General features: G+C 47.3%; 19 protein-coding genes, 1 non-coding gene and 1 pseudogene across 28 annotated transcripts; 16 read left to right on the forward strand and 5 right to left on the reverse strand.

Moving 5' to 3' along the window:
* The first annotated feature begins 2,021 nt into the window (after positions 1-2,021).
* On the forward strand, positions 2,022-2,686 carry LOC112885277 (uncharacterized protein DDB_G0283697-like). Its single transcript, XM_025950932.1, has 2 exons — positions 2,022-2,162; positions 2,252-2,686. The coding sequence occupies exons 1-2, from the start codon at positions 2,022-2,024 to the stop codon at positions 2,684-2,686; spliced, it is 576 nt and encodes a 191-aa protein (XP_025806717.1).
* Positions 2,687-3,050: 364 nt separating this feature from the next.
* Positions 3,051-5,148, reverse strand: LOC112883966 (NADH dehydrogenase [ubiquinone] 1 alpha subcomplex subunit 1). 2 transcript variants are annotated; one of them, XM_025949242.1, is made up of 3 exons: positions 4,906-5,145; positions 4,712-4,795; positions 3,051-3,317 (listed from the first exon to the last, which is right to left on the reverse strand). In XM_025949242.1, exons 1-2 carry the CDS (start codon positions 5,014-5,016, stop codon positions 4,712-4,714), a joined length of 195 nt encoding a protein of 64 aa, XP_025805027.1. In that variant the 5' UTR covers positions 5,017-5,145; the 3' UTR covers positions 3,051-3,317. The 2 variants fall into 2 exon arrangements, with proteins under 2 accessions (XP_025805027.1, XP_025805028.1); XM_025949243.1 differs by lacking the exon at positions 3,051-3,317 and adding an exon at positions 3,341-3,569 and having other exon boundaries at positions 4,906-5,148.
* Positions 5,149-9,563: 4,415 nt separating this feature from the next.
* On the forward strand, positions 9,564-13,373 carry LOC112887698 (KH domain-containing protein SPIN1-like). Its single transcript, XM_025953954.1, has 7 exons — positions 9,564-9,777; positions 9,922-10,010; positions 10,335-10,486; positions 12,038-12,151; positions 12,237-12,353; positions 12,493-12,636; positions 12,917-13,373. Exons 1-7 carry the CDS (start codon positions 9,686-9,688, stop codon positions 13,058-13,060), a joined length of 852 nt encoding a protein of 283 aa, XP_025809739.1. The 5' UTR covers positions 9,564-9,685; the 3' UTR covers positions 13,061-13,373.
* Positions 13,374-16,336: 2,963 nt separating this feature from the next.
* LOC112887366 (B3 domain-containing protein Os05g0481400-like) lies at positions 16,337-20,184 on the forward strand. Of its 4 annotated transcripts, XR_003227554.1 has the most exons (9): positions 16,337-16,544; positions 16,721-16,786; positions 16,882-16,980; positions 17,479-17,513; positions 17,600-17,777; positions 17,872-18,078; positions 18,196-19,084; positions 19,192-19,631; positions 19,765-20,153. XR_003227554.1 is itself a non-coding variant. In XM_025953512.1 (7 exons), exons 1-7 carry the CDS (start codon positions 16,455-16,457, stop codon positions 19,924-19,926), a joined length of 837 nt encoding a protein of 278 aa, XP_025809297.1. In that variant the 5' UTR covers positions 16,357-16,454; the 3' UTR covers positions 19,927-20,153. The 4 variants fall into 4 exon arrangements, 3 of the variants coding, with proteins under 3 accessions (XP_025809297.1, XP_025809296.1, XP_025809298.1); XM_025953512.1 differs by lacking the exons at positions 18,196-19,084; positions 19,192-19,631 and having other exon boundaries at positions 16,357-16,544; XM_025953511.1 differs by lacking the exons at positions 16,337-16,544; positions 16,721-16,786; positions 16,882-16,980; ... (1 more) ...; positions 17,600-17,777; positions 17,872-18,078 and having other exon boundaries at positions 18,659-19,084; positions 19,192-19,639; positions 19,765-20,184.
* Positions 20,185-20,287: 103 nt separating this feature from the next.
* On the reverse strand, positions 20,288-28,043 carry LOC112887365 (probable LRR receptor-like serine/threonine-protein kinase At1g06840). Its single transcript, XM_025953510.1, has 21 exons — positions 27,729-28,043; positions 26,922-27,083; positions 26,696-26,843; positions 26,108-26,179; positions 25,817-25,888; positions 25,483-25,626; positions 25,327-25,398; positions 25,164-25,235; positions 24,984-25,058; positions 24,682-24,750; positions 24,407-24,475; positions 24,268-24,339; positions 23,845-23,931; positions 23,683-23,751; positions 22,781-23,277; positions 22,159-22,311; positions 21,772-22,055; positions 21,635-21,686; positions 21,279-21,529; positions 21,056-21,190; positions 20,288-20,859 (listed from the first exon to the last, which is right to left on the reverse strand). Exons 2-21 carry the CDS (start codon positions 27,016-27,018, stop codon positions 20,512-20,514), a joined length of 2,838 nt encoding a protein of 945 aa, XP_025809295.1. The 5' UTR covers positions 27,019-27,083; positions 27,729-28,043; the 3' UTR covers positions 20,288-20,511.
* Positions 28,044-32,363: 4,320 nt separating this feature from the next.
* Positions 32,364-35,608, reverse strand: LOC112887367 (serotonin N-acetyltransferase 1, chloroplastic). Its single transcript, XM_025953514.1, has 8 exons — positions 35,399-35,608; positions 35,223-35,308; positions 34,533-34,596; positions 33,906-34,092; positions 33,668-33,767; positions 33,420-33,520; positions 33,213-33,306; positions 32,364-32,864 (listed from the first exon to the last, which is right to left on the reverse strand). The coding sequence occupies exons 1-8, from the start codon at positions 35,434-35,436 to the stop codon at positions 32,785-32,787; spliced, it is 750 nt and encodes a 249-aa protein (XP_025809299.1). The 5' UTR covers positions 35,437-35,608; the 3' UTR covers positions 32,364-32,784.
* A 463-nt stretch (positions 35,609-36,071) lies between these two features.
* LOC112887368 (V-type proton ATPase subunit E) lies at positions 36,072-37,473 on the reverse strand. 2 transcript variants are annotated; one of them, XM_025953517.1, is made up of 6 exons: positions 37,192-37,473; positions 37,006-37,106; positions 36,752-36,908; positions 36,455-36,651; positions 36,271-36,370; positions 36,072-36,161 (listed from the first exon to the last, which is right to left on the reverse strand). In XM_025953517.1, exons 1-6 carry the CDS (start codon positions 37,291-37,293, stop codon positions 36,126-36,128), a joined length of 693 nt encoding a protein of 230 aa, XP_025809302.1. In that variant the 5' UTR covers positions 37,294-37,473; the 3' UTR covers positions 36,072-36,125. The 2 variants fall into 2 exon arrangements, with proteins under 2 accessions (XP_025809302.1, XP_025809301.1); XM_025953516.1 differs by having other exon boundaries at positions 36,271-36,373.
* Positions 37,474-43,467: 5,994 nt separating this feature from the next.
* LOC112887460 (mucin-5AC) lies at positions 43,468-47,904 on the forward strand. Its single transcript, XM_025953636.1, has 5 exons — positions 43,468-43,736; positions 43,829-43,914; positions 44,823-44,946; positions 45,389-46,531; positions 47,121-47,904. The coding sequence occupies exons 2-5, from the start codon at positions 43,868-43,870 to the stop codon at positions 47,538-47,540; spliced, it is 1,734 nt and encodes a 577-aa protein (XP_025809421.1). The 5' UTR covers positions 43,468-43,736; positions 43,829-43,867; the 3' UTR covers positions 47,541-47,904.
* Positions 47,905-50,015: 2,111 nt separating this feature from the next.
* Positions 50,016-57,277, forward strand: LOC112887528 (probable inactive receptor kinase At5g58300). Of its 2 annotated transcripts, XM_025953716.1 has the most exons (3): positions 50,016-50,523; positions 54,038-55,389; positions 56,371-57,277. In XM_025953716.1, the coding sequence occupies exons 2-3, from the start codon at positions 54,111-54,113 to the stop codon at positions 56,988-56,990; spliced, it is 1,899 nt and encodes a 632-aa protein (XP_025809501.1). In that variant the 5' UTR covers positions 50,016-50,523; positions 54,038-54,110; the 3' UTR covers positions 56,991-57,277. The 2 variants fall into 2 exon arrangements, with proteins under 2 accessions (XP_025809501.1, XP_025809502.1); XM_025953717.1 differs by lacking the exon at positions 50,016-50,523 and having other exon boundaries at positions 52,698-55,389.
* Positions 57,278-58,546: 1,269 nt separating this feature from the next.
* On the forward strand, positions 58,547-62,939 carry LOC112884657 (ubiquitin-conjugating enzyme E2 11). 2 transcript variants are annotated; one of them, XM_025950117.1, is made up of 5 exons: positions 58,547-58,696; positions 60,400-60,478; positions 60,677-60,804; positions 61,509-61,613; positions 62,467-62,939. In XM_025950117.1, the coding sequence occupies exons 1-5, from the start codon at positions 58,547-58,549 to the stop codon at positions 62,608-62,610; spliced, it is 606 nt and encodes a 201-aa protein (XP_025805902.1). In that variant the 3' UTR covers positions 62,611-62,939. The 2 variants fall into 2 exon arrangements, with proteins under 2 accessions (XP_025805902.1, XP_025805903.1); XM_025950118.1 differs by lacking the exon at positions 58,547-58,696 and adding an exon at positions 58,752-58,775.
* A 7,047-nt stretch (positions 62,940-69,986) lies between these two features.
* On the forward strand, positions 69,987-72,259 carry LOC112886107 (thioredoxin H5-like). Of its 2 annotated transcripts, XM_025951885.1 has the most exons (5): positions 69,987-70,353; positions 70,943-70,998; positions 71,293-71,406; positions 71,589-71,711; positions 71,814-72,259. In XM_025951885.1, exons 2-5 carry the CDS (start codon positions 70,981-70,983, stop codon positions 71,949-71,951), a joined length of 393 nt encoding a protein of 130 aa, XP_025807670.1. In that variant the 5' UTR covers positions 69,987-70,353; positions 70,943-70,980; the 3' UTR covers positions 71,952-72,259. The 2 variants fall into 2 exon arrangements, with proteins under 2 accessions (XP_025807670.1, XP_025807671.1); XM_025951886.1 differs by lacking the exon at positions 69,987-70,353 and having other exon boundaries at positions 70,686-70,998.
* LOC112886104 (serine/threonine-protein kinase STN8, chloroplastic) lies at positions 72,173-74,680 on the reverse strand. The gene is made up of 4 exons (XM_025951883.1): positions 73,771-74,680; positions 73,497-73,670; positions 72,824-73,228; positions 72,173-72,736 (listed from the first exon to the last, which is right to left on the reverse strand). The coding sequence occupies exons 1-4, from the start codon at positions 74,569-74,571 to the stop codon at positions 72,389-72,391; spliced, it is 1,728 nt and encodes a 575-aa protein (XP_025807668.1). The 5' UTR covers positions 74,572-74,680; the 3' UTR covers positions 72,173-72,388.
* On the forward strand, positions 73,276-73,349 carry TRNAI-AAU. Its single transcript has one exon. It is a non-coding gene; the product is annotated as a tRNA-Ile (tRNA).
* An 85-nt stretch (positions 74,681-74,765) lies between the features above and the next one.
* Positions 74,766-78,208, forward strand: LOC112886105 (annotated as a pseudogene).
* An 84-nt stretch (positions 78,209-78,292) lies between these two features.
* On the forward strand, positions 78,293-79,984 carry LOC112886106. The gene is made up of 3 exons (XM_025951884.1): positions 78,293-79,046; positions 79,333-79,464; positions 79,611-79,984. The coding sequence occupies exons 1-3, from the start codon at positions 78,473-78,475 to the stop codon at positions 79,730-79,732; spliced, it is 828 nt and encodes a 275-aa protein (XP_025807669.1). The 5' UTR covers positions 78,293-78,472; the 3' UTR covers positions 79,733-79,984.
* A 2,206-nt stretch (positions 79,985-82,190) lies between these two features.
* Positions 82,191-83,847, forward strand: LOC112885278. The gene is made up of 3 exons (XM_025950933.1): positions 82,191-82,242; positions 82,535-82,676; positions 82,778-83,847. The coding sequence occupies exons 2-3, from the start codon at positions 82,559-82,561 to the stop codon at positions 83,845-83,847; spliced, it is 1,188 nt and encodes a 395-aa protein (XP_025806718.1). The 5' UTR covers positions 82,191-82,242; positions 82,535-82,558.
* Positions 83,848-91,965: 8,118 nt separating this feature from the next.
* On the forward strand, positions 91,966-93,396 carry LOC112887566 (probable WRKY transcription factor 38). Its single transcript, XM_025953758.1, has 3 exons — positions 91,966-92,329; positions 92,424-92,534; positions 92,663-93,396. Exons 1-3 carry the CDS (start codon positions 92,034-92,036, stop codon positions 93,159-93,161), a joined length of 906 nt encoding a protein of 301 aa, XP_025809543.1. The 5' UTR covers positions 91,966-92,033; the 3' UTR covers positions 93,162-93,396.
* A 3,649-nt stretch (positions 93,397-97,045) lies between these two features.
* Positions 97,046-98,410, forward strand: LOC112887179 (probable WRKY transcription factor 70). The gene is made up of 3 exons (XM_025953285.1): positions 97,046-97,458; positions 97,540-97,641; positions 97,774-98,410. Exons 1-3 carry the CDS (start codon positions 97,154-97,156, stop codon positions 98,225-98,227), a joined length of 861 nt encoding a protein of 286 aa, XP_025809070.1. The 5' UTR covers positions 97,046-97,153; the 3' UTR covers positions 98,228-98,410.
* A 16,245-nt stretch (positions 98,411-114,655) lies between these two features.
* On the forward strand, positions 114,656-119,150 carry LOC112886947 (probable WRKY transcription factor 62). The gene is made up of 3 exons (XM_025952992.1): positions 114,656-115,128; positions 115,585-115,674; positions 118,567-119,150. Exons 1-3 carry the CDS (start codon positions 114,746-114,748, stop codon positions 118,940-118,942), a joined length of 849 nt encoding a protein of 282 aa, XP_025808777.1. The 5' UTR covers positions 114,656-114,745; the 3' UTR covers positions 118,943-119,150.
* Positions 119,151-119,673: 523 nt separating this feature from the next.
* On the forward strand, positions 119,674-121,105 carry LOC112887390 (WRKY transcription factor WRKY51-like). Its single transcript, XM_025953549.1, has 2 exons — positions 119,674-120,409; positions 120,484-121,105. Exons 1-2 carry the CDS (start codon positions 120,148-120,150, stop codon positions 120,936-120,938), a joined length of 717 nt encoding a protein of 238 aa, XP_025809334.1. The 5' UTR covers positions 119,674-120,147; the 3' UTR covers positions 120,939-121,105.
* A 7,082-nt stretch (positions 121,106-128,187) lies between these two features.
* LOC112888022 (probable WRKY transcription factor 38) lies at positions 128,188-129,167 on the forward strand. The gene is made up of 2 exons (XM_025954360.1): positions 128,188-128,416; positions 128,507-129,167. The coding sequence occupies exons 1-2, from the start codon at positions 128,217-128,219 to the stop codon at positions 129,012-129,014; spliced, it is 708 nt and encodes a 235-aa protein (XP_025810145.1). The 5' UTR covers positions 128,188-128,216; the 3' UTR covers positions 129,015-129,167.
* Positions 129,168-134,558: the final 5,391 nt, after the last annotated feature.

Consider the following 134,558-nt stretch of genomic DNA (forward strand, 5'->3'; position numbering starts at 1 on the left):
TCTATCTCGCAGAGCTTTAGAGTTTTTGACCAAATCATACTCTCGTGTTAGATTTTGAACTTTAATTTTAGCAAATGCTCAATATGCGTGATAGCACTAGTGTCAGAGTAGCATTAGCGAGTGGATATTGGATCATCTACAGTGACTGGTGCGTCATCCAACATAGTATGGATAAACCGAATCTATCATGACTGCTGGAGAAGCTGACTGGTTAGCAAGAGAGAAAAATCTATGCGAAACCATGAATCAAATCTTGATGAATGTTTTTCGAAAAAAAAAACTTAAGGAATAAACAGATGAATACACTTTTTCCGAACGAAACTTCTTAAGAGAGTCTTTTTTTGAACGAGTCCCACACAAATGATGGTGAGTTGATTGTAACCGGTAAAATAAGTACTCTCTCCTTCCTAAAATCAACGTCATATATATAGGGAAGAAGGGAGTACACTTTAGGTCAATTCAGATCACACGGTGGCAATGAAGGACCCATGCGGCCACTGCAGAGCTCCTCCCTAGTGATCACGCCACGCCGTGGGATCGGAAGTTCGCGCCGCGCGCGGCCCCATCCCCGCTGCCTGAAAACGCGGGCAGGGTTCGTTACGAAATAACGGCCATGGCACGCCCCCCGCCCGCGGAACGGGAGCCCCGGAAGAGCTCGTCGCCTAGGAGCTCGCTCCACCAAACAAACGGTGCGCGGACGCCCCGCTCCACGCTCCTCCTCCTCCGCCCCCCCGTCTCTGCGCGCGACGCGCCGGCGGCGATGGCGTACCGCAGGAAGCAGGGCATCCAGCGGTCGGCAACCTTCGTGGAGGACCACCGCCAGACGTCGTCGGGCGGCTCCGCGTCGCCGGCCATCGCGTCCCCGCGCGCCACCCGCTTCGCCGACGACAACCGCCGCCCCGAGCGCTCCTCCGGCCTGGCCGCGCGGGTCATGGTGGCCTCGTCCGCCGCGCGCGGGGACCTGACGCTGCCGGCGTTCGGCGACCGCTTCGCCGCCGCCGCCGCGTCCCACGGCGACACCCAGCTGAGCAGCCCGATGCCGGTAAGCTCCGTTCTCCCCCCTCCTCCTCCTTGCATCCCATCCCGTCCTAAAAATTAAAATCACCTCCGCTCGCCTCTGAACGCCGGTCAAGAATCGCCGATGGCGCTGCGGTAATTGTTCTTGTGTAATCAAGATCCGACCCTGTCTCTGAACGATCTGCTTCGACCATTGTAGGATCCTGTCACCCAGCTCTACACATCGACAACAATGTTGAACGACGACGGGCCCAAGTACGACCTGGAGCTGTCCAAGAAAGACGAAACGAGGCATGGGCTCTGGTCACTCGTGGCTCAGAAAGCCAAAGTCATGCTCGACGAGAACGGCACGCCACGCGCTCATGTAAGAACTCTGAAACCAAAATGGAAAGAAAAAAAAGTTACCAGGCCTGTCAGTTTGCATATGCTGCGTGTTCACTTCAGAGTTCAGTCTCACCTCTGTTTCCTCTGCTCCTCCCATGGAAATTTGCAGTCCTCTGAATCTCGCTGGTCCTACGACCGGGTCCGGAACTCGGAGAGCCCCACGTCGCGGAAAGGAGCGCCGGAAGGGAAGCTCGACATCGGAGGGAAGATCAAGAACGTCCTTGAAGTGAGTCGTCCTTGATAGATGCTCCATGGTTTCAGGCTCCATTGTTAGAATTTTTAAGCATTTAGAGCCTGATGGATGACTGGTTACCTGCTTGCTTGCAGCAGGAGGGCCTGACGGTGGCCGACACCACGACGCCCGGCAGCGGCGCTGCCGTCGTCGCTGGCCGGAAGCTGCAGATCAGGAGGAAGGCATGCAGCATGGACTTCCGGAGCGCCAACCTGGTGACCAGCTCCGACTCGTCGCCGATGCTGGCCGACGTGGAGTCGCCTCAGATCAAGGCCTCTCGCGACGTAAGGTGCCTCCTCTTTTGTGCGTCGGGATGTGGCCCGCTAGTTCGTGGATGAAGAAAAACACAGCTTCCGCTTCTGCCCGTGCCCCCCAGGTAGCGAACGCCATGGCCGCCAAGGTCAAGCTGCTGCAGCGGGAGCTCAAGACGCTCAAGGCCGACCTGGCCTTCTCCAAGGAGCGGTGCGCGCAGCTGGAGGAGGAGAACCGGCAGCTCCGGGACGGCAACCACGACGCCGACGAGGACATGGTACGTGCTCGATCGGTCCCTGCTGCAATCATCAGTGACTCTCGTGACCCTTGTTCGTTCCTGCGCCCTGCGCTTGTTCCTTACCCCAGATACGGCAGCAGCTGGAGACGCTGCTCGCGGAGAAGGCGCGACTGGCGAACGAGAACACGCTGTACGCCCGCGAGAATCGGTTCCTGCGGGAGATCGTTGAGTACCACCAGCTCAACATGCAGGACGTCGTCAACCTCGACGAGGACGACATCGAGGAGGAAGACGAGGACGACGCCGACGAGGACGAGGAGAAGGAGGCCGAGCAGCAGTACCAAGATCGCGGCTCGACCTTGCCGTCCCAACACGTGCATGAGGAAGAGGAGCACCAGGCGGCCGGCCCGGGCACCGCCCCCGAGTCACCCTCTCACCGCAGGGAGTCGCCGCGGATGCCAGGCACGAACGGCGGCGACACCACGGACAAGGAGTCGCCGCGGAGGCTGAACACGAACAGCGGCGACACGGTTGATTACGAATCCCCTCGGAGAAACGGCTGACGAAAGGCGGCTCGTAGTGCATGCTTGTAGAGGACACGTGTTGTCTCTGATTTGTTATTGTGATTTTGCTGAATGTAATTCATATAATTCGCCTGATCCGGGTGAAAATAAAGAACTCTTGTTGAGCATTACATCAGCACCAAGTGATCAAATATTCTTCTGTCAGATGAGTGAATTGCTGTGACTCTGTCCAGTGTTCTCATTCTTTGGATCCTTAAGAAGCCATGGCTTTTCTTATACAAATTTCTAGTTATACAAGGATCAAGTATCAAGTGCACACTGGTATAATCACAATGCATATTCTTATTGTTTTAATAAGATAGCTCTACCCATCTGAATCCACAAAGGACATATCAGAACATACTTGCCAAAAGTCATAACAACAGTAAACAGTGTTAAATTCTTCATGATTCTGCTCCGGAGGAGGAAAGAAATGGGGTACACAATTGACAAAGGAAACCAACTTTGTTCAATTAAACAGATTCATCATACACATTATTCTCCCAATTGTTTGAGATTTCAAGCAAAAACATAAGCCTTGGTTCCCATTATACAAGGAAACTAAAGAGTTCTTCTGTGCTTCTGAAATAGGTTCGTCAACATCCGGAAAAGTTTGAGGCTGATCAATACCCTGCAGAAACATGCATTGCCATTTCAGTAGACCTGTATTACATTATTGACATGACTAACAAGCAACTACAGTCAGCAGCATCTCAATAATAGCTACAAGAATAAAGTAAATAAGCTGAAGGAGAACTGAAGTCGACAGGGCATATGACAAGATACTACCAGGAGAAGCCAAATGGATAGTCTCCCTTATTATTATTCCCTTTTTTCCAAATGGATAGTCTTCCTTACTATTATCCCATTTTTTCTACAAACTCTGCCAAATGATAATATTTAGTTAGGAAAAATACACTACCATCAATTAGATGTTGGCATTTATTTTTGTTTTTCTTCCTGGTCCAACAAGTACGAGAATGGCACTTAACTTAGAGCTGCATAGGAAAACTAAAAACTGACTCGCAAAAAAAGGAAGATAGCACTGAAGATAATGTGTTACCAGAACTATTGATTTAGACCATTTTTCTGGTCCATTCTGGTTACTAGCAAATGTATACTGTAGGAAATTGCAAGAAAAGAAATTCAACGAGTGTTATTCATAATGCATAGAAAGAATAAAATCTGATGGTAGGATACTTTGCATTCAGTCAAATCATGGCAATTTGGTAACACCAATCTTGTGGTTTATGATGTGGTACAGGATTATAGACAATGTTAACACAAGCAACTACCAAAACAGTGTGCAAGGCAGCATGTGAAGTTTTTATCATTGAATATGGAAATAGCATTTCCAAGAGATAATTGACAGAAGCGAAAAACACATAACATCAAGCAATGCTACAGTGAGCATTAAAAACAACAGTTGCAATTATCTGCAAGAGTGTTATCCATGGTTAGAAGGTTTGATCCTCACTTTGAACAACAGTATTGAGGTAGAGTAAGAGATTACAAAGTTGAAAGCAGGCACAAGTTGATTATAGGTATGAACTTAACACTATAACACGCTGAGTTGATACCACGTGAAGAGTCTGTTATTTTTTGTTAAAAAATTGTAGTTTTGGACATTCATTGGAATCTGTTGCGTAGGAGGGTTCTCCCTTGCTTGCAGATAGTTGCCTAGCTCGATCCACTTAAAGGAGTAGACTACCGGAATGAAATGACCTCTCCAATTCCATTGCAATGACCAAATAAGTTGCAATTGACACGGAGTAACAACCAACCCACTACGGCAATCGAAAACGAAATGCCCATTTTCCATCACAAGGATGAAATCCCACGTAATCGGGCCACGAGAGAGTGCCGTTTCTAACCTAAATCAAACCCAAATCGAGTCTAAACCCTAGAATCACCCCGCAGCACGCGACACGAATTCCACCACAGACAAGCATCCGCGGAGACTGAACCCAAGGGGGAATCCCAGCAACAGCGACGGAGAGCAGGAACGAGGGACCAGATCCGCACCTAGTTGCCGGAGGACTGCTCCACGAGCTTCTTGTCGCGGCGCTCCATGGCGACGTCCCACATGTCGTTCCCGATGTGCTTCGGCTGCATCAACCCACCCACGCACACACGAGAGAGAAACGAGAATATTTGTGTCAGCACGGGGTTGGGATTCGGATCGGGAGAGGGAGGGGGTGGGGGAGACGAGGGCGTACCCTGCCGTGCGCGGCCTTGTGGATGAAGTACTGGGCGTTGCCCATGACGCAGAGCATGCCGCCGATGATGCCGAGCGGCAGGATGGCCTCCAGCCAGTGCAGCCGCGCCATCGGGGAAGCCGGTAAGGGGAGGAAGCGGCAAGCGGCGGCGGGGGTCGACGGCGGCGGCGGGATCTCCAAAGGCGCAAGGGAACACGGGATGGTCGCGGCGTGAGCCAATGGACAGAGAAATGGTGACTCCGGGAGTCCGGACCTTTCGGGTGGATGAAGGAGAAATGGGCCGGGCTTTTCGGATTGGCTTGTAACTGTTGGGCTTGTTAATTGGACCGTCGTGTCCGCCCTTGCTCCGATGGGCTTGATCGTTTGCCTCTGTTTTAAAATCTGGGCGCCCACGGCAACACAATGGTAAGTTAAAGTGTTTTTTTTTCAGGCAGGTTAAAGTTAAAGTTGGCAACAAGAAGTCCTTTACATTTCCATTCTCGTTTCCCTAGTTAAGTCCGGCTTGTTTTAGCTAGAGATAAGAAAAGCACTCTTGGATTCCAATAAAACCTTAACAGTAAATTTTGTGAAAATTGGCCTAGCTGGGGGGCTGCTCTGAGCCACGCGCGTGATTGGAAACTGACGCGTCGCAGAAGCCAGGCTCCCCACCCAACCAAGTGCGAAGGTCCAGATACTAGAAAAAATCTATTCAACATATGCTTGCAGCTATTTTTACATATGAATCTGACGCAACGGAGAGCGTACATGAAGTATATGATCATATGAGAATATATATACTAGAATATATATAATGATATATACGTTAGATATGTGATCATGCATACAGTACGTGGACATACTAATTTTTATATACTAGTAATAAGGTATAATTATCATATATTTAAAAAATAGGGGTGCTTTTAAAATTTTTTATATATCTTTTTTAAGTATCTTAGAATTAGTATATGAACAAATTCAAAATGATAAATAAGTATGCGGACATACGCACAGTGGTATACTGATGGAGAGAGTAGCTACACGCGAGTGTAGATAAAACTCGTCATATATAGAAAAAATCTATTCTACACGCGTTTGTAGCTACTCCTACATGTGTATCTCATGATGTATGATGTATCTAACCCAACGAAAGTTACGTACGAGGTGTATGCGATCATACTAGAGATGGTATATATTTTAAGTATGTAACCATACATGGAGTATATGGACATACTCATTTTTATATACTAGTACTAATTTATAATCTATAATCATGATATATTTAAAAAATAGGGATACTTTTGAAATTTTTCGTACATACCCCTTTGAAGTATGTTAGAATTAGTATACGAACATACTCAAAATGATACATGAGTATATGAATATACACACGGTGGTATACTAATAGTGAGAGTAGCTACAAATAAGGGTAGATAAAATTTATATATATATATATGTTGTATTTATGGTGATGGATCAACACACATACCAGTACAGTTTCAAATGAAAAAATATGAATACTTTACCAACCAAACACTCAAATCAGAAACTGATTTCATTATTATGTTCTTCGCGATGAGATGTTCAAATTAAGACTAGATTTGCTTATTTTCAGAAATATCTTTAGTTAGGACAATTTGATTGTAAAGATGGAACAGTTTAATTGTGAAGCTGGAACAAGTGTTCTATTTTAACAAAAAATTATTCCATATCTATAAAAGATATTCTAAAATATTTTTATGCGAAGATAGTCAAGTCCGTCTAGTTTCGAAGATCTCGTCGAGAGAAACCCAATGACGTAATCAGCATTTGATTTGAATATCTAGTTTGCAGGCTATAATTGCGTTTGCACGAAATTCCGTACAACACGTCAACGCCGGTGGCGCTGGCTTCTCGACTGTATAAATTAAAAATCCCAGTTATGTGGCTTCTGTCAGGCGCGCGTGCGCGGGGCTGCTAGTATTTGCCCCAAAATTTCACGCAGCGTTTAGTTTTTCTCTATAAACATACCGCGAGTTAACAAAAAAAAAACTAAATACAGTCGGCTTGCCCTGGCAAACCAACCAAACACGACTTCTCACTGATCGACGGGCTCCGACAGCGACCAGCCCGTCCATTCGGCCGTGTGAAAAACAGGATAACGATCAGCCGCCGATGCGTCGCGATCGCCGTCGCCCTAAAATTCACTCGGAGGAGGAAAAAAAAGAAACGAAAACCGAGCGAAAGAAGATGGGCTCGTGCCGCCGCGGGACGGGACAAGGAGACGTGGCCGGGGTCGGCCGCGGAATCCGGTGGGCCCGGCGCCGGAGTATTCTGAGGCCGGAGGGAGGACGATCCGGTGGGTGGCAGGGGCGCCTGGATTTGTGCCAAAAGCCCCCAAAATATTGCTGCTTTACACGGGGCAGGGGGGCAGGGAAAGCGAGCGCCGAGTGGGAGAGAGCACAGGGCGGTGACAGCACAACTGCACGAGCACAGGAGCACTGGAGAGGGATGGCGCTTCTGTCCTCGGGCCTGGCGCCCTTTTCAGTTTCCCCTTCACCCCGGCCGTGGCTGCAACGCTCGTGGGCGTCGACGCTCTTCCAACTCTTTTTCTACTATGTGTGTACTGTATTTGTACGCTGAGTTCACTAATGAGGCTACTTGGGTTAAAAAAGAAGAGAGAGTCAAAAAGGTCAATCTCCAGGCGCCGTGGATCCATCATTTCTGAGTTCTTTTCTAATTTTTTTACTGCACGGCTGCCGGCACGTGCATGCACAGTAAACTCCGCGCCGTATCAACCTCGCTCCCCCACCACCCCGGCTCGCCACCACTGGGGCACTCAACGTGCCCCCGCACGGCCGCACCGCGCACCGGCCCCCCAACATGCGCTGCCGCGGACGTACGTGCTCGGCTGCTCGCCTGCACCCTCCCCCCCACCCCCACCCCCGGCTAGACGCCGAAGCAGAGCATCCTATGCGTACGCGTATCCCCCCGGCCCAGTCGCCCAGCGTCCCCTACCTCCTCGCCCACACCCCTCGCTCGCCGAGCAGCGGCCACCGCATCGGCCACGGAAAGGCGAGCACGTGGAGGGGGACGACGACACGATCGCCGCGCGAACGTGCGCGCGGGGGGACGATGGCGTCGTGGTCTCGTCGCCGCTGTGGGAGAGGAGAGGGAAAAGAAAATCCCGGCAGCACCGCAAGCGGCGGCAGTAGCGATCGGGCATGTGCGTGCCCCCCCCCCCCCCCCAAACGTTTCCGATGTACGGTCGCCGTTTAGAAATCGCCGAGGGTACTAGGGCGTAGGGAGGGAGAGGGGGTGGCAGGCGCTCGCCGCTCGCCATGGCGCCTTGCGCATGGCCGCCGCACGTGTCGCCGGGGTGGGGTGCGGCGATTCTCCCTGCTCCGATCGATCCCTTGGCGGCCGTGGGGTGGAATGCTTATCAGTGGGAGGGGGGGGGGGGGGGGGGGGGGGCTGGTCAACCGGCGAGGTCGATGGAGATCTTGTGCCTCCTCTACCTTGTCGTTCGTTTCAGTCGGTAAAACAAATAAAGGAGTACCTATCTCTGTCCAGCCATATGCACTGAAAATTGCCGATCGCTAGAGGTTAGCAAATATAATCATCTCATCCGTTTCATGTAGCATGAGCTACTTGAGTTAATCTGGTAGGGGCTAAAATAAGGCATTTAAAAAGAAGAATGGTGATGCCTATCAGCAAATCCTTGAAAGTGTAAAATACGACCAAACTAGACCAAAAAGTTAACAAAAATGAGTTGTTTTGGTTAGCCACACACCTCCAAAAGAGGCGACACTGAATATCACATCAATTTTTGACAAAACACTAGATATTACATATTAGACATATCACCCTGAGATATCCGTAGTGTGACATATATCTGTAGCTATGTCATATATCTGTAGCTACGTTACTCTCAGGCATCGAGACTAGCTAGCGCGATATGAATGTATGTGTTGTTTTCTCGGCTGTGGCAGCATGAGATAGCACCGGGATTAGCTAGCACGGCATGAACATTGATGTAGCAATCATCAACTCTAGCAACATTGATGTAGCAATCTCTTTGTTAGTGTCACTGTAAGTCTATACTATACATCATGTCATAATACGATTATCTATTGCTATATTGACAAGGAAGATGATGTATCTTGACTCTTTCCAATCGAGAAGTTAATGCCATGACATGTATACACCGTTGATACTATAACATATATTAAAAAAGAGATAACAAATAATCACATTAAAAAAGTATCTTTGTCCATTAAAATCTTGCATATGCTGCACCTTTAGCTTTTATCTAGGCATAACTTGATGTTCATATTTAACTCTACATATTAAATGTGCATAATATCAACAATTGAAGCTTTTCTACGGTAGTAATAGTATTGTAGTATAGCCGATGGAATCAAGCAAGAGTTATGCAAAAGCTTCAAGAAAAAGATGCTGGCACCAGCCCATGTTGTGGTGTATGCCTAGTAAAACCGGTAATGCAGAATATGGCAGGTTGGTGGATGCGTATCCTGCAGGTGCCCTGGGCGGCAGGGGGTTGATAAACCCTACGGGGCAGGAGAGGCCCCCGCCCAGAGAGGGGGGATGCCGCGACGCAACCCGTCGTGCCAGGCGCAGGGTTTTGCCGAGATTTTCCCAAAAAAGGGTATTGCCACCGCACCGAGAAAAGAAAACAAGACACCGCGATAAAAACACACCCCCTCTCTCCATCCTCTCCTCTTCTTCCTCCTCTCCCCGTAGCGGCTCCCCTCCCGATTGGCAACCGGGCGGCCCCATCCCGACCCAGCCGCCGCGCGCCGCCATGGACGGCCTGCACGGTACGGACGCCTGCTTCTCCCCCGCGAGGGCCATGTCGCCGCAGGTCAGGCCCCCCGGGCCGCCGGACGTGGGCAGGTAAGCCTCGGCGCTGGGGTTGAGGGGGTTGGGTTTTCTCGGGAGAGCGTAAAGATTGGCTCTTTGGTGTTCTGGGGAGCCCGTCTGATCCGTGCCTTGTTTTGCCTCCTGTGCCTGGGTGGGATTGGATTGCCGGTGGCGCAGTCAGTACCTGGCGGACTTGCTGCAGGAGCATCAGAAGCTGGGGCCGTTCATGCAGGTGCTCCCAATCTGCAGCAGGCTGCTGAATCAAGGTGAGTGTTTTGATCCAGGTATTATAACGAGATGCTCCCGGTGCTATGTTTCTCGTGCAGATAGCATTGCTGCGGTAGATTCGAATTTTTCTTGCTGTCCTCAATGCGTAAATTGCTACGACTTGCCTTGCTTGATAAGAACTTGCTGGATGGCCATCTTTTGATTTCAGCAGCAATGTTTTTGTGCCGTGGGTCTTGATAAGATGAAAAATCTCGCCTGTTCTGAATAAACAGTGGCTTTTCTTCAGTGGCAGGATGTTTTCTTTTTCGTGTTCTTATGTCAGTATTATTTGCTAACGTTTGCTTATCGATGCATGGTACCAGAAATAGTGCGGGTGTCGAATATGCGACGCCAACATGGTGCTGGGGACTTCGAGAGGTTCCCAATCACAAGCCCGAACCAGATGCATCCATCACCCCCCATACAAAATTTTTGCGGGAACGGTTTTAGTCCATGGAATGGGATGCATTCAGAGGTAAATCGCTGGCTATCCATCAGTACAATTCAGTCACCAAGAATTCCTTTTCGCTTGGTGGCATGAGCTTTCAAAACCTTTCTACAAAAAGAGAATGCTATATAAGAGATATAACTAATATCTCCGCAGTCATCAAGTTTATTCATCAAGGCCCTATAAAAATAAAATTGGCTTTCAAAGAGTACTAAGCATGCATGCTTTTATAGAGATACATATAAGCCAACAAGTAGTCAATGGGCTCTATGAAGCGTTTCTTTTTTGAAATCCTAGCAATAATTCATCCGTTTTAGTTGGAAGTAGGATCATCAACAAATGCTCTTCCGTTTTATACTGTTAAGCCACTTTCCCCTTCCCCTTCTCAACATTTTTTTTAAAAGACTCTTTTCAACATTTATGATTTGAATTAACCGATATCACTGGATCTTTGTAGTCATGTTATCAAGGAAACAATCTATCGATTCTATATAAAAAAAACTCAGCCATAGGGAGAGACGTCCACTTGGCTTTGTCTTAAGAGAGGGGAGTACTGAATTCTTTAGGGAGGTACTCGCATGACCTGCAAGCACCCTTTGGTTGGATCCTGGGTGGGCAGCTTCTCAACTGAGGGACAGAACTTCTCTGGTGTTTAAGCCACAAAAGTCCTTAAAAGTGAAAACAGTTTTATGTAAACCAACAATTACATTCCCATTATCTTCTCCTCTTGCCTTCGTCCTTTACAATATTACATCATTTCCATTATCTCGAAAATTCCAATCTGCCAAGGCAGTATTGTTTTCAATTACGATACCTAGTCATGTTAGAGACCACTGACCACAAAGTTGATCAGAACCTCTCACATCTGCATCTCAAATTGTCGACATCACCTGAATAGTCTTTCAACTCTACACTAGACATGGAGACAAGCTAGTCTTCCATATTGAGTTTGATTTGTAGCAATCCAAACAAATGCTTGAAAGGTCTATGCTTAATGTTGTATTTGTATATAGTTGCTATTGAAGGCAGAAATATAAAATCAAGTTGACATATTTCTCCACAAAGAGCCGGCATCTTCCTTTGTATTTGCTTTTGCTGAGAGCTAATGACTAATAATCCATTTTTTTACCTTGAATGAGAGTTGAAGTGTTTAAAGTAAGGGGTTTATAGTTTGTAGAAACATAACTTTTATGCTTGTGGCAGAATACATGTAATTGTAACTGGAAAAAAAATCCCGACCAACCTAGGTGGAACTAGTCAAATAGGCGGCTTAGCATAGAAAGAATAAATAGGCACCCAAATTCGAGTTGAACCTAGTTGGTTGAGGGTACAACCAAGCGTGCCACCAACTGGGCTAGGTTCAGTTGCCCAATGCTGTAACTGAATCTTGGGCACATTAAGGAAGCATTCGGAAGCCTGGATAAATTGTTTAAAAATGATGTTTGTATGTTTGGCCTTCTTATTCGATGCAATAATATTCTTTCTTTTGGAACAATGGTGCCCATTTCTTTCATTCTCTAAATTATATCTAAAGAACTAATCACTCTAACTGTCTAACACTCTATTATCATCGGTCAGAGAGTAGGTGTTCCGCAAGGAGCTATGGGTTGGCAAGGAACCCCACAAAGTCCCTCTTCTTACATTGTCAAGAAGATTTTGCGGTTGGAAGTGCCAACAGATACATACCCTAATGTATGCTTTTATGTGTCATATTTGCATGGGTTATTGGTACAGCACTATGACACCATTACGTATACTACTTGCTGTTTTTGTACAGTTCAATTTTATTGGCCGTCTTCTTGGCCCAAGGGGAAACTCTTTGAAGAGGATTGAAGCCTCTACAGGTTGTCGTGTTTTCATCAGAGGGAAAGGCTCAATCAAAGATTCTGGCAAGGTAAGCACTACTCTGGAATTAAGTTGATATGGCTATGTAGTGTATCTTTAAATGACTGGGTGATTGTTTTAATTTTTTTTTTCTGATTACATCTAGCAAGCCTACAATACTAACAATGGTGCTCTTTTCATTTGTAAAGGAGGAACAACTTAAGGGAAGACCTGGCTATGAACACTTGAGTGAGCCCCTCCATATCTTGATTGAAGCTGAGCTGCCTGCTAATGTGATTGATTCTAGACTTGCAAAGGCACAAGAGATCCTTGAAGAGTTATTGAAGCCAGTGGTATGCATATGTTTTCTACTTTTCTCAACCCTCTTATCTTCCTTTCCGCTTTTCAATCTGCAGCTTATCTCAAACATATGCCGAAACATCAAAACTGAAACCTCAATTGCTCTTTTCTCCCATGTTTGTTTTAAGCACACGCTGAGTACTAAACTACTAACCCCTAGATTAGTGCTATAGGCTATGGCTTTTACCTGCTCATAGTACTCCACTAATGAATAGACAGTCGACTTCTTTGACTTCTGTTTCTAAATCCTGATTCTTACGTACTGCTACACAGGACGAATCACAAGATTACTACAAGAGACAGCAACTCCGGGAACTTGCCATGTTAAATTCGCCCCTCCGAGAGGAGAGCCCACATCCAGGTGGTGCTCCTCCTAGCCCCTTTAGTAACGGCGGCATGAAACGAGTGAAACAATGACCACAGCGGCTCACCCCTCCCTCTTGACTCTCCAGCAACTCCAACAGCCCATGCCTTGACACCCTAATTTTTCATGAGCAAGCTTTAATGACGGTGTTGGCAGCGCGCGACATCCTTTACTGTACTAGCAGGTGAATTTTGATCTCCCATCCCATGTGACATTAACCTTATGAGTGACAGATGACTATGCGTAGTGTATCCTCTGTGGCTGTATAATTAGAACATTTGATTTATTTGTTACTGGTAATGCTGAGATATAGTACCGTGCAAAATTCTGAGTTACAGTGAGTCAGTGTGTCGGTATTTACCTCAATTTTTCGCTTTTGGGTGCAACATATCTGTGAGCCCTCCTTAAATACTTACTCGCAAGCAGAAATATGTATGGTATCTCGAAGCAGCTGTGGCTATCCGCAACCATGGATTTGATTCAACGGTCCAGATTTCACTTGTTCCTGTTGCTAGTTATGCAGTTCATAGTAACAGGGGCAATTATGTACGTGTACACTCTAATCTTAGCGATTCAGGTTTCGATCGAATTATCTATTTTCAAATATCACGATTTTATCTTAAACACTGCAAAGAAAAAAGTGGCCGTTACATTACAATACGTCTCATGTTGCGACTCCACTAGAACTGCGTGACCAAGTTTAGGCAAAGTTTGGCTTTGGCATCCGCTGTGCAACCCAAGTTGGGGGCATATATATCTGAGCAACTTGGATGTGACCACCCATCAGGTGACGCCAAGGCATTTGGAGCCTTTGTTGCTGGTTACCGGTACTTATTTATTAGAACCTAAATACGGTTGGCTCTAGGGACACGACACGCTCTACATATCCTACACTACGATCATGCCTAGATGTCAGTACACGGTAACCTTGTGCAACACATGTCCTTAGTTTATTTGCGAGTTGGTACTTATGCAATGCAGGAGCTTCGTGCTAGGTTTCTACCGAGAAAGGACACATGGTCCCGAAAAGTCCCCAAGGCTAGGTTCCTATTAATTTTTCTTTAAACAATATATATATATATATATATATTGCAAAACATAGTACAGACGCAGTACGACGTCTCTCGTATGCACGCACGTATAGACTTACCTTTATGAGTACACGCACATCATCCTACCTCTACGAGCATCTTAGAGATACCGAGCTGGCAGATCTTAAAATTGATAAAGTCACATATACCACATATACCTCTATAAACGCATACCACATGTCTACGAGTGCCATCATATCTTTATATTGATGGAGTCATTATAGACGTTTGGTTGTCGACAATCATGTCACGTACCATTGCTAAAATATTTAGCTGTAAATACAAGCACCCGTGTTAAGTTGAAGACTCGAATATAAGTGGATAAATTTACTACAAGTAGAACCTAACCGATTGGACTACACTAAATAAAACTAAAACTTGGAGCTCAATGCATCACTAGGTTAGGGATTTTTTTTTTGCCTTACCCTTTTGTTCTAGAATTACACTGAAGAAATTTGTATCTTTGTATTAATATAAAATCTGCAAATGCCATTTGGAATGCGGATACTTTGACTGGGTGATCGCCTCAACACTTAGTTTTCATATATGTATTAATACAAAATTTGCAAATGCCATTTAGGATGCAGATAGTTTGACTGGGCGATCACATCAACACTTGGTTTTCCTATATGTATTAATATAAAATTTGCAAATGCGGATACTTTGACTGGGTGATCGCCTCAACACTTGGTTTTCATATATCTATTAATATAAAATTTGCAAAATGCTATTTAGAATGCAGATAGTTTGACTGGGCGATCACCTCAACACTTGGTTTTCATATATGTATTAATATAAAATTTGCAAATGCCATTTAGAATGCGGATAGTTTGATTGGGCGATCGCCTCAACACTGGGTTTTCATATGGAGATTAGGCGAAGACACAAATAACCAAGAAGGCTGAGATTGGCCCGTTGAAAATATGTCTCTAGCTATCTTGTCTTCCAAATTTGCTTGGAGACAAGCATCACTCATTCACCACAATGTGGATACTGTTCTTGTTTTTTTTTCATTTTTGCAAATTATTCTGCCCCCTGATTTGTAGGACAATGTAAAATTTCATCATTGTGATTTTTTTGAAAGATTATCGCTGTGAATTGATTTGAGGTCGAAATGAAATTGATTGTTTCCACCTTTTTTTTGGCAATTCTTGTGGGAAATGAACTGTCTCACTAGAAAATTGAGATTCCAAACAACAAGAAAATTGAGATTCCAAACAACATAAATTCTTTGAACCGGACATTTTTTTGCAAAAAGATAATACTTGCTAGGAATTGCGTCAGGAAAAGATTGGTCATGCCTGGTTCAAGGCACCCTCAGCTAGTCTACTAGTTACAAAGTACATATATAATATCTTTCACTGTTCCTTATCATCGAAAACACATGTTTTTCTTGATTGTGCAAAAATTAATTAAATTGTTTGTTGTGAAAAATACCATGTTCCAATAGTTGCCTAAGACATAGAAGCACATAGAAACAAGCAAAAGAAAATAAAGTTTCGGGATGGAAAAAATATTAGTTGGCTTCGAATCGTCAAGGCCACTTGTACTCTATTTGTTGCAATTCCACGTGAAGTCAGCACTTCATATATTGAATATCTACGGTTGCAAGGAAATCTCACCTTGTGAGATGCAACTTCAGCTGTACTACGCTAAGCTAGATACGTGGAAAATTGAAATGTTTTTAAATCCATATTAAGAGGACTAGCTGGACAAATAACACATGTGCTTATGATCTACCATGAACACCTTTGATTCACAATGGTAATCTATAACTGGATAAATCACGCACCTAGCTTGCTCAGTACATTACTGAATCTATCTAAGAACAACCCAACTGCGCAACAAAGAATGGAATAAACTCCATCTTTTACTACGGAGAAGGCATGTAATTGATGGTAGCTGATTTTTACAAGCTTTTAACCTGCTAATCTCTTCTTACTAAGAACATTCTTTACGCATGTCTGGTCTTTATTACTGACCACGTACTCGTCGTAGAACAGAAGGGAAAAACTTACCTGTAGCCACGAGTCAACGCCTAGCTGGCACTGGTCCACCGTGAACCAGGCCCGTTGGATCGCCACGTGTCCGTCGGTGGCGTCGCCGCCTGCGACTCGTAGGATTCTCTTCCCATCCCACGAGGAATCTCTCTCTCTCTCTCTCTCTCTCTCAGCTCGTTCGAATTCGAAATTTCAATGCCCACAAGGCAAGTGGTGGCCTCAAGCCATCTCACTCACCCTGGATTTCTCTCTCTAGAAAAGAACTCGAAAAGCCCCGTCCCCATTCGCTTTCTCGCTCCCCCGCCTCGCCGAGAGAGAGAGAGTGGGAGGAGAGGAGGGCGGCGCCCGGCGGCGGCATGGCGACGAAGGCGAGCAGCGCCGCCTCCGGCGCGGCCTACGAGGAGCAGCGCAGGAAGCGGGTCCTCGAGAACCTCAAGCACCTCGAGGTGAGCACGCTCGTCTCCCTTCCCGCTCCCTCTAAACGGGTGGCGGATCAATCATGGATCCCCCTTTTTCTGCTTTCTCCCCCTCGACCGTCTTCTCTTCTTCCCCGCCGATTTCTGCGGGTTCCTTGATCGATCTGTTTTCGTCTCTAACCGTCGCGCCTGGTTCCTCCGCGCAGGATTTGGGCATATCGGAGATGTCGAAGAGCTTGCTCCAGGCTGCGAGGCTGCAGAAACAGAACAAGGTGCTGGCCGCACGTACACCGATTGCCGCTCGCGCGCGCGTGTTACGGGCTAGTGTGGAGACGCTTAGTTGAGCTGTCGTGATTTCTTTTCGCAGGGCGAAGTGCGCGCGAGCCCCAAGCCGAGGAAGAAGTTCGACGCCACCGAGGTGCGGCGTTCCTCGAGGGCCAAGGCCACGGTTTCCTACAAGGATGATGTGAGTTCTTCGTTGGTCTGTTGTAGGCCGTACTGATCAAAGCACGCAGTTTCAGTGAAATTGGTAACTGTCGATGTTCCCTGTTTGAAGATCCCTGTCGAATTTCATCTGACATTCTTGTAATATGGCGAATTTTGGATTTTGATTGCGGGGTCAGACGTCTCATGTCCTGAATGCGACCGTTCGTGCGGGCATCCCAGAGAAGCCCCTAGGGCCATGAATACACATGATTTATGGGGCATTCGGTTTCAGGAAATAATTTATCCATGAACGGAGTTAGTCCACAATGGATTATTCTATATTTTGGTGGGATGACATTATAATCTCATGTTCTTGTTGGTAATGCACCTATCGTTACGATGCCATAAGGTTGTAATGTACGAAATTAGCTGAAATTTGTAGTGTGAGGAGGTTTTGCTTTATTTTTTTCTTTAAGTGATGAAATGCTTTGGGGGTTTGCAATTGTAATGTTGGTACTGACATTTTTTTCCCTGCCAGTTTGGTGAACTGGATACTTTTCTACGTCACAAAAGGTAATGGCTTTGTTTACCTTGTCCATATAAATCAGACGGTGTTGTTCCTGGATTGAAATAAACTGCTACTTTCTTGCGCTGAACAGGCGCAGTGGTGGTAAGAATGCAGACCCAGGAAGAGAATATACTGGAAGAGTTTCTTCTTATGAACAGCAACAGCGTGCATTCAGAAGAGCTGAGAAACTTCAAGATGGTCTAGACCCTAATAACCCATCATTTGTTAAGACCATGGTTCGATCACATGTGTCCAGCTGCTTTTGGCTTGTAAGCTCTAAGATGTGCAACAGAATTCCTTGATTAAGTTTGGCACAAAGCATAGGATCAACTACTAATCAAGAATGTATTGTTTGCATCTTAGGGTCTTCCTACAAGCTTCTGCAAAAAGAATCTGCCTCCCAGTGAGTTTAGGATGGTGTTGGAGGATGAAGATGGTGTCGAATTTGATGCTGTCTATATTGGAAAGCGAACAGGTCTAAGTGGTGGATGGAGGGGCTTTGCGATGCACCACAACTTGGAGGATGGGGATTCCTTGGTATTCGAATTGACTGAGCACGACAGATTTAAGGTACAGATTTAAAGTTCAGCATTTTATACTAATCTGGACCAGATAGATTGTCTTATCATTGCTGTTTATACTTGCAAACGTTTTTAACCTTCTCCTAACTCTCACATTTGCCATAAGAACAAAGCCAAATCCAAAGTTCCTGACATGAATAGTCGCGAAGAGAGCATGTTTGCAGAGGCACCCCCTAATGAATCAAGCAAGCATGGCAAGTAAGGAATTAGCTTAGCCATGTTCCTATGCTGTTGGGCCTGTTAGATTCGTAGTACTAAACTCAGGCCTTGATGCTTACCTCTCTCCTGTGTCCCGCATTGCATCAATTTTTATGAATAAATCTGAGGCACTATGGCCCTGTTTGGTTTCGCTTACCTGAGAATCGCTTATCTGAGAATCAAGATTTTCTGATAATCCGCTGTCTGAAGAATCCGCTGTCTGAAGAATCTGGGGTGTTTGGCAATCCTGATTATTTGTACTGGATTGTCTGTTATGACTGTAAAATGACCATTTTGCCCCTGAGTCCTGTAATAGCTCATTTTGATCGGATTTCTCTACCATTTTCAAATCTAAGTATATTATTACTACCAGAACTTTGTTATAGTATAATTATAGTCATAAAACACACAATAATAATAAAATAAAATAATAAATAATAGTCATGATGATTATAGCCCAATGGATCACCGCGGCACTCTTGTTGCCTCTCCACCACCGACTCGCCTCTTCTCACCACCGACTGCCCCGTCCTCTTCACGTCGCCGATGGAGTCCTCCATCCTCGCCGCCGCCTCGGTCGCCAGGGCCTCTGTTCCTATAACTGTCTTATCGCCGCTCTTTCCGTCCTCTAGGCCCGTCGTCCTCCGCACCGACGTCGCCGGGCCAAGCCCCGCAGCGCGCGCCGTACGCTGCCGCGCCGCCGAGGTGTCCTGCTTGCCTCTTTCTCCTTTCTCCTGTTGTCTCGGATGGAGTGCTCTGCAGCCTCTGCTCGCCTGCTCAGGGAGCACTTCAATCCGGTCAGTATCGAAGACCTTTCTGATTTTTTTTCTTGTAGAGATTCTTGGCACATCTACTACCTCTGAAGATGGACTGCCATCTGACCAGTTCTGCAAACTCTTGGCAGGTCGAAATCGCGCACGCCTACGAGAAGAACGCGGACGTGGGGGCGCGTGGGGGCGCGGGGCCGGCGGCAGCGAGCGGGTGCGGGGCCGCAGCGACGCGCGGGGCGGCAGCGGGGCGCGGGGGCCCGGGGCGCGGAGCCGGCGGCGGCGCGTGGGGGCGCGGGGCCGGCGGCAGCGAGCGGGGGCGGGGCCGCAGCGACGCGCGGGGACGGCAGCGGGGAGCGGGGGCGGCGGCGGCGGAAGGACCGTGAAGAAAATGCAGTCGCTTTCCTGCGAAGCGAGGGGAAGGACGCGGATGAGAAAAATCGGGCGCTCGTTGTATTTTGGATTGCCGGAGAAGCAACGGTGGAAAAAATCAAGCTTTTGTTGAAAGCGTTTGGCGGGATTCTCGCGTTTCTGCATCGAGAATCCGATTTTAATCGGAACCAAACACGCACTATGAGTAATCCTGTCAGCAACCCATCCGTAGTTTCTTCTTCTTTTTCAGGGCTAACCATTTATTCTATTGTATATTTGGTTGCATTATGTTGGGTCTACTTGAATGAACTTCACATGTATTTCTTTATCTATTGCAGATATATATAATAAAAGCCATGGATGAGGATGATGTAGAAGAGGCTGAGTCTGATGACAAGAATGCCAGTGGGGGTACCAAGGAAGAGTCTGCCCAGGAAGATTCACCTGCCGCTGAGCCTCCAAAAGGTGCCAAAAGAAGAAAACTACGTGGACGGCGGTAGTTTTCAGCAAATTTGAAATATCGCCATGCTAGCAATGCAGCTCCTGTCAGGTCATCTATTTTGCTCGTTTTTGTTGACCTGTTCTTTTGGAAATTATGGGTGTCCAGTCACAACCCATATGTAGCTGCAACAAGTACATCTATCAACGTAGGCAGCCCTTGATTCGCTGTAAATAAGTAGTTTGACACTCAGCACTTATATTCTCAGAATCCCCTATGTGCCACTAATCTAGTGTGTCAAGTACTGTGATGTTGGTTTAAACCAGGCTTCTGTGCATATGAAGTGAGAACCATTAGCAAAGAGAATAATTGCTAATGACATCGTATGTGCATCAAACCTTGTTACTTCTGAACACCCAAGAGACCCGAAAATGTCAACATTCTCAGCTCTATTCATTTACATAAAGCCATGTCTGAAAGCTAAGAAGGCTATGTCAATAACGTTCTTGACATCCTGTGTATCATACACCAGTCTCTACTATACATTCGGCTGAATAATTTAGACCCGTAACGTTAGAACCTCCGTATCGGAGTACAAAACAAACCTGTCAGGTATTCACAAGAATTACACCATAGAACACTATGATTATCGAGGAGTCACCCTTCCAGAAATCATGCCGCTACTCGCATCAAGACTCCCAGAGACCTGCGACGAGATGAAGAGGGTCCCGCTCGCTGAAGCCGACAAGGATTTACTCACGCCGGTCGAGTCTGTCTCGGAGGTTTCCAGCAGAACCAGGTCCTCTTCAGGCATCATTCTCAAGATGATCTCAAGTTCTCTCACAATCTCCCACATGGAAGGCCTGTCATCAGTTTCATCCTGGCAGCACTTGGTTGCTAGAGACAGGAACCTCCTCACGCATTCTGGAGGGTACAAGCCCATCCGGCTGTCGATTATTTCTGAAATTCTGCCTGATTGGCAAGCAGAGTTTACCTACAGCAATAGGAAAATGCGGTTCTTAATTACATATGTGCTTGGTTTTTTACTGAAAGCAGGCACAAGACAAGTTTCCTGATAATACAATGCAGTCTAGGTTATGGATTTTCAAACCAAGGGCAGTCATTTTTTTGTTGCAAGAATTGGACTGTCATTTAAAGGTGGTGTGAATCCAGAGTTGAAGATTGTGTACCTCTCTCACTATGTTTTTACCATGCTCAATTGGCTTCAACCCGGTCAACATCTCAAGAAAAACAACGCCAAGGCTGTAGACATCGCTCTTGTCTGTCAATTTGTGAGTTAAGAAATACTCCGGATCAAGGTAGCCCTGCCAAAATGATAATGATATTGAATTGCCGCAAAAGAATGGATGGCAATTTTGACATTGTTGATGTGACTGGCAATCTGACACTTACCGGGGTGCCCTTAACAACAGTGGAGACGTGAGCTGGCAATGTCCCTTCGACATCCGGCACTGGAGCAAGCCTTGACAGACCAAAATCGGCTACCTTTGCAACGAATTTAGAGTCCAACAGAATGTTACTGGCCTTCACATCACGGTGGAATATAGGTGGATTTGCTTCAGTATGTAGATACAAAATTCCTTTTGCGGCACCCAATGCGATTTTCATCCTCAAACCAAAACTAAGAGGTCTTTTGGACTTGGCTGTGGTTGACGACAAGAGGTGGTTAATGCAGATTAAGAATATTGATTAGCATAGGAAAGAGAGAAAGTTCAAAGATTTGACAATGAATCTCGCCAGTTGCTTACCAGAAAGATGATCACGTAAAGTACCATTTGACATGAATTCATAAACAAGCATCTGCAAAACATGATTTGAATGAACAGTTTGGCAATGTTGAGAAATATATTTTTCTACGCATATAATTAAAGTCAAAAGGTTTCACCTGCTCATCTTCTTCATCACAATAGCCAACCAATGAAACCAAATTGCGATGATGCAATCTTGATAATAACTCTATTTCTGTGCAGAACTCCTTTGAACCTTGAAGAGAATCCTCGTGTGCTCGTTTGATTGCTACAATTGCTCCATCAGCTAGAATACCTTTGTAGACTTTTCCATAACCTCCTTGGCCAACTTGGGCTGATAGATCAAAATTATTTGTGGCTATAGCCATTTCATCAAATGTGAAGCATCTGACACCATCAATTTTGACAGAAAACCTTGACACTGCAAACAGCATGATGCATATATCTTCAGGTGCTCCCTAAAGTGTTCGAGAATAAAAGGTGCTCCCTAAAGTCACTCATAAAAGCAAATATAAATTACTTACATGAACGCTTCGAGACTGTTCTATGTCTTGAACGCCTTCTCGCTATGAGGGTGGTGGCTACCACGGACAGTGCAATAGCACCAGCTATTGAGCCTGCCAAGATAATGCCCAGTGCTGCCTTGCTTAAACCTGTTGAAGCTGCATTTGGAAATTCTGCAAAAATGCGATAAATGAAAGATTCTAATAACTAATATATGGTTAATTGGGATCAGCGAACGGACATAAATTCAATGAATCACAAGTCAAGGGAGAAATTAATTGCTAGTCAACCTATGTCTCTAAAAATAGGACACCATAACTTATTGTTTCAATTTTCTACAATTAGCATCAGGGATATAACATCAAGAAAAACTTACAAATAGCAAGTGGACAAACTTTATTTTGAGGAAGTAATATACACCATCTTTTGCATGTAATCGTTACACTATATGCTGCTAACCAAGCTAACAGAAATGCTATAAAAAGTTGTCATAATAAGCCAAGAAGTTCACAAAATTAAATACAGGAACTCCACTGAAGTCCTGCTATTTTATATTATTTTCTAGCAGGAAAAGTAAAAATAAGCTAATAGTAGCACATAGTTTTCGACAATAGAACTAATATCTTCAAAGTGAACACGTACCATCTGCATAGGAACCTAGTGTGAAGTTGAGAAGCTCATATGGACCAAACACATCAGAAAGAGTAATTTCCCAGCCAGCAAGTATGTGTCTGAGTCGCACAATCTCAGATGTATTGAATAAACTTGAATTACTTGGAAATAACTTCATATGCATATTTAGCCTTGGACCAACTTCCCATATGTAGTGTTCGATATTTATCTGATAGAGAAACAGTTGCAGCAAAGAGGTTAAGTTGATATCAAAGGCATCTTCATAGGGACGAAAGTCTGTGATTCCTGGACTCTTCAGCCGAAGTCCAACCCCAAGTGGCACCGCACAAAAGCAAGGTATAGGCGATGACGGATTGTACTCGTAATTTTTATCTGCTGGACAAGGTTGACAACTAAAGGTAGAGCCTTGTTCTTTTTTCAATGTGTGCTGGTATACTGACATGGGTTGGCACAGGTTGGTTATAAGAGCTCCATTAGTGTTCCCACATACAGGGTTTCCATATAGCCTGCCGAAAATAACAGTGGTCATCACAACTCATTGCATGAGAAGTTAGTCAAAAGAAGGAATTGGCATAATGCAATCTTCAGTTCTAGTTCTGATTTTCACACATGCATAATGATTAAGGTATAGGATGTGAAGGAAACTGCTCTCAAATACTAACAACATAGTCTTAAAACTGTTGCACAGATATAAACAATGGGTATCGTAGGAAAAAAAAAAGCTGGATTGTACATCTTTTGATAGATGATACGCGTTACCACAAAATGCAAAGCTTAGCAACTAATATTTCATACATTCTCAAAAGGAGGCCACCAAATTTGTAAAATCGCAGTTAAGTATTACTCGGACTATGGATGTGATTATGAAGGAATGAAATTTGAATGCATAGCATATATGTATGAGAACATACATGACAGTGACATTTGGGGGAGGATCAAATGTAGCTGGAATTTTCTTGAGGGAATTGTTTTGAAAATCCCTGCATTATTAAAAAAATATTGTTTAGTACATATATACAGTTAGATCTGAAAAGTTACTTCTGCAAAAAACAAAATAAAACAAAGGTTCATACAGAACAAGGCTTCTATTTCCAGTAAGAGTGACGCCATTCCAGATTGTTGAGGGAACAGAACCATCTAGATTATTATCTTCGAGTGATCTGCAGAATAAACATCTCAAGTGATGAGAAGAATAAAACATAAGAAATTACATAATAGCCCACAGACCTTCTACATATTTACTTTTATTTCCAAAGGCATCTTTTTTAGAAAGTAACTAATACAAATTGCAATGGTATTGATCTCGATAAAATCAGTACAAATCTGAATCCAATTATGAGTAGATTACAAGCAGAAGTAATTCTAAGCACATCACTAAATAAGACACATCAAATTCACAAATTTGAATTTAAAATAATCTGAACCATATACAACAAAAATCAAATCCCATATGAGGTCAAAGCTGTTTTGGGCACTATTTAGCAAGCTATACGTACAATATCTGAAGATTGGGAAGCCCTGAGAAGTTCTGCTGGATAGTTCCATTGAGCATGTTGTGAGACAAATCACTGTCATATAACTAGAAATTAGATTGATGATTAACGGAAATAGAGAAGTATTATCGTAACTAAATACATTGTAGTGATGTTTGAAGCAAGCTTATTGGTTGGTATAGGTCCTGTCAGCTGGTTCCAGCTAATATCCCTGAAAAATGGACGTGAAAGCTGTTAAGACATGTATGCAGTTATCCTGAACTGCATGAACTGAAAAGTTGGGGTGCATATGCTCTAATCTTACATTTCTAACTTAAACTGTCCCAAGAGCCACGTTCATAGTAACAATCGATAGTCATAATACCAAAATACATTAATTGGAGAAGAGATGTACTTCAGCAAGTCCAGTGTACTCACAGATAACCAAGTTGAGGTATGCTACTCAGATCAGGAATAGCTCCTTGCAAGCTGCAGTTCCTAAGACTCCTGGTAAAACAAGAAATATTATCCCCTCAGCTTTTATTCCTTAATTTTGTATAAGTAGACATTATACAAGCTAGATGTTGGCACAACGGGTGCTTGTAATTACCTTCTGAGAAAAGGCTAAAACTAAATTTACCATATGATGTAGATGTATGAAAGGTATTTACAGTGTTTATCTTAATATAATAAGCGAGAAAGGCAGAAAAAAACACAAAAAAAGAAAAGTTCATTCTTACAGCTTTAGTAGTGTGGATATGTTGCTATATGTAGTAGGGATGGAACTTCCACTGAAGTTATTGTTATCAGCCTGACTAGAAACCGAAATATATGAATGTCAGAAACATATACATGTCATGGGCAGTAAGCTATTAAAATAAGGTAAATAAGATCCATAATAAGAAAATTGAGGTACATACAATATTTTCAAAGCAGGTGCTTCTGCAAATTCTGGAGGAAGAGGTCCAGATAGATTGTTATTGTCAACAAGCCTGCAATGTTTTTGTTGCAGTATGAGAATGAAGATTAATTTCTTTCTGTGCATAAGAAGAAAAAATGGGAAAGAAGTAGAGTTCCACATACAGGTGAAGAAGTAGAGGCAATCTGGACAGTTCGGATGGGATGCTCCCACTTAATGAATTATTGTTCATATGACTAAAATGCACAGGATGATTAATGTTAGAAATAAGTTCAAATGGAACAGAAAAGCAGAGACACAATGGAAATAACAATTCTTACATATGTTTCACACTTCTTAAATTGGCAAATGATTTAGGTATGGGGCCGAATAATTGGTTTTGGTCAACCTGTAATCTGTTTAAGTTTTGAAGGTTGCCGATCTCATCTGGCAAAATACCGGAGAGCTGATTGCCATTCAAAAGTCTGCAAAAGGTATTGAAAATAACCAAATTAACTTTGTTTAATACATGTACATTTAGATATTGCTGTAAATGTTCATAGAAAAGAAATTTGTACTGTCGAATCAATGTTATTTTATGTGCACGAGTTTTTAAGACATGCTGAATGATTCAATGCATGAGTCAAGAAAAAAAAGAGTAAAAAGAAAACTTACATAAGTTTAAGTGTAGTAATATTCCCTATCTCCTTTGGGATGCTACCAGTTAAGTTGTTCCACATAAAATCCCTTTAGGAAAATAGCAGTTAGTTAAATAGCATGAGAATCAATAATAAATGTTCCCTAAAAAGGGAATCAAGAATAAACAATCAAAATTGTGACAGAAAATTCGCTAGCAAAGCACCATGAACATTGAAAAGACAGTGAAGTGAAACTAGTACAGCTTAAAATTTACATAAAGCAGGAATTAAGAAAATGAGCAAGTTTGGACTCAAGAGTAATACTTACAGTGTTTTCAGCTGAGATAAAAGACTGACCTCTGGTGCCAAAGTACCTGAGAGATTCCTCTTGAACAACTGTCTGCATGGAGAAAAAACAATGCTTTAGGAATAGCTTGAACATTCCAGTAATCACTTAACTGAGCTACTAGATTAACTATATCCCATATTGTGATGATATAAAATGTAAAAAAAATTAAAAAATCATGAAAATTCAAACGAAAAAACTTTGAAAACAAACCTGAGCAATGGCTAGGAGTTGTAAACTTAGGCCGACAGGAGTAACTAGACTGAGGTTTCATGTTAGTTTGTCAACCGTATTAATTTCAACACAGTTAGATGATTGGACAAATTATCAACACCAAGGGCAGTTCATGTTTCAGTTGGACTTGTACATACGTGCATAAATTATTGTTTTCATCAAGAAGACACATGAACTCAGCATTTAACTGTAAAAGTGTACTTTTGGAGAACAAGAGTGTAAGCTGATTTTTCTTCGATGGAGAGCTCATTACAGAATACTGTAAGCAAGTCTAACACAAAGAAAAAATGAAAGTTCAAATACAATGAATAAATAAGACAGAGGTACTGATCATACAATTCTGTTACATGAAGAAATGCATCATCATTCACTTTGTGGCAGAAGACCCCTGTCCAATTTGATCTGCACGGATCTCCCCTATTCCAATTCTTAAGGTTATTCATTGGATCAACTAACCTTCCCTTGATAGCCCTGAGCGCATTGACTGCAATATGGGAAGAAATCATTGTTTTGCAGCAAGTTCTAAACTCGCACAAATTAACATGCGGCAGCCAGAAATTACCCTCCGAAGGGTCAGTACTCTGTCCCAATGCAACATCCAAGCAGGGGAGCAGCACAACGAGGATAACTGCACAGAGGGCACCTCCAAACTTTGCCATCCCTCAGAGAAAATCAGCAACAACTTGTCATATCCCCAACATCGCAATTTCCAATATTTCAATTCCTATCCAAGAAAAAGACCAATGCTTAATTAAATCCATTGTGAGGGTAATCTATGATTAGCACTACCATCATTCTTCGTGAAGTGGACTTGTACGATCAGGGGAAAATATTATTGTATCATTGCTTGAATTTTTAATGGAAGGGGAAATAAAGATCAAACGGGCAAATATGATACTAGTCACATGCAGTAGTGCACCTACCAAGTTCTAACAACCTGCCAGGCCCAGCTGTCCTCTGCCCAAAATAAATAAATGGGGAGCAAGTATTGCTCAGATCGATCAAAGCATACCCTTTTTCGAGCATATTTTGCTCAGCTTCACTGACAATTAATTCAACTACACTGAAGACAACACCTTCCTACTTTTGCGATCACGACATGCCAACAAAACTGGCAGATGCAACAGATACTTGCGATTGATGTATAAGTAGTTAAGTTCTGACGAAGACAAAATTTTCCGGGAAAAAAGAGAATTTGGGAGAAAAGAATCATTTTTAGGTTCATATTTTGAAGGAATAGGCACTGAGCCAACAACAAGATTCCCAGAATACAATTGATCAGGAGAAGAAGAAGAAAACGATTCGCAAAACATCCGTAAACGACACCAGTAGACGGTAACCAAACGAACAGATTTTAGCAGGAACTCACCTTGAAGTTAAGCCAAAGAGGCTCTTCTCTGATTCTTTCCAGGAAGCCAAGAAGGAAATGACGGCCGGCGGCGGGGAAGACGGTTGAGCTTCACGGCGAAGCGGAGGAAGAGCCGTTGGGGCGCGAGCGAGGGAGAAGTGAGAACGCGGCGTTGCTCTTCCGGCCTCCCTCCCGATCCTATCCGTGTGCTTACTTCAGCGCGCGCCCACGCGAGCAGAGCGAGTCCCGCCGCTCCGCGGTTCTCGCGGGGGTTGGGGGTGACCTGCGCCGGCGCTGCTACTGCTCGAGTCTGCTGATGTCTGATGGCCGTGGAGTGTGGAGGCGGCGGCCCCTGCCTTCGCGACGCGCGTTTTATATAGGGTGGTAGATTGCGGGGAAGTGGTGGGGACTCGGGACTGGGGTTTTCCTCGGTGGGGTAAAAAGCTGAAATATTTACGTGATTTTTTTTCCGTATGGAACACTGTAGAAAGAAATCTTCAGTCGGGTCGGGCGGCGGAATGCACCCGCCTAATCCTAACTAAGAATGGGTTTGGAGGAGACTTAGGAGCGCTCGATCGATGCGTGGATGAATGCAGGAAGGATGCAAGGATTTAGAGTGGTTCGAGCCGCTGGAGCGTAACACTCTACGTCCACTTTGGTGTTGTATTTATTGTGTGAGCTCGGATGCACCTTAGTTTGTGTTCGTGTGTGTCTGTCTGAAACTTGTCTTCTAACGAGTGCACTCTCCCTAGTTCAAGGAAGATGCTTACACTGTGCGGGATCCCGACAGGCGGGCCCGGCCAATAGGAACCTATTCTAAGTGATATGGAGATCTTCATCTCCAGCCTCCCGTTGTAGCCTTCACGGTTGGGAAGATAGTGTACGTATCCACAACCTCGATATGGTCGTGTGCTGTCCTGCAGGTACAGTGACCGCTGTCAGTGTTACCCAACAGTGGTGCTATGCTGCCACTGTTGGGTGCGACTCTGACAGGCGTGAGGGCAGTGCTGACCCGCCGCGCTGTCGCCTCCGCGCGCACTGTAGCAGCGCACGCCTCAGCTCACCTGTTACAGGCCATCATCACGCTGCGCGCCGTACCGTGACGGGACTGCACGCCGCTTGCGCACAGTGATGGTGATACGACGCGCCGCCTTGGTAACAGGCGGGCTTACCATGGTGTCAGCCAACCTGCCCCGTGTGTCAGTAGCAGGCTACGCCTTTTGACTTGGGGGCACCCGGCCCAATTACCGCATTAAATGCTGGAAGGTGGGCTGGAGACCCACGTAGGGCCTCCTGCCACACGCACGTGGCAGGACCAGTCCCGCTCCCAGGGGCGGCACGTGGCGGCACCGGACCCCTCCCCAGAGGGAGGGGGGTCCGGGCCCCCAGGCCGGTTGGAGCGGTCAGGCCCATGATGGTCCGGCCATCACACGCGGCGGTCCCGGACCTCCCTGGGGAGTCCGGATCCGTGAAGGCTACCTGGGTGCTCCCTTCCCTTTCGTGGCATGCGGAGACCCCGGACCTCAGAGAGCATGGGGAGGGTCCGGAGACCGCGGTCCCAGCTGTCAGACCCGGACCGTATGCCACGCCACCCAGAGGGCGAGAGGGAGATCACGGATGATAAGACGCTAAGGGACTGAACACTTTAGCAGGAGGTACTCCTGTCCGTATGTACCGACAAACACGATCATGGAGAATCATGGGTCACTTGGGCAGCATACGTATCATCTTGCAAAATTTTAAATTAAAACTCTACTTGTGTGCAGAGAGAAAAGAAGACAATAAATTAGACCGATTGATATAGCTGTGGAAGTAGTTCGAATAAAAAATAGTGTACAAAGTCATTCAGACTTCAATCATACTTGAGGAGAGTATTTTGAATTTTTTTCTAACTTTTTTAACAAAACTCGAATGTTTGAATCATGGGTCCGGCCTGTTGCTTGCTCTCGGGTTCATAATCTTACCAGTTGATTGATCCCAGGTCTCTGCTCGGTTTCGTTCTCGCGGCCGGGGGTACTCGGCGGTCGGCGCTGGTCTGCCTTGGAAGCGCAGGCAGAGGTAGCCACCCACTAGGGGCACGCGCGCCAGGAATTCAGGCGCCTCTCCTAGAACTTCTGGCCGCCGTCTGACGGCGACGGCCGGCGACCTGCCGGGACGGAGCTGGCTTTGCTGTTGGGCTGAGCAGGCGTGTCGGCAGTCGATATCGGGGCATCGGAAGTCAAGCGCGAGCACAACTTGGTGGCTACTAGTGGAGCACATCGATCGCAGTGATCACTAGTAAATTCAGTTAGTACTAGCGACTAAGGCAAGCGATTCGCGATTCTCAAGGGACGCTTCGCTTCTCTTTTTTTTTCACCTTTTGCTTCTCACTTTTTCAACCGTGTTCCAAATTGCAACATGCGTAGGATTAGCTGGAGCATAATTTTCACGGCCGGATACTCCGAAGTCAAAAGTGCCGAGCTGATCCGCCCCCACCCAGCAGGCAGCAGCATGCGTGACTAAGCTTGGAACGACGGCGAGCACCGCCACCGGAGAGCTGGAAAACCCTGCCCGGCCTTTTCCTTCCTTGCTCCTTTGTCCCCTTCGCTGCTGATTAATTAAGCCCGCGATTGAGGCCTGAAAGCTGCATCTTGCACTAAATATCCAGACAACAGAGGAGCTGATCTCGCTGCCGTTGAACGTCGATGCAGGCGGAGAAGCCTGCAAAACTGCAACTACCTATAGGCGCTGTTTGGAACCTTCCCAACTAATTAATTAGCTAGCTAATTGATAATAGTCACTTTTAGCTAGGTAAAGATTAACTAACTATTCATTAGCTAGGTGCGTTTGGATCCACCAACTAATTGCTAATTGTTAATACGAATATATGTTGAGAAATTTAACGGAATGATTGGTGGTAATATGGCGTTTTTAGCTGGGATTAGTTGAGTTCAATCAGCTAATGAGATAATACTGTTTCAATTAGCTGGAATATAATTAGCTAGTTCATTAACTAACCTGTTTGATCCATAATAGATAAATTTAGCTAGCTGGAGAATCCAAACAAGATCTTAGTTTAGCTTAGCAAGATATAGGCCCCGTTCGTTTCCTACCATCTAAACTCTACACCCATCACATCAAAGAGAATCTTGCTATTTAGAAATATTAAATAAAATCTGTTTATAAAACTTTTTGCACAGCTGGGTGCTAATTCGCGAGACAAATTTAATGAGCCTAATTAATCCATAATTTGCCACAGTGATGCTACAGTAATTATCCGCTAATCATGGACTAATATACCTCGTTAGATTCGTCTCACGAATTAGCACTGGGGTTCTGCAATTAGTTTTATAATTAGAATTTATTTAATACTTCTAAATGATAAGATTCTCTTTGATATAACCCCTCTAAACTTTAGACCCCTGGAAACGAACGCACCCATAATACGGCTGCTTAGTGAATCTAATCCGTCCCCCACCGATGTCGACACTGACACTAGTGGGGGGTTAATGATAATAATCCTGATGCGGGAGGTTGACGGCGGTGGCGAATCAAAATTAAAGCGCGCGCGCTGGTTGCAGCCGGGATTCCAGGAGGAGCCAGCACTGTTTCTGACGGTGCCGTGACGTGGCTGTTACTGTGCAGCCACGGATCGGAGGCACGGGTGCAGTTCAGAGAGTGAAAAGGGGTTGATGGTGAGAGCACGAGCCTCCAGACATGATAGAATCGGTCGCCCTGTGGCGTGTCCTCATTCGCGTGTGCAGACCGAGTCGATGGTCTTGGCCTAGCGTAACCCTCTCTGCAGCCGCGCCGCTGTCGCCTCCGCTAGGATTCGGGAGGAAGGTTCCAAGCCCAACGACTTTGGGCGTGGAGGAGACCAGGGAGACTTTTGGCTCCTCGTTTTCTTGGAGGCTTGGAGCACGGACACACTGCACCTGCAAGTTAATCCGTGGAGGATGACTATCAAACTGCGGTCGCTACGATCCTTGCCCGTAGATGTGTGCCACATTAATCTCGTGAGTCACACGCTACGCCATCCTCTTCGATCGGAACGCACAACCAACCATTTCCTGTAATGCTATACAGAGAAGAGAAGCGCCAATCAACACACTTGCACCACTCGCCCTGATCACAAACACTCCTGTTTTGGACAAACTTGGACTGCTACTGGCTTTCAAAAATATTTTATTTCCAAATAGGAAAACCATTTTTGACACAGGAGTAGAATAGTTATGTTGAAGAACGTTTCGCATAGCCTTATAGGTAATATTCCAATCCAAATTTGAGGTGCCATGTCCAGCGCACCAGGTAATTCTACCGCGCGGAGCACCTGTACCTGTACGGATGGATAGCCACACAACATGAATACATGATGAGCCGCATGGGACGTGGTCAAGAGCGCACGCGCTGACCCCAAACCGGAAGCTTGTCGTCGACGACACACGGTGCCACTGATAGACCTGACGACGACACCATCGTTCCATGGATTTGCCGATCCAGGGGAAAGCATGGAAGACCAGCTCAACTGGTGACCAGCGAGATGAGCTCATTTCCTCTGCTTTGCTGCTCAAAATATCTTCCCAGGCAAACGGCACCAGCAGCAACAGGCCTCGCAGCTCACCCAGCTACCAGCAGGCAGCTGAGCATGAGGAAACGGCGACTTGCTATAAAAAAAAAGAAGTAAACGGCGACTTGCTATAAAAAAAAGAAGTAAACGGCGACTCTAGTCACGCTACAGGTACAGCAAATCGATGTTGATAGAAATGTACACATCGACAACTGATGGATGGATACGGTGTTTCGTTCCGAGTGTAGAAAATGCTACATACAGATGGACAGAGCCCAGAGTGCAGGTATGAAACCCGGCTACTACAGATAGCGTGTTTTGCCCGAGGTACGGTTACAGGGGTGAGCTGAGCTTGAGCCGACAGCCTGATCATTCTTGCATTGGAGAAAATTGTGGTTTCATCACCAGGATGGAATGTTAAGGGTGATCCATCCGGGCGTGCAGCCTTGAACTGTCACTCTGAACTGGCATTACCCTTTCGGAATGGGAGACACATCAAGTACAATCTATCTGGCATTCTGGCTGCTGGTGCTAAAATCTGGGGTACCAGAACATGCCCTTGATGCCTTGAGGATCAGCTTCAAATCCCAAGTTCTTGTAGAAATCTACAACTGCAGCCAACAAGAGCGAAAGAGGCAGGCAGACGAACAAACTGTTAGTCAATAGAAATACTCTGATCCATTCTATGTTTTACTCCTTTTTCACAATTCTAAATAATCTTCTCCACATGATAAGCATGTGGCGCCTACATCATACTTCTCCATGACTCTTGCATTATTCAGAGGATAGACATATTTATAGATTATGCAGCACCTATACAAATGGTTCAAAGCAGAGAACAAGCCAAAGACACATAGGACATAGGACAGTATAATTCTTGCCAACAATTCTTCTTAGACATGGCCTATAAATTTATTTTGCTTTACAAAAGATGCTGTAGAAGATTTTGAAATCTGCACCTTTATTATCTGCAAACAGGGTAATGTTGTTGATGTCTCTCTGCAGCAAAGCACGAATTACTTTCTCCATAAGTGCTTTACCAAGACCTTGGCCCTGAAATAGTCAAAGTCAGAGCACCTTTTAAGATAATCCTTATTTCATATAGCTAGCAGAAAATGGTGCACTAGGATTCTGAAAATGCAAAACAGAAAACCTCATCAGCTCACCTGATATGAAGGATCAACAAGAACATCCCAAATTGTAGCATTGAAGGCATGGTCTGAGGTTGCTCGTGCCATCCCAATCAGCTGTTTCTTCTCTTCTCCCTCTGTCAAATAACTTCTACAAGTACACTAAGATGTTCATCATCTAGAAAAATGAATTTCTGCAAATAACCTCCAGATTAGGACGCATGCTTCAACTAATGCATAGGATCACAGAAGAGCCTGAGATAATAAAACAATGAGGCAGGTACCTGTTTCTGAAGACTTCACTATAGAATGTAGCGTAGCAACCAAATAGCTGTTTCTTAAGGATGCTGCTATTTTTGACAGAGGTCTGCGTGGCCATCCTACCTGTTAGATCAATAGATAAAACAAATGCATTTGTAAAAGGGGTCAATACTCAAAACAAATGCATTTGTCAAGGGAGAAGTGTTAATTTCATTGACTATAACCAAACACTGAGAAATATCAGGTTCGGTTAATGATGACCTTATCACATAAGGCTTGGAGGTCATATACATCAACATCTCCCGCTGAAGAAAATAAAATCTGTTCTGTGCTACCATCAGGTAGCGTCCTTTCCAGGAGTACTAATTCCTCAGGCAAAGGTTCTTCGACTTCAAGTGGTGCTGGTGGTGGCTCTACTGTCTCGGTACTGTTATTATTTTTCAAAAAGCTGCAAAACAAATGCATTGCAATCTTCATCCATATGATTGAAATTGGAAGGCACAAATGCAAAGACTATTGAATGTAAGAAATGTGCCCCTAAAAATAGGTGAGTTCAGGCTCTACGCTTACCACAAGACTGGGTTATTTTTCTTGTTTATTACAGAGAAAATAAAATAACTACATCAAACTGCCACAGTCTCTATAAATCTCCAAAATAAACCTTTCAATGGGGACATGATTCGGTCCCACTAGAATCTATATAGCTCTCAGAATGCCAATTGGTAATGAGTAAGTTCCTACCTGTTTAACTTTTTTTTCCTCTTTTTTTTGTCCATTAAGATGGAACATTTGATTTACATCATAGATGCATGTTGTAGTATATGATATCATTAAACCTAATGGAATTGTATAAATGGAGTGTCAGCAAGTGCAAACAATATACTTTACCCGGATCTGAGAGAATCCCACAAGCCAGCCTTCAAGGACCATGCAGCAGAAGACCGTGTTTTAGCTGCAATAACAGTATGGTTAGTGTTTAGCTAGTTATTTAGCTAATAAACAATTGTGCTTCACGAACATCCCACAAAGAAGTCGCAGAATATAAAATGAACATAAATCAGCCTAAGAGCAACTAGCAGTTTGCAAGTTTAAATGCTTAATCTGCAATCAAGCCTAAGAATCTACGCAGCCTTTCATCACTAAGAAACTTGGTGTTGATTTCAGCACAAGTTAAAGTTGACATAAGAATTCACAGACATCACCACTGTACCTAAAGAGCTAATGCTGGTGAGCTGGTGGCAAGGGCACTGACAGACTCAATGCAGACTTCCAAATATGAACAGAAATGGAGAAACAAAAAAAAGGGAACCACCACACCAGTTTGACGATCCTTGACGCATGACGCTCCACGGACCTCAAACAGTCATTCCTAATCCCACTCAGCAAACTGCCAGATTGGCCCGGTGGCACCCACGGTATTTAGCTCAACTGCTAGCTTAACATTGCGCTCGTGTCCGCAGCAAATAAACTAACTGAAGCCCGCACTAGCTAAATGGGGCCTCATGTAACCATTATCAACCATTAAAACTCATTATCGCTTCTGATAATGCGCTGAAACGCGGGGAGTGGGCATCGTACCTGCCACACGATTACGCAGAAATCTGGGCGTGGGAACCGTGCTCTGAGCTTCTGAACGGCACGCTGTTGGGATGCGAACGCCGCATCTGCAAAATCACAAACCAAAAAAAAAAGAGGGGGGGGATCAGCACCAACAGGGGCTTTGGGAGCCAGAAGTTCGGTGTGCAGACGCTTACACGGAGGAGGAAGGTGCGGCGGCGAAGGCGGGCGCCATCTTCAGCGAGTGCTCCGGGGTGCGGGGAGCTCGCGCGTCCGCTGGGAGCGGAGGGGGAGGCAGCGTGAGCGTGAGCGACGGTGGAGGAGAGGAGCGGTGGGTGTTTGGAGAACTGGAGAGGGAGATGAGGGAGGGAGCTCGCGGCCAGGCGTCGGGGAGGTTGGTGGATAAGGTCTGTGGACGCAGCAGGACGGATCGCGGCGGACAGAGGCCGTCAGGAGAGGCGGCCGGCGGGGCTTTTCGATTTACCTGGGCCTGAGAGGCTCCTGTCAGGTTAGGCCCAGTTTTTGCGAAGCGGCGTGCGGCCCACAACAGCGTGTCGGATGCGGCCCGCGGTCACTTCAGAAAAAAATAAAGGTATGACGAACAATAACACAGGGTCCCTCGGTCCATCGGATTCAATATAAGCGAATACATAACTCGATTCAAAAAATTACAAAATAAATTTGAAGACTTTTCATTCAAACAGTACACATTTTTATGCTACATACTACTTCCAGTACTCCAAAATCGTGGTTTAGTACTATATATATCTCAGAGACTCAAAGAAACAGATACTAGGATCAGCTGTTCAGCATTTCGACGGGTCCTTGGAGATATCACTGGCAAAGAGACAGTCGAGTTCCAAGTTATCAGGAACCGCTTCTGGTTTATTCCAGGAAACAACCGATCAGGGAAGAAACTACTTATTAGGATGCTTGCTTGCTGAAGAGTTTCTTCCTGATCTGCAACAGAAAGGCGTGGACATTGTGAGTCTCTCTGCCTGATGCGCACAGGCTGCTTGCTTGCAATGCATGAGCAAAACTACCAAGGAAACAACCATAGCCGACGCACCTCAGGAAGCTTTTGCCTGAAGGAGACGCTGAGCCTCGCGTCCAGCGTGTTCTCGCAGACGATCTTGCCGTCCTGCGACGCGAGAACGACGCCGCCGGAGCTGCTTGTTCGTCATCAGAAGCATTATTCATAGTTCTGGAATGATGAAATTAAAGGTTTAGTAATGGCGGCAGTACGCAAGTACCAGAACGGCCCGTGCGCGTCGCGGCTGTTCCTCTGCGGCGGGAGGTACACCTTGCCGTCGATGATGACCTTGGGGAGGTTCACCTTGGCCTTCTCGGCGTACTCCTTCTTGGCCACCTCCAGCACCGCCTCCACCAGGCTCCGGTCCGCCTCCCGGCACCGCAGCACCAGCGCCGGTTCCCTCAGGCGAAGCAGGCTCTGATCCGCCGGCCTAACCACCGTTAGTACATGCACCTTCGATCGACGACGACGATCCAATGAAACGGAGCAGGGGCAGACTAGGAAGCCAACGACTGACCTGCACGATGAGGCCCTTGAGGATCCTCTTGTAGGTGTTGGCGTCCTTGGTGACGCGGACCAGCGCCTCGCCGGCGTTCTCCCTCATGCCGGTGACCACGTCGTCCTGCGCCTGCAGCAGCTTGATGCGCGCCGCGTTCAGCTCCGTCGAGTACTCGCTGCGCGGGTCGATCAGTGAGGGGCTGATTTCTCGTTGCATCAACAGAAATGAGAAATTGAAATGAATGGATTGGTCGACCAAACCGATCTGCTCACATCTTCCTGCGGACGTCGACCTGCTTCTCCTTGCGCTCGTACTCCTGCCTCACCCTCCGTTTCTCGGACTCCACCAGCTGCAGCTTCTCGATGTTGAACTCCTGCACGCAGACGCACGCCGTCGTCCAAACGATCATTTGAGATTTGAGATTTGGAGACGATCGACAGAGAATCAGCAGCACGGACCTCCTCCGCCGCGACCGTGATCTCGCTGGCTTTCTCGTCGGCCTCCTGCAGGATGAACCGGACCATCTGCTGGACCTGCTTCCCGACATCGGCGTCGTTCATCTTGGACGCTCCAACAATTCAACCGATCGACGCGCGCGCGGGTTCCTCGAGCGAGATCGAATTTGTTCCGGATCAAGGTTTTTGTGCGCTTCTTCGTTCCTCCTGGGATCGACGAGGGCGAAGGAAGGAGAAGCCGGAGAAGGGGAAGGCCTGCGCGGAGTTCGGATCTGTGCGCGAGCGTGGCGCGTGGGAGAGGAGAAGTGAGGTCGGAAGTGGTCGTTGCCTTCCGCGCCATATTTGGCATATCTTTATGGTGTATTGCTTCAGGAATGACCAATCATATTACGAAAAAAAATACAAGATCCATGGAGAAATAATCTGTAGTTTCACTGTTTGAGAAACGTTTGCATTATCGCTTGCATTTCGCAGCCTTTTTCCTCCAGAAAAATTATCAAAAGAGCCAAGGAGTCCAAACGAAGCGGCAGTTCCGCTGTACTGGGCCCCAGAAAACAAGCGGATCCACTTCCTCAAAAAACAGGCCGCGATCACTTTCTTATTGTCCCGGTCCAGTTTCCGGATGCCTCGGCCTGTTAGTTGCTCTGGTCTGGACGGCCCATAATTTCTGTCACATTAACCCGTTTGGTAATACTGGCTGAAAACTCGGTGCTCGTGGAATATATCATTCCTTAATCAACATGACCACAACGGAAACCAAGAATGCTGATGGTATTGTTATCACTAGCACCACTTGCGTTGCTGGACATGTCGTCATGTCACATGTGGCAGCTTAATCTTGTATTGGTTCTCAGATTGGGGTAAAGTTTCCTTAACCTTGCAGGTATATCAGTCATTGGCATGCAGGAAGGTTGCCTTGCTTCCGAATTGGCAGAAGATTGTTGGGCAATCCATGTATCTTAAAGATCATGAGAAGATGGGCATCAACAGGGGTGTCAGTGTCATGGTAAGCTATCGCAAAGCAGGAATTCCTACCATTGTGCAAACTGAAACCAAGAAAGCAGTCGTGCAGTCTCTGGAAGCTAGCAATGGCCAGCTGTCCAATGGATTATTCTCGTTATTAGCAAGAAATGGTCTGGTTGAGCAATTCTCCTGGGCATGCAGGCAAGAGACCCATACACATACAATCTAGCTGCCAGCTACTGTGAAATCGCACCACCTGGGTTGGAGTTCAGGGGGAGAAAAGAACATGAGGATGTTCTGTGTTCTGATCCACCGTCATGTTTCCACCAAACTGTCAAGGTACTGCGCAAGTGCGCATACTTGGTGGTGTTTGTTCCATAGCTGCTACCAGATCGCCAATTTGATACAAAAAACCATACTTGATGAGGTGGAATAGGAAACAAGAGAATTCCTGGGATCTATAATCTGAGATAACTAGAGGAAACAATTTTTGTGAAAGGCGTTTCTTCAAAAAGAAAAAAAATTGTGAAAGGCACAAAGCTTGGTAAGCAGTTGGAAAGCATAATTGATTAGGAGTATTCAGCACGGTGGAAGGTTACGTTGAATGAGACTTTATTAGGTAAGAAGAATGAACTTGTGCAGTATTGCATCTTTTGTTTGTTGGACTTAGTTCCCAGCGCATAAACGCAAAAAAGCCGTAAACGCAAAATTTTCGAAGGAATCTTGCTAATTTGAAGTACTAAATGAAGTCTATTTACAAAACTTTTTGCATAAATGGGCTGTAAATCGCGAGACGAATCTAATGAGCCTACTTAATCCACGATTTTGCAACAGTGATGCTACAATAACCATCCGCTAATTATTGCTTAATCATGGATTAATTAGCATCATTAGATTCGTCTCGCGATTTACAACCCATCTGTGCAAAAAGTTTTGTAAATAGACTTCATTTAGTACTTCAAATTGACAAGATTCTTTTGCAAAAAACTTTTTTTTCCCTTTACACAACCGGAACTAAACAGGCCCTTGGAATTCAGGGGTACCTAGCCTGTCAACCTTTATATAGCCATGAAATGCTCTAGGTAGTTAGCAAACTCTTCGCAAGCGAGCTAGCTGTCTGTTTGGTCTATTGCAGCTAGAGGAGGCAAGATGGCTGAAGATGGAGATGGGAGTTCCTGAAAGTTGGAAGAGCGAAATTGCACACAAATGATTGATGTCCCATTTCAAGACAAATGGTACGTGCAGGTGCCATCATTCTTCAGCAAAACCTCCAGCGGCCTACAGCTAAGGTGTCGCTTTTGCTTTGCCTTTCCGGTGAAAAAATAGAGCTTAAATCTCCCTACCTTTGACATTAAAATTTTGGGTAAAGTACCAACTTTAATCCCAATTATTAATGTTTTAGTTTAGTACTTCATAGATGATTTTGTTTCGAAGACCTGCAGTTGCAAATCCAGGATGTGTCATTTGTTAATCCAGTCGGACACCTCGAAAGTTGAAGCTGATCATCCAAGAAACCTCTGGCTCTGGAAACAAATACAGGCAAGCACTACACAGATACAGTACTCATGTGATTTGTGCCTTGGATTAAGAAGGATGTATCATATAAATACATACCATATTTTTTATTTTTTAACAGAATACGTTTAGAAATGCTCTGATTATCTCTTCTTTTTTGTTAAAACAAACTCAATGCAATGAGTCTGACGGACTGATTAGCATCAATGCATCAAGCCGTGGGCCTTATCCACTTGCTGTAGCTGAAACTCCAGGCTCCACTGACAACTTGAAGAATGGAGACCCCCTCCACAGCTTGGCTCTGTCAGTCCCTGATGTAGTGTTATCTAAAGCTGAAGGACAATTGGACAAACAGCGCGTCTGATTGCACGGGCCTAGAGTACAGACAGTTCGTACGAGCAGGGGCCATGCAACAATGCAGATGCTGATAGGATGTGGATCCTGGAAGGAACGTATGGCATGTGCAGGCTGCATGTTACATGTACCCTTCCCGGGAGGTTTGACATGAGGGGGCCAGCGGCTGTCGCCACTGACTACTGATAAGGATTCCTATCATCTACACCGTCAGGCCTCTAGATTTTTGTTTTCTATAACCTACCTCTATGATTCCTACTCTCTTCATGACTATTTGTAAATTATTCAACTAGCAGGAATTATTTAGCTTTCCTGAATTTGACAAGATGTCCTGAACTCGCACGTATGTTCTGAATTTGACAGAACACTGAGGGTGTGTTCGTTTTGCATTAGAGGGGTCTAAAACACAGATCTATAAATTAGAGGTATAAATATTTTAGAGGTCTAATATTTAGAGGGGTGTTCGTTACAGCCCTCTAAAGCCCTGCCTTGACTCACCACGGCACGGACAGGGTGCGCCCACGACGCAGCCCGCACGCTAACGCGCGCACGCGGGGGGAGGAGCAGGCGGGGAGGAGCAGGGGCGGCGGCGCGGCTCGCGGGGAGGAGCAGGGGGCACCGGCGCGGGGGGGGGGGAGCAGGGGCGGCGGCGCGGCTCGCGGGGAGGAGCAGGGGGGCGGCGGCGCGGGGGGGGGGAGGGAGCAGGGGCGGCGGCGCGGCTCGCGGGGAGGAGCAGGGGGGGCGGCGGCGCGGGGGGGGGGAGGGAGCAGGGGCGGCGGCGCGGGGGGGGGGAGGGAGCAGGGGCGGCGGCGCGGGGGGGTGGGGGGAGAGAGGGGGCGGCGGCGGCGCGGGGGGAGGAGCACGCGGGCGGCGGGGCGGGGGGAGGAGCACGCGGGCGGCGGCGGCGCGCGGGGAGGAGCAGGGGGTGGCGGCGCGGGGGGTGGGGGCAGCGCTGGGAATCGTGACCGGATTAGAGTGCTCAGTGGCTCTAAAGAAAACGCGACCTCTAAAGGGAACAGTATCGCTCGGTTAGTGGGCCGTTCGGTACCAACCCTCTAAAGATTAGAGGTTTCGGGCTTTAGAGGCCGGAAACGAACGGGCCCTGATGCGTCTTCATTAAATGAAGAAAATTCATAACCTCGTACGGAATATTCCGAATGTTTTCCACTTATTTTAAATTATTATAAAATATGTCCGTGCGTGCGTCGCTACCGCCGAATACATTATCCCATTGTAATACTAAATATGATTTAGCGAGATTTTACAGCCGCCTACATGAAACCACTAACTTCCACTCCGTGTCCAGACCGTGTTAGACGGCACAAGGCATTGATTGGACACGAGGCATTGATTGGACAGTTCCGATTAGGATTTGGATTGACGGGCAAAAAAATCATTGCTTCCTTTAGAAATAGCATATAGAATAGAAGAGACTAGCTAAATATGTCCGTGTGTTGCTACAGACAAAACTGTATAAGTATCGGATACATCATCTAGTCATGGACGGAGGATTGGGCCAACTCGCATACGAGATGATGGACCAAACCCCACATGTCAATAATAGCAGTTGGACTAAACAAAAAATTAAGGTAAAAATATTACATGCGAAATAGAATAAAGACGCACATACAATGCCGTAAAACGAGAAGAATTAACGGATGAACCGAGCTGAGAGTTTTCAGGTGCGGTGCTGATCACTAGCTGAGCATTACTGGCTTACTGCACATTTGGACCAGCTGCCACCTACGAGCACTTCTCTTCGAGGACCACCTGCACCAAACACTCCAACAGGATGAGACGAGCTGTGGTCAGTGGTCACCCGGCGTGATGAGAGGACCAGAACGAGAACGCAATGCATGCATCCTGCACAGTGGCGGCCCCTGGCGAGATGGGAAACGAGACGGAGGCGCACTGCGACTCCGCCAAGGCCGCAGCGAGCGGCCGGCGACGTTCGAGATCGGACCGGATCCCGGCACAGTGACCGGCGTGTCGGTCCCTGGCGACGCAGCAACCACCGTGCATCCGGGTCGCCATCTCCCAACCGCCGCGCGGGCCGGGAGGCGAGAGGCCGTCGCTTGCCGGTGCCCTCCCGCCTCCGAGACGCTGATAGGTAGGCATCAACAACCTACGGGGCGTGCCGTGGAGTATTCAGGAATCTGGCTGCGTGGAGTTCCCGTGGCCTTCGTCCAACTCACCTACTACTATTCGAAGCGCGGGGGGCCTTTCTCGGTTCTTGCAAGAACTGGACTGCATCGCAGCCAAGCTAATGTGCAGCCTTGTACGTTCCCATCAATGTAAGCTGCGTAGGATGGCGCCCTTAGACCTCGAGATGCCCATTTCCATAGACAAGGACACCCAATGTACAGCCTCATGTGCCCACACGGTAACACCCTACAGTACAGTCCAAACAAGATTCAAACGGGACACACGAGTTACCAGCGAGGTCACCGGACGCCTGACGAAATTTCCCAGCAGCAAGGACGAACACACCCCAGCAATTCAGCTGAAATCGGAGCTCCCAGTCTGGCGAAATTCCCTCGTGTCAGGGCATGCCAGGCACACATGACACAGCGCTGGTCCACTGTCCCGCGCCCACCCTCGCGGCTGGGGTAGCCGGCCACATGTGCCGCATGCATTATCGCAGCTCCGTGCGGCACACGCACCCTGCACTGCCGTACGACGTCACTACTGGCGGCCAAGATCCGAGGACCTGACCTCACGTTCGGTAACAGTGCTCCACTTTTCCAGGCCGCAGCGCAACGACCCCCGTGCGCGAGCAGATCAGGCTCGACCGCTCGAGCCATCCAACCAGGCACAAAATGATGGCGCGGCCGATGAGGTGGTGGTACTCGATCCAGATCTAGGGAGCGGAGCCGCCATCTGGAGCGCCCGTTCCTGATCGGATGGCCGCGGAGGGCCACGGCGACTGCACGTGCACCGTCTAGGATCCAGCTCCCCCCGGCACGTTGCCCGCATTTGACCGCGGCGTGGGAGGCCGGGGGGGGGGGCTTGATCTGCCAGCCTGCCGCTTCGCGCTTGACAGCGAACACATCGGCAAATCATCCGCTGATAATTCTGACCACACGCACACGCACAATAATTACCGCATCGATGCTGCCTCTCACAGTGATTAGCGCAACCGAGCTACCTAGGTTAGCCGGCCGTCCCCGGCTGATGCGTGGGCCCGTACTACCCTGGCCCCACATGTCAACCCCACCTGGAAGTTGGAACCTCGCTCCTCCGTCCTACGGTCCTATCCGCTCGAGGGCGGGCGCCGACTTCTCCTGCTCGGCTGCTCCTCTAGTCCCCTCCGCGCCAATCAGTCGTTGACACGTGGGCCCCGCGAGCTAGCGTGGGGCCCTCGCCCCGCGGGCCACGGGAGGGGTCGCGGGCCTTTGCGGCTAAACAAAACAAAGGCTTTCACATCACAGCGCAGAGGCGCAGAGCTTCACGCTCGCCCACGCAGCCTCTCCACCACCACCACCAGCGCCGTCCCCCTCCGCGTCCCTGCTGCCTCCCCTCGCCTCGGCATCTCTAGCGCGCGCAGCGCATCTCGAGCGGCGAAGGGAGAGCGGAGCAGCGCCTCGCCCCGGCCGCGGCATTTGAGGAAGGAAGGAAGGAAGCGGCATTGCCTGCGGGAAGGGAGGCATTGGGTAGATAGAAGCTTCTGGAACCTGCCGGATCCGGATCCGGAACCGCGCTGACGACCGCCGGAGGTACTTGCAGCAGCATCGGTTTGGCTGATAATGGTCCGGTGGGATTTGCTGTTCCTTTTTTTCGCTGAATCGTTTTGGGGGATTTGTTGCAGTTTGGGACGACAGCAAGAGCAAGGTAGCTGTGCTCTGAGATGGAGGACCTGTTGGGTTCAGAGATCGGGAAGAACGACTATGACTGGTGATTCTCAAGTCTCAACTTACATGCCTGCTCTTTCCCTGTCTAATGTTTCTAGCCTTTTTTTTAAAAAAAAAGAAAAAGGTGTGCGTGTGTATGCATATGTGTGTTTATGATCTCTGCACTGTGTTGGCTGAAGAGGGGAATAATGCAGTACAAGGGCTGTATTCTCCCCTGGATTGGCTTGAACTGCCCTGCCTTGGGGACGGATTTGTACGGATCACTGCTTTGAATGAATTCAAGCTTTTTCGTATTAACTAGTTCAGGCATCAGGGCGAGTACGTAGATTGGTCTGCTCTGGTGTTGGAAGAATCGCTGTTTGAATGATTGATGAAGCTTGATCTTGGAGAGCACCATTTCACCATCATGTCGGTTTTTAGGTGTTGATTGCCAGATTTTTGCGGTTGATGTGATCTTTCTAGCTAAAGATGACTTTTGTGCCGGTGGTGGTTGTTGGGAGGAAATATGTCGCTGTGCAAAGCAAAGTTGAAACACCGGATATGCAAGTGAGTTGATTGTCCTGTGTGGGCTCTTCCCTTGGAAGGCCAACCTGGAGATTGGTAATTGGCACTCAACACATATTTACACAAGTACAACCTGCATGTAAGAAGCACAGTGGAAAGAGTGAAATATATTTAGGAGGATCTTATTGTTGGTGAGGTACGTCTGAGGCATTTGATAAAGGCCAATTTGAGGCATTAGCATGAGTGTGAGGCAAAAGGAGGGCCAGTTGTTGCCGGTCAAATATACCGTCTCGTGATATTTGATAGAGGCCAATTTGAGGCATTAGCAGAACATCATTGATTTTTTTCATGCAAAGAGCTAGTAATTGATTGATTGTTTTATCTATTTATACATATCATCATATTTTTTCTACTCTAACTTAATGTACTTTGTGATGTAAACTATAGGCTTCTAACTCCGCCTGGGACCCCACGTATTCCTGCACTGGAGGTTGCTGAGAAAACACCATCCTCAAATATATTGCCGAAGCGCACTACTGCTAGGTCGTCCTCAACTACTAGAGCATCTAGGGTATGTTCCATTTTTGTGCCTAAAAGTTAAAATTTGTTAATGATTTTTTCCTGCAAACTGATCAAATATTCTTATTCTGAGCAACAAATCTTCCTGGAATTATGCTTATTGTATTTGTGTAGAGGCAACAAGTTTGAAGCATTTTGGCCTACTAATTAGCCTCTTTGCAAAAGAGAATTTATGAATATGAGATGTAACTCTTATTCAGAACACTGCGATTTGCAATTTTTTTTTGCTGTCTTACTTGCCAATTCATTTTTTTGGAAAAAAAAGGTTTTCTTACTTCTTACCTTAGTAAATAGGGCTTATTCTTAGTATTTGATCATATAGAAAGTGTTGATGTAAAACACAAATTTCGCCTCATCTACACCAACTATACAAGCAACAGCTGCAAAACTTGTAACTTAAACTCTACTGATTATAAAAACTGTTTCATTTGCAGCTTTCAGTATCTCAAACAGAGAATGGGCATTCGACGGTTCCCACTAGACCAGCAAGAAGTAACTCTGTCAGCCGACCTTCTATCCAGTCTACTCTCATGAATGGCAACAACAGGACATCAGTTCTCAATACAAGCATTTCCTCAGTCACTTCAAGACCTACAACCCCTAGCAGGCGAAGCAGCACTTCTGCTGCACCAAGACAATCAGTTCCAGCTTCACGTCCAGTGCCTGCAAGATCCTCTACTCCTGTTAAAACTCGTCCATCTACACCAGCCAAAACTCGTCCATCTACTCCTACGAGAACTCGTCCAACAGCCCCAAACTCTTCAACTGATTCAGCTGCTGCCAAGACCACTTCCGCACATAATTCAAGGCCATCAACTCCGAATTCTCGGTCCCGTATAATGCCCAATTCATCTTCTGGTCCAACTCACGCGACAAGTCGCCCAAGCCCATCCTCTGGTACAATGAGCCGGCCAGGGTCTTCCTCAGGCAATGTTCATGGGATAAGCCGTGCCACCTCATTGTCCTCAACTTCTGTTCCTTCAATGAGCCGTTCCAACTCGCGATCATCTACACCTACACGCCAGCCTGCAACTCGTTCATCAGCCCCAGCTATCGGTCGCTCTCCTTCTGTTGGACGGAGTTCTAGCATCAGTAGCTTTACATCTGTCTCCCGGTCTGCAGCCAGTAGTGGGCGGAACTCAGCACCTTCATCAGCTCCGTCATCTCGTCCAAGTTCTCCGAATCCACGACCTCGAGCTCCTGTGCGGCCACTTGATATCCCTGATTTCCCAAGCGAAACTCCACCAAATTTAAGGACAAAATTGCCTGAAAGACCACTATCTGCTGGCAGATCAAGGCCAGGAATGGCTTTAGGCATAAGGTCTAATCCAAATACTGAACCTTCAGCTACGTCAGCTCCTGTGAAGAAGGTCTCTGTGCCTGCTGTGAGTCGAAGTAAATTTTCTGATCCATCATCAAAGACGCCTACACTCACAAATGGACACCAAAATCGACAGGCTGAAAGGTCCGTTATTGATAGTCAACCTAATAGACCATCAAGGCCTGCCACAGGCACTGATAATGGATTTGGGAGGTCGATATCAAAGAGGTCACTTGACATGGCTATCAAACACATGGTATGTTCCCTGTGTTCATTTCATCTAACATCCCGCATTGTAGTTTAAAAGCTGCATTTCAATTGACTGAATTCGTTAGTTTGTTACTTTCTGAAATTGTTGATCTGCTCTGGGCCTATCAAGATTCAATCTTTCGCATGTAGTCAAAATTGTCATGGTCGTGGCTTTAGGAAACATTGCAAGCCTATGCATTTCAATTTTCAAGGTGAAAAAATTAAGCCCTGCTGGTGAAATGTACGTGAGTACAGATTGGCTGTATGTTACTGTAAGCTGCAAGATCCTCTCTAATTATATAAAACCAAAACAAGAATACAGATATAAACATTGATTGACAAAGAGTATCTGCACTGTAACTAGAAAGAGCTATCTGGTGATTTTATACTAAAATATTCAAGGGAAATAAACATTGGATGGACAGCTGCATTTTGCATCCGTAGGTTACAACTTCCTCTCAACTGATGTGTGTTTCTAAAAGTTTTGTGAAGTGAGTCCGTTTAGATATGATCGAGAAAAATTTAATAGATGATAGCTTGGGCTGAATGGTGGTGCAGAGTGTTGGAAGAAATTAAGCTATTTGTGCTTGTGACAGGACATTCGGCAGAACTTGGGTGGCATTCGCGGCGCATCCCTCTTCCCCCAGAGCATCCGTTCGGCCGCTGCCAAGGCCCGTCCAGCTCGGGCGTCAGACCCGGGGCACGGCATCTCAAACGGCGACCGGCACTACGCGGACAACGGGAGCAGCGTGAACGGGCACCTCTCCGGGGACTCGAACGGGGCCCCCTCGCGCAACGGCGGCAGCTCAACCGCGTCGCCGGACCGGGCGAGCGTCGGGACCAAGGAGACCCTGAGCGAGCTGGACATGTACGGCAGCTCGCGCTACGAGGCGATGCTGCTGCGGGAGGACGCGCGCAACACCAGCTGGCTGCACGGCTTCGACGACAAGCCCGACCAGAGCCCGCTGTTCGACCACCGGTTCGAGCCGCTGCCGGAGCCCTTCAGCCCGCTATGACATAGCCAGAGCCAGAGCCAAAGCCGCCGCCTGTAAAGTTCTTCTGGATCGTCACCTGCTCTCCGTTCCTGTGCCCCGTCGTGCTGCAAGATGTGTATGGTTTCTGTCTGTCTTTTTTTTTTCTGTTCTATAAAATTGGTTGGTTCTGCACGTTCACCGTTTTCCGGAGCGGATGAGACGGGGGAGATTGCGGGGTTCTGGGTCTCTTGATTCGTCCCCGGAGATTGCATTGGGTTTCCGCTTTCCCGCGAATTGTTGTACTGCTGAATGAAGAAAGAAAGAAAGGATCTAAAACAACAGAAACGGTAAAGGATTTGTAAGTTACTATATTGTAATGATCCTGGATGCTCGCTCGTGTGAACTATGAATCTATGATCATGTCTTGCTGGGTTCGGAGTCGTCAATCGATCCTAGGGATGTGACAGATGCAGAGCCGGCCGCGCGCCCGCGCCGCGGGGGGCAGACGTTGCCGTCGAACCGTTTGCTCGCGCCGGACCGAGGCGGCAACGGCTGATCGGAGGAGCACATCGGGGTGGTTGGGAACGAGTGGCAGGCGATTGGGGCAACGGGGCCAGTGGCGAGGACCGAGCCAGCGCCCCGCGGGGGCTGCCGCGCGTGCGCGGTACGGGAGCAACGGATGCGTCCCGTCCTGAGGGCCGCGCGCGCGCTAGAATAGCCAGCCCACGCGGCGCGCACCGTCGCCATGGGCGCGCGGCCTGCCGCACCAGCGACAGCGAGCCTCAAGACCTCAACTGGCAACTATGGCATGGACACCCACAGGCCACCGATTGAAGAAGAGGCCGGAAAAAGGACCTCCCGGCCTGGCTATCCATTTCATCAGAGCAGGAGGGAGGGGAGGGGAGGCCGCAGGCCGGCGCCATGGTTCGAGGACGCTGAGACTCTGAATCTGCATCTCGCTTCTTATCAAACTCCTACAAGATCATTTTCCGCACCAAAATCTCCCAGGGGCGCTTGTTTCCGTCGACTATCTGTCTATCTGTAAACGCGACCGAGCAGCGACGTGCCTGCGGGTCGCGTTGCCTAGCAAGCAGCAGAGATGAATGAGAATGACCTCGCCGGTCAGCAGACGTCAGTTACGCGCGCAGGTTAGGTACCCACTGGTACAGCGAAAAGCGCCTGCGTTCGCGGTGGGCCTGCTCTGAGGTACGGCACGCTCTCAGAGATCCCTAGAAAGGCTGCAATGTCGCAACCACTCCGATCGATCACATGGATCACTCTTTTAATTTGTTTTTAACGAAAGCACCCATGTATAACCGGTAGGGAAGGCCACAAAACAAAAAAAAAAGAAAAGAAAAGAAAAGGAAAAAGAAAACGAAAGCGGGAGAGACCCAAAGCAGTGCAGAGCCAAGGGCCAGGCAGGATTTGGCGAAACCTGCCTTGTTTTCTTTTCTGGTCGACGACGGGCACGCATCAAAAGCTAGCAAAGTAGAAGTAGCAAGCTGCAAGCGCAGCAAGCGTGACGGAGCTCGGCAGGATCGGAAAAGGAAGTGTGTGATGGCCTACTCTACTCATGGGTGTCCGTCGTCACTCCCATGTGCTGACCAGCAGCACGCATTACTGAATCATGCCTGCTTGCTTGCTCGGGGCTGTCTTTCGGTTTGTCATTGCTGCTCTGCGAGATCCCAAAGGTAGTGGCTACATGGATCGCAATTCAGAAGCGATATCTCGATGCATGGCTCTCTCTATCTACAGCCGTGGGAACACACGAGCATCTACAGCAGATCACTTTTCACTCGCTCTAGTAAAAAACTGCTCTGAAAAAACTCACTTATCTCTGAAAAAACAGCCAACCCAAATAGCATGAGTTGTGCTATCACACATTCACACCGCACATGTTCATTTTTTTTATGTCTCCCCAACTACACATGCGTGTTCAACGGCAGCGGAGCAGGAGGTTGGGAACGACGGTCAGTTTCAGTGATAGATGCCAACTACGTTCTGTTCCTTTCTATCTGTCCTTGTTTGCATCCCAAGCATCAGACAGCACATGAGGTTAATCAATGTACCACTAGTCTGCTACCGTCGCAGTAACTACTAACTAGTAGTAACTGCTGGTAGTATGCAATAGTACACGGTACATTTGTTACGAGCAGTTTTCAGACTAAAGCCCAGCTGCCAGGAGCATCCAGCAGCCAGCCACCGCCACCGGTGTCCTTCTATTGGGCCCGCGTTCCAGAGACACCGACCGAACTCCGCATCGTCGCAGCCACTGCCCGGTGGGCCCAGGGACGCCCCAGCGTGCTCACGCCCAGGGGCAGGCAGATCACTGCCCGGTGGGGCCAGGGGCAGATCCGTCACTTGCTTTCCAGCTCCCATCCTGCCGTAGCGCCATCCAGGACGAGAGAACCCGTCGCACCGGCACTTCCCTTAAACGCACCGCGGGCTTGCACACGGGCGCGCACACCCCGCACACGGCGCGCACTCCTCCCGCGGCTTCAGCATCACTGGCTGCCTGCGTCCGCTCGCAACTGCAACGAGAGGGAGAGGGAGGCGCGGAGGCGGGCGGGGAGGGGGACGGAGGAAGGGCCGCAACCCAGCTGCTGCCTCGCTCGGCGCGCGCTCTCGCCGGCCGTGAGGGTGAGGGGAAGGAGGCGGCGGTGTCCGGTGGTCCGGCGCGGTGGAATGCCGGCAGTTCCCGCCGCGGATCGGGCTGTCTCCCTGGAGCGGCGATTCCTGGCGGCGGCTGGCCCTGGGCGGTGACCGCAAGGCCCGGTCCTGAGGCGGGGCGGCGACACCGAGACGGCGCTTGGTTTTTTCGTTCTCGGTCGCTCTCTCTCGGTGACGCCGTGAAGGTCGGAATTCTCTCCCCCCGGCGCCACCTCCGCCGGTTCCTCTCGCGCCCTGGGTCGCCGGCTCGCCGCCGCCACCGGGGAGGCGCGCACCGCGCGGCGCGAATATGGAGCTCGCCTCCGGGCTACGGGGTCCCGACCCCGGGATGTGATGGCCTCTTGCGGCTTGCGAGGTACGGCGTAATTCAGACTTCTTTCAGTACAGTAGTACTGCGTACTGCGCGAAAACGATCTGTAGGTGCAACGTAGTATTCCGTTTCTTGCACTCGGCTCGCCAGGCTACTGTTGCAGGAAAGCGAATCGCGTCCCGCTTTTTCTTGAAACACATTTGTTTGGTCGATGCGTGCGTGCTTTGTCTTTGGAAAAGGGGAAAGAGAATGCACTGGAATTGCGCTTTTGTTAGCAGCTACATGGGAGGAGTTGAGCAATTCGAATCTCTACAGCCTGCAGGTCCACTGTTACCTTGCGTTTATTGGTGTGGTAGTGAAGCCATATTTATTTTTTAGACAAAAACAAAGTGGTACTGAACTAATGATTTGTACTTGCTTAGTGTAAGAAACCTGCAACTGTCGAATAAACAAACAACAGCTTGAAAATCATGCAATGGAGCAGGTCAGGCATGCAGTACTGGACTGCAACTTGCAGCAACAGTAACATGGGGAATTCCCAACTCCCAAGCTTGATGCACCAGGGAGAAGGGTAGGAAAACATGGAAATGTGAACTCTCAATACGTCATGGTACATCTACTGTTTCAGTTGTCCTATGGCGTATTGAGATAGTGGGATAGTGATGGATCTCATAGTGATGCCTCTTGCCTTGCATTTGTCCTATGGTGTGGTGCCTGACATCAGATCCCTCCTCAGCGCGCCGTGGCGCCGTGCTGCCCATGGTCGCCCCCATCAATGAGCAGAGCCCCACCCTGCCTGTCAAGCCTCTTCCCTTTGGTTTCTTGCATCTGAGACCACCTGCTTTACATGCTGGACTTTTGGTTTCGTGCTGACTCCTTTTTCCAAAGCATTCTGTCCTTGAGAAAACAACGGCATTAGGTGTAGCCGCGTAGTAATTGGGTCTAGGTTAGGTGCTCTGCAATGCTGCTTTTGTATAAGTTACACATGTGCAAGGGAGTCCACCAACGTGCTGTGCCTCCTCTTTAGAAGTCCTATACAGGGGTAGTGTTTTGTCACCACCCTTGTGTCCGTTCTGGTTATGTCCGGGCGCCATTGTTTAGGCGCGGTGGCTATTTTGTTAACACAGTGGAGTTATCCTTTGCAGAAAAGGCTAAAGAGTGATGGCTACTTGCTAAAAGATATGTTGGTTTCCTTTTATATGGCACATGATCCTAGCTGTCCTTTTCACAAAGCTTGAGATAAAACCAGAAGATTTGTTTAGGTCGGGCCTTTCGGTTGTGGCTAAAGAGAAGACAAGATGCGTCATTCTATTTTCGTTTCGTTTGACTATTTTAGAGAGGGAGTTGCTGTGTGGCAGTTGAGGAATCTTATGGTCCCCTTGAAATATCATCTGGACAGCACTTTGTCATTATCTCATGAGAGAGCTTATACCAACTTTCTGTGTCAGTGATGCAAATTAGCTATGGTGCAAAATATAGGTTCTTCATTATGATGTAAGACAGCGAGGGCAGTGGCAATTCCAAAGAATGGTGATTTTTTATATCTTACATTATGTAACCTGCTCATCCTGTTTCAACTGGAACACATACACCAGATCCATAAAATTGTAGGTCTAAAACCTATTAGTCCCACTAATCACGGTAGACGACATTCTATTAAGCATATTTACTACTATCCTTTAGCAGAACCAGAATCTGATATTGTCGGTACATACGGACAGGGCTACCTCCTGCTAGGGTGTCCAGACCCTTAGCGTCTCGCTGTCGCCTCACAGGAGAACGCGATGGTGTCAAGCTCCGGCGTGTGCGCCAAGCACATCGTGGTGGACGCGCGCCCCCACATGCTCGGCCGCCTATCCTCCACCATCGCCAAGGAGCTACTCAACGGCCAGAAGGCCATTGTAGTCCACTACGAGGAGATTTGCCTCTCCGCGGGCCTAGCCCGCCAGGAAGTCATCTAACATACTGTCCACCCTAGTGGACACAGGGTTTCCAAGCCCACACCCTTGTCCTCTGGGAGACGGGACGTACGGTCCGGACCTGGCAGCTGGTACCGTGGTCTCCGGACCTCCCTTCTGAGCTCATATAGGTCCGGTGCCCCCCAAGTGCCCATGAGGGCAAGGTACTTGGGGATGGCCTCCACAGGCCCGGACCCCCCAGGGGGTCCGGCGCCGTCACTTGTGGGAGCCAGACCCCTATGGGCCTGTCTCTCCAGCTGGCCTCGGGGGCCCGGACCCCCCCTATTTCCTCCGGAAAGGGGTCCGGTGCCACCACGTGCCACCAAGGTGGCGACTCCAGGGTCGGCCCTGCCACGTGCCCGTGGCAGAAGGCCCTCTGCAGGACGCCAGCCCAACAACCGCATTAAATGCGGGTAGGTGGGCTGTGCGTGCCCAAGTCAAAGTATGGTCTGCCCAACTGACACCACGGAAAGCCCGCCTGTTACCGAGATGGCGCGTCACTGTGCCCTGTGCGCAGGCAAACGGAGTGTAGTCACATCACGGCGTTGTGCGTGGGTGATGATGGCCTGCTGCAGGTGAGTCGAGGCATGCGCTGTAACAGTGTGCGCGGAGGCGACGGTGCGGCGGGTCAGCACTGCTTCTTCGCCTGTCAGAGGTCCTGACCCAACAATGGCAGCACGGCTTCCACTATTGGGTAACACTGACAGCAGTCACTGTGCCGGCAAGGTGGCACACGGCCATATCTTGGCTGTAGATGCGCACATCAACTTCCCGATAGCAAGGACTATGGAGAGGAGCTGGAGATGAAGATCTCCATATCTCTCGTAGAACATGCTCCTGTTGGCCGGGCCCACCTATCGGGGCCCCGCACGGTGTAAGTACACCCTTTGGACTATAAAAAGGAGAGTGTACTCGTTAGAAGGGGCCATCTTAGCCCCCCACTTAGGCTTACACAAGGACACACCGGAACATCCATCTCAAGTTCCCTCCAGGCTTCCACAATCAATACAACACCCAAGTGGACGTAGGGTATTACGTTCCGGCGGCCCGAACCACTCTAAAATCCTTGTGTCTTTCCTGTGTTCATCCGCCCATCGATCAAGCGCTCCTAGGTCTCCCCCAAACTCTTCCTTAACTAGGATTAGGCGGGTGCATTCCGCCACCCGGCTGGAGATTTCCTCCGACATATTTAATGATGGAAAAACATACCTGGTTTTGGCATTTAAAAACTTAAGCAGTGGGAATGCTTCTTGTAAGCTATTAAAGATGAAAGCATATTTCTTGGATTATATTTGGTGGTTGTGCTTGCATCATATATTGATCATTGATGAAAAGAGTTGCTCCTCCTTTTTCTTCAAGATCTCTCAGAGTATATATTTTCAGTAGCTGCTTGCTTGGTTAAGACCATGCAAACGTCCCTATAAAAAAGGCATATAAGTGTCCTTTGGAAAAATGCAATTTATTATGTTTGCTATACAGATATTCTTGCATCTCTACCTTTTTTCCACTTGTAAACTGAATTTTTATACTGTTCTCTTGACTCTAAAAATACGAATCACTATTCACGTATTGTTGACTCTTGTCACCCTTTCATGTGGCAGGAGTGATGCACTGATGGAGACTCTTGGATTATAACTGCAGTTTCCCCTTAATTTTTTCCAGCCGTCCCTAACAATGTGGCATCTGAGGCTTATAGCTATTCTTTCTGCTGCTCTTTTCTTTACGCACGTTCCTTGTGCCAGAGGTGCTGACCTGAACTCCGATAAGCAGGCCCTTCTTGCATTTGCTGCGTCACTGCCTCATGGCAGAAAGCTCAACTGGACCTCCACAACCCAAGTATGCACATCCTGGGTTGGGATTACATGCACACCTAATGGTAAGCGTGTACGTGAAGTGCGGCTACCTGCAATAGGGCTATTTGGTCCTATCCCTGGGGGCACACTTGGCAAGCTTGATGCCCTAGAGGTGTTGAGCCTTAGGTCAAATCGTCTCACTATTAATCTCCCTCCTGATGTAGCATCCATTCCTTCTCTGCACTCCCTTTATCTTCAGCACAATAACTTGTCCGGAATTATACCAAGCACAGTGTCTTCCAGCCTAACATTCTTAGACCTGTCATATAATTCCTTCAATGGAGAAATCCCGTTGAAAGTGCAAGATATCACTGGACTGACTGCATTGCTTCTCCAAAACAACTCTCTTTCTGGACCCATCCCTGACCTTCACCTCCCCAAATTGAGACATTTGGATTTGAGTAACAATAACCTCAGTGGACCTATACCACCTTTCCTGCAGAAGTTCCCAGCTAGTTCTTTCTTCGGAAATGCCTTTCTATGTGGATTTCCACTGGAACCATGTCCAGGAACCACACCTTCTCCAATATCACCGTCACCCCAAAATGGCCAAAGAAGCATATGGAAAGGGCTCAGCCGTGGTGTCATTGTTGCAATAGCTGCTGGAGTAGGGACCATAGTATTGCTTTTGATTATCATCCTCTTGGTATGCATCTTCAAAAGAAAGAAAGACAGAGAGCCTGGTGCGGCATCATCTTCATCCAAAGGAAAGGCTAATGCTGGTGGAAGGGCAGAAAAATCCAAGGCAGAATACAGCAGCGGTATTCAAGAAGCAGAGAGGAATAAATTGTTTTTCTTTGAGGGATGTTCATATAATTTCGACTTGGAGGATTTGTTGAGGGCTTCAGCTGAAGTCCTTGGAAAAGGAAGTTATGGGACTACCTACAAAGCTGTTCTTGAGGATGGCACGACTGTAGTGGTCAAGAGACTGAAGGAAGTGGTGGCAGGAAAGAAGGAATTCGAACAGCAGATGGAGCTAATTGGCAAGGTTTGCCAGCATCAGAACACCATCCCATTGCGTGCTTACTATTACTCCAAGGATGAGAAGCTCTTGGTGTATGACTATGTCCCGTTGGGTAGCCTTTCTGCTGCTTTGCATGGTATGTCCTCCACTTTGAATATCTATTTGAACCATTTTACATTTTACTACCTGTCAGAATGGTACTTCGAACCTTTTTTTTGTACTAATGAGAACTAAAGCTATTAGCTTACTTCAACTTGAAAATGATGATAGCTGAAATGGATGCTTGGTCATGTCCAATTCTTGAGCAAAACATATTCTAGTTTATTCCGGTACCTTGATACGTGATAATTTTATTGCAAGTGATGCATACACCAAGAGGGTTGCAACATAACCTTTTCATTTATCCTGTTATCGGTAGAAGCTTAATTAGAACCACAAGGTAGAAACCAACATTTGAAGGCTCAAGTGGTGGTTGCATACTTGCATTTAGCATAGCGTGGCGCTTTATGTTAATTCTGTAGAACTCTGTAGATACTTAGATAGATGAATCTCTGTAATTTGTAGCTTATGATAAGCTACGAAACTCAGAATGGTTGTTTTTTCTGAAGATAAAATATATTGAAGTATTACAAATCAAGTCAACATATACCTTCCTCACTAATTTGTTCATTGTTCTTGGGATTCCAACAATTGTTCTGGAAAGATCTACTCTTATAGCTAGAAATCTTAGGCTTTTGAGCTACACTAGCCTTTTCTGGCTATTGCAATGTGTGAAAAAGAATACTGGTGGTTACATAGTGCCTTGATTTTCCATTACCTACTTTGAGGTATCACACCAATACTGACTTGCAGGCTGCCAGCACTTTCAGGGTAGCTTTTATTACACAGATTGGGGTTGCAAGTAGCTCTAGTAGTGAATTGCGATGGCCTGCAAATTGTGTAGATTGAACATGACGGCTGTAGTACGGTGCAGACTGTAGCATTTCCACGGTTCTTTTCCATTTCAGCCATTTTGCTAATTTATTGTCTGAAAGGCTGACTAACCTGCTAATTGTTCACATTTGTATTGAGGCAAAATTATATGACAACAGACTGACTGTTGATTACAATTACCCAGGGAATAAAGCTGCTGGAAGAAATCCACTGGACTGGGAGGCGAGAGTGAAAATAGCTCTGGGCACTGCACGCGGGATGGCTTATCTTCACGAGGAGGGTGGCGGGAGGTTCGTCCACGGGAACATCAAGTCAAGCAACATCCTCATCTCCCAGGAACTCAGCGCGTGCGTCACCGAGTTCGGCCTCGCCCAGCTCATGGCCCCGCCCCACGTCCACCCGCGGCTCGTCGGCTACCGCTCGCCCGAGGTCCTCGAGACCAAGAAGCCGACGCAGAAATCCGACGTCTACAGCTTCGGCGTCCTGCTCCTCGAGATGCTCACAGGTAAAGCCCCTCTGCGATCCCCCGGCCGCGAGGACTCCATCGAGCACCTCCCCCGGTGGGTGCAGTCCGTGGTGCGGGAGGAGTGGACGTCGGAGGTCTTCGACGTCGACCTGCTGAGGCACCCGAACGTCGAGGACGAGATGGTCCAGATGCTCCAGGTCGCTATGGCGTGCGTTGCCGTCGTCCCCGAGGAGCGGCCTCGGATGGAGGAGGTGGTCGGGAGGATCGAGGAGATCCGGAACTCCTACTCGGAGACGAAGACCTCCCCGGAGGATAACCCGAGGGAGGGAGCCTTCTGAATCATCTATCCGTAGCAGCACAGCAATAACATGGCGTCTTTAGAGGAAAAAATAGGTTTGACAGCTCTGCATTATTTAGTGGGTGTGTGTCCAGTGAAGCTTTGCAGTTGGTTCCTGATCATTCTTTGGTGAAATTGTTTCCTGTTCTTTGGTTCCATGATGTTAGCACTGGTGGTGGTTTTGTTTCTCTCTAGCACTGCTGATGATCATCGTAGGGTGTTAATCTGACGATTGTGCTGCGACTCAGTTTGAGAAAGCTCTTTAAAGTTTGTGTTGTCGAAGGAGCATTCTTTCTGTTTTTCCCACTTCGGTTGACTATTGAATCATGATCGTGCTAATCACTTTCTGGACACACTTAATCTCTTGCAGATTGGTGCATGTATGGTACCCAGGTTATGTAATAGACTCGGTCCCGGACGAATTGTCAGTTGGTACTAACGGTGAAAAAACAAATCCAAAAAATTGCTACTTTTAAAGAGAAAAAAGCCTGCTGAAGACAATTCAGTGATCAGAAAGTTTGCACCAGCCTTATCGGGCTTCTGGGAAGAACGGATCCTAATACGGTCCACAATGTCGACATTTCAACCACATTATCAGGCCCACAACGCTTTAGCTACTTTGTCAGCAATGCCCAACTCCATTCATCCATGCGTTCTAGCGCCTCTGAATCGTGTGGATAATGATGATCCAGTTTTGCGTTTCCTTCGCAAGGCCTGCGCTGGATCAGCGATGAGATGATTCCATTTCTCTTTGTGAGGAAAGTCTGTCCTTGTACCTTTCTCTTGACTTCAAAGTGTGCAGTACAGAGAACCTCAAAAAAAAAAAAGAAAAGAAAAGAAAAAAAGAAACGGTAGCGGTAGAGGCAAGAACTTGCCAAGTCAAACCAAAATGCGTATTGGCTGAACCGACTGCGAGACGGTACCGTTCTTCTGATCTAATCCAAGGATGCCAACCTTTTACGACCGAATTTCCACACCCACGCTGCAATTTGCCATCTAACCTCGGAAATTGAAACATCAATAAAGGAAAGAAGTTCAAACCTTTCGACTGCGAGATCAGAATAGTTCGAGTGTTAAGATTAAGAGGCGAAACAACAAAATGAGTAACAAATGCAGCGCACTGCAGAAGTTATGAAGTGCGCAGTTAAACATCCAAAAATTCGGTTATCTTTCTTAAAAAAATTCAGCAAATCTTTCATGGTTTTCGGGTAGACAGCAGTCTGTCTATCCCTGCAAATGAGATTCTAGCCGACAGATGTTTGTAACTTTGACCAATAAATTATACTCATCACGCATCAGTGGAAGGAGCTGGTAGATATTTGGTTGTTGGAATCTAACTCTACTGGGTAAATGAAAACCTAAACCGAGTTGTTTACTCGATCACACGGATTCCTCTTCTGATAATCTCTGGTCCTGACAGTGAAATTTGCTCTCATTAATCATCATCATCATCAGGAGAGAAAAAAAATAAAGAAGACCTGGAAATGGCAACGTACGACGAACGTTCCACTTCCACCCCTCTCTGCCCACCCCGCAAGCCAGGCGGGCAGACTATAAATGCCCGCTCGGACCCGCAACCCGTCTCGCACGCACACCACAAGCGAGGGACCCGGGGCGGGGCAAGAGGAAAAAAACAAGAGAGAGAAGGCGTCTCTCTCTCTCTCCTCTCTCGCCGTCCCCAACCTCTCGTCTCGCTGCCTGCGAAAGGTGGGAGCCTTTGCTTTTCCGCGTCAATTTTTTCGGGCGAATTTTTTTTCCGGCCTCCGCTCTGGTCAGATCGGCGCGGGTGAGCTCCGGCCCCTCCCGATCCGGATCCGTCCCGTCGGCGCGCGCGTTTTTTCTTCTCGAGTTTTCTGTGTGTTTTCCCCCTCCTCTTCGCTTTGGTTGCTGCGGCTGGCTCCGGTAGATCTGCGGTTTGGTCCGGTTTGGAGCGCGCCGAGGCGGTCTGGCGTGTGGTAGGTTTGTGGTTTCGTGGTGGGCGGTGCCGGTCCGTGACGGATTTGGTGCGGGGCTGCTTGAGGCGTTGGGCGATCGGTGTTGGGATATGGGTTGCTCGATCTTACGCGCTCGTGGGCTGGATTTCACGGCTGTTGCGCGAGATTTGGGGGGGGGGGGCTTTTTTGTTGTTTTGGATGTATGAAATTGGCCGTCTGTTTGCTGTGTGGCGGCTTTCTGTAAGAATTTTAGGTAGGATCCCTGCGCTCGTGCAGGCTGTGATGTGTTCCTCTGATGGTTCGGGCCGATCTCTGAGATGCCTGAAGTGCTGTGCTGGTTTCACCTAGATACCAGTTTTACAGTGGTTTCACCTCCGTGCCGACTTTTAAGTTGGCTCAGCTTGTTTTGTTTTTACCGGTAGCTTAGCTTGACCCTGTGGGCGTTTAGACTTCAGACCGTGCATTTCTGAAACATGGCTGATATGTTGTTCCGTGGTTAGTTATTATGGTAAGCTTGACTTACAGGGTAGAATGCTTGTAGCTGATAATTTTGGAATTAGTAAGAGGTTGGCTCATCATCATGGAATGTGGGTTATATCATTCCTCGTCACTATACTGTCAGCTTTAGGCGTTCTGTCTGGAAGTAGATGTTGGCTGTTTTAACTCATATATTTGACCTGGAGTCCTGGAGCATGGAGTTTACATTGATACGCATGTTAGAGTTTAGAAGTGCTTATCATATTTGTTTTATCTTAAGGGTAAGAGTATTTGCAAGGGGTCTCGCAAGAGTTACAATTCATATATTGGGCTGGACAGTGGGGCTGGAGACATGACAGAAAACTAATCCAGACTCCTGAAGCATTATGGCCTTCTTGAAATAAACATTAGCTTATCTGCTGGCTAAACTTGCTAGTATTTGCATGCTAGATCATAATATCACCTAGCTATCAATTATGTTGCTGTTAAATATGATATGTTGTTAAGTTGCTAAGTGGATTAATAAGAGTGATAATTGAGCCAAACCAAACTTCATCGTTGGATTGCTGCCTAATGTTGGTTGGACTTCATGGTGGACACTTTTGGCTGCCTTATGATCTAGAAATCTAGTATGCAGAAAACCTAATGTTCCTGCTTAGGGGGCTAGCTGGGCAACCATCCAAGTATATGGGGTTAAGGTGACTCCTTTTGTTTGTCTAGAGTAGGTGGCATTTTTTTTCTAAAACTAAAAACTGAAGTTTGAATCAGCTATATGGGGTTCACAAATGTTCAATATCAGGAATGCCACCAGAACTGTCACCCAATTCAATTAACGGGTTTGATATTTGCTGAGTTCTCTGCAACATTTTACTAAAATAATTTGAACTCTGTTGTTCATTATTTGCATCTCTGCTTTCAAATACAAAATAGATATGATTGACTGCAATCTTTTTACTATGTGTTCAATACTTATCCTTTTGCATATGTATAAAAAAACAGGAGGTTGTCATGGCATCGAAACGTATCCTGAAGGAGCTGAAGGACCTGCAGAAAGACCCCCCCACATCATGCAGTGCAGGTACGAATACAAGTAATTATTGGAACTGTGGAGGACTAAAATCTCCAGACATTTACTGATTTCCATAACCCACTGGGCACAGGCCATTCCATCTTGTCTGTACCATATTGCCAGTCTTTGCATGCTCACTTTGTTTTTCCCAATGCCTTCCCATCACTTCTCATGAACCGCAAATTTTTTCACCTGTACAATGTTCAGGTCCTGCTGGTGAGGACATGTTTCATTGGCAAGCAACAATTATGGGACCGCCTGACAGTCCCTATGCTGGTGGTGTATTCTTAGTGAACATTCATTTCCCGCCAGACTACCCCTTCAAACCACCAAAGGTTTGAACTCAGAAGGATCATCTTATGTACAGATTCTCTTTTTTTTTATTCACTTCAGTTATTGTGCATTATGCACTGTTGCAAGCTTTGTAGTCTTGGATAGTTTGAATGTGGTTACCTTTAATAAGTATAGGTTTCTTCTGGGTAAAAATTCGTGAACAAAAAAGCTCTGTGTTGTTCCTTTTTCTCCTGCTAATGTCATCATTCTGGGGGAGACGCCACTCAACATTATTCCTATTGCTTCACGTTGCTGTTAGTACTTTATATCGATGATCAACTAATAATATGGTCAAAGTTATTTTGTCTGCTGGCATAAATCATCTCTTAGTTTTTGCTGGTGATGCATTAACCTTTTTCTGGATGAAGTATCCCTGTTAATATATCCTTTCAGAGTTGTAGTTTAGAACTGTGTTAGTGATTTAGTGCACCTTAGGAAGTTATAATCATAAATTCCTTTCATCTTGTCTCGAATTAAATATTTTCATGCTAAGGATTTCAAGAGAAACATTATGTTAGGAATATCATGGATTATGGTGTGTTTGACATACCTGTCTACATGCCTATGGACAATCTTTTTTTGGCATTCTCCTTTGACGGCTGAACTTCTTCATGAGCACAATCCCAATCTGAAGGTTGCTTTACTTAGATTTTATTGTTTTAACTTTGTACACGTTTATTAATCTTTGTTGGCCTGTTTACTTTAGGTGTCTTTCAAGACTAAAGTCTTCCATCCAAATATCAACAGCAATGGAAGTATATGCCTTGACATTCTTAAAGAGCAGTGGAGCCCTGCTTTGACAATTTCTAAGGTCATCCTGAACACTGAATCACTGATCTCTTTTTATATATGTGCATATACTTGTTTTCTTTTCATTTTTTCTTGATGTTTATAAAATGAGTAGATCTAAATTTCTGATAATCCAAGATTGTTCTAAATGTGCCCAACTACCCATTCCTCTTGAAACCTGGAACATTCACTTCCTGACCCTTGCTGTTCCTGTGCTGCTTTTGTCACCATCTGCATTGTTTGAGGTTGCTATTGTGGATTAACTGTTGATGTAAGGCCTCTATATCAGATTCACTTGGAAATCTGATGTTGTTTTGCCTTTTTTTATTTGATTTTGTTGATAAATATTTTGCTATTTCTTATGTTGTACATGCTTTAACCATGTATCTGTGAAATATAAGGGTCTTTCTCATTTCAATGTATGTTTCTATGAATTATTTCCACTTGGATAACTTCAGAATCCTGTTTGCTATTTTACTAGCATGTTACTTTGCTTGGATCTTCTTGCATTGGATAATTCATGTTGTTTGAATGGAGACTCACGTTGTACTTCTGTCAACCATACTTGTAGTACGGCACCTCTAGTAGTGTGCTGGATATGATCGCAGGAACTTCATAGGCCCCCTTTTTATAGCATTTGTTCCATTCATCTAGGACCTTCCTGTTATGTTGGCTGTATGCCAACATATTAATCTCTTCTGGATCCATCCATGTGAAAATGGAATTGCATTTTTCATTCAGTTGCGCAATTAGGTTTTGTTGGTAATTAAGATGGTGTGCTATTGTTGTGTTGTACTCCTGAAGCAAGCAAAACTAAGATGTTATGATGATCTGGTCTGTTGCTCATTAGAGTGTTGCTATGTTGGATGTTCTAGGTCTTGCTCTCCATCTGCTCCCTGCTGACTGACCCCAACCCGGACGATCCTCTTGTCCCTGAGATTGCCCACATGTACAAGACGGACCGGCCGAAGTACGAGTCGACAGCACGCAGCTGGACACAGAAGTATGCGATGGGCTGACAAAGCACCACCGCAGCTCAATCGGCGACGATTCTCGTGCCATCTCTAGAAATTGTCCGTGGGCTATTATTTCCTTCAGTTTGTCGCTGGTTGTGTGTATCCCCGATCCATCTAGGATCGTATTGTAGTCGATGTCCGCCTACCATCATTGCCATCCATAGTGAGATGGTCGGACATGCTTTGCCTATGCACCTATGCTTGCTGGGAAACCTTCCTTCGGGTCGGTGCTATTCGGTAAATGTTCATCGAAGACATTTATTTCATTGCCTCTGGCTGTTGCATGCATGTCCATGTGAACTATTTTGAATGTAGTAGGCTGTTCCATGTCATGTTCTCATTCATAGGTTCCCAGGCTTGTTCCAAGCATGTGGCCTCGAAAAGTTCACTCATGATTTCTGAAGGGTCTAGTCTGCTCGAAACGAGTAGGTATTGTATTGAGCACATGAACTGTAGAGCTTGAAATCGTATTGTCTTAAATGCTGGAGCCATGCGGATGGATCGTCTTAAGAGGCTACAACATCACGAGTACATCGAAATGTGTGTACTTTACCATGACGTCGAGCATGTTTGGCAGATCTGGTCGCAACTCGATCGCGAGCGAACCGCGTCGCCTCTTCCGGCCTTTCCACCTTGGCGGTGCGAAGCAGCAGCAGCCGGGCTCGACGCGGTCGCGAGGCGCCAGCTGCTGCCGTGTTACGTCAAGCGGGTCGGCCGCAACTCGACACACGGTTCCAGCCGGCTGCTTGGAAGCTGTTAGAAATCAGAAGATTAGAGATAATCTCATCCATAGGTTAGGGCTAATCCTAGCCATTAGATTAGACCAATAACTGATTAGCAGTTAACCTTGTAAACCCAACGGGTGTGTCCGTTGGTGTAGGGATGCGTCCTTCCGTGTACGGACGCAACTCTCTAGTGTACGGTTGCGTCCTTTGGTGAAGGGACGCGTCCTCCCGGTTCTCCCTGTATATATATATTCAAAGATCAATGAAATCATAAAAACGGTTGTTCCCAAACGTTTGTTCATTTGCATTCACTCTTAACACGTTATCAACACTTTGCTCTTCTGAACAAGACGCAACAACAACGCAAAGGCACATGCCTCTGAACCCCACGGTAAGAACCATGACGCGAATCAACATCAACCTGCCTTCGCATATTGTTCGTCAACTGTTCTTCGCACTTCGCCGCGTCGGAGGAATGCGCCATCGCCCCATCCGTCACCATGGACAGCGCGGCAGCATCTTCGAGCGCCTTGGGCCTCGTGTTCGCCGCAGCGCCGTAAATGAAAGTGGATGTGGCCGCATCTTTGCTTCTGCTGTTCGCAATCTCCGGCAGGATGCTCGTCGAGGACGCCGCTGGAGCCCAATTCGTCGCGGCCGCCAGGCTTCTCCGCTCGCACTGCGTCTGCAGAGCCAGCCCCCGTCTCCTCGCCGAGGCGTGGACGGTGCTGGCCCAAGCAATGTTGCGCCACAAGCGGTCGAAGCCCCGGCGCCCCCAATTTTTGAAGCACCGGCGCCGCCCGTTGATGAAGTGGTTGCCGTCCCCATGGAGCCAATGTCGCCGGCACTGCCTCCGCCACCACCGCGCTTCTGGTGTGACTTCTGCAAGGAGTTCACGCTGATCCCGCACACGCTCGATCCATGGCTCCTTGCCACCCCGGCCGCTCCGGCACTTTACGCCGTGAAGGAAGAAGAAGAGGATGATGTGGTGCCCGGCCTTGGCATCCGCGACCCATTCAACACTGCGGCAAGGACGGGTATCTCCCCGTACTTCTTCCTCGACAGGGCCGGTCCCTCGGCTCATCCGCCGGCAGCGACGCTGCCCTTTCCTCAGCCGGTGAAGACTGAGGACGCCGAGATGGTGGCCGCCCCAGGCATCGGCCCCTTAGCGCCTCCACCTGGTACACGCGTGGCGGCTGCTGCTCGAATGATGGCGCAGGCCCTCCTAGAGGAAGGCACCGCGACCACCCCTCCGACACTCCGGCGCCTCCTTGGCCGCAGAGTGGCAGCGGTGGACCGGCGCCCCCGCATCCACAAGGGATCCTGGAACCCGGCGGTCCTCAACCTCCCAAGCGCGGAGGTGTTGAACATGGGAGCCTACAACAACGGCTTCTACTCTCCCGACGAGGGGGAGTCCTCCTCCAACTAAATCACGCGAGCGCAGCGGCAGCACAGTGGTGAGCGGCGGCGGGGTGGTCAAGTGGCGGCGGCTGTTTCCTGGTGTCCAGTGGCGTGGAGTAGGGTTGCAACCCTGCTGCCTGCCAGAGATGCCTCTAATAGGCCGTGAAGATGGCCCAATGGCCTACGCTCGGACCTCCCTTCCTGCTGTTCGTCCTGTGCACGCTTGATGGGCCAAGCTAATGAACGTGGATTCATTTTCCAATCCCTATGGCTGGCTGGCCTATTATCTTTATTATTTAGTTGATTTAATTTCAGCAATAATTCGCATAAGACTCTGTTAGTCTACAGTAATTATGTGCTGTAAAATATTACTCTTATGTTTAGTCGCTAACTTTAAATGTATTTGTACCTATGATAATTTATCATTGTAAAATATCCATTTGTGATATTATTCAAAGTATTTGTCCCAGTATGTATGACAAATCCAATAGATAATATCCCTAGCGACCATGATCTTGCATATTTATTTATTAATTTATTTATTTTGCAATTGATCATTTTAATTAAGACCCTTAATTTTATGCTTTTCCAATTTCAAAGCACTACGCGCTTAAATAATGGATGCAACAAGTTATGTGTATTTTTCTCATTAATCAATTGTATAACACGCATTTTCTATAATCGTTTTGTTGGCCACTCCACAAGGTAGCACCACAATTACTACTGCAGGATTTACACTAAGTAAATACTTAGTGCCAATCCTCAAAGTGCGTACCCAACATTAACACTTAGAACATTTGGTCTACATTTTTCTCAAAAAAATGACTACAATTAATTTGCATTCCTATTGGCCATACACAAGGTAGCACTATAATTGCTACTGTGGGATCTACACTAAGTAAACACTTAGTGATTATCCTCAAAGTGCGTACCCAATTCGTTTGCAAATTAGCTAAGGTCTACATCACTCTCTGATGACTACCTTTAGACGTGTTTATACAATTCGCATAAACAATTTGGCATCTACTGTTAACAACAGACTATGTCCATTTTGAGGTCTACACCTTTATGGTGACTACCTCCATTTTCTTATTATGCATGTGAGATTTTACACCATTAATATCTTGTTTCTATTTTGCATCCCAAACTTACAACACACCACAACATTTTAATAACTTAAAATGTTTCGATGGTTTGACTCGTGTAGGATCAATGGCTGTCAAAGAGTTTGAATTACTAGCTCTAGACGGTCACAACTATCCAACATGGGCTGTGGACATAAAAGTTAGTCTTGCATCCCGAATACTTTATCAAGCAGTGTTACCACTCCAAGAGGGTGCTGCACCACTTGATGATCAACATGTATACACGGCACTATATATCATTAGGAGCCATATTCATCCTGATCTTAAGGCTGAATATTTATTGGAAGAAAATCCACGAAATCTATGGAAGTCTCTTAAGCAACGCTATGAACAACAAAAGGCACTCTTATTGCCTGCGGCAAATTATGAGTGGACCCAACTTCGCTTATAGGACTTTAAAACTGTAAGTGATTATAATCATGTTGTTCATCGGATTTGCTCAAAGTTGCAATTCTGTGAGAAAGAACCTTCAGATGCGGATAAGATAGAAAAAACTCTATCCACTATGCTTCCCTCTGAAAGGATTCTTCAACAAGAGTACCGTGAAAGGAATTTTCAGGTTTATTCTGATCTTATACATACATTACTTGAGGCCGAAAAACATTCCGAACTTATGGTTTGGAATAATCAGCAACGCCTTGTTGGGTCAGCTCCATTGCCTGAACTACATGCTTATTCTAAGAATAAACCCAAATCTAACAATGGATCTTCTAAGAACCATCATCAAGAAAATTCCAAGAAAGGTAAGAAAAACCGCAGAAGCAACAAGAAATTCCAGAATCGTGTTTCCAACAAGGGTAAGAACATCTCCAAACACAGGAGTGACAAACCTGTCTGCCAAAAGTGTGGTTGTTACAGCCATATTACAAAGAAATATCGTACCCCGAGTCATCTTGTTGATCTTTACTTAAAGTCCGTGGGTCGTGGACGTGCTACTCAAGGACAGAAGTATGAAGCCCACTTCAACTATCGACCTGACACCACCAGGGAAGAAGCTAGTTGTTCGCAACAAGTTCCCGAGGAACCAAGCAGCAACCCCATACCAGGAGGCGAGGATCTTGCTACAGAGAATATGATCGTGGGATACGCTTCCAACGACATATTTGGAGACCTCGAATAGGCTCCCAATCTCCAAAAGATTCCAAAGTCTTGAGGTCCTATTTACTAGTATTTGTAATATTTAGCACAATTTATATCTTAAAGTGTTGTAAATAAATAAGGTCATCACTTTCATAGGTTGGATATAAAATAAATGTATTGTATACATTTGATATTCAATAAAGGTGTGTATTCTATATATCATCAAAGGATTTCATATTAAATTCTTCATTTATATATAGATATTCTACGGGAGTCAATCCGATGGACGAGGAATTATGCCTTGTGGATAGTGGAACCACAAATTCTATACTTAGGGAAATAAAATATTTCCAAACTCTTACAAAGAAATAGGGAAAGTTTTGACAATCGCTGGACGCGATGCAACGATAGTTGGCACTGGTCGTGCCACTATCGTACTCCCTATGGGTACCCATATTACAATTGAGGATGCACTTTTGTATCCCGATTCAAAGCGTACGCTACTAAGTTATAGAGATATCCGTCAAAATGGTTTTCATATTGAAACCGGTGATGACAATAATGAGGAATTCCTCCTCATTACTAAAGATAACGGATATGGCAAACAAATTGTTGAACAAATTCCTTCTTTTCCGTCCGGATTGTACTACACATACATTAAACCCGTACCACATGTTGCATACAAGGTAATTTTTCAGAATGTTGACACATTCAAAACTTGGCATGACCGCCTTGGTCATCCCGGTGTAGGGATGATGAGAAAAATTATCAGCAATTCAAATGGTCATGAGTTAAATACTACTAAATTTCCCAAATCATCAGATTTTATGTGCACTTCATGTGCTACAGGGAAATTAATTTTACGTCCTTCATACGTTAAAATTCAAAATGAGCCACTCAAATTCCTTGAACATATTCAAGGCGACATATGTGGCCCCATACAACCTACTTCTGGACCTTTCAGGTACTTCATGGTTCTAATAGATGCATCTACTAGATGGTCTCATGTGTGTCTTTTATCCACACGTAACCATGCTTTTGCAAAGATCATTACTCAAGTTATTAGACTTAGAGCACAAAATCCTGAACATCAAATACAATCAATTCGAATGGACAATGCCGCTGAATTTTTCTCAAAGGCTTTCAACGATTATTGTATGGCTTTAGGAATTCAAGTTCAGCACTCTGTCCCATATGTCCATACACAAAATGGTTTAGCAGAATCTCTTATTAAGAGAATTAAACTCATTGCAAGACCCTTATTACAAAATTGCAACCTTCCAACTTCATGTTGGGGTCATGCAGTCTTACACGCTGCAGACTTAATTCAATTGCGACCAACTGCATATCACGTTGTCTCTCCTATGCAATTAGTACGTGGGAATATACCAAATATTTCCCATCTGCGAAAATTCGGTTGTACAGTGTATGTACCGATCTCACTATCTAAGCGTACCGCTATGGGCCCACACAGGAAATTGGGAATCTATGTGGGGTATCAATCACCGTCGATTACTAAATTCCTTGAGCCCCTCACAGGGGACCTATTTACGGCCCGGTATGCTGATTGCATATTCAATGAGGACCATTTCTCGGCATTAGGGGGAGATTATAAGTACCAAAATGAATGCCAGGAAATCAATTGGGATGCCCAAGGCATTTCCTCCTCAGATCCACGTACTCAATAAACTGAACAACAAGTTTAGAAAATCATAAATTTGCAACATATTGCAAATAAACTGCCAAAAGCATTTACTGATTATAAGGGTGTCACAAAGTCCTCTTATCCTGCACGGAATGCACCCGAAAGAGTAGAGGTACCAAACAAAAATATTCAACTCCTCCCGCTTCCAAAGAATAAGGGGAGAAGTATGGCTGCTCCCAAGGATGATGCTCAAACGAAGCGTCAGAGGATTCCATGTGTCTTTGAGATTTGCAAGGGTCAGGGGGAGGCATATCCTAGATGCTAACCTATACCTGCATTATATTATACTCTTTTCTTTAACAAGTTTTACTTATAAGGTTTCTTGTTGAAGTTTTTAACGAGGTAATATTAATATAAGCATGTGTCATATTTTCTATTTTCCCCACCGGGGTTTTTGTAGGAAATATCAAAGACACATATTGCCCTCACAACTTATCCATGGTTTTCCCTGAAAAGGTTTTCCATGTGAAGTTATTCTAGAGGTAATACCAATAATATGTCGTCATATTTTCTCCTAGTTTTTCCACTGGGTTTTTAAAGGAGTTTTAGCGACGTATCATTACATAATACTCTTCATATTTTTCCTGAAAAGGTTTTTTTGGGGGAGTTATCTATATGTCGTATCTCCGATACTTTTCCCCACAGGGGTTTTTAAATGGGATACCAAAGATATAGTGATTTGTTTAAATCACACAAATATACATATTCCTCATATTTTTCCCACAGGATTTTTAGAGGAATCCAAACTTATAACTACATTGATCTCAAGAAGATTCGATTAAGGGGGAGTGTTAGAAATCAGAAGATTAGAGATAATCTCATCCATAGGTTAGGGCTAATCCTAGCCATTAGATTAGACCAATAACTGATTAGCAGTTAACCTTGTAAACCCAACGGGTGTGTCCGTTGGTGTAGGGATGCGTCCCTCCGTGTACGGACGCAACTCTCCAGTGTACGGTTGCGTCCTTTGGTGAAGGGACGCGTCCTCCCAGTTCTCCCTGTATATATATATTCAGAGATCAATGAAATCACAAAAACGGTTATTCCCAAACCTTTGTTCATTTACATTCACTCTTAACAGAAGCCAGCGGCGCCCTGCTGTAGCATCGCTGCCCTCGGCGGCCGGCCGATGCCTGGCTGCGCCGAAAGAGCGCCCGTCCTTTGGCTACCGCTCGTTTGAGGCACTGCACAGCGCAGCACAGCCAATCCGATCGGACAAAAGCTAATTTTGGCCGTGCAGTGCAGTGCAGGGTCGGCGTTTTCTCGCACTGCCCCCTCAGTTGCTCAAGAAATTCCCGTTCGGGCCCGCTCCCTTTGCCAGAGTATTTGAAGCGTCCAGGTGATCGCGCCCGCCCGCGCGCCCCTACTTTGGCGGCTAGCTGCTATTCCCGCGAAGGGCAATTCCGCCAACGTGCCGCCGCGGTTATCAGGGAGCTGCCCCCGGCAATGGCGGTGGCTCGTTCGCTCCCCTAGGCCCCGGCGCCACCCCCCGCCCCTCCCTCCTGCCCCCCGCCCCCCCCCCCCCCCCCCCCCCGGGGTGCCGTCCACCACCGCACGCCGCGCGAGCTCGCTTGCCGCGCTTGGGAACGGGAGCGGGAACGGGAACGGGAACCGGCGCCCGCGTTGGCTGCCGGGTTGAGTCCGGTTGGGAGGTGAACACGAGCATTCCTCGTTTCCTTGGCCTTTGGCAGAGGTAAGTGCCGGTTCCTCTCCCAACAGCAATGCGTCTGTTTTTTCTTCTTGTCTTTTTTTTTCTTTGAAAAATACAGTGCGTTGGTTTCACGCTATTGCTTTTCTATGATTGTGGAGAGTGGGAAAACCGAACTCGCAATGATGCTATTCCACCGTGTCCTGATAAACAGAATCTACGCTTTGTTACATCTTGTTGAGAGGATCAGACAAAATGATGCGTAGAAGTTTCGACCTCGATTTATCATGGTCTTGTTTTATTTATGAATTCTCCAATTGTAAAAGCTTTCCTTTTCCGATTGGTACTCGAATTCTCTGCATCCTACTTTGCTTTGGGACAATCAATTTGTGACCTTTTGTCTCGTTAATTTATCAATCGAAATGCTGAAGTGCTAATTACCACCTACCTGAAGCTCTTTTGTTTCCTGAATTTTTCTATAGTTTGCAACAATCTGTCAAGAGCAATCAAACATTTCGTGGACTTGCTTGTCTCGTGCTATCTGATCAGCCTATTTCCTTAAACTATGCATGGCATTTACACCATTTTTTTCTTGGATCATTGACACCATTTTTAATCTTTTATTTCTATCCAGGGGTCCGGATCGATATCCCGACGAATTGCCTCGAACCGATGGGGTGCTGTGGCAGTGTAAATTATTTCCTCCTACTCCATTACAGTTTTTGTTTGCTGGCGCGTCATGCATTGCCGTTCCGCCTCGTTTGATATGCTTTGCAAATACGTACATGACAGTACATGGTTTTGCTAAAAGAAAATATATACTAACTCAGCTCCAAACTATAGGTCGTTAAACTATGTTTCTAGATTTGCCAAAATAACGTATAATTTGGAATGAAAGGAGTACAATCATATGAAAGACTAACCATTCGCATATTTTTAGTAGGTTTCTGATTCAGGAAATTTGTATCATGGTTCCGTTTGCAGAGTGCTGTAGATGCTGAGGAACATCTGGACTACAGCGCGGGGAAAGTGACTATCATACCAGATCTGAAGTGTTGGGAACGGAAACTGGACGAAGCGAATGAACTTGGGCAAACGGTAAGTAACCAAGATGAGTAGCAATTACTAGATACTCCTTCCTTGTGACATTAGGGCACAGTGAGTATGCCCTGATAGCAAAATACGAGGTGTTTGCTGTGCATTTGGCTGTCCATTGCACGAGTCCTTCACGTTTTCACCAGGTTAACCATGTATGCTTTGACATGTCCACGTGTGCACAGGTTGTGGTAAAATTCAGCGCGACTTGGTGCGGACCGTGCAGGAATGCTGCTCCATTATTCGCCGAGCTCTCTTTGAAGCATTCTGATCTTGTTTTCGTGTCCATCGATGTAGACGAACTGCCGGTACATCACTATTCGGAATTTCGCCCATTGATTTCTTTCTTCATTTTTTTTTACTTTGGACACAGAGCAAAATTTAAGTGCTGCCTTAAATTGGTTCTCCAGGAACTGGTCACGCAATTCGACGTACGCGCAACTCCAACGTTCATCTTCATGAGAGACAAGAAGGAGATCGACAAGCTGGTCGGGGGCAACCAGGAAGATCTCCAGAGGAAGTTCGATCCATACTGCCAGGAGAAATGACCGATGACCATTACGTCTGTCAGCATAGCATCAGAACAAGCATGGCCAAACACCTGATCGGCTGAAACGGGAACAGCTCAGAAATTTGGCAACCAGTCGATGGGCTCTCTGGGATCTTCATAGTTTCGAGGAACTGACCAGCGGAAGTAGGATTTCTGTCTAGTATAATGTAAAGTTAGCTAGTGTCTGAAACTCTGCACCACATTGTTCAAGCAATCTCATACAGAACAAAAAATTGTAACACCAGCTACGACCAGCAGATGCCTTCCTCTTGATCCCTCTCATGAGTGGTCATACAGCAAAAAAAATGCCAATGCCATTGCCAAGGACTCAACAATGCGCAGCGTACAGCGATGAACCGATCCGAGGATTATTCCAATTACCCAATCTGTATAGAGCGAGCCTGTACGTTCCCAGCCATGAGCCATGGATGGGTGCTATTTGCTGAGTGAGAGCTTGGACAGCACGGCCGCGGCCTGATCTCCACCCAGGAGAAAATATGGGTGCCTCAGCGCCGCGGCGGCGGAGAGCCTGCCCCCGCCGTTGGCGCCCCGCTGCGAGATGAGCTTGGTGGCGAGGTCCCAGCCTCGCCCCGAGTCCAGGTCCAGGATCTGCAGGTCGGGCCTCCGGCGCGTGCTCTGCCGCCACTTGTTGAGGTCGTAGCCTGCGGACCTGAGCTCGCTGTTGAAGTTCTTGAGCCCCGACTGCGTCCGCAGCGTCGGTATGGCCATCTGCATCAGCACTATCCCCGCCGAGTACATGTCGAACAGGTCCGGGTTGTTCAGCTGCGAGAGGAGCGGGCGGAGTCTATCAATGTCTGATCTGATCAGAGCGGTAACGAAAGCGCGAGGGGAGAACGGCGATCCACCCACCTGCCAGAGGATCGGGGAGAGGATGGCGGCGATGGGCTCCGGCGGGGGCTCGGGCGTCTCCTCGGGAAGGACGTAGAGCTCGGGCGGGCAGTAGTCCGGGTCGAGCAGGGTGCGGTCGGGGACGTAGTTCTTGCCGATGCGGAGGTCGGTGGCGGCGCCGAAGTCGATGAGCTTCACCTGCCCGCGCCGGGTGACGACGAGGTTGGAGGGCTTGATGTCGCGGTGCACGATGCCCGTGCCGTGGATGCGCTTCAGCGACGTGACCAGCTGCCGCATCACCTGCTTCACCACCAGCGCGTCGCGCTCCAGCGTGCCCAGCCCACGCAGCGCGCGCCCGAACATGAGCTGCTCCAGGTTGGACGGGAACCCCCGGTCGTTCAGGTAGTTCGCCAACGTCCGGTCCCCCTGCAAGTATTGGACAAATAAAGTATTATTGAATTTTGAATCGAAATGGCCTATTAGCTCAGTTGGTTAGAGCGTCGTGCTAATAACGCGAAGGTCGCAGGTTCGAGACCTGCATGGGCCAATGGTTTTTCTAATTGCGTTTTGTTATTTTCGATTTCAAATTCTTTTACGATCAGAAGTTCTGAACTCGCAACAGGAAAATCTGAGAACTTAGAGAGAGAGAAAAAACAGTGGAGTTAATAGCAACGCCAATGGCCCAAATGCGCACCTCGAACTTCCAGACGAGCCACTTGCCGCCCTTGACGAACTCCGACTTGGTCTTGTCGGCGACGAAGCTCCCGAGGAAGTCGGCGCACGTCTCCGGCGCCGCCCTGGCCACGCGGTAGTTGAACCACTCCTCGTAGTCGCCGCACTCCTTGGCCCCCACCGTGCCCACCTTGATCTGAACACGATCAGCCACGCATCAGCTGATCAGCGTCGCCATTTCTCTCGGCATCAGAGCAATCTCGCAGCCGTGATTGTCTCCTCGCTGCTTGGCTTACCTTCTTGAGGATGACCTTCTCCTTGTACCTGTCGTCGTTCTGGAGGCTCGTCCTGGCCCTGCCCGACCGCTCCTCCACGACGGCGCCGTTCTTCGGCACCACGGCGCCGAAGAACACCACCCCGAACGAGCCCTCCCCGATGCGCTCGCCGACCACGAAGTCGCTCATCTTGAGGCTCCGCCGGCCCAGCGCGCTGTCCAGCGCCAGCTGCAGCGGCGCCAGCACGTAGGCGTCCACGGCGCCGCTCAGCACCCCCGGCCGCGCCGTCAGGTACAGCCACGTCACGCCCAGGAACCCCAACAGCGCCCACCGCTGCGCGTCCGACAGCCCCGCCGTGAGCGCATCCAGGCGGGACAGCGCGCCGCCCGCCGCGCGCACCGCCGGGTTGGATGCGTCCATGTGCAGCGCGCTCAGGAGCCCGTCCGGGATGGCGCCCGCGCCCGCGTCGCTGCTGGCCGCCGCGGCGGACGCGTCCACGCCCAGGAGCTCGTTCGCCGCGCCGGCGGCGGCATTGGTCGTGTCTCCGATGGTCGGGCCGGCGGAGGGGTCCAGTGGCAGCGCGGTCACGAGGTCGTCCGGCGTGGCGCCCGCGCCGGCGTCGCTGGCCACCGTGTCGGACGGGCCCACCTGCAGCGAGCTCTTGATCTCGTCCAGAAAGGACGCCCAGCCATCGTCCGCGCCGTCGCTGGTCGCGCCGCACCTAAAGATCAGCCTCTGGGCGTGTGGCTTGGCGCCGAACGGGTGCAGGAGGGTGGGGTACTTCTTGGCGAGGGTGGCCGGGGGCAGGAGGGAGGCGGCCATGGCGAGGAGGGGGCTCTCATCCCATGGGGTGTCGAAGGCAGCCGAGGACGCGGGAGACAGACGGGAGCGGCGTGTGGAGTAGGGAGCAGAGGCTGCGAGGTGTGCTACGTGGCAGGCAGCGGCTTGTAACGTTTGTTATCCAGATGGGAGGAGATGGGCCGGCGAAAATAAAGATGGGTAACGCAGAGAACATAATGGGCCCTAGACTGAAGGATATTGGGCCTGAATTCATGTTGACCGTTCGTTCCATCCTCTCTCCTCCGAGAAGACGGAACAAGCTAAGGAAAATAACAAGAGGACCCTCCTCTCTCCTCCGATCGGCGCCACCCCTGCCGCTTCTGCTTCGATCTCAATTCTCACCCCAGGGGCTCAGGCTGCGGCGACGCGAGGTGAGCTGGTCACCGACGAGCGGCCGAGCGCCGAGGTTTACATATCCTCATCCGAACCTCCCGCCGTTATCCAACAATATGGTTTCTCGTCCCGCAGCACAGACGCCAGCCGCCTGTTCGACGGAATGCCTCCGGCGAGAAGAGGGAAAAGGGGCAAGAAAGCGCCGATGGAGAGCGCAGGAAGCAGCATAGATGCCTTGCCGGACGGCGTCCTCCAGCACATCCTCGGTTTCCTGCCAGCGTGGGACGCCGTGCGGACGTGCGTGCTCGCCCGGCGCTGGCGCGACCTCTGGATGTTCGCGACAGGCCTGCGCATCATCGGTAACGACGACGACGATCTAGAGGGGCTCCGGGAGTCTGTGGACCATCTTCTTCTCACCCGCGGAATCGCGCCTCTAGAAACATGTGAGCTCAGGTTCGACGGTATCGCCGATGAATTCTCTGATGGCGACGTTATCCGTGTGAACCTCTGGTTCCGGCATGCTATTCGCTGCCAGGTTCGGGTGCTCCGGTTGCTTTTGACACAGCAAAGCCAACACTTTGATCTACATGACCTGCATCTTGTCTCCCGACACTTAATGGAGCTAGAGCTTGTTGGTGTTCAGGTGAAGGAAAGTTTCCTTAACTTATCAGGCTGTCCAGCACTGGAAACTAGCGGCTGACGACTGTGACTCGTCTCTTGTCAAGAGGATCATATCTAAGTCTCTGAAACGCCTGAGCATCACCGCTTGTGTATTCAGTGAAAGCTTTCACACTCATATTCACAGCCCCTCTCTGGTTTCGCTGCTGTTAGATGACAATTGGTATAACACTCCGGTGCTTGAGAGCATTCCATCATTAGTGGATGCTTCTATCAGAGTCGTTGACAGGAGTGTGGACAGCTGTGAGGATTGTGACTCAGGGGATTGTAACAGCTGCAATGGCACCATACATGATAATAGCAACTGCATTCTTCTGGAAGGTTTATCAAAAGCCAAGAACTTGGCATTGATAGCTGAATCCAAAACGGTATTGGATACTTTTGCCTTCAGCTTGTTCATAAGTCATAGTTATCCCATCATTAGTAAATGCACATAGACAGGTTTTCTTATGCTTCAGTACCGTTTGGAGTTCTTAAATTAAACATTTGCGTCCTCATTAATAATTTCCAGATGATTTTGCACTGATAATTAGTTGTTGCTTGCATTTAATTCAGTTTATTTTCAAAATGGATTTGAAATGGTGTCCTACCTTTAGCAAAATGAAGACATTGTTACTCAGTGATTATTGGTGTGTGGCTCTTGATTTGGACGCAATAACATGCATTCTCAAGAACTCACCACTTCTAGAGAAGCTTACTCTTGAACTTTGTTCGAAGGGGTGTGTGTGTGTGTGTGTGTGTTATGGATGGAAAATTGTTGCTTTGTTAAATTTATTATACATCATTGATTGATCCTTGTGAACTGATTGTTTACTACAGGGATCTGATCATAAAATGGAAATGAAAGGAAACTACATTCCAGTACAGGAAACAACTGCGATATCTGAACACCTTAAGATAATAGTGGTGAAATGTGACGTGGTTGATGAGAAAGTTTACAAAGTTTTGAAGCTCCTGTCTACATGCAACATTCGTAAGCTAACTAGAAACAATATAAAGTTTTTCAACATTTCTAAAGTTTTCCTCCACGTTCATAAGCATCTTGGGACAAGTTTAAGGATCGCTGATGTATTTTCCTCTTGAATTAAATTGCATGAAAAGTATGACTGGATGTTGACTTGTTTTGAATATTCTACTTGTCTATTTGTTCTAAGAGGTAGCACAAATGATTCAATAGACTAGTTACGAACATTAGTTCACTTGCTGATTACTTCTGTACAGCAGCACATATTTCTGTATTTAGCAATGGTACAGTATGGTTACATATTGTTGTGCTCTTGCCTCACCTTGTCTTTTGAAGGCTTTAGTGTACATGTCCAATTACATGCTCTTATTGGCTGAATTACATATCACCTAGTCTTGTTCATATAAGTTAATTGCATGCATTTGAATTGCCAGTGAAGCAATGCTTCTCTACATACATTGTTCACTATCAGGAAAATGCCTCTCTCAAGTAGTGAATCCATGAATGCCACTCTATCTCTATGATATATGGGCCCTGATACATGAGTGTCACCTCTTGGATTGCCGACCTTTATGTGTGTCATTCGATTCGATTATGCATTTAGTCACTCCCCTTCAGTTATACATTTAGTTATTTGAAGTATAAACATTAGCATGGTATCTTTACAAACCTTTAGTACCAATCATAATTTATTTTCATTTTGTACTATGACTTTTTTTGTTACCTATTGTACTAGAAACATGTACTCTGACAAGCTAAATAGTTTGACTTCCACTGTCAAGATAATTAACACTTTTTTAAAAAATTTATATATGCTCTCAACTTATTGCCCCAGGTTTCAGTTTCGAGTAGGGCAGGAAAGCAAGGGGTGCCGCTGGATCGACTATCTCTCGATTGCTCGGAAAACGTGTGGCTCGAAGTATGGTTTGGCCAAGTATTATGGGTACCTTTTATTGAGTTCCAGCCAAAGGTACTGTGTAGAATTGGCAGTACCACCGTTTTAGAACTTGAGATCGTCTAGTCGGACATAGAGCTTCAGACAACACCGTCGAACCCGGTTTATCATGCCGCGAGATTTCTGTTGCTATTTTGGTTCCTGCTGATCTACTACTCAGCAGTCTGGACTGACTAAAACGTGCTCTCTAATGGAGTGCGCTTCCTATCAGCGGAGAGCTGCTAATGTGTCTGGGTCTGCTGTAATGAGAACTCTCATGAACTGGCTACTAGTAAGCTCGAATACTGGACTGACTGCTTGATGGCCTCCTGATCGTGATGGGCGGATGGAGTGGAACGAGATCCCGATCGAGTACGCTAGGACAGACGTAGCTAGCGTTGCGTGTACCGCGAGATCAAGCACCCAGCCACTCTAGGCAATGCTATGTCTGAACCCACCCCTGCTGCGCTTCGAGCACCGGTGCTCGACGGGATCCCGTGCTAGAGAACGCCATGTTGGTAACGGAAAGCGGTATGCCCGGGGTGGCGGGGTCGCGTCCTGCGTCGAGGAGCAGAGCTGCAGAGGCGGAGCGCGGAATCACGAGGGCTCGCTGCTACTCTGCTCCGCACCGTCACTTCCGTGAACCCGCCCGCGCCAAAGTAGAAGGCGTGAGCACGGTCGCCATCCCAGTTGCCCGAACAGGCAAGGGCCCGCGCTGGCGCGCCGTGCCTTCGCCACACCCGTTCCGAGCTCCCATCGGCCATCTTTCGCGCGTAGCGTAGGGCGTAGGGCCTCGCCGCGGCTGCGTCTTGCACCTTTAGCTAGCCTAGCTAGCTAGCCCGGACCGGTCGTCTCGTTGGTTCAGCTGGTGTTCCCCCCTCGTCGGAAACCCCACCAAGCCACCGTCACTCACAGTCACAGGCCGGCCGGCGGCCAAGCATCCACTCACCTCTCCCTCGCCTCGCGTCCCAGCCATGGCGCTCCATACGGCGACGGCGCCGCTGGCGGTAGTCCTGCTGCTCCACGCCGCGGCGGGCGGCTCCGGGGCCGGGGGCTCGGGCGGCCACGCCGGCTGGTCCTCCGGCACGGTGATTGGCTGCGCTGCGCCGGCCCCGGGGGCGGCCAACAAAGCCGAGGCGGCCGAGTCCTTCCGCGCCAGCCTCGCCCCGCTCCTCGCCGCGCTCCCGTCCGCCGCCGCGGCGACGGGGTTCGCCTCGCTGCCGCCGGCCTCCGCGGGGACCGGCGCGCGCGCGCTCGGCCTCTGCTTCGGGCCCGCCGCGCCGGCCGAGTCCGGCTGCGGGGAGTGCCTCCGGGCCGCCGTCGCGGCGGCGGCCGAGGCCTGCGACGACGACGTCCGCAGCGCCGGCGCCTGGCGCCCCGGCTGCGCCGTGGTGTACGCCGAAGAACACGCCTCCTTGGCCGACGAGGACGGCGGCGACTCGCGGCCGCGGTTCGGCGCCGGCGACGCGCGCTCGTACCCCGACAGCTTGGAGCAGAGGCTCGCAGACCTGGCCAAGGCCTTGGCCCAGCCCAAGCGGCGACCCCTGTGTGAGTGATCTCGACGTGCCGGCCTCTTCCTCCGCAAAGATGGGAACAACAAGAACAACGAGAAATTGGCCATACGTAGCTCAGTCTCTTGCGCATTTCTTAGCGAATTTCTGCTAGCACCATTGTCTATTGCGCTGGAATGTCACAAAAGGTCTGGCATTTGCACTCGAATGCAGAGCTTCAGTCGATTTGTCCGCCCCCTTTTCTCTCGTTAAACCCCAAGGGAACGCACCAGTGCCTGCTAAGCTTGATTCCTTGTTAACAGCTTCGACTCGAATGCCCGCAGGGAAGATGGCACTATCCGTCCTGTTCTACGTCCTGGCAGCCATCGGAGCAGTGGCCGTCGTGTTCCTCCTGTGCGTGTTCTTGGCAGGCCGTTATCTCGCGGAGAGCCTTTTGCAGAACGTGGAGGCAGCAGGTACTCTCTCTCACTCTCTCGCTAATGGTCTTGATTTGATCGATTACGCAGCACGCACTGATCTTACTGCCAGTCTGCCCTTTCACACACTAGTCACTGGTCGATCGAGTTTGGTTTAACTCTGGGCTTGTGGATTGCCAACGCAGGTCTGCCACACGGGAACGCCTCCGCCGGAGCTGAGCAGGGCGAAGGGATCGCCGTCTACATCGCCGCGACCAATGGCCCGGCGCCCGTCTGGTCGATGGCGATGCAGCTCCGCTTCCACTAGCCAAGCAAGCCTGCAGCGCGAGACATTATTGCCAGGGGATGGAAGCCGGCGGCTGCGTCGTCGCCGGCTCTGATCCTGTTGGGTGCCGTGCTATGATCTCCCGAGTCCCGAGCACTACTGCACTAGTAGTACTACTGGCAGATCCTCTGGTTACGTTCGATGAACAGCCTAATTAGTTCCGTGCCCTAGTTAATTCTTGCTCAAGCTGCTGAGGCTGCTAGATGCTCGTGGATTAACTTGACACGGTTAGTCGTTGATACTTGGTAGCCATTCGCATTCCCACAGCGGCTAGTTATGTTTCTTTGTGATGGTACCTGCGGTATGCTTTTCCCATCGATCAAGCTTTATTTCAGCTAGTCCAGTAGTTATAAAAAAAGGTTGGAGGTACACCAATTTGCATCCTAAAAAAGTTGATGCACAAACCACTCTCTTAAAGTCAATACACAAACCAACTCTTTTTTAGAAAAGGAAAAAGTTTATTTTACTCCCTTCACCAATCCATTTTATCCGCTTAACTCTCTGAACAAACTTTATACTCAATTTACTTCCCCAAACTATTTCAATTGATCCAATGTACCCTCTACTGAGATTTCTTCTTTTTATTTTTCTCCGCGTACAAGTGGAATTTGAACTTCAAAATTTGCACCGTGACTTATAATTTGATGCCCTATGCTAGAAAAATACGTTATGAATTTTTTATGATTACTATCTCTATGATCAATTTCATACTAAATCTTCCTAAACTATGAAAATAACTATCATAATTTTTTAATTTATTTTTTTAACATAAGGCATCATGTTCCCCATCCACTCATAAAATTAAAACTTAAAACTCAATTTATACGCGAAGAAATAAAAAAAGAAAATATTAATAGAGGTAGATTGGACCAATTGAAATTGCTTAGGGAGTAAATTGAGCTAAATTTTGTTTAGAGCATTAAGCGGACAAAGTAGATTAGTAAGGAGAGTAAGATGAACTTTTTCTTATAAAAAACTGAGTTGTATTCGGCCTCCACGACCGCACACAGTCAAGTTCTTACAGCAAACTTGCAACTCAACCACCGTAGAATCCTAGTACACACCAAAGCGTATATGTTTGATCTGCCGTGTCACCGCGTTCCTTCCACCTTGGCATGTGGTTGGCTGATGTTTTGTGCTGCGTGCCCACAAATCGCACTTCAGGTTCACTGCTTCAGTAACAACAGAGGGACCTCACCGCGGAGCTCGCTCCTCGTTTCAGCAGCGTCCGGCCGGCTGACGGAGCAAAAGACCTCGCAAAGAGCCGAAGATGGGCCATGGCAGCCGCCGGGAGTTGGGCCTATATCGCGCTCGCACCCGGGATGGGCTAAATTTAGCAATCAGCCTGAATGGCCCAACGCAATATCTTGGGCCTTTTATAGAAGGGACCAAAAAGAAGAAAATCTTGATTCTTGCATGCGTGATGTACTGATGCGTCCACGTTTACCCGTCAAAATACCCGCACCTAATGTATGGCCTTTTTCGCGCTACGAGCTTGATTGGGTGGATGCCAATTTTCACCAACCAAAATCATGGCAAGTCAAAATGTTGGTTTACTAAAATCAGGGCTTGCCAAAGTATTGGCAAAAAATTTAGGTATTCATTTGGTTTAATGCCAAAACATAGCAACCAATATTTTTCCCTTTTGTAAGGGCACTTCTAATAACTTGCCAATATTTTAGTTACAAGTGCCAAATTTTAGATATAAATCAATTGGTAACAAAATTTTATTGGCATGCCCTGATTTTGGCTGGGTAAAAATTGGCATCCAACCAGGCTCTATGTTTATTCTTATATCATGAATTCATGATTCATGAACTCCTTTTCTTATGTATAATCCCTTCCTACTTTTGTGGATATTTTATTTTTATGACCTATGTTTTTTCATACCTACTCCATCCGTTCCAAATTATTAATTGTTTTGGTTTTTCTAGATTCATAATTTTTCTATCCATCTATATATATATATTATATCTAGGTGTATAACAAAGTCTACGAAGAGAACTAATAATTTGGGTTAATTTGGATAGGAGGGAGTAGGCACTTAGCTATCACGTCACTTTGCTCCAGTAACTTTTGTGTAAAATTTCTGCAATTTTCTCTTCACAAATTCTAATTTGTAACCAATCCAGATATCTGAAAGAAGATATCTCTCGTTTCTTTTCTTGCGAGGTCAAACTATACATATACTTCGTTTTTTTTAAAAAAACATCGAGCTGTGCTCCATTTCCAACTTCCTAATGATGGCCTCTTCTTCTCACGCCCCCGTACTAGAATATTTCGTGATTTCGTCCGGATTGCTGTGTCTTTGCTGGCTCAAAAACGTGGCGACTGCTTCTCCTCGTTCCTCCTACAAGATCTTCCTTTGCCTTAAAGGTTCAGAAACTTTCTCATAGCAAAGCAACTTCTTGCTCTAGGCAATTCGTATCCTTGTTGCCAAGTTGACAGTTACGTGAAAAATTTGGAGGTCTCTTGAAGGTTCTGTCAGCCAGGTGCGTTGGGTGTTCATTCTTCTTGTCGTCTGATTTGTGCGTTGGCCCTTTTTTTTTCCATCAAGGATACGAATTTCGGTCATGCCACTCCTGCAGTCTTGTTGTACCCAGAATCATGGCGCATGTAATAATTTTGATCGATCGAGTGGTAGTTGTGGTGAATGCCTAAGAACTCTGATGAACCACCCTGCATTCTGAAAGCATCTGATGTCTGAACTCTGAAGCCAAGGACATGCAACCTCTGCCCCTGAGCCTTCCTCAATTCCTTGACCAGACTCTGTGCCTTTCGTAGGCAAACCAGCCAACCAGGACGATCATGGAGTCGGGTGAGATCAGAAAGCGGTTCGGCCGGTGCCCTTACTGCCGCGCCATGGTCTACCAGGACCCCGAGGTGGTCATCTACTACTGCAGCAAATGCCGCACTCCGATCAGAGGTACTGCTGCTTTTAACCTCAAATCCCAGCGCAGAACGACATGAGGTTTTGCTCTGCTCATGCGCCTGATGCGTGCGTTTCTTTTCTTTTCTGCACGGCAGGCAAGAACCCGGTGCCGACGGAAGAAACCGGCGATGCGCTCAGTAGGCTGGAGATCCTCTCGGCGGACACCGCGTCGGTGTTCTCCGACGAGCTCGACGCTTGCCGGACTCAGGCTTCGGTTCTCGACGTCCACGGCGACCGGTCTCCGTTGTTCAGCAGCTCCACGTCTTGTTCCGGCTTAACCGCGAACAGCCGCGACGGTGCCCGCGTTTACTCGAACGAGCAAGACGAGCGCCGGCCGCTGTCTCGGCGGACGAGGCGCGCGGCGTGCTCTGACTCGTTCGTTCTCCGTTGCGGCGTGTTCATGTCAACGCATTCGGAGACGAAGGAGGGGTTCTCCTCTCCAAGAAACGCGTGCGGACGGCAGCGCCGGCGATCTTTCGTGGGCTTACAGGAGCTCGAGGCTTCTATGAGTTCTATCAGCTGGTCCAGACAGGTGCCGTCGTCCCGTGTCGGGCCGTCGCCGCTGACGGACCCGGCGTTCCAAAGGGACCTGCTCAGCACGCTTGACAGCCTCCGCGGCCTGATCGCCGCCATCGAGCCGGCGTCAATCGGCGCGAGAGCGGCGGCGGCGCGCCGCGGCGCCCGCTTCTTCCGCCGGCTGGAGTCCCATCTCGCGCGGGCGCTGCCTGGCCAGGAGCACGCCCCGCGCCGGAACGCGGGCGGCAGCACTGGCTCGTCGCGGTCGTCTTCGGCATCGTCCACCGGCGCGCGCAGCGGACGGCGGAAGCAGCACCACTGCCGCCCGGTCATGGGCGGCGCGCCGTTCCTGGTCTGCGGCAGCTGCTCCGAGCTGCTGCAGGTGCCGGCGACGACGCTGGTGTCACGGAGAAAGGTCGCCAGGCTGCGGTGCGGCGGCTGCGAGGAGGTGCTCGAGCTGGCGGCGTCCGGGGGCGTTGCTGGGCCGGCACCGCGCCAGACGACTCCGACGTCGTCCGCGCTGCCGGAGTCCGACGACCCAGGCAGTTGGAACAGTAGCGTGCGCGGTGGTGGTGCGCAGCCGCTGCCGCTGCACCGCGCGTTGGGGTACAGTTCACCGAGCCCGCTTCTGCAGAGCCGGCGCTGCTGAGCGATGTGCCCGGTTCTTCTCTTTCTCAACGTTGTTGGCTGGGCTGAAAATTTTGTTCACAAGCCAAACTGGACGTTCTATTGTTCTCCTAAAAAAACTCCCACATTTTTGCGTTCTTCATCGGAGATTTTAGGACCTTGATGATGAACTCAGTTTACTGGATTTTTCTGAGTGGCGCTGCACTTCTGTGTGGTGGTTTGAGATCACGGTTTTAATTCCCGAACGAGATAGTATCCTATACTATCTAGGACTTTTTTAAAAAAGGGTTTAAAAAAATTAAATTCGAAAAAGGGGTGCCAATTTAGAAATATTCAAAAAATGGGTGCCTCCCGCCCGATCAACGGGCGGGAGGCGTGGGGCCGGAGATCTTCCGCCCATCCAACGGGCGGGACGTCCAAAAATATTTCCCAGACCCCTCGCGCGGCATCCCGCCCTCCCAACGGGCGGGAGGTTCCCCGGAGGGGCATCCTGCCCTCCCAACGGGCGGGACGTTCCCCCCCCCCCACACACACTATTTAAGCCCCCACCCACCCCCAAATTCCCTTATTATTCAGCAAAAATCAAGAAAAAAATAAAGGGAGGAGAGGAAGAGAGGAGAGGAAGCGGTGAAGCCCTGTTCACACGTCGGTTTGGAGGTATATTCTCGTTCTAGTCGTATAATTATCAATTATTTTTAGGAATATTTGTTAGGGTAGTTATATTTTGAATAGTTTTCAGTATTTTCAATAGCTTTTAGAAATATTTGTTAGGGTAGTTCTATTTTAAATAGTTTTTAGTATTTTTAATAGTTTTTAGATATATTTCTTAGGGTAGTTATATTTTGAATAGTTTTTAGTATTTTTAATAGTTTTTAGGAATATTTCTTAGGGTAGTTATATTTTGAATAGTTTTTAGTATTTTCAATAGTTTTAGGAATATTTCTTAGGGTAGTTATATTTTGAGGAGTTTTTAGTATTTTCAATAGGTTTTAGATATATTTCTTAGGGTAGTTATATTTTGAATAGTTTTAAGTATTTTCAATAGTTTTTAGGAATATTTCTTAGGGTAGTTATATTTTGAGGACTTTTTAGTATTTTCAATAGTTGTTAGAAATATTTTTTAGGGTTATTTTGAATAGTTTGTAGTATTTCAATAGTTTTTAGGAATATTTCTTAGGGTAGTTATATTTTGAATAGTTTTTAATATTTTCAATAGTTCTTAAAATATTTCTTAGGGTAGTTGTATTTTGAATAGTTTTTAGTATTTTCAATAGTTTTTAGAAATATTTCTTAGGGTAATTATATTTTGAATAGTTTTTAGTATTTTCAATTGTTTGTAGGAATATGTCTTAGGATAGTTATATTTTTCATGCAGATATGGCGCAGACACCGGAGCTCCTTGACGCGAACACCGATGAACGGCACAAGTCGTACCTAGCAGCGGTGGAGGGGCAACAGCTTCACGAGTTGCGCCCTCGTGTAGCAAAGGAGTTGTTGCACCTGAACGACCGCTGGCTTGACAGGTGATACTTTGTATTTTTCTACGGAATGAATGTATAGCTTCTACGACAATTGTAACCACAATGCAAAATATACAGGTTACGTGAGGCTGGTTTGCTGCCATTTGCACGTATGCTTCAGGCCAGCGACGGCCAAGACGGTGGCGCCAAGAAGCGGATGTAGCTAGACCGCTCTCTACTTGCGGCGTTGGCGGACAGGTGGCGTCCGGAGACGCACACGTTCCACTTGCCGTGCGGGGAGATGGCCCCCACGTTGCAGGACGTGTCATACCTGTTCGGGCTTCCCATTGCAGGTGAAGCTGTTGGCCCGGTTGTCGTGCCACCTACCTGGAGGGTGGAGCTTCAGGAGCGGTTTGCTCCAGTGAACCCGCCATATTTTTTGGATGTACCTGACACGCCCGGCCCCGCCAAGGGTTGGGTAATACAATATAGGGTATGTACAATTATTTTTAATTAATTTAATTGAATTATATGTGACTACCTCTAATTATTGAAGAAATATATTTCAGGCTCAGGATCTCCACCCTCTTGCTGGGCAGTACGAGATGTCGCGCTGCCTGGAGGCATATCTGCTGTGGTTGTTCGGCTGGACTCTTTTCTACAACTCCAGCGGCAATTATATGGACAAGCTTCTCATCCAGTACGCGCGCGCGATTGCGGATGCGGAGCCGGACCAGGTACCTGGGTGGAGCTGGGGATCGGCAGTGCTTGCTGCCATGTAACGAGGTTTTTGCCAGGCCTGTTTCAATCCGGAGAGGACCGCCGTCATCACAGGCTGTCCACTTCTGCTGTAGCTATGGTCGTACGAGCGATTCGCCATAGCACGCCCCCTAATCAGCGAGGAGCCTTATCCGCTCGAGATGTATGGGATGTGGCACGAGGATAGCCCCATGATGGGTTTGTTTTGGACCGATCGACGGGTAAGCTCTTTAATTTACTGTTGTATGTTTCTGTATATGCAAAGTACCGACGCAGTTGTGTAATTTTGTAGATGAGCTGGGTACATCGGCAGGTCCGAAAAGCATACCCGCAGTTCGTGTCCGAATTTGATCAGATGCGGCCACATGATGTCATCTGGACCCCGTACACCGCTGCGGCTGTCCAGACACGTGCGCCGCACGGGTTGTCCTCCCTCTGGACGCATGACGAGGCGTACTGGCTCACAAAGGCGAACCTAGTGTTCGATATTGTCGTGGAGCCGTACTGCGTCGAGCGAGTGATGAGGTAGTTCGAGCGACAACTGCACTTTCCTCTCCTACTTCGAGCGTTCCAGGCCGTGCCGCGCAGCGTACACGAGTAAGTTTGTGATAACTCGTTTTGTATTAATTATATAATCATTATCATGAAGTAATGTTTTCTTTTAAATATTTGCAACAGATATTCGCGCAGGGGATATCATGCCAACGAGGTCAACTGGGTTGTCAAGGTGCAGGAGTACGTAGGAGGGTGGCTAGACGCACCTGTCGATGTGTGGGACGAGCCGCAGCCACACACGGAGGCGTCTTACGGCACATACCTCCGCTGGTACCTCACTCGCACGCGTCCGTATGTCACTCTTTCACGTATTGATGACGCGGAGCATCAGCACCAGTCGACCATCTCGGACACGTATCCCTTGTACCGTGATCAGGCGCAGCGTGGCGCGGTACATCTTTCGCAACTTCAATTATTAAATATTTTTTTATAAAAAATCGATAACAATATTACTCTGCTTCCCATTACGTATGCAGATCGATCTGATCAACTGCGCGGAGGTCGAAGCTATATCTCAGATCACGTTGCTTGAACGTGGAGTACGTGTACCGGACGCACAGTACAAAGACAGCTTTCGTAAGATTCAAGACAACTTGACGCGAGCGTTACGTGCACGGACGTGTCGCGGCAGAGACGACGTGGGGGCCTCCAGTTCATCTCATGCGTCCGCCCACGTGTACACAGCTGGCCCGTCGACCTCTTCAGCACCGCACGCAGCGTCCAGTGGTACTGCCGCTAGTTCGAGCTGTAAGTCCTTTATAATTGCCATATCGATTAATTTTAATTTACACGACTAATTTTGTTTGTTTTTATAGTCATGCACTCGGCGACAATGGGACCTCCTCCTGCAAGAATGGAGCCTCAGACGTTTGGCGCCTTTGCTCCAGGAACGTTTCTCCCGTCGGGTTCGACGCCAGCTGCTCCGTACTCTCAGGGCTATACTCAGCATGCATGGTCAATGGGAGTTTCTGCACACGGTTGTCTATTCGGTGTGCCAGACAGGGATAACTGGGAGGGCGGCTCCGTCACTTGGTCGGAGTTGGTGGGCGGCGGCGCCGGGCCTGACATCATTGGTCCCTCCCAGACGTATGATGCTCGAGCTGCACAGTCTCAGGATGACCCGTTCATGCCAGCACCTCCTCCGCCTTGTCCTCACCGTGCTTCAGATGCATTCACGTACTCGGTGGGCCACATACGCCGACGGGCTAGGACTAGAGGGGAGGACGAACAGAGCACGAGGTCCGGGACAGGCGAGGTAGATACTCCTGATTCGGTGAACTCTATATATTTAAACTGTTTTTGTACGATACTATTTTATTTTTAATGGGTTGATGTATCGTACTATCGTAATATTTGGATTCTGCGTTGCAAAATATTATCGTTTAACCATCTTCATACGAGCTTTAGATACATTAATTTTTTTTGTAAAATTGAATTAAAATTTTATATGTATACAAAAGAGTATGGCGAATAAATTTTGTATTTTAAAAAGTATGAATTTAAAATAGTATGTAAAACAAAAATTTGAACAGAAAATAAGATAGGAACTTCCCGCCCGTTGGGCGGGCGGGATGCCTCAGGGGCCTCTTCGCGAATAAGAAACTTTTTCTTATTCGCGAAGAGGCCCTCGGGAGGGGCCTGGGAAAAATTTTCGGACCTCCCGCCCGTTGGATGGGCGGGAGGTGGCCGGCCCCACGCCTCCCGCCCGTTGATTGGGCGGGAGGCACACATTTTTCGAAAATTTTCAAAACGGTACCCTTTTTCAAATTTAATTTTTTAACCTTTTTTTAAAAAAACTCTACTATCTAGCACATCTGTAGTAGAAGCCCAATGGACTAATATTTGGGCCTTCCATAGAACGTTGGGCCCAGTCCATCTTGTAATTTTCAGCGTGGCCCAGGCACTATGACTAAATTTGCCCTAGCTAGCCCAGCTCTATATAAGGACCGATGTGCTCGTCTCCACCAATCTCGCCACCAGCGTCTCTCCACCCCGCGCCGCCAGCCGCTCGCAGGGAGGGCGAGGAGCGATGCAGCCGAGCACTTGATCCCCTCCTAGCTTCCTCGTCTAACGTATTCTTCGCCGCATCGCTATCCTTACTGGTTCCGCTGTTCTTGATTCGTGATCCGGCTGTCCGCTGCTCTCTCAAATCGCCGCACTCTGCCTGCCTCTTCAAGCTTTTTTTTTGTTTCTATATTTTTTTTTTGCGAATTTGGTTACGGATTTGGAAAGCCAGGTGTGCCGTGTGATACTTGACTGACGTTGTGATCACACGGCTCGACACCGCTGCTCTTTTGCTCTTTCCTATAACGAAGAAAGCGCAGGATTTAATGCTGGCTGGCCGATGCTAATGGCCCTCCAGTTTGGCTTTTCTGTGACATTCTTTCTTGTTTCAAAACAAGTGTTTATTTTCGAAAGAGTTGTGAAGAAATCTTCAGCCCCAATCTCTCGACGAAAGCCAGCACTGTGCGAAACTACGAACTGCTCAATTCACACGAACTAAATATTAGTAAAGAATTCGCTTTATTGCCAAAGTCCGGCCTGAACTTGCAAATCTTGCCACCGGGGCAGCTGCCGATTTGACGCTCGAACCGGCGATTCAGACTGCATGGACAAGCCTTGATGGATGAGGCCATGTAGACGCATGCAGCTGGGTTTTCGCCTTAGTATGTGTGAAGCATCGCCACAGACAAGTACTTGGGCTTTTACTTGCTTAACGCGAATTTATGGCGGGTCACTTGAATTACGGGATTATGGGCCTAGCAAAACTGGCCCAGGTCCACTTTGCAAATCTTCAATGGCACAACTTATTGGGCAAGGTGCTGACGCTAGCTATGCTTACGCAAGGCTCTGATGTCTCGGCTACATGGCCAGCCGGTTGACTTTTTCCTTTTTTAGTATAGCGTGTTAAAATAGACCTTTTGTTTGTTTCAAAAGAGATATTTTTAGCATTAAGATGCAGCCCTGATTTTAACTGACAAAGCTTGATGATGTGGCCATACCATCGTTCTTGGTCAGTTAACTGACAAATGCAAGTTCAAACTCAGATAGTGGCAGAACGAGTGCACTAAGTTATGGTTTTCAGAAATACAAAATAAACTACATTTTTTTTGTCAGATACCATACTAGAGTTTGAAACATATCCTTGTACGTGTAGTCATCATCTATTGAGTTCTTTTGTTGTGTAGGAATGTTAGTACTTGAATTTGTTTTGGATGTTTGCTCTTTGCACTACTAAAACAATCTTTCGTACTCATTTGTTCTGGCCAATTTTGGGTCTGGATTAAACAAGGTTTTAGTTCCGGGTCCAACGGTTCCAACCCGAACTAAAAGATCCTTCATGGATTAGTTTAAAAGGAAAGTATTCTATTCAAAGTCACATGCTGTGTAGGTGAGGTTGTAAAGAAGCCTTGCGTGAGGCAAGGGGTCTCGGGTTCGAGTCATAAAGCACTAATCCCGGATTCGTAGTCTTGGTTCCATAACCGGGACTAAAGAGGGTTGGGAACCGGGACTACCGGAGGATTATGTACTAGTGTTGTGAAGGAATTTGTGCGTTTCGTCTTTGATGGCATTTGAGTTAGTTTGCTATGTATGCATGAGATTCCTTTATTAATTTGCGAACAAGCCCGCTGCCGTAAGAAAAGAAGATACCATAAATTGAAATACTATTACCTATCTATATATATAAACACTAAAAAAACATGATTTCATTCATGTCCAGTGCATATGTGGCTCTACAACTAGGGCGTCGTGCATGTCATTCCGATTGTGTGGGGGTGGATTGGGTGGAGACGCCAAGACAGATAAGATGAAAGTGCTCTGATCGAACACTAGAGAAGTAAATTAATATACGAGTCCATGGTTCACAAGTGAAATGAATTCGTTAGACCATCTGTAAGTACCCTACTCCGTTTGCATCATGTTCCGTTTACTGCACCACTAAGCGTTGCAAACACTGTCGACGAATAAAAATCTAGTACAGGTAACAGATCAAAACATAAATAGATTTAAAATAATTCAATCAAACAGTAATAAAGATGATATTTTTAATTTTCCTATCGATATCCACCGATAAAACTCAAAGGTCAGAAATATCGGTGGATATTGGCCACAAAACCCTACTACTAAGTTTAGTAAGCAGGTTGATCCACAAACTTTTTCCTTGTTCCATGTCTCGGCGCTCCAGTTCCAGATCCATCCGGCGAATTGTAACTAGCGTAGGGTGCACATGCCATGAACTCTTCATTCTCTGAAGTCATACTTCATATTTTTAAGGTAAAGGAAAACAAGCTTGCGTCCCATGTTAAATTCAACGGATTGGCTAGATAAACCGATAGAGATTCCTTCAAATAATAATGGTAGGGGCTAACGCAGCTGACATATCATAGCTTTCCCTTCTCCAGTTCTCACGCAGCTGCTCAGTTGACATCGATCAGCTGACCAAATGCATGCATACACACCAGCCAGGGTTCACGCCTGCAACTGCAAGCTGGACTGCATGTATACTATTCCAACTCCACGCAGGGCTGAGGGTGCGTTCGTTTCCTGATGTCTAAAGTTTAGAGGGATCACATCAAAGAGAATCTTATCATTTAGAAGTATTAAATAAAGTCTAATTATAAAACTAATTGCAGAACCCCAGTGCTAATTCGCGAGACGAATCTAATGAGGTATATTAGTTCATGATTAGCGGATGATTACTGTAGCATCACTGTAGCAAATTATGGATTAATTAGACTCATTAAATTTGTCTCGCGAATTAGCACCCATCTGTGCAAAAAGTTTTGTAATTAGACTTTATTTAATATTTCTAAATGATAAGATTCTCTTTGATGTGATGGGTCTAAAATTTAGAGGGCAGAAAATGAACACGTCCTGAATTCCCAAGTCTGCACTAAGAAGGGGAAGATGCTCACTTTTAGGTCTTTGGATCAGGATTCGAGTCACCATCAGCTACCTACCATCAGCTACCCGATAGGATCATAGGAGGTTATCTAATTCTAACCCCATTTCTCTGGGTCAGCAGGCCCCCCTTCTGTTTGGTCCATGAGGGGAAATCTGACCCCCTAGCAAGTGGCAATTTTGTGGGGGGTCAGTCTGACCCACGCTCTCTGTTAACTAAAACAACGCGGGCTTTATTCAGAACCATAACACGCGGCACATGAACACCAGCGAATACGACGCCTGCGTGCATGCTTAATTTGTCGTCTACCCTGCCCGATTCCACCACGACGCTGCTTCCCCCTTCGTGTAAACACCTACCAGATTAATCAGTCAGTCAGTGATCACAGGGTGGCAAGCTCAGTTCTTCGTAGCTCTATAAATGGGGTGGCACATTCCCCCAGAGCTCCACGCCCCGAAATCGGCACAAGACAAAAAGAAGAAAGAGAGATCGGTCAGATCAGATCAGATCAGATCAGAGCAAGGGAGAAGGATGGCAGCAATGGCGGCGCCCGCTACTGCGGCATCTGAGCTCGTCGCCAAGGGGAGGAAATCGGCTGCCTTTCTGCGGTCCTTGCTCGGCCAGCAGCCGGCGGTCGGCGCAGGCGCAGCACCCCACGGCCTTCAGGATCTGGCCGAGCAGATCCTCCGCTGCTGCGACCGAGCTCTCGCGGCGCTGCGCGCTGCCACGGAGGACGCTGCGGCTGCCAGCAGCGCCAGGAAGCGCCGCAATCCGGAGCAGGGCGCGGTTTCTACCCCGGCGACGAGTTCCAATTCCAAGAGGATGAGGTAGCCAACACTAGTTCAGTTCAGCTCATGAGTGATTGATGTCGTCTTCAGGTCTAGTGTTCTAGAACGTTAACATACTGATGATGATCTCCAGGCTGAGCGGTGGCGAGAGGGCAACACGAGCTGAGAAGAGGCGGACAATGGAGGACGGCTTCGTCTGGAGGAAGTACGGGCAAAAGGACATCCACGGCAGCAAGCACCCGAGGTGGAGACCTCTTCTGATTACAAGATTATCTGAACTCCTCATCAAATAAAACCCCTCTGACTGGCAATCATGCACGCAAGAGATCAACCACTGATCTTCGTCTTCCATCTGCTCGTTCGCATGTGCAGGCTCTACTTCCGCTGCACCTACAAGGACGACCACGGCTGCATGGCCAGGCGGCAGGTGCAGCGGTCGGAGGCGGACCCTTCCGTCTACCTCATAAACTACTTTGGCGAGCACACCTGCTGCCGCGGCGACGACGTCGCGGAGTCGCCGGCGCCGTTCGTCATCAACTTCGGCGCGAGCACCAGGGACGGACAACAACTTATACGCGGTTCGCCCTGGTCGTCGTCCTGTGACGAAGGCGGCGGCCTGGTGGTCAGCGAGACATCAGATTTGTGCCACTCGCCGGAGGAGAAAGAGCTGCGAGCGGGCATGGGCGACGCGGCTGAATTAATAAGCGAGCAGTCAACGCCGCCGCCGGTGCCGGAGCTGACGAGTATGAGCTCGCCGGAGTGGCATCCTTTGGACGGTTACTTGGTCTGCGACGACATCGGCCTCGGCGAGAGCTTGTTTGACGACATTGGCGAATTCGCCCCTCTCGATTACGTTGGATTGTTTCAATAGGAGTGGTGTCAGAGATCGGTAGAGGTCTAGCTTAATTTGATGTGTGCAGTCTGAGCTACTAGTATATGTACCGGAGGAGAAAGTGCAGGCGTAAGTTTCTTTGAGATCCCTTAGCTAGGTTCGTTCGAGTGGCCCATGATGTACTTTCGTAGCCAAGTACTCACACAGCCCTGAATTCAACTTTTGTAGCCACTCGAACTGCCATGTTAACTTTTGTAAAAAAAGTTCGCGTGGCTACAATAATAAGCTCCTTGAAAAAAACGATAATAGAATGTCATGTTAACTTGTCATGAGGTAGCGTGAAGCCACTTGCTCGATGGCAGCCGAGTAAGAGCGTATCTCCAACATATTATTTATTTCTTATATCTTATATATTTTCTCTCTCCATCATCGATAATATTTTTTTATTAATATAGCAAATTACTCAATAGATAGGGTAGAGGAAGAAATCCTCTAAATTTGACTAAGATGGAGGTGTGTTTTGATAATCACAAAAATATTTTGGTATTGAAGATAGAATTAGTAATTCGCTGGAGCACCTCCAATATTAAAAGAAACTTTTTCTGTAATATGAGATGTGAATCTTATAAGTGGTTGAGAACGAACTTCTGAACTCTAAATTCGGTGGTTGCGTAAATCTCGTTCCCGGCTTGCTTAATACTCCTAAGAGCAAACTCCATCTGTTTTGCAGCCCTGGGCGGTGTGAAACCATGCATTCATGTGACGTCATGGGCCCAACTCATCGGCAGATTAATAAGCATATCGCCAACAACATGGCCGGCCATCATCACCGTACCGTAGTACCTGATCAGAACGTGACCGCCTGAACTAGAATACTGCTCCACAGCATCAAAAGACGGTCAATTTGTGCTCAGAAGCACATACATGCTTATCTATAAATCTCTCACACGACGGCTGCTGGGCTTTACGAGAGGAGAAAAATGGAGCGGACGCCATGCTGCTGACGGGACCACGGTGACGCAAGGGTTTATTAGCTGTACCCCCGATGCCATCACCAGCTCTGCTGCTATCTGAATTTTTTTTAAGGGGAAAAAAATTCTGCCGCGATGCCCGCGTTCTTCGTGGATAAACAAGCTAGTCACTAGATTAATACGATAACTAGCAAGGTGCCACGGGCACCTAGTTTTTCCCCTAAACATTTGGATTTTTTTACTTCAAAAATATTAATGCAAATCATTTTATTTAGTTGTATCTTTATAATTGTCCTGTCTTATCCTAATGGTCTAGATACGGGTGCAATCTTTATTTTTTATTATATTTTGTGATGTATTTTTGGATGATAATTTAGGAGAAAAATAAATGCTTTATATAGAAACACATCTTTTGGGTATTTAATGAGATTAACTAAATGTTTATATACTTATTTTGATATGAATATTATTTCTTTTAAAAATATACTTGCGATTGAATAAGTGTAAGGAAAATAATCCTTAAGCTATTGCTTGTAATTTTGGTGATTGAATAACAACATAACTATTAGGATTGATGATTTATTAAGATATACCTTTGAAGGTGTTTGTTAGGTTCCAAGGATATAATGGAAGCCATTCAAACAATCAAGTATGAAAGATTCGCAAAGAAACGAAGCAACCGACTGACAGAATTAACCAATTTATTATGTCATCACAAAGGAAGGGACTGATTTAATCTGTAAGGGAACTCAGGGTAGCTTATTTCAACTGGCCGAATAATACTGTCATGATGAAGAAGAGAGACCACCGAATTAGTCCGTGGCACTTGGAAGCTAAGGATCGTCTCTGGAATGACTGATTCATTTGGTCATTGCCATGAAGATCACCACCGTATCAATCCGTGGTCGTGGAAGGAAGAGAACGCTTCTGGAATTACCAATTAATTCGGTCGTGTCTATAGGAGCATCACGGAATCAGTCGGTGAGGCTCGTGGGGTCCGGGAGCCAGCATTCAATGGCTACCTTGCACAGCTTGACCGAATAATTCGGTCAGTGCATTGTGAGGTGACCAATTAAATCGGTCAATTGACCGATTTAGTCTGTTAAGGCAGATTTTCTGCCCGTTGGAGCAACGACTAATATCTTTGGTTAGGGCTATAAATACCCCTCCATCCGGCCATTTTAAGTGTGTTACAGCTTGGAAAAGTTGTAGACTTGTGTTCCACACATATTCAAGTGCTCTATCCACCAAAGTATTTAAGAGAAGATTAAGGCAATTAGCAAAAGTTTTAGGGCTTGTTTAGTGCTAGTTTAGGCCTCTTAGCGTATTGCTTTGGGGGTTAGCCTAGAGTTAGGTGAGGTTTGCACACCTCTTTGCTATTGATGCTTGCGCGCACCAAGAGTTGTAATTCCGGGGTTTGTAGACTTGCGAGACCATCCAACCGCATTTCTAGAGTGGCCGCCGGTCCTTGCGAGAGGGAAGAGAGGCCCTCGGCGATTTGCCAAAGCTCTACCTAGTGAACACGGTGGAGAGTATCCGGAAGAGGCAAGGTGGAGACCCACTTGCACGTGGGGAAGGCCCGTCGGCTATCCACGGAGTTACTCGATGGGAGCTTGGACCTTGCGCGGGCATTCCCTCGTAAGGGGCTCCAACGAGGATTAGTGGAAAGCTAGAGCTTTTCGATACCTCGGTAAAAAGTTATTGTGCCGGAAGTTTGAATTCTCTACCCTATTTACATTCCGCGTTAATTCTTGCACTTACATTCCGCGTTTACTTTTCCTAAAATTGCCTTATGTAGTTTATAAGATTGTAACCTAGGGTGCAAAATTTTTGTGCAGTAGAGATAGCAACACATCGAAAAACCTAGTGCACATCTAGATAGATTTTAAAATAGATTTTTATATGTACTTGGAGGCTTAATTTTTTAGAACACCTAATTCACCCCCTTCTTAAGGTGTCACGATCCTTTCAACGAGAAACCTAACAAACTTTGTAGTGCTAGCTATCATGACTAAGCAGCATTGTTACGCATTGGCGTATTCAGGAGGCTGGTGTCCCGGTGATCCACGGCCCACCTTAAGATTTTGTGCCTCAAGGCACTTATACAAAATTTGTTCATTTAAGAATAGACAATGCAAATTTTAGACTTGTTAAACTTTAACATGTTTGTAATTGTAAGACACCTTATTAACCTATTCTCGTGTGCTTTTAATGATTCTACCTATACTTTTTCTGCATCCTGTATTAATTTGTCGTATTGAAAATTTCATATCAATTTGCCATGAACAAAATTTAAATCAAGCTGGAATACAGACATAACCCAAAACCAGCGATACGTCACTGTTCTTACGTCTGCAGAGGTGATATTCCGTTTCTCAAGTTCCCACGCAGCGGGCCAGTTGACTTGGTCAACACGCATGTGCACCTAGCTTGCTGCAAGGTGGAGTGTATCCAAACTCCACGCGGGATCGAATTTTTAAGTCACCACGAACCTATAGATCACGCGTTCGGGTCACGCTCGATCATCAGATCTGACCCTATTTCGCCAGGTCAGAAGCAGGGCCTCTTCTGTTTCTTTTCGTTCGTCAGGCCGGGGACACAAGTAGTGGACCCTACAATTGGCAACTGGCAAGTGGCATCGTCCCCTTGGTCGTGCCGATCCCAATCTCACCACCAACCACGCTGTCAATTAATTACTACAAGCATTGTCGCCCGCGTAATCCCCTAGATTAATCACTCCAGCCAACCCACTCTTAGACTACTGAAACATGGACAGAGACATACAGGGTCAGCAGAGGACGGGCAGGTTACAGTAACGTACTACATGCGTGCTTAAATTCCACGCTGCTTCCCCTTCGTTTACCCTAATAGCTCTGAGACAAGCTAAACAGTGAACACTAGCCGGCGAGCTCAGCGCACTCGCAGCGGCTCTATAAATAGTCAGTCGTCCGGCTCCTTTCCCAGGACTCCACGCCTGAATCCGGCTCGAGACAGAAAAAAGAGATCGCTGACTGGGATCAGAAGCATCAGATCACTATCAGAGAGTCAGGGGGGAGAAGGATGGCGATGGCCAGCAGCGCTCCAGCTTGCGCGGCGTCGGAGCTTGTCGCCAAGGGCAGGGAATCGGCTGCTGTTCTGCAGGCCCTGCTCGTCGGCCAGCACCCGGCGGCTGGCGCAGTCGCAACACCCCGCGGCCTCCGGGAACTCACCGAACAGATCCTCCGCTGCTGCGACCGCGCGCTCGCCGCGCTGCGCTGTGGCACGGAGGAGGACGCCGCTGCCGCCGCCGGCGGTACCAGGAAGCGCAAGCCGGAGCGCAGTTACAGCCCGGCTGCTGCTCCTGCGACGAGCTCCAAAAGGATGAGGTGAGCAATAATTCAGCTCATGATTGATGACTTTGTCTTCAGGCTCAATGCTAGCTAGAATACTGACATACCACACTGCAGGGGAGAGAGGGGAACAAGGGTTGAGAAGGGACGGACAATGGAGGACGGCTTCATCTGGAGGAAGTACGGCCAGAAGGAAATCAACGGCAGCAAGTACCCGAGGTGCGGATCTGTTTAATTTCAAGAATAATCTAATTAATCAAACTTCTTGAATCTGAAATGCAATCATGAGTACGAGAGATCAGCTTGGTTCGTGTGCATCGCTGAACTTCTGATCTTATCGTTCACCCACAGGCTCTACTTCCGCTGCACCTATAAGGACGACCACGGCTGCATGGCCAGGCGGCAGGTGCAGAGGGCGGAGGCCGACCCCTCCGTCTTCCTCATCACCTACTTCGGTGACCACACCTGCTGCCGTGGCGACGACGAGCCGCTGGCGCCGTTCGTCATCAACTTCGGTTCCAGCAGTAGCGACGGGCAGCCTAGCCGCAGTTCGCCGTGGCCTTCCTGTGATGACGACGACCCGGTGATCTGTAAGTCAACGGATTTGTGCAATTCGCCGGAGGAGGAGCTGCGATCAAGCATGGACAACGAGTGTGAGTTCATCGACCAGTCAACATCGGTGCCGGAGCTGACGAGTATGAGCTCCATGGATGGGTGCTTGGATTGGACGCTTTGCGATGGCGAGAGCCCGTTTGACATTGGCGAATTCATCGTACAGGACTTCGATTACTTTGGTCTGCTTTAACAGAAATACTGTATCTGTATGCATGATCAGTGTACAGACAGGTCGGTATTGGCCAGGCCAAACGGATCGTAGCTTAATTTTGAGTGGGAAATGTGTTAGTATGTAGTAACTTTTGTTGTTTTGTCAGCCGTCATGCTTCTTAAATTTAAGAGGCAAATTATTATGACGTGAGGTATAGTAAAATGGTGCGCGATCTGCATGATTTGCATATATTACTCTACCGAAGCCCAAAGGGAGAAGGGATCGATTTAAAGTCATATTTATTTTTTGGTTGAAAAATCTTATTAAGGGATCGACATGATTTTACAAGAAGGACGCTCCTGCCATCAGTCAACATAAAGATTTGATTTTGCATAAAATGCACATATATATAGATTTGAATCGCCTGGGCATTTGCGAAATTCATAAGGCGCAATTTTGGTAAGAGTTTTTAAACCTATACTAAAATATTGACGACATTTTGCAATGACCAAAGTATTCCACAACTTTGTTGGTGGTTGATCAGTCAAGTAAACAGAAACGAACCTTGAAATCGGGTGAAGCAGAGCTTGGAACCCCAGAGGCCTTGCCAAGTGTTCCTGATATTCTTATTTGGGAGTAATAGAGATATAACATTGCTACATACACAACTACCGCCAATTATTTTCTTTAGAAAAGTGATTGACCTAATCAAATCACTACGCCAAAACAGCAAATAGGAGCAAGCAATCTGAGACAATCCTCTAAGGGCACGTCTCAGATTACAGAAAGAGAGACGCGCTAAAAATGCGGGCGCGGCGCTGCGTGGGGAGGGGGAGGGTAAGAGACAAATGCGAGACGCGCCGTGGGAGGGCACGTCTCCGATCATTTTGAGATCTGAGATGCGCCTTAACGTGGCTCGTCTCGCATTTATTCCCACCTCAATGCGAGACGCGCCGTGGGAGGGCTTGTCTCCGATCATTTTATAAAACCACAGAAAGTAATGCGAGACGAGCCTTAGTAAGGCACGTCTCGCATAGTAATGCGAGACGAGCCTTAGTAAGGCGCGTCTCGCATTGATCCAGGGCCCCCAAAAGGGGGAGGGGGGGCGTCTGTAGCGTACAATACATTACATATTACATTACATTACATGAAATCAATCCCTTAAAACCGAACGAACCGGCTTACATTACATTACATTAGTAAATCCAGCAATACATTACAATGTCTCAAATACAAATAATCTCACAATACATTACAATGTCTAGCTAAATCCAGCAATTATTATTACATCGATATTAATTATTAGATAGATATTAAATCAGGCAATGGCGCTGGCTTACGAGCGCTAGCAGCTTCGCGAGCTGAATCATCGTCCTGCCCCCTGTAAGCATTGTTATTCCCCGAGCCACAGCAGTTTAGGGTGACGTTGGCTGAACAGTCGCTGCAGGGGAGGCAGCCGCCGAAGCAGCTAAACAGCTTCGACCAGCTCGGAAATTTCATCCTGGACCAGCTCGTGTTTCGTAGGTTTCGTGAGATAATAGAAATCGATAGAGTACTACCACTAAAGCAAACAAAGAGAAGCTTCCTCCGTGGGTTTCGTGGGTTTGCTGATGCAGATTCAGGCAGAATACGACGATTCCAACAAATACATGCAACAATGGGGGGTACCCGATCCTTATGCGCGGGGGATGTTGGTGGTGAAGGGCGTTGTGGTCCCCGTGTCGCAGATCTGCGGCTGGTGGTGGAGAAGCCCGGGGATGTTGGTGGTAAAGGGAGCTATGGTCCCCGTATCGCAGATCTGCGGCTGGTGGTGGAGAAGCCTGCTGGAGGAGGCGCCGCAGATCTGCCGGTGGCGACCGCCGTGATCTCCGAAGTGGTGCACTCCGGGAGCGCGGCGGTCTCGGAGGATGCACCGAGGAGGGTGATGCCGAGCGCCGCGGTCTCCGGCACGCTGGGGAGGGGGATTTTGGTGGTGGCGAGGTCCTCAGTCTCCGGGACGCTCGGGAGGGGAATTTCAGCCGTGCTCATCTCGTTCAGCAGTACATCTCGTGACTATAATTTCTTTCGTTAAATAGCCGGGACGCGTCTCGCTTTACTTTACTGAGACAAATGGGAGACGCGCCACTAGATGGCGGCTCTCAGATCAAGCGGATGGGAGACGCGCCACTGGATGGCGCGTCTCAGATCATGCGGATGGGAGACACGCCACTGGATGGCGCGTCTCAGATCATGCGGCGCGTCTTGCATTTGTTCCCACCTCAGACAAGACCCGCATGGGGGTCTGGAGGTCCGAACAAGCTGTCCGAACTTGCAGTCTGATACTTTGGTGGTGCGGCTGGGTGGATCTGGGGAAAGTGGTGCTGGCGGATGTGCGGCTGGGTGGATCTGCCGCGGCGGGCGGTGGAGATCTCGTGGGGAGCGTGTCGCGGCGGGCGGCTGGAGCACGATCGAGCCTCTTCTTGCTGTCGTGTGTCGCGGGGGCAGTGCAAGGTACCTCCGACATGATATCGATTCTTTTGGGCCAATAAAATTTAGCGCAACTCTAGATCTAAATGACCGTCGTACTTGAGCCGAGCGGGGCCTTTTATGCCCAAGTCAAGTCTAGCTATTACTACTATACGATTGTTTCCCTCCCGTTTTCCAAACGAATTCACCCCAACCAGTGTGTGCGTCCTGCCAGGCAGATGTCGCTGCCTACTTGAGCCACTCGAGCGAGGCCGCCGCCGCATCCATCCCATCTTAATGTGTTTCTCGTCCATCACAACTGTACACATTTTGGTACTTTAGTGGAGTGCTATAAGTAGAGTTAGAAAAACTCATTCTACTGTCTTAATTAGTTTTCTTTGTCCATTTAGCCTTGGAATAAAATTTTGGTTCGATTGACTTTCGAAAATGTTTGATTTTTCCTTTTGGTTCACCATGTAATAATTAAGTTCTAAGTTCAAACTTTTATGACTAGAATAGGGCATTATAACTTATGTTCGAAAATACACCAAAATTTTTTCATGATTGTCTTTAGACGTTAAGAGCATCTAATACTAAATTAATCCGAGATAAATCATATAGCATGAAAAGTAAAGATGAAAATCTTAAAATATTTTTTCTAGCACATGATATCATGTCATTTGCCATCTAACAATATTTGAACTTAAACACTAGTTGTGCATGGCCTCAAACTATGAGAATCCTAACGTTTTGGTTTCATATTCTATATAGATGTCGTATCGGCGTTGGATGTATGGTCCACGCCTTTGCAAGGAGTTTATGGATGGTGTTCAAGCCTTCATTAAGAACGCGAAGAAAGATATGGTGAACAATGGTATACAGTATCTTTATTGCCCATGCAAAAATTGCAAAAATGAGAAGCGATATCTTCAAGAGCACGTGTTGAAATCACACTTGATCAAACGTGGATTCATGGAGGATTATCGATGTTGGAATAAACACGGTGAAGAAGGACTTAATGAAGCAGAGAGTAGGGATTCCTATGTGGAGAGGGAGGTCCATAGCGTTGTCGAAGAAGAGGTCGACGATGTGGACGAGGCGGATATACTAGGGTTGAGCAATGCCGACATCATGGAACAGGTACTAATCAAACCCGGCCCCATAATAAAGCTTACAATTAGTATAATAAGGTCGTGCTAATATGACTTTTCATGTCTGGCTTGACAGGTTGATCACATAGAGGAGATGGTTTGCAATGCTGAGAGACACGACAACGATGAGTTCAAAGGAGGCGAATTTGGAAAGTACAAGAGGATGATCGAAGAATCTAAGAAACCTTTCTATCCTGGTTGTGGATTGAAATACTCAAGGCTATTTGCAATGGTGAAGCTTTTCCAGTTGAAAGCAATCCACGGATGGAGTGATGGCAGTTTCAAGGAGTTGTTAGCACTCCTTAAGGACATGCTTCCACAAGGCAACACCGTCCCTGAGACCGTTTATCTGCCCGTTGGGATTGGAGGTGGAAAAGATCCATGCGTGCAAGAATGATTGCATTCTCTATCGTGGCTCGAATTATCAGGACCTTGAGAAGTGCCCTGTTTGTGGACTCGATCGATTCAACCGTAGAAAAGATGGTGGTGATGATGAGGACTGCAACAGAACAAAGGGCGGACCTAAAAAGGTGTTTTGGTACTTTCCAATTGTTCCACGATTGGTGCGCTGGTTTGCAAACAAAAAGGAGTCAGAATTGTTGCGACGGCACAAGAGAAGCATAAGGTGGACGGGTTGATAAGACATCCTGCTGATGCCACACAATGGCGGAACATAGATTTGCGATATCCTAAATTTGCGGAAGATCCGAGGAATATTAGGATTGCAATGAGCACAGATGGCATAAACCCATTCATGAACAATAGCACACATGGCACCTGGCCAATTGTTCTGATGATATACAACCTTCCGCCTTGGTTGTGTAACAAACGGAAGTACATTATACTGTCAGGATTGATACCGGGGCCACATCAATCTGGTAATGACATCGACACTTATTTCAGTCCTTTGGTTGACGATCTGAAGTTGCTGTGGTGTAAAGGAGTGGAGGTCTGGGATGAGTACAAGCGTGAGTACTTTCAGCTTCGAGCCATTTTGTTCGCGACTATCAGTGACTCTCCAGCGGCACGGAACTTGTCCGGACAGAGCAAGAAAGTAGGTTGCGGGTGCCCACATTGTTTAAGAGAGACAGACTCTGAGTACTTGAGTGAGTCAAAAAAAATAGTGTACATGGGACATAGACGCTACCTTGGAATGAAACACCCGATCTGGAACATGTGTGATCACTTCAACGGTAAGGCCGAGAAGAGGCGTCCTCCACCGCATTTCTCAGGTCATGATGTCTATGAAATAGTTAAGAATGTCCATGTTGTCCTCAGTAAGCGGAAAGGAGAGAAGAAAGGCAAGAAGGGCAAGAAGGTCGTTGTTGAAGAAGATGACATGTGGAAGAAGCAGTCGATTTTCTGGGAGCTACCGTATTGGAAGGACTTAGACGTCCGTCATTCTATTGATGTGATGCACGTGGAGAAGAATGTCTGTGAGAGCCTTCTCGGCACATTGCTTAACATGGACGGAAAAATGAAAGATCACGCACATGCACGAGCTGATCTGAAGAAAATGAAAATTAGAGAAGAGTTATGGCTCAATGATGACTCCGTTAAAGGAATGGAGCTACCCACATCATGCATCACCCTTTCAAAGAATGAGAAGAAGGAGTTTTGCGAGTTCTTGAAAAGTGTGAAAGTTCCAACTGGCTACTCAACCAACGTCTCGAAGCTTGTATCAATGCCTGATCTAAAGCTATCTCCCGGCATAAAGTCTCATGATTACCATGTATTGCTGACGCAGATGATTGCCGTAGGAATTCGGAATATCCTACCGGTCAATGTTCGGGAGGCTATTATGAACCTTTGCTTTTTCTTTAATGCAATTGGTCAAAAGGTTCTAAGTGAAGAAGATCTTGAGTCATTGGAAAAGAAGCACTATGAAACTTTGTGCGTTCTTGAGATGTATTTTCCACCTGCCTTTTTCGATATCAGCCTTCATTTCACGGGCCATCTTATCAAGGAGATAAAGCTACTTGGTCCTGTGTTCCTTCACCAGATGTATGCGTACGAGAGATTCAACGGCATCTTGAAGTCACTAGTAAGAAATCGAGCTTTCCCCGAGGGCAGCATGGTACAAGGATATTATACAGAGAAAGCCATTGAGTGGGCCCTAAACTACGCTGACCCGAGTAACCCGGTTGGTGTTCCCAAGTCTCGTCATGAGGGGAGGCTCACAGGCACGGGGACGATCGGGAAGAAGGCTATAATTCCAGATCGAGATTTATTTCATAGGGCTCATTTCCACGTGTTGCAACAAATGGACATTGTGTCTGAGTACTTTGATGAGCACAAGGAGCTGTTGCTTAGAGAGAATCCTCTACACAGTGAAGCCAAGGCGAGACGCGCCGTAAGTGAGGCGCGTCTCTCATCTGTGACTAATGCGAGAGCCGCCTAGCCTAGAGTGCGTCTCGCATTTGGCTCCCAGGGGCGCCTGTGTGAAGCCAAGGCGAGACGCACCGTAAGTGAGGCACGTCTCTCATCTGTGACTAATGCGAGACCCGCCTAGCCTAGAGCACGTCTCGCATTTGGCTCCCAGGGAAGACTGTTTGAATCCAAGGTGAGACGCGCCGTAAGTGAGGCGTGTCTCTCATCTGTGACTAATGCGAGACCCGCCTAGCCTAGAGCGCGTCTCGCATTTGGCTCCCAGGGAAGCCTGTGTGAAGCTAAGGCGAGACGCGCGGTAAGTGAGGCGCGTCTTGCATTTTGGTAATCTTAGACGCGTGTGAGGCGCGTCTCAGATTACTTTTTAATCTGCGACGCGGTAATGCGGGACGCGACCCCTGCTCGTCTGGCATTTTGCCTAGGGCGCGTCTCAGATTAGGGCTTCTGGCGTAGTGAATAAGAAATATGAAAAACTTAAAAACTTATCCATCATTGTAGAGCAAATTTGTATTCCAATGCAAAATATCACTACTACAAAAACGGTTTCTAGGGACAAGTAAAAATATATTTTTAGGAGGGAGTGTAGTACCCCTACTTCTCGCATGTAGAAATGCTTTTTTTAGGGGCGGATAATGCGCTCGCCATTGAAAATCTATTTCTAGGAGCGGGTCACGGCGTGACCCGCCTGTAAGCATCTAGGCCCTCAAGGTATGTTTCGGTGATTAATGATAACCATTATTGTGACTACTGAGTTTGTGCAGCTTAATAGATCATTATCGCTCATTTGGTCATATGTCAAAAGAGGCCCCTAATTTTCGTTATTCAAAAAAAGCGATCTCGGCATTCAACTCAATTATATGTCAAGACTAAGGATCTTTCTAGTCCTAAGTGTCATAAGGTTGAGAAGGACACTTAGGTTAGTATAGGTTTTATAGTTTTGTAGTGATCGCACTATTAAGAGGGGTTAAGGCTAAGTAACTTGAGCATGGATATGGTTATTTGAAAATGGATGCACACGATGGTCACTCAGGTTTCTAGAAGTTCAAAAAGTGGTTCTCAACTCATATCTCAAGAATATTTGGATTTCATTCAAGACTCAAATCAGAAAAGGCAAAATCAGAAAAAATCTTTAACATCGGTTTAACCGACGATCTCAATTTTCTATACGTCGTTTAAACGAAGTCAGCAGAGTCTGGACAAGTCAACACACCGGTTAAACCGACGTGTTTGAATTTAACGTCGGTGCATTAGTCCAGAGTTGGTTTTTCCAAGGATTTCAGAAGTTATACTCACCGATTAAACCGACGACAGGTTTGAGTTAACGTCGGTGCAGTTGTCCAGAGACGTGGTTTTTCAGTTGATCAGTGGATAATTACACTCACCGGTTAAACCGATGATACATCGGTTAATCTGCCCAAGTTGTAACAGCTAGTTTTCAGAAGGGGCAGTTTACATTCATCGGTTAAACCGACGATGACTATTGGAGGTACGTCGGATTAACCGGCGCTACGCAGTTTTCTGGCAGCTTTTCTCCAACGGCTCTATTCGTGTGAGCTGCCTATATATACCCCTCCAATGGGTCATTTTGCTACTCTTGACACCAGGCAACATCCAAACACTCATACTATAGTCAAGAGCCACCTTGAGCTTCATCATTTCACATACTTGTTCATTCAATCAATCAAGAAGCAAGATTAAGGACTTGAGTAGAGAGAAGCTTGTGTGCATCCGTTCTTAGTGATCGGTTCTTGCTCAAGTGAAGGCCTTAGCTTGTTACTCTTGGTGATTGGCATCACCTAGGCGATCTTGGTGATCGAGGTGTTTCTCGCGGAGCTTGCCAAGGATTGTGGGAGCCCGGAGAAGAAGATTGTACGTGGCTTGATCTCCACCACGCCGGGATGGTGAACGGAGACTCTTAGTGAGCGCCCTCGTCTCGGTGACTTGGGAGGTGACAAGACTCTTTGTGAGTGTCACAACGTGGATTAGGGGTGTGTGCCAACACATCGATACCACGGGAAAAAATCCGGTCGTCTCTTGTCCACTCTCTTTATTCAAGCATTTTCTTTCATGCAATTTATTCATGTGCTTGTCTTAGAGATCATTACTTTGCTCTACCTTGCTAGGTTTTACTTCTCTTTTTATCTCTCTTAGCTTGTGTAGGTAGCTTAGTTATCCGGTTGGTGAATTGGTGCCTTACAAGCATTGCATAGGTTAAGGTTGCTTTACTTTGTTTTAGAAATTGAAAAAGGCCCAATTCACCCCCTCTCTTGGTCCATCGATCCTTACACCGCCCCCAAAAAATTAATTTTCCATGACCCGCCTCTACAAATCTATTTCCAGAAAATAAAAATTAAAAAATAGAAACAACAAAATAAAAAAAAACAGCCAACTAGCCACCACCACAAGCCCCTGTACTATCGAGGTACAATTTTTTTATGAAATATGCATACTTGCATCACCCGGGGTTCGGATCGCATACCTCAAGCCTCACGCATACTTTTCTCTCCACCATACTAGTCACTTATGACTTTATAGGGTATGCTATTCTTTTATATTAACTCGAAAATTGATTTCTAGGGAACCCTAAAAATTTTATTCAATTTTATTCTAAAAATTTATTTGAATCTTTACATATTGCAAAATAAATAAAAAAAATAAAAATTCTACACTATGGTTATTGTGACTTACAAATAAAAAATATAACAAGTATATTTCAGTGTATATAAATGTTAAGATTGTGGAAACTTCAAAGTATGATTTGAGTTGTATGAGATATTGTATAGTCATAGTCATATGTAAGGTACAACTATTAAATGATCTTGTGATTCTAAAAGATCTTAAATGAATAATGAGTAAACTATAAAATTTTAACATGTTACCACTACAACTTTGATACGGAACTACTCTATATCCGAGGTTGTTTGAAAAAATCAAAATTTCTAGATTTTAAAATTAGAGAAATTTTAATAATTGTTTGGACCATTAAATGACCTTAAATGAAATAGTTATCAACTACAAAGTTTTATCTAGTCATTCTCTACAATTTTGATATAAAGTTTGACTTTATCCGAGATCATATGAAAAAGTTATGAATTTTATTTTGCATGGGACTATTTGTAGGCGCGGGTCATACCACCACCCGCCTCTGAAATTATTTTTAGGGGCTGGACATGCCACCATCCGTCCCTAGAAATACCACCATTTTTAAGCGCGGGTGTAGTGTCACCCGCCTCTAAAAAGGCTATTTTCTAGAGCAGATGATGCCATCACCCGTCTCTGGAAATGATAACCATTTTGCAGGGACGGGTGATACCTAAAAATATTTTTCTAGCGGCTCACCGGATGCTACAGTAATCGTGCTCTATTTATAGGAGCGGGTTACATTTTGACCCGCCTCTAGAAAAAAATAGAGCGCCCCTACAAATCGTCTTTGTAGTAGTGTATATAGATGCATGCTCTCCATATATATGGAATTAATATTCCCCTTTCACTTCATCTATTTGTTTTTTTAGGGGGGTGGGGTTAAAACAAAAAATAATTGAACTATTTTTTCTTCTCTATTTAAGGACCCTAATCAATTTAGACAAGTACCCAAATGATGATCCAAAATATCAGTTTATATTTCATAAAAGGACGCAAACATTGATACCAATAATCTGAATGTTAAACCGGATGGATCCTGACTTCAATACATATGCTGTAAATACAACTATTACAAAGGGGCATGAACCGCGTGAACACATATTGTACAATGCATGCATTAGGTGGTATTAAGGGCAGTCTCAATGCTCCTAGTGGATAGTTTGAAGCTGCCACATAAGCAATTTAATGATATGGCAAGCAAGTTAATGAAGAAAGAGAAGAAAAGAGAAGGAAACCGTTTCTCAATTGAGAAACGGTGTCTACATACGATACGAGGATTAAAGACACCGCTGTTTACGCGTTGGGAGTGAGTTCCCCTTCTCCATCCGTGGGGCTCACATATCCACCGGCGTCCCCACATCTGAGCGGCGAGCTGCTCACCACCGCTACGCGCAGCCCTGCCGCCTTGTCTTCCACTCGTCGCTTGCAGACTTCGGGCATCGCAGCGGCAGCGTCCGTCCGTGCGCGCCGTCCTGCCACCGCGTCCCCGGCGAGTTGCTCATGGCCGCTGCGTCCGTGCGCGCAGCCCCGCCGTAACGTCCGTGGCGAGCCGTCTGGCCGCCGTTGACCCTCACCAGAGCTAGCAATTAGTAACAGCTCAAGCATCCACCTCATCTGCTTTGCTCAAGCATGTCAATCTCTGCAAGATGCCATCCATCTCATCTTTTCCGCTTTCCCCACCTATCGAGGCTCCAAGCCGCTCTTTCAGTTCTGAGTGCTTGCAAGATGCAAGCAACGAAAGCAGCACCCGTGTAATGAGTTGTGCGCCATAGTAGTGATTTTGTGCTTCGATTTGGACTCCAGGATTTTGTTTTTTTCTTTCAATTGGCATCGCAGTCAGAGCTCATCACTACTCGCGCGTGTGCTCGCTGCCGTACCCCCCCCCCCCCCCACTGCTCACCGTCGCGGCCTGCTCTGGCCTCGCCACCCGCGCGGAGCGCAGCCACCGCTGGGCCAACCGTCGCCTGAAGCTCGGCCTTGCTGCGTGCCGGAGTTGCCGTGCCTGCTCGCTAGAGCTGGGCATTCGGGAGGAACCGAACCGATCGGTTCGGTTCCTCGGTTCCTACAGAATTTCGGTTCCCGGATAATTGGTACCGATCGGTTATTTTTAGAGATAGGAACCGACCAACTTCGGTTCCGGATAGTTCGGTTCGGTTCCGGTACTTACCGAAGAAACCGAAGTTTCAAGATGCATAAAAACAGCTCATTCAATAGTAAATTCTGACAGCACCTCCTCTAATTTTAGCACCAATCCAAATATCAATTCAAACAGTAGCATTGTAGTAGCAGCATTACATCAATTCAAATAAGCAACGGTAGTATTATAGTAGCAGCAAGCATTACAATACAATACAAACACATAGATATTTTTGTTGTCTCAAATTCAAATGACCAACTCAGTAGCAAGCAATCAAGCATTACATAGAATTCAAGTCTCCAACTCAGTAGCTCTCAGCAGTCAGCACCAAGACCATTAGACCAACAGGCAACACAGCAAACTTCGGTTCTTCGGTACTTCGGGAGAACCGAGCCTAAGTACCGAATATCCCGAGAAACTTCGGTTCCTTAGAGCATGGAACCGAACAGGAACCGAACTTCTTCGGTTCCGGTTCCTTCGGTACCGGTTCTCGGTAGATTCGGGTCGGTTATCGGTTCTCGGATTTTTTTGCCCAGCCCTACTGCTCGCTGCCGCACCTGGAAAGAGCGCGTGAAAGGGAAAAGAAAGGAATCGCTAGAATTGATTACGGACCCACATGAAGACTTGATGCAGTTGTATGTTGTAGTTTCTAAACAGAGTTTTCTGCTGATATGATAGCTATGGAAACCACCGAGCAGTTTCAGGGTTGGGACTGCTCTAACGGGACCACCGATTTATTTATTAAACTTATCGCTAACTTCTACTCCACTATTTATGGTATGACATGATCTGCCATAACATGCATACATTTATGATTAAACACACTCGTCCAGAAGAATGGCTGTCCTGCTAACGTACAGTCCCTCAATCAGGGCAAATTATACACCATGCACGTGTAATATGCACCATTGATTGAGTTTGTTATTTTTCCAAGTCTTGGACCCCACGGCCACGCGTATGTAGATGTAGACAGGCTAGCTAGCAGCCAAAACGGGCGTATGGTTAGAGTGGGACAGAAAAGAGAGCACTTTTCTTTTTTTTTAAAGAGAGCACCGGCGGAAGAAATACAATTAATTAGTGAAGCATGGATCGATGGAGCGGCTGGAAACAAATAGCTAGAATGAATTTGTTGTATTGATTCAATGCTTTAATTTGTATATATTTATGCATGGTGAACGAACATGTGCAGAATCCTGATATGTCTTTGACAATGGCAGACCCAGCAATCCAATAAAGTCTGGGCCAAGGCAAGAATAGTTCTTTTACCACTTCAGCAAAAAGGGCTGTGACCATGAATTGAATTGCTAGCCTCATGCAGCGATCTTATAGAAGCCCGGGCCGATGCCCTAGGTTTCAAAATCCGCCCTTGCTGTTTGGGGAGATGTAGAGACAACTGCCGGTGATGGTTTCAAAATCTGATCGGTCATGATAAATTGTTTCAACAGAATTAACTTCATCTTAGCTTGAAACCATGTTGTGTGGACTGTGCTTCTTGGTTGGAGTTGGTGTTGGTTGGAGTTGGAGTGAGGTCAGACTTACTCGTCCAGAGACTTGAGTACTCGACCTTCTAAGGCCTCCTTCAACGGCCGGCGACATCACCAGTCGAAATAATATTCAAATTGATGAAGAGTTAAAAAACAGCTCGCTAGTGCTACGTTAGTCGCTGGTCTCGAACGGATTTCAAAGTTCCTCTCCTCACTGCACCTCAACCGAGACGTCTGCCTGCATTAGTGCTGCTGTCTCTCTCCTTCGGCTTTGGCGATTTCGCCACCCCATTGGAGGAGGACTAAGGGTCCGTTCGTTTCGTTGTCTAATAGCGTGAAACATCTAAATTTTAGACAACAGACACCGAACGGGCATCTAAACGCGCTCCGATGGGACGTTTAGAGGTGCAAAAATTTTAGAGGCTACTGGCCCTCTAACAGCCTCTAATCCGCCCGCCGCCTGCCCCCCCTCCCCCCTCGCCCCCGACGCGGCCCCTCCCCCGCCGCCTGCGCCCGCGTCGCCCCTCCCCCGCCGCCCCCGCCGTGGCCCCTCCCCCGCCGCCTGCGCCCGCGCCGCCCCTCCCCCGCCGCCGCCCCTTCCCGCCGCCTGCGCCCGCGGCCCCTCCCCCGCCGCCCCCGCCGCGGCCCCTCCCCAGCCACCGCCAATCCCCCGCGCGCCGCCGCCCGCTCCTCCGCCGCCGGCTCCTCCCCCCGCGCGCCGCCGCCCGCTCCTCCGCCGCCCGCTCCTGCTCCTTCCCCCGCGCCGCCCCTGCTAATTCCACCCCCCGCCGCGGCGCCTCCCCCGCAAGCCGCGCCGCCCCTGCTCCGCCCACCCCCCGCCGCGGCGCCTCCCCCGCCGCCGCCCCTGCTCTGCCCTCCCGCCGCGGCGCCCCCCGACGCCGCCTGCGCCCGCGGCGCCCCTGCTCCGCCCTCCCGCCGCGGCGCCCCTGCCTGCGCCCCCCGACGCCGCCTGCGCCCGCGGCGCCCCTGCTCCGCCCACCCCCCGCCGCGGCGCCTCCCCCGCCGCCACTGCTCCGCCGCCCGCTCCGGCCCCTCCCCCGCAAGCCGCGCCGCCGCCCGCCCCCTGCTCCTCCCCGCAAGCCGCGCCGCCGCCCGCCCCCTGCTCCTCCACGCAAGCCGCGCCGCCGCCACTGCTCCCGTTTTAGAGCCGTAAACGAACACCCCTCTGATATACATCTAAAATGTTTATACCTCTAATTGAACGGGCTATTTTTTAGACCCCTCTAAAGATTACCGAACACACCCTAATGTGCTGAGTGTTGCCTAAGGAACGAAGGCCCACCGGTTGTTGTCACCTGCTGTATCCTACAGTTAGGTGACAGTGGCAGCGACCAATCTACAACCCACGTAAGGGTTGGAGTTGCACAGTGGGCGGTGTACTGCAACGTGAAAAGCACATGATGGATAGAAGCAATCGTCGATCCAAATTAAAGTTCCGCCAGGCGTTGCTTCCGTCACATGGCTGACCGCACTACTGTGACGTCGAGGACCTGACGTCACATGGGGCACGCGTGGCCGGACAAGGGCAACGCGTACTCAGGCACCTGGAGCTGGTGCGCGTTCTGACTAGTGGTCCAGAACGTGGGCGGCAAGCGGCATGTTGATTGGTGTGCTACACCATTGACTAATCATCTCATATTTAATTAGCAGGTTTTGCTGGCTGGATGTGCCTGCTGGAACCTGGATGCTTTGGAAGTAGGGTTAAGCTGGACAGAAAGGGACTCGAGCGTGTCTAAGTACAAAGTAGTAGTGGGCTGGTGGAGAAAATTGTATTCTGATCTCCAGGCCCTGCCAAGCGGTGTGAAACCATGTGGTGGCACGCCCAGCTCTGTCCAACCGGTTTCCTGTGCGCAGCGGATTAAGGGGTGTTTGGTTTCGAGGACTAAATTTAAACTTTAGTCTCAATTGCATCAAATGTTTATCATATCGAATGTTTGATTACTGATCAGAAGTATTAAATATAAACTAATTACATAGATGGAGGCTAATTCGCGTATTAAACATAATTAATTCATTATTAGCATATATTTACTGTAGCACTGCATTGTTAAATCATGGACTAATTAAACTTAATATATTCGTCTCACAAATTAGCCTTCATCTATATAATTAGTTTTATAATTAGTCTATATTTAATATCTCTAATCAGTAATGAATAATATTCGATGTGATAAGGATTAAAGTTTAGTCCGTGGAACGAAACACTGCTAATTAAACTTATCGCCACATCGCCGACACGGCTTCGATCACCTGCTATGGTCAAAACGTCACCTGAACTATAGCTAGAATTAATACGCCCACTACTGTATATAACCATTAACCAAAGCATCAAATTAAAAGTCGGACGACGATGGATTTGTCCTCAAAGCTAGCTAGTGGACTCCCGAATTTCTCCCAATAATTCCAAGAGGGCAAATCACCTCGGCTTCCATATTGTTGTTTTTTTAAGACAAAGCTACAAACGCTTGGAGCTATTATTGAAATCGAGTATGTCACGCTGCTGACGCTACCCGAGGTGATGCAACAGTCCTGACGCCACAGGGTTGCACTTGCACCACACAGCTGTGACCAACAACGTGCAGGCAGCATCGTGCTGCGCATCATTAGCAGAAATATATCATGATTATTATTATTCCAGTAAGCAGTATCCAAATGTAACCTTGCCCAAACGTAGTTTAAATTAACCATGCATTAATTGGACGACAGGTCTGAACTAGCAGCGCGTGATGAGAGAAAAGTTTATCTCGGAAACAAAAAAAAAAGAAAAAAAAGCTGGGAGCCTGATTACGTGTGCCGACGTCACACTTCTTGCATTGGCCGGCATCGCTCAACAACTGTATCGACCACGGCAAAAATCACGTGAACCCATAGACACAACGGGGAACTTTAAAACTACCTGCTCGCTCCAATTAGATCTGCAAGCGATTCGACCATTCTAGTTAACAGCAACTAGCTAGGCAACGTGTTCAGGAGGGAAACCGTGTGCGATCATTTTAGGCCAAAACATAAACGTTGAAATAAGGAGGGAATAATACTTATGTGAAGATGGCCCCATCACATAGTCCAAATGACGCAGCTTTAGACAAAGGCTATACGTATATATTTTGTGCATTGTCGATGTAGGATGCATGATGACAGCTCGATGTGATAAATATGTATACTTTTATATCCATGGCTAATGCAGAGATGGGCCTCCTAATAACTTGACTTGATTTTACAAAGTTAACTTTCCTGCTAATCACAGATTTTTCCTGAATGAACTTGGAAGTAAGGCCTGGTTCTTTCTTGAGTCAATTTCAAAAACCTACAACTATTTTGACAAATGTTGCGCAAAACTATAACTTCTTGTACACAATACAAAGACATGCAACTGTTTTGACATAATGTTGCAAAGGAAAAAACTACAACTTCCTCACCACAGATGAGGCTGACATAATGAGGAGGCCAAATGTTACATGCATAGAAGGCACAGTTTAAGTTTTTGTTTGTAACACTTGTCAAAATAGTTTGCGGGCTTCTGCAATGGACACCAAAATTTTGTAGGGTTTATTTTCTTGCTACACATGAGAACGTAGGTGATGGTTTTTTTAAGTATTCTCTTAGTTTCTTCTTTCGTCGGTAAGACAGTGAACAGTGAAGGATAATCTAGCTGTAGTTGATGCCACCTTTTTAGTTAGCTCAAACAAAGTTGATGCAGACGCTCGTATATATGCACGCACACTCATCCCAATAAATACATGCATACAACCATATCCCAGCTGAGCTACGCTTAGTTCGCATATAGAGAAAGATATACAAGGTAACAAGAATGCGCATATGATCTGTTGAGGCTACACCAATATCCATCTTGCCTATACATCTAGACTTTTTTATATAAAAAACTCCGATTTTTCGTCTCCACCTTTTCTGGTCATTGTGTTCCATGCTAGTACATCAGATTTCAGATATAAGACTCCCAAGTAAGGTCGTCAATTGTATATTTTTTAGGGACACCGAGATATATATACACCGTACCTAATACTTGCATCTATGCACGCAATATATATTCAATCCTTTGTCGACAGATAACAAGTTTAATTAGTTTATTTGCCAGCATCAAAATAATAAAAACCGTACACACGCTTAATCGTACGTTGTGCTATCTCTCAAATCTCGACGATTGAGCCCCTTCTTCTACCCATTGGCCATTACACAATAAGCTCCTATCCAAACAACCCCAGCCTCCCAGCCCAGCTTTCACATTTTTGCAGCTGCTCCACCTTGCGAAGAGTGTCCCGGTGTCCCCCCCATGTCAACGCGGCTCACCTCCGCGACGAAGTCGCAGCCGCCGCGCTGCTCCTCCTCCGACAGGATGGACGCGGCGATCCAGGAGCTCAGGAGGGGCACCAGGCTGGCGGATCTGCTCAGGGAGCAGGTGGAGCTCATCCCGGAGCTTGAACGACGCCACGCAGCGGTGGCCAACGTGGGCGAGATATCCACGGCCATGGAGTTGTCGCTCTCCCTCCTCCAGTCTGAGATGGAGCATCCCTCCTCCCCCGAGGTCGGAGCAGTGGCCAAGGCTGCGCCCGCTGCCTACTCCTCCGATGGAGGCACCGGGGAAAGAAATGGAGCCGTCGCCCGTACCAGAAGGGTGAGGCACCGGCGAGGAAAGCATGGAGCTGAGCTCCCAATGTGAGTCGCTACAAACCTATGATTTTTACTGCGTTCTGCATGCTACAGTAACAATGGTGTTAAAATTTATAAGGACGCATATAACCATGGGGATCTGTATGAGAAATAAAGTTTAGTGCTGTTGGTAGCAGATTTGTATAAATCATTTGTGTTAAGGGAACATTATTACTGCGGCTGTTCACTTTCTTGCACCATTATTAGTTATAAATTAACTCGCTTTCGAGGGGCGTATAGAAAATGAAACTTTAGTTTATACCTAGAAATTTTCAGATCTACGTTACAAAAGAAAAGGGAAAGAGAGGAAGATAAGGATCGTGTTTCCAGATCAAACATGTGTGTTAATTTGCTTCACACATAGGTGGATATCGGAATCTATATTTCATGGTTGGATAGGACTTTTTGTACTAGGTTGTGCAGTGAAATTGCATTCAGTTCCTCTTCCATCTTGTTATGCAGCAAGGAGATACTGACTGAGGCACCAGAAAACGATCGTTTCCACTGGAGGAAATATGGCGAGAAGAACATCCTCAATGCAGAACATCCAAGGTATGTATCTTTGATGGAGAGTTCCATGGTGCATCATCCACTCCTCTAATAAGTAACTTTCTCTCTCAAGATTTGTCACTACTGTCTAGATTATGAATGTTCATTAGTTTCCTCCTCTCAATCAATAGTGAGAAGAATATACCTTTGTGATAAAAAGTACTACTTTTTCATAATATCATGCTCCATAGTACTAATTATTTTATAAAAAGTATAAATGAGTTGTCATATGGATCTTATTCCCATCTCGTCGTTTAATATTTACGATTTTTAGTGCTATCCGTCCATTAGGGGATTAGCTTGGTTAGCTTCCTCCACCATCTTTCTTCCGCCATGCCTTGTCTTTAGAAAATTCGCATATTTTTTAGAGTGGCGTTTAGCTTCTAGTTGTTGCGTTTTTTTTTTGGCTTCACAATGAAAGTCGGATCCAACCATTACCTGTTCAGGAGAGCTAGCTTCTGCCTCAAGGATAACCCATCTTGTGGAGTAGTTACGTTGGAACTTAAGATTTTAACACCACAACTACAGAAATGACTCGTAGCAACATCCTCTTTTTTTTTCTACGGGCAGGTCAAAATTTAACCTGTTGCTACAAAGGGAGCGGGACTACTGTAGCAACCAACCCGCCCTTGAAAATGCATTTCTAGGGGCAGGTGATGGCCTCATCCGCCCTACAAATAGCCACCATTTTTAGAGGCGGGTGATACCATCACGCGCCCGTCAAAATCAATCTGAAAATGGCCACCATTTTCAGGGGCGGGTGATGGTATGACCCGCCCCTGCAAAGGGTGTCACATAAAAAAATTCATAAATTTTTCATATAATCTCGGATGAAGATAAACTTTATACCAAAATTGTAGAGCTTGACGAGATATATAATTTTGTAGCTTCAAGGGCGAGTGACGCCACCATCCGCCCCTAAAAATCAGCCCTATGAAATCGCCTGCGATCCTCGATCCGGTGGCATCCACGTCATTGATCCGCGCCCCCCTCACCCTCCGCCAATCAAGCGCCGCCGCAGACACTACATCACCCGGTTCCTTCTCTGATCCTTCCCTCTCCCTCTTGTCCCCTCCCCTCCTCTGTTGCGTCACCCCTTCCTTTTCTCCCCCGCCGCTCTCCCTTCTCTTCCCCGCCGGCCTACTCGCTGTGCTTGCTGGCCGCGTCGGCCACCACGAGCCACGCTGCCAGCACGCTCGCTGCACCGCCGGCCGCCGCGGCCCCACAAGCCATGTAGATCTACGCCTAGGCGCCGACCGCCACGAGCCGCCTCGCTGCCGGCCCCCACCTGCGCGCCGCACCGCCGTCCCGGCCCGCCGCCGAGCCACCGCGGCCGTGAGGGAAGAGAAGGGAGGGCGGTGGGGGAAGAGAAGGGAGGGCTGACGTCGATGCAGTCCCGGGGCAAGGCGGCGCACCGCGGTGAGCACTTCCAGGGCGACGCGGAGGTGTGGACTGCCGCAGAAAGGTGGTCCTCCAAGCTGCCCTCGCCGCGGGCCGCGCGCACCGCGGCGGCGTATTGGAGCTCGCCCAGGAGGCGTTACGCGACCTCGGGTGCACGAGCACGAGGTCGTGGGCAGGGGCGAGCAACACGTCCATGTCGCCGTCGTGGTCGCAAAGCATAATCTCCGCAGCCTCTGCGCGGACGGCCTCGGCCTCAGTGGCCACACCAGCATTGGCCATCACGCGCGAGGTGTTCGGGGAAACGCCGCAGCGAGGCGGGGGGCGGCGGAGCTCCACCGCACGCCGCCCCTGCTCGGCGTCCTCTGCAACTCCGCCCAGGGGAGCGCTTCCTCGCCGCATCCGCCTTCCGCTTGCCCGGGCTCCGCGCCAGCATCCTCCTCTGCTGAGACCTAGCCTGCGACGCCTCCCCCGAGGCAGGCCCCGCGATCGTCGTCTGGACCCGTGGGCGCCGTACCCGTACAGTTGGAACGCCGCAGACCCTGGTGCTCTTTTACTTTTTTTTGTTTTCTAAATCGGTTTGCAGGGGCGGGTAAGTGGATGACCCACTTTCTAGGGGCGGGTCAAGGGCGCCCCTAGAAATGGGTTTTTAGGGGTGGTCGCGTTACCCGCTCCCTGCAAACAACATTTGTAGCTGCGGGAACTAGGGGCGGGTATCGTACCCGTCCCTAAAAATACGTTTTTACTCGCGCCAAAAAACCGTTTTCGTAGCAGTGCACGATTCTGCTGAAAACTAAGGCCTTAAGGCCCTATTTTTTTGGCTTCTATAGCTTATATTCGGATTCTAGCTTGAAGATTGATGTACAACCTGCAAACTGCAATCCATAACAGCTCTGAATCAAACAAGCTAAGATCCATCAAATAGTGCAATACGTATTATTGTTATTAATTATCTATTCTTGGTCATGCATGGTTAGATTTCTGCCAATATAGACATCATATTGTTGTAATTATCTTACAATAAGAAAGGTTAGAAATTAAAGGAGTATGGTCTGCATTCTGTTTGTAGAAAATCTACATATGCAATTTAATTTGTGGGTCAGCATAGCCTTGTTTATTTGATGTACGTAGTGCTTCATACAGGATTCAGTGCCATGAAAAAACAACTGGATGCTAAGTATATTCAAAAGTCATTTTCGCTATTTTAAAACACGATTTATTTTGGTATTTTGCTCATCAGAAAAGTTGGTGTGTCAGATGGAACAAGGAAAACTAGAAATTGTTCATATCCGATTACATAAAACAAGCGCTCACCTCCACAGGTACATGAAATGTCATTAAGGGCCTGTCAATAATTTACTTCCAGCTTATTATGATTTCATTCCAGAGTTTTTTAGGGACATTCCAGACTTTAATTTTATCAGCTGGAAAAATGATGTTTATTTGCTCTAGATTTATATGTTCATATGTTTGGTTAAATGGTTATTGATTTTTCAGGTTATACTACAAATGTGGTTACAGCGATGACCACAAGTGCCCGGCAAAGAAATACGTTCAGCAGCAAAGCAACAGCAGCCCTACTCCAGTTTTCATGGTCACCCTGATCAACGAGCATACGTGCGAGACTTTGTTCCCGGATGAGGCCAGCTCAAGCAGCAGTAGTGCGGCTTCTCATGTTCTCGACTTTACAAAGGCGTCGCTTTCTCCTCCGGTGATGGCCGCTGCCCCAGGGTTGAAAAAGAAAGCGGAAGAAGACAGCATGTCTGCTGTGTCTATGCACAGCTACCCGTATGATGAGTACTTGTCTTCTTCGTTGCCAACGATGTCGCCAGATGGAGATCAGGTCAAATTTTCCCCGGGGCCCGGGTGGTAGCAGAGTCAAGCGGCTAGGCGAACCATAATAATCTAGTATGTAGCGACTCATGCATGCACGGCAAGAGTTAGCTTATTGTTAGCACCAACAATAATGCATAGTATGCATATATGGTTGCACTAGCTTTCCTGTTGTAACAACGGTTTATTAGATGGACATGTTTTCTCTTTGGACATATACTATATCTCATTGCACATCGCTCCAGACACCCAGAACAACCTTTTTTTCTATTTGACGCACCCATATGTCTGCTGCAGGGATCAAACAACAGCTCTATTTAGCTATTTATGAGATACAGATGCGTTGTTTTTGTATAGTAGGCTGCTGAAGCACGTCATACTGGGTCTTATGTACCTGTTGGAATAGTATGGTAACTTCTTCTTGGCATGCTAGCTTTTTATTAACACCACTTTGAACTCCACTTGCAATCGGGAAGCCAAACTCATACCAGATAAGACGAGAGGACGATTTGTTTGGACGACTAATCATGATGATTTAGTGCCAAGCAAACAGATGGCTAGGTGTCTAGACGCCCAAGTTGAGTCAATGCAAGTGGCATGATCGGACGGCTTGCAAACAGTGCTGCTAACTGTTATATACAGAAAAGATGGATATGCCTGAAGATCAGAGCATCTTCCAGAAAATATATATGCATAAGACAAAAATTAACAGAGAATATGCCCACCCGTTGATTAATGTTGATGATGACATTAATAATCACGATAGCATTATGTCATCTGTCTTTGGTCATGTGCACACTAGCAAACTTGGATGGTCTAGCATCTATTCACACGCTCCAACCACCAGCTCAGTTCCTGCCAAGACTCTAGTTTCATCACCCACACACAATTGAAGCAATGAAACAGCACGTGGTGGAATTCATCTCCGCGGTTAGCAAGAACAATTATCCTCACTCGTTATGGCATGGCATCATCTCCTTCCTCTTCGTCGCAGTTTCCTCCTATAGTCCGCCTATGCCGGGCTGCCCTGTATCAAATCCCAAATCTGCCAAGTATATAGCCACGCGCGGGCGCTACCTTTCCGTCACCGACGCGGTCAACAAGCTCGCGCACAGATCCAGCCACACTCGCTCAAAGAGTAGCTAGAAGCTTGAGCCAGAAACGGACTGCGGTCCGCGGAGGACTGACGAACCATGGCGCTTGCCGCAAGCACTGGTCGTCAGGCAGCTTCCTGCGTTCGAGCTGATGGCCCGGGGGCGGCAGACCGCGGCCGCCCTGGAAGCACTGCTCCAGGGTGCGCTCACAGACCCGACCGTACCGCCGCACGGCGGCCTGCAACTGAAGGGGCTCACCGCGCAGATCCTCCGCTGCTGCGACCGCGCGCTCGACTCGCTCCGCGGCGAGGGCGTTGTCGTCGACGCCGCCGGCGGTGGCTGGCCGAGCAGGAAGCGAAGGTCGCCGCCCTGCGCAGAAGCTCTCATCAGAGGAAGCCCAGATCTAGACGGAGGTACTTGCTGAGTGCTGACCAGCTAATGACGCTCTTGGATGCTAGTTCAGCGGGCTCAACGAATTCGATTGCAGGGTGCGTGCGAGCGGTGCAGAGATGCCCACAAGAGTTGAGAAGAGGTGCACGGCGGAGGACGGGTTCCTGTGGAGGAAGTACGGGCAGAAGGACATCCGGAACAGCAAGAGTACCCAAGGTGCGTTCGTTATTCTCAAGATTCAGTCGAAAGATGATGGTAAGAAGGAAGACTTATTGTCCGGTCTTGCGACGGTGCAGGCAGTACTTCCGGTGCTCCTACAAGTACGACAACGGCTGCAAGGCCGCGCGGCAGGTGCAGCAATCGGAGACCGACCCCTCCCTCTACGTCGTCGCCTACTTCGGCGAGCATACCTGCGGCAAGGACGCCGCCGTTGCCGCCTTAGGTGGCGCTGATGACGACAACATGCAGAAGTCGTTGGTCATCAACTTCGGTTGCAGCTCCGCGAGCAGCGGCTCGCCCTGGCCCTCCTCCTCCTTCGAGGATGATGTCTAGAGCGAGGCATCGGCCTCGCAACCAGTGTGGCAAATCTAGGATTTCAAGTTAGGATGGTCTGATGAAGCAATTTTTTAAAATATTTTTTAATAAGTCAATCTAATCCTATAAAATTATAAATTGTATAAAATTATAAAATTATAGTTTCTCACTTTTCACCTTCTCAATTCGAGTATCAATTGTTGTACACAAGAAAATAATTAACAGAAGCAAGTTCAAAATGCTGCCAACAGCAGTAAAATCAAGGGATGAAGGTTGTTGGGCCGAATCTTACGGCCCACCCCCTAGATTCATCCCTGTTCACAACCGCTGCAAGCCGTGTGTTTTTGGAAGGAGTGGGAGGTGTGCAACATGGAGGTGGAGTTAGCACCTCTCCGGGGTTGAGCTTGTTGTTGGCTGATGTTTGCTTCTCCGGAGCTGGAGGCCTTGCTCCACTACTTTGATCGGGATTGCTCTGTGGAGAGCTCGTTCGATATCATCAATGAATTCATCATCTTTGACCTTCAGCAGCATGTTGATTATTCTGTAATCTGTACACGGTGCAGGCCTAGTTCCAATTGAAGGCATTTTTTTTCTCCTAGACAAGATGGACCCAGGGAGTATATGTGAATTTGTATGTGCACTATTCAGATTATTTTAGAAAGTGCTCATAGAGATAAAGTGTGTACGGGTATATTAATAAGATCAAACGTGAATAAGTATCAGCATCTACACTGTGTTTTTTTTAAAAAAAAACCATGCACATGAGAAAGGGTGGATAGGGAATCAATTAAAAGGATAGAACCAGACCCACCCGGTTTTAATCCTCAACTCGGATGGGTGCTAGTATTTTTCTATATATATTTCAAAAATTAACAATATTCTTTGAGTAGTATGTGATGTGCCTGCTGATAGCAAAGTGCATATTATGACTTTGTAAATCTTAAGATTTGCAGGCTCCGTCCCTCGAAATTGGTAATAGATACCTACGAGGATGCCATTTTTCAAGCACCTAAAAAACAGCTCTCATTGTAAATTAGTGAAATTTCACCCCAAAATAGGTTTTCTTGATGCGTCGAAATTGTAAGTCCGTTAGTTTATGCAATAAGCCAAACTGGTGTTAGCTAATAGCTATTCATCTTGTGGTAGGTGTCTAGCTTCATAGTACTACCCCTACTTGCTCATGCGGTCGTGCCACACGAACGTGGTTTCAGATTTTACCCCTAGGCATCCTGTTTGTCTAGAGACATCCCATTCTTACCTTCGGATAGATTGAGCTAGCTCCATCTTCTTTACTTGCCATTCTCGATCGGTTTTCCCTTATTGGCACCAGTCACTAACAGCGGCAAATGATGCTACATTAAGCAGCATAAAAAATAGTGGTAATATATATTTGTCTAGTTTATTTTGACTAGCAGAAGCAGCTCTCCCAATAACACTCTCATGAAAGTTTTGCCGCAAAAGTTACTATGAGATGGTGTGAGGATAAGCACAAGTTGTGTGCAAAGCTTTTCTAATAACATTCTTATAGGAACTTGTGCTGAAAACTATCATTGAAAAGGTTCTCTGAGATATTGTATAGTGAAGTTATGCACAAAAGTTGTTTCCGGAACTTTTCCTGACAACACTATTATAAAATTTGTGCAAAAAGAATCTTGAGAAGTTTGCCTAGCAAAGCTGTATGCAAAAGTGATGTTTACAAGTTTATATATTTCCGAAGTTACTAAAAAAACCTTTCCAAAAAGAAAATTAGGGGGGCGATCACCTTTTGGGGGCTTTTGTAATAGACGTTCGTAAATTAACAGCCTGATTCTAATTACAATTGACTAATAGTCATCGAATCTATTCTGTTTTCTAGAAAAATTAACAACCTCTTCAATGAAACTAATATAGAACAACCTGTAAATCTATATCTAAATTACCCATCTTTGTTATTATAAAAAATAGTCTAAAGTAACTCCTAATTCTTTTATCTATTTGCAAAAAATAATCTAAATTAGCGACAAAACTTGCATGTGTAAATTCTGCAGCTCCTTCATTATTGAACTACTAGCCTAAATTAACCCCTAAGGATGCCTAAAATTCAAAATATATACACCTACCATTATATATAAGAAAATATCTCAATGTACTAGCTATACTGGCTTCTTAATTACACACTTCCAGCTATCTGGACTCTATGCAGTCAACTACCCACCAGCAAACCCTGGATACGGTTGGATCTGTGCTTGTATTTGTATATATATCATCCACTTGCCAACCTTTTCTTTATCCGGGCCTGCTGCCAAGTTGATGCCACTGAAGCTGCATGTAGTCATGTAGATGTAGCTAGCCAGCTGTATTAGGATAACCTTAGTGTCCTATTTGAGGCCGGAATGTGGTTACCTCACTGGTCGGAGTTTTATATACGGAGTAAGTGGCAGCAGCATCAATCTAGGGCTAGCTCCGAGCATTTCGCATCACGATGCATGCTTTCACTAGTTAAACACTGCGGCCAGGCACAGTACGTACGGCCTCTCTTGGCGTCGATCCAGTACCGGAAATAGTATCAAAGTAGCAACCTGGCACTAAGTATAAGCTCCAGGTCAAATAGGAGACAAGGCAAACCAATACGGCATAATTTAGGCATAAATCAATAGCGTGTTCGGTTTGAAGGGATTTATTATAAATCCATGGAGAGGTTTATTATAAGTGTAAAATGATGTTTAGTTGTAGGGATCTAAAAAAATCCTTGTACTTAGTAATAACCATTCTACCCCCTATTAATATCTTTTCTCCCTCTCTTTATTTCCTTCTGCTCCCACCGCCATGGCCTTCCCACGCTGCGCATGCATGCATGCGCGTTGCATGCACCCGGCGCTCTGCTGCTGCATGCAGCTCCCTGGGCAGGCTAAATTTTCCACAAAATTCAAACAATTTTTTACACAAATATTAATACAAATATATATTGTTTAGTCCGGCAATCACACAAAAAATAAAATCCCACACAAACAAATGTACAAATTTTTATCATCTACTAAATAACTCATTAGCTATTTCGTCACGGAGTGAATTCATGTTTATATCTTCTTGGACTATTGCATCACCATCTTGGGCTATTTTGTCACCATCATCTATGGAGGCTTTGATCATAGGAATAAAATTTTCATCTTCATCAACCAACTCAAAGTCTCTATCCGCAAGAGCACTATCCCTAATGAAATTATGCAGTGCCATGCATGCTACAATGATTTTGCTTTGCTTTTTTGTTGGATAACTAGGTACATTCAACAATATTCTCCACTTCAACTTTAAAACCCCAAAGGTCCGCTCGATGACATTTCTAAGGGAAGAATGAGCATGATTAAACATCTCTTTCTTACCTCTTGGCATTGGTCCATTTCTATACTCGGGGAGATGATATTTGGTACCCTTGTATGGTGATAGATACCCCAGTCAGTATGGATATCCAGAGTCCACCAGGTAAAACTTCCCTGAAAATTAAATCATCATCAATGAGTAAAATGTGGTTAAACAAAGAAATGGAACAAACAATTAATAGAATTAGTAGTGTACCTGGAGGTGGATATGGAAACTTATCACCATATTTGTTTCTAGTATCACTGAACACTCTCATATCATGTACTGATCCATGCCACCCCGCAACAACAAAAGTAAACCTCAAATCGAAGTCACAAATACCCATCACATTCTGGCCGGTGTATCCATGTCTCCCCATATATTGAACCACCTTATTAGCTGGGACAACAACTTTTATATGTGTCCCATCTATTGCTCCAATAGCATTGTTGAAGTAGGGATCAAATCGAGGTTGTTGTAATCTTTGGCGCACAGTACTTAATGTGGGATTCTTAGGTCTAATAATATCTTTGGATAACTTGATCACACAATCTAAGATATGGTCAAATTTTATGCTCACTGTCTCTATTAACCTCACAAAACGATCATTGGCTTGTCTAACTGATTGAGGTGCACCAACTACCCACAAGAACAATGCTAGAGCCTCTACAGATGTTATTTTTCTTGTAGACTTCAATGCATAAGATCCCACCAACAAATTATGCAGTCTATCAAATAATGGTCTACTCATCCCAAATATGTTGTAGCAAGAGGCTCTATTGGCAAATGTTCTCTCAACTCAATCCAGTCCTGTTTCAGTGGCAACCCTATATGGTGATTTGTTCATGCAAGTTTCATAGTACGTACCAATGACCATTTCCATGAACTATCTGGTCCTCTTTCTCCCATTCTGAAGCATCTCCCAAATATCACCATCACTTGAAGAATCACTTAATTCCCCTTTAGCTTCAGAATTTCCTTCGGCATCATTCTACAATAAAGACATATTAGTCTAACAACAAGACATATTTCAAAAACTAAGCAAGCAACAAACAAAAAATATTCACAACCACATAGACAAATTAAGTTCACAGCCACATAGATAATTAAGTTCATAGCCATGTAGACAAATTAAGTTCACAGCCATAGAAAAGATATAAGTTTACAGTCACTTAAACATAGATACCTAACTATATAACTTGTCATGAGCACATATTCTCTTGATCCAATCTAGCTTTCCTTCATTTGTTGGAATGGATTTGAAGACCACCCTGTTATACTCATCTTTGAAGAACAAGGTACATCCAAAAAGTTCAACACTGTTTGGTGCTGACCCACACTTCACAGCCAAGTCCTTGCAAAACTGCACATAAGCCCCCAATTTATCCCTCTTTCTTGCTTTCTCTTCTTGCGTGGTTTTCATGACAGCATGGTTCCTTTCCTCTACACTTCCCCACTTGTTCATCATTATGCTCATCATACTCATAAAATCTCCTTTTGCTTTTTTTTCCAGGACTTGAAGCTGTTGTGCTAGTACTAGTTGACCTCCTCTTGTCCCCTAAACTCATAGAAGTATCAAACTTATCGTTCTCTTCTTTTTTTCCTCCTCTTTTTCTTCCTCCTCCTCATCCTTCTCTCCTGGTATGTAGGAGGTGGTTCCATCAACAGCCACATTCTTGAACATGATCTCAAGATGAGGGCAATAATCAGGCTCCTCATAAATTAGCTTCCTCAACTCAGTTTTATTCTGCTTGCCCTGCAGTATGACAAACAAGCTCACAATGAGAGAAATCTAGTTTATCATAATAAATACTTTGAACAGGCAAACAAATGATGTACCTCAAGGTTGGTCTTCCACCAATGATAACCGGCTATTGCTTCCCCACTAGGACCACGGTTAATACCACTAGAGTTGTTACACATCTTATAGAACAGGTAGAATTGTTTGAGTATACCAACACAATTCCTGAGTTATTTCTTATCATACGTCAAACCAGTTCTTGAATAAATAATATTTGTCAGAAATAATCTTATATCCTCTTCCACTTATAGTGCCATTGTTGCAATTCTCTGCTTCTATTCGGTCACACCACAACTCACACAAGGTGTAAAGATTTTCTTCTGACCAATCGGCCTTGTCAGTGCACATCTAGGAAAATAAAAAAATATTAGAAATAAATACTAATGTCCCTCTATGAACAACTCTAAAAACTGAATATCACCAATTACTACAAGGATCAAACAACCTAATGCAAGCATCAAACAACCTAATCCAAGCATCAAACATCCTACTACAAGCATCAAACCACCTACAACAAGCATCAAACAGCCTACAACAAGCATCAAACAGCCAACTGCATCAAGGATTAATGTGAAGTGAAGGACAAACTTACATTGGAGCTCCCTTGGCAACTTCTTCCACGTCGTCATCGTCGTCGCCATCCCAATCATCAGCAGCGTTGCCGCTGGAGGCCCGGCATTGCCCGAACCAGATCGAGCAGCGCGAGGTTCTACACGAGATCCACGACCAGATCCACGGGAGCCTGCTCCACGCCCACCGCGTCCGCCAGTACCACATCCACGTGGATGAGCTCCAAAATCCAAGGATCTTGCGAGACCCTCACCAACCTGACCTCCTCAACGGACACCTCGAGCAGATCGAGCAGCGCGAGGCGGGCGCACCGGCAGGATCCTCGTGGCGGCACCTCCAGTTCCCACCGCGGGTTGGAGGATCTGCTAGTATTGATCCATGTAAGGGAAATCCGTTTGGGAGTTGAGATCCAGCGCAGCCATGCCTCTTCGAGGACCATGGACGGCCGGATCTGAGGAAGCCGCCTGAGAGAACAAATCGAAGCCGGCGGCGGGACTAGGCTACGAGAGGTAGTCCGGGTAGCCGTCGTTCCCATCTCCGTCCATCTCCCGATGAGGTTGAAGACGGCAAGCAGGGGCGGAGACGCGGGCGGCGCAGTGGCGGGGGACCGCGGCGGCGAGGGAGCTTTAAGGCTGCACGCAGGGATAGGTGCGCGCAGCGGCAGCTGGAGCGCAGCGACGAGGGCCGCCGGGAAGGGGGATGGGGGAGCACGCGTGAGCAGCGGACGGACCGCGGCGGCCACGGCGGAGGATCTGCGAGCACGAGGGGCGGAGGATCTACGAGCGCGAGGGCCGGAGAGGCTGCGAGCATGGGTCTGCGGGGTGCGGAGTAGGTGCGGGGTGCGGGGTGCGAGGGGCAGCGGGAGGAAAGATGAGAGATTTTGGTGGAGTCTACAGAAAATAAGCCCCATAAGCATCCTTGGAGGGGCTTATGGGCATAACCATCACTTATAAGCCCTCATATTTGGATAAAAAGAAGCTTATTAGGAATTTATTGTAGGGTTTATAATAAATCTCTCCAAACCAAACACCAGCAGATCGAGATGCCAGATGCCCCCAATCACTGCACAGCTTTGCCCTTTTGGCTCCACGTCGAAAGCAATGGCCCGGAGGAGCACTAGTAGAAAACAGCAGCTGCAGAGCTGCTGCCTGTGATCCCGCTCCCGCGGCACCGGCGCTGCACGCCCCCTCACCTCGTCGCGGCCGCCGCGGCACCCGCGCCCGGGGCGGCTCACGTGTTCGCGGGGGCCGGGAAGGCTGTACACGCGAGCAACCCTTGCTTGGGAGATGATGCCGAGACGTGAGAGTTGACAACGCCGGCAAAGTCGCAGGCGGCCGGGAAGATTAACTCGGCGCGGATTCGCCGCACGTTTCCCGAATCCAACGCGCGTCGGCGCGGCCGGATCGTGGCACCGTGCGTTGGACTAGCTAGGTGCTACTACCATATAAAGGTCCGGCACGTAGTAGAACACAGTGTCACGCTAATGTACTGACAACCAGCTGCTACAGTCCAGTAGGGAGATAGCTAGTTTCACGGTAGGAAGGATTGCGATGGCGACGGCTGATCGTGCTTCTGCAGCGTGCGGCGTCATGGCCGAGGCGCGGGAGGCGGGCGTCCGTCTGCTGGCCCTCCTCCAGGCCACGGGCGCGGATACGGGGAAGCGAGAGCTCGCCGAGCAGATCATCTGCTGCATCGACCGCGCTCGGGCCGCGGTGCGCGCCGCCGGCGAGGGCAAGACGGGCCAAGGGTTGGGATTGGGAGCTCGGCCTCCAGCCGGGTCCAAGAGAAGGTACGCGTGTGATAGCGTGTCCTAAATGTTTACTAGTGAGTAGGTTTCGGATCTTTATTCCGTTCCTGTATACGTGGTGCTGCTTTCCAGATCAGCGAGGCGATGCGGAGAAGCGCGAGCAAGGGTCGTAGCAAGCTCGGCAATGGACGACGGCTACGCGTGGAGGAAGTACGGGGAGAAGAGCATCCAGGACCGCAAGAACCCGAGGTTCTATTTCCGGTGCGCCTACAGGGACGAGCTCGGCTGCGGCGCGAGGAAGCAGGTCGACCGGATGGAGGACGACCCGTCCCTGTTCCACACTACCTACTTCGGCGAGCACACGCCGGCCTGCCCCAGGGATGCGGCTGTGGCCGACCTGGACAGGGACGGCCGCCGCTTCGTGGTGCAGGCTTCCATCGACAGCTTCAGGGCGTGCTTGCTGGCGGAGGGTGAGGAGATGCCAGCGAGCATGGTCGAGTTCACGGCGGGGTACTGCTGGCCACTGAAGGATCAGATGGCGAACTTGGTTTCGTCGGATGTTTCCTTTGCCACCCCAGGAGAGCTGGAATCTTTGGATGCCATCAGCATGGAGGAACTCCTGGATTTATTGTGGCCATGAGTTTAAATTAGTGGAATAACAATAGTTTGGCACAAGATTCATGACTCTGCTAGTAGCATGAGGTTTCTTTTCAGTCAATCAAACATTATCTGTATTGTAAGCGTCCCTTTTGATGGGCAATCCAAAATTTAATGTTCTAGCTTTACGCGCCAATAGTCTGAGTAAATAATTTGTGTTTATAATTTGTGATTATACGTTAACATCCTATACTTCACTCCATCCTAAAAAAGATGCACTTTTAGTTTTATCATATGGTATCTTAAGTTTGACCGAGCTTATAAAAAAGGTTCACAACATTTATAATATTAATATATATATGTATTATAAAATATATTTCATAATAAATCTAGTGATATTTTTTATAAATTTGATCAAACTTTAAATAGTTTGACTTAGGATAAAACTGGAAGTGTGCTCTTTTAGAACACAGGAGTGAATTCAATAATCGTTAGAAAATGGTGAAATTTTCAGTTGCCTCTAATGGTCAGTTGAAGGTTGCTGGCAAAGATTAGCAGTGGGGATCAGCTGCCCGCGGAGGATTTCATATCTATCAATCTTAAGGGGAGAAGATGGGGGCAGCAGGTTGGTCTAACGGTGGAGACAGCCAGACGAGAGGCGTGGGGGCATGGCCCGACAGGGAGGGTCATGGCGAGGGTGACATTAAAGCCACAGCAACATTGGTTTCTTAATGGTTTTATATTTGCTCTAGATCTTAATCCATCTGAAATGAGTACAAAACGAGGCCCAAGGAGATGCAACATTATCTTATATGTTTGATTCCCACCAACTAGTAGTCTGAATATATCCAGCTGCACTTGAATGCTGATGCAGAGTATCAGAATACACAGCGCTAGGTAGATAGAGGAGGGGCCAAGCAGCCAGCCTCCGGAATAGTCAAACTTACGGCAGACATCATGCCGTGCGTGTTCACTTGTCGTGTTGTGGACCAAATTATTAAGCAGCAGAGATGCCCTGAGCCGCACCAAACAACGCATGCAGGCAGGCCAAGGGTGCCTCCCCCTCTATCCATGCAACCTTCGTTGGATGAGGCTCATTTTCTTGGGCTGGGCTGTTTTGCTTTTTCTTAGTGGGCTGGATACAATGCTGCTTCGTTGACTGTACCTTTTTTCGTTTTTTTTTCCCGGGGAGTAGTGGTTACCTTTTAATTTTCTGATCGTGAAAGGACAGGACTTGTTCTCATCTTAAATGGATCGTACGTATTGCGATCTACACAGATCGCACACGTCGAAACGTGGATCGACAAGTGCCGGTACGAGTACATACGCGCGTAGCCATAGCCAGCTGCCGCTTGTGCCGGCGTCTCGGCGACATGGTGCGCGGCGCGCTGCTCGAGTTGGCCGCCGGCGCCGGCGCCTGCTGCGTGGCTCTCAGCCGCCGGCGGGCCGGCTCCGCCCGGGGCGCGCTCGCGGCGATGCTGCTCCTGGCCGCGCTGGCCGTGCACGCCGAGCTGCTGCTCTCGGTCGCCAACTCCACCGTCCCCTCGAACAGGGCCGTCGTGGCCTACGTCGAGGAGTCCACCAAGCTGATCCGGATGCGTGCGCGAGCAAGCGCTAGATTATTTTACTGGCTGATCTCCGGAATTTTTCACGGCTGCTTGAATATCGTGGTGACATGTTTTTTTCCGCGCAGATGTTGAAGGAAAGCTCGACGCAGGCGACTCGGCGGGCGCGTTGTCCAACGATCCAGGGGAAAGCCATGGATTCGACGAGTGACCAGATCATGAACCCCGGCGGTGAAGAGAGAACCAACATGGGTGATTTCCAGCCTCTCAAAGTTGACAATCATGATAAAGGCACGGTAAGCGCGAATCATCCGAGCATAAACCCCACCGCGTTCCGCGGCCAAAGTTGACAATCATGATAAAGGCACGGTAAGCGCGAATCATCCGAGCATAGATTTGCCGAAGTTGATTCTGAATTCGCTTGCTCCAAGAAGTTTGTGCCTGATCTGAGTCATGGGCTCATGGCAAAACCCTGGTGTCAATTATGCTGTTATGCAACGCTAAGATAGAACTTGCATTGATGAGTTTTCTGGATTTAATTTTTTTTTTTCAACAGGAGCAGGAGGAGTTTCCTACAAGAGGTGATGAGGAAGCTGCGCCACCGCCGGCCCCCGAAGAAGCACATGATGCACCGCCGCCGGCAGCGTGGAGATATCACTCCTTCCCCAGCGACCACGTGATGCTGCTCGGGTGCTCCGGCGACGAGTTCACGGTGCGCATCATGCCGCGCTTGGAAGGCTTGTAGCAGCAAAGCCTCCGCGAAGCCAACGGCGATCTTCGGCCGGACGGCTGCCTCCGGCCGGCAGCCGGGACTCTATCCGTCTACAACCGCGAACCGCACTACGACGCGGTGTTCTGGGCGCTCCCCGGGGAGGAAAAGTGCGTGCCGGTGCCGGTGCAGTCTCGTGAGTCGGAGGCCGCGCTGGTAGTGGAGGAGAACCCGGAGGCCTTCGTTCTCTCCGCCAACGTAGTGGCCTTCTACAGGCCGATCGCTGGGAGGTCGGAGGTGCACATCAGGCCGCGGAACGCGGTGGGGTTTATGCCGCTGTTCAAAGTGGAGGAACAAGGCAAGGCCTTGCAAGCTCTTCACCCCCACGGCATCATCTACGCGGATTAGCAATGAGAGAGCTGGATAATACTAGTACTTCAATGAAAGATAGATACATTAGGTTAGTATATAGATATCGCTACACCGCCTGTTAATGCTGAAGCTAACAAAGATCTTGGATTACCAATAGCGACTGCCTCGCTGTTTAAATCAATAGTTATTTAGTTTTGTTTGGTTTGCAAAATAAGCCTCATCATGTCTTCTGATTCTGGTGCGGTTATGAAAAAAAAATACTGCAAGCATCAGCTCAACCTCAAAAGCGTAATCTCTCCTGTTGAAATTTTGTGATCTCGGATAACAACCGTTTGGTAAACAAATCCACATGCAAAAATATAAAGATGCCAAATCAGCTTCGCTGCGATCGGCATGTGCATATAACGTAGCCACCTAGGAGTTGGCCATGACCCCGCAGTGCTGTAAATATGAGATGGAGGGGCAACCCACGTAACCCTAATTAGTTAATCTTGCGATTAGCTTAACACTGATCAATTAGAGCACTGGACAGGCCGGAAGACCGACTACTACATAAGTTGTTCATCTACTTTCAAATCAAGATCTTCGTCAACTATATCAACTACTGCAGTAACGGAGGCATCTATAGCACGTCCAAGCTTTGGTTAGTCCATAAATACATAATTTCACACTAAGCTTGATTAGTGGTCATAATTAGGCTAAGATAATATTCTATTTACGGTTAATTTAGTTCAAAACATCTCCTCCATAAAAAATTTGCGTCGCTTCCGCATTTCATTTTCACCCTCTCCCTCCGCTTGGCTCCATATCCGCTTTTACCCATTCATGATTTACCTCGCTCGCCGCTGTTCCGCCACCTCTGCTCATCAGTTCCATTCACCCCCGCCAGCGATCCATGAGATCCTCCCTCACTTCGTGCCGCGCCGGGAGCAGAAGTAGCAGGCATGGCAACAGCCCTACCACCCTCTAGTACTGGCCGTTGTTCCTCCACAAGCAAGAGGAGCAGCAGAGCCATCTCCCCGCCCCACCCTTCCTATCCTGGGGCCGTCGCCGGCAGCTCGAACACTCCCCCGTACCCCGGCTCCTGTCCTGAACTACGGAGCCGGCGGCTCGAAGACGGGGAGCCACTGAAGATCTGGCGCCAGCCCAGGGAGATCGACGAGGAGGCCCTCCACTGCATTATGACCGGCCTCGGATCATTATTGACAAATACTTTCCTATGGTTTTTATTTTCAAGTGTGTAAGTAAAAGGATACACAATTGAGAGAGTTAGAACTGTTTCGGTATACCACTATGCGGATGAAGGAACAATTTGTTGTGTGTCATTTCTTGAACATTTACTGTGCTTTCCACTAGATATTTTTGTGAAGTAATTCAGTCCACTAGATGAGTATTTGATTCTGGAGCAATACTCACCATGATGCTAGATTTTCATGTTTTAAGTTACCAATTTGTGATCTTCTACTAGCAAAGAACTTGTGATTTTATTGTTACCATAAAAATATATATGAGAAAAAATTAGCAATAGGATATAAACAAATAATTACCAAGTTTCTCAACTGCAAAATTTGTGAATAATTTGGATAATTCTTATAAATATTGTTATTACGATTTTTGTTTTGCCCCTAATATTGCACATGCATTTAACTAATTATTGGTAATATGAACTTTCCAAATTTAGAGCCTCTTTTGTATTTCGTCTCAGTGTCTCAAATTTCTAGAGACAATCCTTTCGTTCGGATTTCCGAGAGCACAACACACGCATTTGAGACTAAGGGCATGTTTGGGAACACTCCACTTCACCAAAACTAGCTCCACTCCACCAGCTCCACCTTTTGGCAGCTCCACTCCATCTTTTCTACGAAAACTTGGAGCTGACGTACGTGTTTGGGAGATTGTGGTGCTCTGGCTTCAGAAATACGAGAACTTGGTAGGAATAGTCTATTTTGCCTATGGTGGTTGGGTGAAGGGTTGGGTTGTTTTTTTTTTTCGCTGCTACAATACACTACAGTACCCGTGCACTGTTCATTCTGGAAAAAAACTAGCCCAACAATAATGTTGCAATGTCATTGTTCAACCAAATAATGTTAAAGATCGCAATAATTATGGTACAAAATCAACATTTTCATTACAAACTAATTCCAAACGATAGAGAGTGACGTGGCCAACTCATCACGAAAGGCATCCATAGTTGGAGCGTTGACCGCGGAAGTTGAACCATCAGGCGCCGCTTGTGGAACGGCATAGTTGTTGTATCATTCTAGTATTGTAGCAATAAAATTAGGATCATGATCAAATCGAGCAAAGGTTTCATCTTCACCCCTATGCTCACGAATAAAATTGTGAAGGATCATGGTAGCCACAACAATCATTTTTTGCTTGTACATAGGATATGGTGGAATCTTCCAAAGAATTGGCCACTTCATTTTCAATAATCCAAAAGATCGCTCAATCACATTGCGGCGGCGCTAGGGGAGGGGGGCAGGGGGCGGCGGCGGCCCTTTGGGAGGGGAGCAGGGGCGGGGGCAGCGCTATGGGAGGGGGGGCAGGGGGCAGCGGCAGCCCTTGGGGAGGGGAGCAGGGTCTGTCGGTATTTTTACCGTCAGCCTACCTAGGGATACCCTAAGGTAGGTGGTTGTGTGGTGAGGGATCGCCTGATCTGGAACTTGAAGGTGAACGCAAGGACACAAGACACAGATTTAGACAGGTTCGGGCCGCTAGAATAGCGTAATACCCTACGTCCTGTTTGAGGGTGTTGAATATTGCGCCCTGCGCTTGGGTGTTGAGCTGCCTGTAGGCGGCTCTCTGTTGGATCTCTCCCTCTTGGTAGCTCTAATTGCCCTCCTAGTTGCTCTGCCTATTTAGGTACCCCTGCCCTCCTTTATATATCTCAGGGGGCGGGATTCCTAGTAGGATTACAAGGTAGGAGTCCCAATTGGAT

The sequence above is a fragment of the Panicum hallii genome, chromosome 3, assembly GCF_002211085.1.
Source record: "Panicum hallii strain FIL2 chromosome 3, PHallii_v3.1, whole genome shotgun sequence".
Taxonomy (NCBI): Eukaryota; Viridiplantae; Streptophyta; class Magnoliopsida; order Poales; family Poaceae; genus Panicum; species Panicum hallii.

Excerpts from the sequence above, each read along its gene's own strand:
- LOC112885277 (XM_025950932.1), top strand. The coding sequence starts at position 2,022 with ATGGCCGCCAAGGTCAAGCTGCTGCAGCGGGAGCTCAAGACGCTCAAG. Across the intron at positions 2,163-2,251 it reads ACGACGCCGACGAGGACATG|ATACGGCAGCAGCTGGAGAC; the intron begins GTACGTGCTCGA and ends TCCTTACCCCAG.
- LOC112883966 (XM_025949242.1), bottom strand. The coding sequence starts at position 5,016 with ATGGCGCGGCTGCACTGGCTGGAGGCCATCCTGCCGCTCGGCATCATC. Across the intron at positions 4,796-4,905 it reads ACAAGGCCGCGCACGGCAGG|CCGAAGCACATCGGGAACGA; the intron begins GTACGCCCTCGT and ends GGGTTGATGCAG.
- LOC112887698 (XM_025953954.1), top strand. The coding sequence starts at position 9,686 with ATGGACGGCCTGCACGGTACGGACGCCTGCTTCTCCCCCGCGAGGGCC. Across the intron at positions 12,152-12,236 it reads CAACAGATACATACCCTAAT|TTCAATTTTATTGGCCGTCT; the intron begins GTATGCTTTTAT and ends GTTTTTGTACAG. Across the intron at positions 12,354-12,492 it reads CAATCAAAGATTCTGGCAAG|GAGGAACAACTTAAGGGAAG; the intron begins GTAAGCACTACT and ends TCATTTGTAAAG.
- LOC112887366 (XM_025953511.1), top strand. The coding sequence starts at position 18,834 with ATGGAGTCCTCCATCCTCGCCGCCGCCTCGGTCGCCAGGGCCTCTGTT. Across the intron at positions 19,085-19,191 it reads TCAGGGAGCACTTCAATCCG|GTCGAAATCGCGCACGCCTA; the intron begins GTCAGTATCGAA and ends AACTCTTGGCAG. Across the intron at positions 19,640-19,764 it reads CACGCACTATGAGTAATCCT|ATATATATAATAAAAGCCAT; the intron begins GTCAGCAACCCA and ends TATCTATTGCAG.
- LOC112887365 (XM_025953510.1), bottom strand. The coding sequence starts at position 27,018 with ATGGCAAAGTTTGGAGGTGCCCTCTGTGCAGTTATCCTCGTTGTGCTG. Across the intron at positions 26,844-26,921 it reads GAGTACTGACCCTTCGGAGG|TCAATGCGCTCAGGGCTATC; the intron begins GTAATTTCTGGC and ends CCCATATTGCAG. Across the intron at positions 25,399-25,482 it reads TTAAGAAGTGTGAAACATAT|TCATATGAACAATAATTCAT; the intron begins GTAAGAATTGTT and ends TGTGCATTTTAG.
- LOC112887367 (XM_025953514.1), bottom strand. The coding sequence starts at position 35,436 with ATGGCGCCCGCCTTCGCCGCCGCACCTTCCTCCTCCGT. Across the intron at positions 35,309-35,398 it reads GCCGCACCTTCCTCCTCCGT|ATGCGGCGTTCGCATCCCAA; the intron begins GTAAGCGTCTGC and ends GTGATTTTGCAG. Across the intron at positions 33,521-33,667 it reads AGTGAAGTCTTCAGAAACAG|AGGGAGAAGAGAAGAAACAG; the intron begins GTACCTGCCTCA and ends GTTATTTGACAG.
- LOC112887368 (XM_025953516.1), bottom strand. The coding sequence starts at position 37,293 with ATGAACGACGCCGATGTCGGGAAGCAGGTCCAGCAGATGGTCCGGTTC. Across the intron at positions 36,909-37,005 it reads GTCGACGTCCGCAGGAAGAT|CGAGTACTCGACGGAGCTGA; the intron begins GTGAGCAGATCG and ends CGACCCGCGCAG. Across the intron at positions 36,652-36,751 it reads TCAAGGGCCTCATCGTGCAG|AGCCTGCTTCGCCTGAGGGA; the intron begins GTCAGTCGTTGG and ends CCGGCGGATCAG.
- LOC112887460 (XM_025953636.1), top strand. The coding sequence starts at position 43,868 with ATGGAGGACCTGTTGGGTTCAGAGATCGGGAAGAACGACTATGACTG. Across the intron at positions 43,915-44,822 it reads GGGAAGAACGACTATGACTG|GCTTCTAACTCCGCCTGGGA; the intron begins GTGATTCTCAAG and ends TGTAAACTATAG. Across the intron at positions 46,532-47,120 it reads ACATGGCTATCAAACACATG|GACATTCGGCAGAACTTGGG; the intron begins GTATGTTCCCTG and ends TGCTTGTGACAG.
- LOC112887528 (XM_025953716.1), top strand. The coding sequence starts at position 54,111 with ATGTGGCATCTGAGGCTTATAGCTATTCTTTCTGCTGCTCTTTTCTTT. Across the intron at positions 55,390-56,370 it reads CCTTTCTGCTGCTTTGCATG|GGAATAAAGCTGCTGGAAGA; the intron begins GTATGTCCTCCA and ends ACAATTACCCAG.
- LOC112884657 (XM_025950117.1), top strand. The coding sequence starts at position 58,547 with ATGCCCGCTCGGACCCGCAACCCGTCTCGCACGCACACCACAAGCGAG. Across the intron at positions 58,697-60,399 it reads CGTCTCGCTGCCTGCGAAAG|GAGGTTGTCATGGCATCGAA; the intron begins GTGGGAGCCTTT and ends ATAAAAAAACAG. Across the intron at positions 60,479-60,676 it reads CCCCACATCATGCAGTGCAG|GTCCTGCTGGTGAGGACATG; the intron begins GTACGAATACAA and ends TACAATGTTCAG.
- LOC112886107 (XM_025951885.1), top strand. Across the intron at positions 71,407-71,588 it reads CGAATGAACTTGGGCAAACG|GTTGTGGTAAAATTCAGCGC; the intron begins GTAAGTAACCAA and ends ACGTGTGCACAG. Across the intron at positions 71,712-71,813 it reads TCGATGTAGACGAACTGCCG|GAACTGGTCACGCAATTCGA; the intron begins GTACATCACTAT and ends TTGGTTCTCCAG.
- LOC112886104 (XM_025951883.1), bottom strand. The coding sequence starts at position 74,571 with ATGGCCGCCTCCCTCCTGCCCCCGGCCACCCTCGCCAAGAAGTACCCC. Across the intron at positions 73,671-73,770 it reads AGAAGGTCATCCTCAAGAAG|ATCAAGGTGGGCACGGTGGG; the intron begins GTAAGCCAAGCA and ends GATCGTGTTCAG. Across the intron at positions 73,229-73,496 it reads GGCTCGTCTGGAAGTTCGAG|GGGGACCGGACGTTGGCGAA; the intron begins GTGCGCATTTGG and ends CAATACTTGCAG.
- LOC112886106 (XM_025951884.1), top strand. The coding sequence starts at position 78,473 with ATGGCGCTCCATACGGCGACGGCGCCGCTGGCGGTAGTCCTGCTGCTC. Across the intron at positions 79,047-79,332 it reads GCCCAAGCGGCGACCCCTGT|GGAAGATGGCACTATCCGTC; the intron begins GTGAGTGATCTC and ends GAATGCCCGCAG. Across the intron at positions 79,465-79,610 it reads GCAGAACGTGGAGGCAGCAG|GTCTGCCACACGGGAACGCC; the intron begins GTACTCTCTCTC and ends TTGCCAACGCAG.
- LOC112885278 (XM_025950933.1), top strand. The coding sequence starts at position 82,559 with ATGGAGTCGGGTGAGATCAGAAAGCGGTTCGGCCGGTGCCCTTACTGC. Across the intron at positions 82,677-82,777 it reads ATGCCGCACTCCGATCAGAG|GCAAGAACCCGGTGCCGACG; the intron begins GTACTGCTGCTT and ends TCTGCACGGCAG.
- LOC112887566 (XM_025953758.1), top strand. The coding sequence starts at position 92,034 with ATGGCAGCAATGGCGGCGCCCGCTACTGCGGCATCTGAGCTCGTCGCC. Across the intron at positions 92,330-92,423 it reads TCCAATTCCAAGAGGATGAG|GCTGAGCGGTGGCGAGAGGG; the intron begins GTAGCCAACACT and ends GATGATCTCCAG. Across the intron at positions 92,535-92,662 it reads CACGGCAGCAAGCACCCGAG|GCTCTACTTCCGCTGCACCT; the intron begins GTGGAGACCTCT and ends TCGCATGTGCAG.
- LOC112887179 (XM_025953285.1), top strand. The coding sequence starts at position 97,154 with ATGGCGATGGCCAGCAGCGCTCCAGCTTGCGCGGCGTCGGAGCTTGTC. Across the intron at positions 97,459-97,539 it reads ACGAGCTCCAAAAGGATGAG|GGGAGAGAGGGGAACAAGGG; the intron begins GTGAGCAATAAT and ends ACCACACTGCAG. Across the intron at positions 97,642-97,773 it reads AACGGCAGCAAGTACCCGAG|GCTCTACTTCCGCTGCACCT; the intron begins GTGCGGATCTGT and ends GTTCACCCACAG.
- LOC112886947 (XM_025952992.1), top strand. The coding sequence starts at position 114,746 with ATGTCAACGCGGCTCACCTCCGCGACGAAGTCGCAGCCGCCGCGCTGC. Across the intron at positions 115,129-115,584 it reads CATGGAGCTGAGCTCCCAAT|CAAGGAGATACTGACTGAGG; the intron begins GTGAGTCGCTAC and ends CTTGTTATGCAG. Across the intron at positions 115,675-118,566 it reads CTCAATGCAGAACATCCAAG|GTTATACTACAAATGTGGTT; the intron begins GTATGTATCTTT and ends TTGATTTTTCAG.
- LOC112887390 (XM_025953549.1), top strand. The coding sequence starts at position 120,148 with ATGGCCCGGGGGCGGCAGACCGCGGCCGCCCTGGAAGCACTGCTCCAG. Across the intron at positions 120,410-120,483 it reads AAGCCCAGATCTAGACGGAG|GGTGCGTGCGAGCGGTGCAG; the intron begins GTACTTGCTGAG and ends ATTCGATTGCAG.
- LOC112888022 (XM_025954360.1), top strand. The coding sequence starts at position 128,217 with ATGGCCGAGGCGCGGGAGGCGGGCGTCCGTCTGCTGGCCCTCCTCCAG. Across the intron at positions 128,417-128,506 it reads CCAGCCGGGTCCAAGAGAAG|ATCAGCGAGGCGATGCGGAG; the intron begins GTACGCGTGTGA and ends GCTGCTTTCCAG.